General features: G+C 41.4%; 1 long non-coding RNA gene across 1 annotated transcript; it reads right to left on the reverse strand.

Moving 5' to 3' along the window:
- Positions 1-3250: 3250 nt before the first annotated feature.
- Positions 3251-79392, reverse strand: LOC308669599. The gene is made up of 2 exons (XR_014026801.1): positions 79059-79392; positions 3251-3784 (listed from the first exon to the last, which is right to left on the reverse strand). It is a non-coding gene; the product is annotated as an uncharacterized lncRNA (long non-coding RNA).
- Between the last annotated feature and the right edge of the window lie 64787 nt (positions 79393-144179).

Consider the following 144179-nt stretch of genomic DNA (forward strand, 5'->3'; position numbering starts at 1 on the left):
ATAGGATATCCATGCATTATTCAAGAGGCCTGGGATAGACATATAAAGCTGAGTGTCATCTGCATACTGATGACATCTCACCCCAAACTGATGGATCATGTCACCCAGCAGTCTCATGCAATGTTAAATAGAAGGGGAGAGAGAACAGAGCCCTGAAGCACCCCACAAAGTAGGGCCTGTGGGCTAGACCTCTCTCCTTCTATCAACACTGACTGGGACTGGCCTGAGAGGAAGGAGAACCAGCAAAATACAGTGCTGCCCATATCAGTTCCCAAAGCCAGCCCAGAAAGACACCATGGTCAATGTTACCAAATTTTACTTAGCAATATGTGTGGCTTTAAATCATTGTAAGCAATATTTGTATAGGGGAAAATTATGTCCACTAAGCCAGTATGATGAAAGGAATTGCAACTTTTAAAAACTGGTCAGTATAGGAATTAGTATTAATTTTCATTTTGAGCTAGACATTCTGGATTTGAAATGCATATATTTATTACAGTGGTAATAGTTAGGTAGATGACTATGGCCTAACTGGTTGGGTTGGCAATATATATAAACTATGATTGTATTGTTGTAATAGAAACTGTATTGTATCACTTTAAATGTGTGATGATTGGCCAATGCTGTTTTTCCAACGGCCATAAGAGGGAGCTAGAGACATAGCTTCTTTCTCTCTGTTATTCTCTCTGTTACGTTTGTTGTTACTTGCTGATTATTGTGGTTTGTGGGTTTGCTACTGTTTGCTAAACCTGAAGAACTGTGTTTTGACTTACGGACTGGTAAGAAGACTCTGTATTGGATAATCCTTGGACTATTGTTATTTGCTATCATCTCTTTACTCGTGTATGACCTGGACTGATTTTTTCTCGGACTGTGCTATTGTATTATTCCACAAGTAAAACTTTTTTACACACCTCAGTGTATCTGTGTGGTTGCTGCGTAAGCTTGACTACTCTCAGTATCCTCTTTTTCTGTGCAAGCTTTTGTTAACTCAAGAGGTACTCTGCATATCCTTATCATTGGTTATGAGCCCAGTGACATACTGAGAGCTAGTGTACGCAGTACCATATTAAGATAGCTGAGTTTGTGTTATCTGTTCAACTGAAAATGGCACAAGAACAGTCAACCAGTATCTCCATGATAACCCGGTTGGATGGTACAAACTACGTTTCCTGGTCCACGAAATGTTGCTTGCTCCTGCGCAAGGAAGGACTATGGGCTGTAGTTAATGAAGTGCCGGATGTGTCTGCTTGGGATCCAGCAGATGATGAAGACGCAAAGAAGATAGCTAAATTTAACCAAGATAATGAAAGAGCTCTTTGCATAATTGGACTAACACTGAATGACCAGCAAGTTGTCCATATTCGTGGTGAGGAGTCTGCTGCTAGGTTTTGGGACACTTTGAGATGAATTTATGTTCGTGATGGTGTGGGTGCACATATAGACCTTACATGTAAACTGTTTAGGGCTCGTCTTCTGAAAGGTGGAGATATGTTAGCTCACTTGGCATTTATGAAGAAAATGCTGCAAGAGCTACATGAAAAGGAGCTGATTTTCTCAGAGCTGCATCAGGTGTACATTATTCTTTCCTCCTTGGATGAAAGTTATGATGCTTATGTTTCTTCTCTGGAAGTCCTGACCAGAGATGAACTAACATTGACAGACATAACTGGGAGATTGCTGGAAGAGTCCAGAAGAAGGCAAGACAGAGACCAACTGAGAGAAACACAACCACAAGAGGAAAAACAGTCTACTACTGCTTATACTGTTAAAAAATGTTATTCCTGTGGGGCTAAAGGGCATATTGCTAAATTCTGTAAGAAGGGTAAGAAACAGAATTCAGATAGCAATAGGAGAGTAAGAAAAGATGTTGGTTTAGCTGTTTCTGGTTCACCAACATCTGTAAACCATGATTTGTGGGTGGTTGATAGTGGGGCCTCTCAATGTATAACCAGGACCAAGGAACGGTTTGTCAATATGACTGATAGCAAACAGTATGTGTCCTTGGCCAATGGATGGAAAATGAAAGCCTCTGGAGAAGGTAATGCATACTGTTCGTGTATTAATGAGCATTTACCAATGTTATATGTGCCTAAACTAAGGTTTAACCTGTTATCCGTTAAGGCATTGTTAAAGGCTGGGTTCGTAGTAACATTTAGGGGAAATAAATGCAGTATTGAAAAAGATGGTACTAATGTTACTGTTAACCTGGAGAACTATCTATTTGTTCTCACCGACAAGCCAGCAATTATGGCTAATGCAAGTTCTGTCTATGATAACAAAAAGCCACATGATGAGTGTATTCATCTGCTTCATAGACATTTAGGGTATGTGAATTTCAAAATGCTACAGAAGGCTGTTGAATTGGCTAAAGGGATAAAACTGAAACCGTGTCAAAAGTATTTGAACTGTAATGTGTGTAGCCAAGAGAAAAGCAAGGTAACCCCTGCAAACAGAACTAATGGTTTTAAGACCACTGTACCTTTAGAGGTAGTGTTTGCAGATATCATTGGCCCTATGAAACCTAGTCTTGGTGGAGCCTGCTATATCTTGAGTATAATGGATCATTATTCACGTTATGGTTTTTGTTACTTAATGAAAACCAAAGCAGACACATTTCAGCATTTTTCAAACTGGCTGAAGTTTGCAGAAAGGAAAATGAAACGTAAGGTTCTTTGCCTTGTGATGGATAATGGTACTGAGTTTACCAATACGCATTTTGTAGCTATGTTACAGACAGCTGGCATTGAACACAAGCGTTCAGCCCCTTACAGACCACAACACAATGCGTTTGTTGAGCAAAGAGGGCAAACGCTGCAGGCTATGGCTAGAACAATGTTGTCTGATTCTGGATTACCCGAAAAACTGTGGGGAGAGGCAACGATGTGTGCTAACCATGTCTTAAATGTTGTGGTTAATTCTACAACCGGTGAACTACCATATACACGCTGGCATGGTAGGAAACCTGATCTAGGTTACTTACACACATTTGGAGCCCCAGCATGGGTTCATATTCCAGCACAACTGAGGTGAAAGGGACAACATAGAGCAAGACAATTGTTTTTTGTTGGCTATGAGTCCAACCATAGGTCTTTTAGGTTTTGGGAACAAGGTACCACTAACGTGTACTGTAGTGCTAGTGCTAAGTTTCTAGAACACGTTGGTTGGAGCAAACTAGAGCAGGAAAGTGTTGGTGTTGATCCTCTCATGTTTAGTGACACCTCTGATATTGAAGACAGGAGTGGTGATGAACCTTCTGTAACTTTTTTTTTAAAAAAATAATCTTTATGAATTATTTACAGTAAAATTGACAACAGAATAATACATAGGGAAAGGGACAAGGGCTTTAAAGACACAAACCATATAATCACATAGTACAAATCGTGAAAAACAAATAAAACAGACCGAGAGTTATATCTACTCTTCTATTAACCAAAAATATATCATCCCAGCTAAACTTTTCAATACATAGAATATCATTATCATTAGAAAAAGAAAAAAACAAAACAAAACTACCATTGGTCATATCTTATCAACCTTGTAGGCCTAATAAATTACACAAATAAATTGAGTGGGCGATCTCATCATTCGTCTCGTAAATTGAGCCTTCTTTTAAGCCATACAAAACATTTGTTCCAACTTATATTATATAGTGATTCACGTTTATCTTTTAAAATGTACGTTAACCTGTCCATCTCGGCACAACGGAGAATCTTGTTTATTATCAAATGATCAGGGGGTATATCTGGGTCCTTCCACAATTGGGCAAAGGCCATCCTTGCTGCTGTTGAGACATGAACAAATATATACCAATCTCTTTTGTCAATATTGACTGGTCTTATACCCAATAAGTAGAGGTCTGGCTGCATAGGGAAGCTCACGCCGGTTATTTCCAACAGCCACTGTTGAATTTTTCTCCAATATCATCTGGTATATAAGCAGGTCCACCATTGGTGGAAGAAGGTACCCTTGGCCAAGCAAAATTTCCAGCATCTGTCAGAAGATCCTGGAAACATTTTAGTGATTCTAACAGGGGGGAGATACCAACGGTAGATCATTTTATAGAAATTTTCCTTAAAGGAGGAGGATATGGTCAGTTTCATGGTCTTATGCCATAAGTTCTGCCACATATCAAGCTGTATTATCCTCCCGATATTTCTCCCCCAGGCAATCATCGTGTCTTTTACAATCTCTTCCTCCATGAAACTGGACAGCAGAAGCTTGTATACGTTAGAGATAAATTTCCTTTGACTACCCAAGAAGAGTTTATCGATTGATTGTAATTGAAGAGCGATACCATACTCTTGTTTGTCTCTGGTGGTTCTAGTTTGTATTTGGGCATAGGACCACCAATCTATGTTGCATCCTCTAATTTGAAGATCAGCTCTGGATCTAAGTCTCCCACCTTCATCCAACAAGTCACCATAGGTCCAATTTCTCTTTATGCTGTGTACAGTCGGGAGGGTCACTGCTTCTAGCGGAGATACCCATTTGGGGATCTGTGTATACACTTGGTTTTTAACCACCTCCCAAACCCTTTGCAAATTTCCTCTAATGTAATGAGTGGTAAAATACTTAGACTGCTTATCCTTCTGTGGCCATAAAAAGGAATGCCAACCTCGCTGAAATCATACCCTTCAAGTGTCAAAATACGTTTCCTTGAAAGGGTCACCCAATCTTTTATCCAAACCAAGGAAGAGGCTTGGTAATAAAGCTCCCACATAGGGAGCCCAAGCCACCTTTTGTTTCATGCTCCTGCAACATCTTCCTTTTTATACGAGTTTTTTCCCCTCGCCAAATAAATTTACCCAAAATTTGTTCTAATTTCCTAAAAAAAAAATTCCCCAATCTTGCAGGGGCCATTTGGAATAAAAAGATCTATTTCGGTAGGATATGAGCTTTTATCACAGCAATTCTACCCAAGAGCGAGATCTGTATATGGCGCCATCTATCCAAGTCATTCGCTGTATCTACTAACAGTTTTGAATAATTAAGCTCTTTGATGGTGGAGCACTTGTTTGTCAACCAAACACCCAAATATTTAAAATTTTTAACACAATTAATCCCCATAATATTTTGGATCTGTTCCTTTTGAATATACGACAAATTTTTTGTTATCATTTTAGTTTTATCCTTATTAATTTTTAATCCCGCTACCTCTCCATAGTTATCCAATTTTACAAGTAGTTTTGGCCCTGTAGTCAGAGGATCTTCTAATATAAAAACCAAATCATCAGCAAATGCTTCAAGTTTATATTCCTCCCCTTTAACTTTTAAACCCTTAATTTCCGAATCCTGTCTAATCGTCTGAAGAAATGGTTCCAGATTAAGATAAAAAGCAGTGGTGAAAGAGGGCATCTTTGTCTAGTACGCTTACAAATCTGTATCTCCTCTGATATTAATCCGTTGAGCAGCAACCTTGCTGACTGCTTAGCATAGATAGCTTGAACTGCCTTTGTAAATTGAGAACCAAAGCCCATCACTTCCAATTGTTGTATTATAAAGTTCCAGTTGACTCTATCAAAGGCCTTTTTAGCATCCAGAAAAATCATTACCATAGATTTGTCTGCATGGGTCTCATAGTATTCTAAGGCATTCAATACTACTCTTAAGTTATCCCTCGGATGCCTATGGGGTAAAAAACCATTCTGGTCTTGGTGGATAAAACGGGACAAAAACACCTGAAGCCTCTCAGCTAAAATTGTCGCAAAAATCTTATAGTCCACATTCAGGAGCGAGATTGGTCTATAGTTCTGAATCAAAGTTCTATCGGTATCAGGTTTCAGGATTAGGGAAATATAGGCCTCTGTCCAGGACCAGGGTATCTTGGATTCTATTAGGACCTCATTGAATACGTCCTTCATTTGTAAATTAATTGAGTCGAAAATCTCTTTATAAAATTCACTAGGGATTCCATCTGGTCCTGGGGTCTTACCACCTGCCTGTTTCCTAACAGCTACTGCAATTTCCCTGCTGGTAATTTCTGCATTTAGAATTTCTTTACAAGAATCAGGGATTGCCTCAATCTGCAAATTCTGGAGATAGCTCCTGACCCTATCTCCCTGGTAAGTTTCCTAGCTATAGAGAGAAGAGTAAAACTCTTGCGCCACCTTTGCTTTTTGTTCTGTCATACCGACCAAATTGCCTGTGGAATCTCTAAGCATTTCAATCTTCCTAGATTCTTTTTTTTTTATCCCATTTATATCCCGCCCTTCTCCGAAGACTCAGGGCGGCTTACAATCTAAGAAGCACAAATCAATGTGCTTAGCAATAACCTTCATTCTTTGTATATGCCTGCTTATTAGGGCTTTCGCCCCCCCCCAAGCGGCATTTTTACAAAGTCAGCTTATTGCCCCCAACAATCTGGGTCCTCATTTTACCTACCTCAGAAGGATGGAAGGCTGAGTCAACCTTGAGCCTGGTGGGACTCGAACCTGCACTAAGTGCAGGCAGCTGGTGTTACTTAAGGAGGCATTAGCCCACTGCTCCACCAAGGCGCCACGAAGATTCTGTTTCTTTCCTTAATCTGTAAGATAACCACCGGCCAGGTTTATTGGCGTACTCGAATTGTGTTTGACTACACTTCCGAATTTTATTCATCAAATCTTTTTGATCTAAAATAGATAAGTCATATCTAATCAGATCTATTTTCTCTTTAGTCAAATTATTAGACGGATCTAAACGTAGCTCCTCCTCAACTGTCTCCAGTTCGGCCAGTAACTTTATCCGTTCTGCCTTCTCTTTTTTCCAGTTAGCAGCTGTATATTTTATTACCAATCCCCTGACAACAGCCTTGGCTGTGTCCCAAATATTTTGAAGAGATGTATCTTCTTTCTTATTTTATTTTTATTTATTTATTTTTTTATTTTAATTCCATTTATATCCCGCCCTTCTCCGAAGACTCAGGGCTTCTTTTTTAATCATGTTTATAAATCCCTCGTCTTTCATTATCTCAGCCCTCATAGACCATCTCGTTCTTTTGGTGGACCCCTTCCATTCTAGTATCAAAGGATGGTGGTCTGCCCATATGTTTGTACCTATTCAGCAAATTTTATCTCTTCTTTCAAATCCGAAGTTGACCAGAACATATCAATCCTAGACCAAAACCTGTGCCTGGGAGAGAAATATGTATAATGCTTTTGCATGGGATGGAGATCTCGCCACACATCTCTTAGCCCCATTTCTATTCTTAAGTTTTCCCATGTTTTAGGGAGTACCTTTCTGTGTCCTTTTTTGTATTTTGGAGATCCTGCTCCTGTCAATTACTGTTTCTACGATCGCATTAAAGTCCCCTACAATACATATATGCTCATAGTCTAATTCATTTATTTTCTTGTAAAGGTCTCTAAAAAAGCCTAATTGATTGACATTGGGGGCATATATATTAACCAACAGTACTATCTTTTGACCAATAAAAATCTCTAACATCAATATTCTACCTTCTATATCAGCACATATTTGACGTTTCACCAGACCTTTCTGATCGTAAACAACCACTCCCCCTTTTTTTTATTGAAAAGTTTTAAAGTACATTTTATCTTTAACAATCCCCCCTCCCCCCACCCCTACCTATCCCTCCCTGCCCCTCCCCCCCATTTCCCCCTCCCCCCCGACTTCCCAGAGCTAAGTACAAGGTATAAAAACAAAAAACAATCATAAACATCCATATGCTACCAACAATAAATTCTTAAATCTATCACTCTCTAGCTCATATAAAATAACTACAAGCAATATTAATATTACATATAAAAAGAAAGAAAAAAGAAAAAAGAAAGGAAGACTTATTTAAATGCTAAATGAAACTTTTTAGTCCCATATTTGTTCTGGATATAATCAATCCATTTTTTCCACTCCATAATATAACGTTCTTGCGAATGATCTTTCAAATAAGCCGAGATCTTTGCCATTTCCGCCAGGTCAGAAAGCTTTAGAGTCCATTCTTCTATAGTCGGCAGTTCCTCCTTCTTCCAATATTGACCTATTAAAAGTCTTGCTGCTGTAATTAAATTCAACATCAACTTAGTGTCCACAACAGTAGCATCTGTAATTATACCCAACAAAAAAAATTGCGGACAAAACTTTATCCTTTGCTTGAAGATCTTCTGCATATTCCACCAAATTTTTATCCAAAAAGCCTTAACCTTTTTGCAGGTCCACCATATGTGAAAATACGTTGCATCTTAGCCACCACACCTCCAGCATTTTGGCTGATAGTTCGGATACATACTTGCAAGCTTTTTAGGATCTAAATGCCATCTATAAAACATTTTATAAAAGTTCTCTCTTAGGTTTTGAGCTTGTGTAAATTTTACGTTCCTCACCCAGATCTTTTCCCACGTGTCCATTGTAATAACTTCTTGGATATTCTGGGCCCATTTTATCATACAATCTTTAACAAGTTCTGTTTCTGAGTCAATTTCTATCAATGCAAGATATATCCGTTTGATATGTGCTGGACCCTGATTTCTAATTTGCTTTATCAAATTTTCGTCAGTCATTGCAAAACCAATTTTCTGATCTTCTTTCCACCTGGCCCGTAACTGAGTATATTGAAACCAAGTTTGAACAATCTTCTCATCTCGCAAGAGGTTGTACGGCTTTAAACACCAGACACTTCTTTCCAAGCTTAAAATCTCCTTATACGTAGTCACATCATGTTTGAAACCAACATTTATGTTTTCTATTGCGTGTTTTGGAATTGCCCACAACGGCATCTTGTAATCTAACTTATGTCTATACTTCTTCCAAACTCTCAACAATGCCTGTCTTAAAATAGGCACTTTAAACACATTATCAACCTTCTTATCATACAACAAATATGCATGCCAGCCAAATAACAAGTCATGGCCCTCAAGATTTAATAATCTCTCTTGTGTCAAATTAATACAATCACTTATTCCTGATAACGCAGCAGCTTCATAATATAATTTAAGATTAGGCATTTTGAGACCACCTCTTTCACGAGTATCCTGCATAATCTTAAGTTTAACTCGTGGCCTTTTCCGTGCCCAAACAAATTTATTGATACCCCGTTGCCATTCTTCCAAATTAGAATCTTTTTAAAGAACCGGTATCATTTGAAATAAAAATAGAAATTTAGGCAGGACATTCATTTTCACTGCTGCAATTCTTCCCAGCAAAGACAATTGCAATTTTTCCCAGCTCTCCATTTCTTTTTGAATTTTTCCCCATAATTTTTCATAGTTCTTTTTATATAACTTTGTATTAGAGGGTGACAAAAACACCCCCAAATATTTGACCCTTTTAGCAATCTCAAATCCAGTTAATCCTTCTAAAAGGGCCTTTTGCGATACTGTCATATTTTTGGCCAGAATTTTAGTTTTTTGTGCATTAACTTTAAATCCAGAAACCTTCCCATATTGCATTATTATCTCCATCAGGTCCACAACAGAGTTTTCCGGCTGGGTCACCGTAACAACCAGATCATCTGCGAACGCTCTCAGTCTATAATCCTGATCTCTAATTTGTATACCCTTAATTCTTTCCGAATTCCGTATTTTTACCAATAATATCTCCAATGTTAACACAAATAATAAAGGTGATAACGGACACCCTTGCCTTGTGCCCTTCTCAATATTGCATGCTTCAGTCAAACTATTGTTAACTATTATTCGGGCAGTTTGTTTTTGATATAATTTTTTTTTATTTTTTATTTTAATCCCATTTATATCCCGCCCTTCTCCAAAGACTCAGGGCGGCTTACAATTTAAGCACAAACCAATGTGCTTAGCAATAGCCTTCATTCTATGTATATGCCTGCTTATTAGGGCTTTCACACACACCCCAAGCGGCATTTTTACAAAGTCAGCTTAATTGCCCCCAACAATCTGGGTCCTCATTTTACCTACCTCGGAAGGATGGAAGGCTGAGTCAACCTTGAGCCTGGTGGGACTCGAACCTGCACTAACTGCAGGCAGCTGGTGTTACTTAAGGAGGCATTAGCCCACTGCTCCACCTAATTGGTTGCAAAAATTTATCCCCAAAATTCATTTTATCTAAAACTTTCATCAAAAATTGCCAATTCAATTGATCAAAAGCTTTTTCAGCATCTAGAAAAATTAGCGCCGCAGGGATCTGGTTGTTCCTTTCCAAAAACTCTATCACATCAACTATATGCCTCACATTATTTTTCATTTGCCTACCACTAATAAACCCAGTTTGATCCCCATGAATCACCTGTTGCAGAACCCTCATCAATCTGTTAGCTAACACCTTAGCAAATATCTTGTAATCTGTATTTAAAAGTGATATCGGTCTATAGTTTTTTACTTGAGTAGCATCTTGATCTTCCTTCGGAATCAAAGAGATAAAAGCAGTTCTCCAAGATGGAGGCACCTTTCCCCCTCTCTGAATTGTCTGGAACAGTTCCTTTAACGGCTTTATCAACTCCAATTGTAAATTTTTGTAGTAAGCCGCAGTCAAACCATCCGTGCCTGGCGCTTTATCCATCTTCAATTCCTTAATTGCTATAAGAATTTCTTCTCCTGTTATCAATTGATTAATCTCCTCCTTTTGTGCTTGCGTAAGAACCGGGATGCTAGCATTCTCCAAATATACATCAATGTCTTTTTCATTAATCTTCTCCTTAGCATATAATTTAGAATAAAAATCCACAAAGGCTTCCTTAATAAGATCCTGTTGAAGCACAACCTTTCCCCTATATTCAATTTTATCTATATTAGAAGCCCTTTGCTTTTTCCTTAGTCTATAAGCTAGCCATCTACCTGGCTTATTAGCATTGCAAAAAGTATTATGCCTAGCAAACCGTAAATTGGTTGCCACTTGATCCGCCATCAACTTATCAAATTGTCCTCTTAATAGATTAATAACCTCCTTAGTCTTCACATCCAATGGATTCTTGATTAGGGCCTTTTCTTTTTCCCTAATTTCATTCTCCAATTCTTTCCTTCTAACTTCCAAAGTACGTCTGCATTTATTATTCATATATATCAACACCCCTCTCATGTAGGCCTTGCTAGCATCCCAAACCATGTCCATAGAGGTATCCTTATTCATATTAATTTCAAAGAAATCCTTCATCTGCTGTTTACATTCTTCCACATTTCTCTGGTTTCTAAACAAATTCTCATTTACGCGCCACGAGCGCCTATCCCTATTGTCCTTATCGATCTCTAACCAAACTGGGCTATGGTCAGAAATAGTTCTTGCACAGATCTTTACCTTCTTAATCCTAGGAAAAAAGTCATTAGTCAACAAAATAAAATCAATCCTGGAAAAAGATTGATGTCTGTCAGAGACATCCAGCTTTGCCATCTTATCATCCATCATATCTGACATTACCTGGGATTGCTTTGCAAAGGCATCTTGTAAATCCTTAAGCGTCAATGCCAGAGGAGGTGCAGGAGGAAGCAAAGCTTGCAACGAAGTCTGTTGCACCGGGGAAGTTCCCGCACTCCGAAGAACTTTAGAGGAATATTTAGCCGCCATCTTTCCCCACTTTCACTTGTTGCGTACTTTCACTTTAAAGCTGTAAAATCCATTGAGCTAGGGAGTAAAAGTAAAAGTCCACTTCACCTTGGCCTCCTGTACCGCTCTGCCTGCTCCTTATTACTCGAGAGTCTTTCCTTCTGGCAGGGGTGGTTGCTAACGCCTGGCTCTGCTCCAAAAATCACGGAGCAGAGACGCTGCGCAGCTCGGAGTTAACCCAGGCTTCGGGGGGGCTCAATCCTTCAGCCGCCCAAACTTTCAGCTCAGGCGGCCCCGGAGAGCTCAACCCCTACCTGTGGCCTCACCCCCCCTCTTCTCCCGAGGAGGGGGCTTCAAATCCACCTAAACAGCTGATCGGCGCTGTTTTAGGTGGATAAACACAGCTGCGGAGCGGACAGCCCGGAGATGGCTGTCTTCGGCGCCGCGTCGCCACCGGAAGTCCCCCACTCCCCTTTTTTTTTTGATCGGCCAACGATACATACAACTTCCCCAGTTTAGGATAGGTTAGGTTCTTAAGATGATCTTTCCTTATATGAATCTCTTGTAGACATATAATGTCATAGTTATCTTTCTGGAGGTTAGCCCAAACACTTTTCCTCTGAATAGGAGTATACAGACCATTAATGTTGGTGGAAAACAGACGGAGCCCCTCGTCCATACCTCTACTGATGGGGACGTTCTGAGGTTTGGATTCTGACTGGGCAGAGACTGACGGGGGGGAGTCAAGCGGTCTTGGGAATGTTATCTGGAATGAATTCAATCCTGTGACCCTGGAAGAGGTGGACAGGATCATGAGGAGACTGAGTTCCACCACATGTTTATTGGACCTGTGCCCCTCCTGGCTTGTGTATGCAGCTCGGGAGGGGACACAATGCTGGTTCCAGGCAGTAATAACTGCTTCTTTGAGGGAGGGTACCTTCCCTGCTGCCTTGAAGGAGGCAGTGGTGAGGCCCCTCCTCAAGATGCCTGCCCTGGACCTGGCTATTTTGAACAACTATCGTCCGGTCTCCAACCTTCGCTTTCTTGCGAAGGTTGTTGAGAGCATGGTGGCGCATCAGCTCCCTCTGTTCCTGGAGGAAGCTGATTATATGAACCCATACCAATTGGGCTTTAGGCCCGGGTACAGCACGGAGATGGCATTGGTCGCGCTGGTTAATGATCTCTGGCGGGCTCAGGACAGGGGTTGTTCCTCTGTCCTAGTCCTATTAGACCTCTCAGCGGCTTTTGATACCATCGACCATGGTATCCTACTGCAGCGTCTCAGGGGGTTGGGAGTGGGTGGCACTGTTCTACAGTGGTTCTCCTCCTATCTCCTGGGCTGCTCGCAGTCGGTGTTGACGGGAGGGCAGAGGTCCACCCCGAGGCCTCTCGTTTGTGGAGTCCCTCAGGGGTCGGTCCTCTCTCCCCTCTTGTTCAACATCTATATGAAGCCGCTGGGTGAGCTCATTCGTGGTTTTGGGGTGGGGTATCATCAGTACGCTGATGATACCCAGCTTTTTCTTTCCACCCCGAACCAACCCAGTGATGCCCTCGACGTGATGTCCCGTTGCCTGGAGGCGGTCCGGGTTTGGATGGGGAGAAACAGGCTTCGTCTCAATCCCACCAAGACTGAGTGGTTGTGCATACCAGCATCTCGGATCAACCAGTCTATTCCATCGCTAACTATGGGGGGTGAGGTGTTACCCCCCGTAGATAGGGCCCGCAACTTGGGCATCCTCCTGGACTCATGGCTCAGTTTTGAAGATCATATAGGAGCCGTGGCCAGGGGGGCTTTTGCCCAGGTTTGCCTGGTGTGCCAGTTGCGGCCCTATCTGGACCGAGATGCCCTACGCACAGTCACTCATGCGCTTGTGACCTCCCGGATAGACTACTGCAATGCTCTCTACATGGGGCTGCCCTTGAGGACCACTCGGAGGCTTCAGCTGGTGCAGAATGCAGCCACGTGAGTTGTGATGGGGGTCTCCTGATACTCCCATGTAATGCCTCTTCTCCGCGAGCTGCATTGGCTTCCAGTTGCCCTCCAGGTGAGATTCAAGGTGCTGGTGATGACCTATAAAGCCCTAAATGGCATGGGTCCAGATTATCTTAGGGAGCACCTGCTGCCAGCATCAACTTCCCATCGTCCTGTGTGCTCCCACAGGGAGGGCCTCCTCAGGGTCCCGCCAGTCAGGGAGTTCCGACGGGCGATCCCCAGGGGGAGAGCGTTCTCGGTGGGCGGTCCTGCCCTATGGAATCAACTGCCTGTGGAACTCCAGATCGCCCCCGACCTTCGCTCGTTTCTCCGGGACCTAAAAACCTGGCTATTTGAGTTAGCCGGCCTGGACTGAGGGATTTTAAGGTTTTAAATTTTAAATTTTAAACTCTTTTGGGGCTATTAATTTAATTTAATTTTAATTTGTACATTGCACTGTTTTAATTTGCCCTGTAAACTGCCCTGAGTCCCTCGGGAAAAGGGCGGTATATAAATAAATACTTATTTGTGTTCTTAAATTGCCGGGATCTGGTCTCAATTTGGGAATTCGTTCCTCTATCTTCTCCAGAATGGGCTATTTCCTTATCTTGTCCAGTATACTCTTTGGTTGTTATTTCCTGGGTTACTTCCTCTTGGCTTTTACTTTCATTAACACCCTCACTCTCTTGGTCACTAGAATTGATATAGGTCTCTGAAAAGTCTTGTGCTTCTTGTATAGTTTCCAGTCGTAACCTCTGCTCTTGCCAAGTAAAGGTCAGGCCTTCGGGTAGGAGCCAACGAAAGCGTATCCCATGTTTCCTCAACCATGTTGTGAGAAAATCATATTTTCTCCAAATATGTCGTACCCATTTCGGAAGTTGAGGCAGAACTGTCAATCGATTGCCTTTATAGATAAAAGCTTGATCTCTCGTTTTCTGAAATATTTCGTCCCTCAGTGTCGTCCTGGTAAATCGAACATGAATCTCTCTTGGGAGCTTATTGCGTCAAGCGTAGCTAGTATATACTCGAAAGATGTCATCAATGTCTCTTGAGACGTCTCCATGATCCTTTCCAGTAATTCCTGCCACAATCTCTCCCATCAATACATCCAAACGCTCGTCTTTCTCCTCGGGGACGTTCTAAAACCATAAAAAATAACCAGAACGGACTTCCGGTGGCGACGCGACGCTGAAGACAGCCATCTCCGGGCTGTCTGCTCCGCGGCTTTGTTGAACTGCCGAAAACAGCGCCGATCAGCTGTTTAGGTGGTTCGGAAGCCCCCTCCTTGGGAGAAGAGGAGGGGGTGAGGCCCCAGGTAGGGGTTGAGCTCTCCGGGGCCGCCTGAGCTTTTAGTTCGGGCGGCTGAAGGATCAAGCCCCCCCGAAGCCTGGGTTTGCTCCGGGCTGCGCAGCACTTCTGCTCCGTGTTTTTGGGAGCAGAACCAAGCGTTAGCAACCACCCCTGCCAGAAGGAAAGACTTTCGAGTGTGAAGAGGCAGGCAGAGCGGTACAGGAGGTCAAGGTGAAGTGGATTTTTGTTCTCTAGTTCAATGGACTTTATGGTTTTTTAAAAGTGAAAGTGCGTAGCAAGTGAAAGTGGGGGAAGATGGCGAGTAAAACTTCTAAAGCTCTCCGGAGTGCGGGGGCTTCCCCGGTGCAACAGTCCTCGCTGCAAGCTTTACTTCCTCCTGCACCTGCTCCAGCACTGACGGTTAAGGATTTACAGTATGCTTTGGAAAAGCACTCACAACAAATAGCAGATATTATAGATGAAAAGATGGAAAAGCTGGAGGAGAAGATGGAAAAGCTGGAGGAGAAGATGGAAGAGAAGTTTACAGCAATGAGGGCAGACATCTTGCCTGCACTTGAAGGTGTGGCTGTATGTGTTCAGTGCTTGGATGAAAAAGTGGAGGATCTTAGTCAACAGAATTCCAGACTAGAAGCAAAAGTTTTAGAGAATGAAAATACAATGGATAAAATGGATGGAGACTTGACTCTGGTTCGTGTGAATTCATGGATTGCAAGGCAGAGGAAGCTACCTAGAGATGTGGTGGTTTATTTTACAAAGAGAGCAATCAGGAATGAAGTTATCCAAGTTGCTTATGATACTAAGCTTGTGGTTGCTGAGCAAGAAGTTTTGGTTTAAAAAGAGATTCCTCCAAGAATTCTAAGGAGAAGGAAAGATTTTGCTTTTTTGGCACAGGAACTTAAGAAATGTGATATCAAGTTTAGATGGGAGATACCAGTGGGCATGGTGGTGATGCATGAAGGCACGAGACACCGTTTGGTCACAGTGATCCAGGCACGTGATTTTTATAGCAAAGTTTTAAAAGCAACCCCTCTACCACTTTTGGAATCTGCAAAGAAAAATGGCGAGGGAAAGCCTCAAGATGCTGAAGGAACACAGACAGATGAGAAAGGTACTGGAGGGGATCAAATTACAGCTTCATCGGCAGATGCTAGAGAGCAGAGGATGACGCGTGCCGCCTTAAGACGAGTGAGACAAGAGCAAGAGCAAGATCAGCAGAAAGTTATGGAACCTCCAAAGCGTACCTATAGCGAAGCTGTGGGAGGGGCGCGGCCTAAGGAAGTTAAGGGGATCCTGGCAGGCGTGCTCCAGAATCTTCGGGACGCCAAGGATGGCGACTAAGTTCCTAACTTGGAACGTTAATGGATTAAACTCACCACAGAAGAGAAAGAAAGTTTTTCAATACTTAAAACAATTTAAGACTGATGTTATTTGCTTGCAAGAAACACATATTAGGGTTATGGACCAAAAATACCTGCTGAACTTAAGGTTGGGTATGCAATTTACTGCTTCTGCAATGAATAAGAAAAATGGAGTGGTTATTTATGTTAAGAATACTCTGACAGCGGAACTAATAGAAGCAGATAAACAAGGAAGATATGTTATGATAGATCTGCTGTTAGAAGGCAAAAAAACGCTTTTGGTTGGATTGTATGCTCCTAATCAACAACAAGCTGACTTTTATAGAACACTACATATTAAGGCGGAGCCAAGATGGTGGAGAGGCAGCAAAGGCTGTAAAGAGCTCCTCCAAAAGTAAAGGTTTTATTTTATTTTACTTTATTTTTATTTTAACTTTTTAACCTCTTTTAATATTGTATTTTAACCTACCTCTTTTAAACTTTTTAAACCCATTTTTAACCCATTTCAACCTTTTAAACCATAGTTTTAAACTTATTTTTAAACCTGTTTTAACAAACCTGAATGGGGAAAAGAAGGAAGAGACAGCACTCTGCAGCAGAAAGTATATCCAAGCCTTTGAAGCAGCAGAAAATGGAGGATTATATTGCAAACAGACAGTCTGCTCCAGTAAGTAACTCATTCGCAGGCACCTTATCAGATACCAATCTCTGCTGCGGACTGGGAGAATTATTACCAGTGCTTGTTTGCCCCCACCAAACCGGTAAAGAAATTATTTTTAAACAGTGATTTGGTAAATCCTAGAACTCTCCCCCCTTGGCCACCAGTCTCAGAAAAGGAGATACAGTCCATCATTAAAAGCTTAAAGAGCAATAAAGCCCCAGGCGAGGATTTTTTACCAGCAGAATTATTTAAGAAATTTCCCAACTGGTGGGGCCCTGTATTAGCAGGTCTTTTTACACACATAAATAACACCTGCCATATACCAGACAGGTGGAAGATGGCAATAGTTGTCCCTATATATAAAAAAGGGAATAAAAAGGATCCTAGTAATTATAGGCCCATCAGCCTGATTGACATTGTAGCAAAAATATATGCTAGGTACCTTTTGAACAGAATTGAAATCTGGGTAGAGGAAAACAACATCCTCACAGAAGAACAAGCAGGTTTTAGACAGAACAGATCTACTATTGATAACTGCTTTGTTTTGAACCATCTAATTGCCAACTATGCCTATAAGAGGAGACCCGTTTGCTGCTTTTATAGATCTTACAGCAGCATTTGATATGGTAAATAGAGACGTACTATGGAGTAAATTGACATCTCTTAAAATAGAACCCAGACTTCTGGCTTTGATTAAAGCCCTTTACACAAGTACCTGTTTGAGGGTGCGGTATGGGGTTAATGGGGCCCTGACTAACAGGATTCACACAAATAAAGGGATAAGGCAAGGGTGTATCCTGGCCCCATTATTATTTAATTTATACATCAATGATTTGCCAGGGTTAATGAAGGATACCATGGTACACATGCCGATGATCCTAAATACTTACTGTAAGAGCTTGCTTTATGCTGATGATATGATTTTATTATCATACTCACAAGTAGGATTACGTAGGCTATTAAGAAGATTCAGCTCTTATTGCCAGGATAACTCCCTAATTATTAGCAAATCCAAATCGAAAATAATGGTGTTTGGAAGAAACCATCAGAGACATAAGTGGCAATTAGACGGTGAACCAATTGAACAGGTTAATACCTTTGTATATTTGGGAGTAACTTTTTCCAAGACTGGATCTTGGGCCTGCCATCATCAACGAAGTACATTTAGAGCAAAAGCCCGTTTGAATTTATTGCTCAAACTAAAGAACCATAGTTATCCAGGGTCCCTAGCTCCACTACTCAAAGTTTATAAGGCTAAGGTTACGACAATGCTCTTGTATGGAGCAGAAATTTGGGGTCTTTATTCAACCACAGCTTTAGAACGAACACAGTCCCAGCATCTGAGATGCATTTTGGGTGTAGATCCAAGAACATCTGCTGCAGCAGTTAGAGCTGAATTGGGAATTCATACAATTCAGGCATTATCTAAAATTAGAGCTTATAACTACTGGTGCAAAGTTAATGAAATGGAGACTGATAGACTCCCCAAATTATGCCTACTAGAGCAAATAAAACTGCAATCACAAATCTCCTGGATCACCAAACTAACAAATTTTGTAAGAAGCTGTGGCCCTCCTGTTTCTTGCGTAACAGGAGAACAATCTAAAAAAAGAGTTGCCCAAAGAATTAAGGATATAGAATCACAAACTGATATAGCTATCCTTAGTAAGGTGGGTAACTTGAAATGGCTGAGTAAATACAAATGTACTTTTCAAGTGGACAGTTATTTGAAGTTACAACTCCCAAAACATCTTAGGGAGATATTTACGAGAGCGAGATTCGAACAGCTTGACACAATGGTCAGATATGGGAGATTTCATGCTATACCGTACAATGAACGTCTCTGCATTTGCGGAGCGGCAGAGGTAGAGGACCTGGCTCACATCCTATTTGACTGTTGTTTGTATAAGAGGGTGAGAGACAGGTATCTTGGTCTATATACCAAACGAATGACCCATTGGGATCCCCATATCAAAATAACTTACCTTATGTCCGGCCAGAACTTGAAAATAACATCCAACGTAGCACAGTATTTGAACAAAATGATCCAGTTAAGATCTGCATATGTGGGACTGATTGGGGTAGATTGTAAGGGCGACTCCGAAATATAATGTTTCCATATTTTATCTATATCTTAAATTTGCATTTTATTACTATTTTAACTTAAATTGTATTTTAATTCCATTTTAAATTGTATTTTATCAAATTCCATTTCGGATTGCTTTTGTCTAGTTTTGGTGATGGTTTGTTGCTGGAACTTTGTACTTTGATATGGCCCAAGGGCTAATCAATAAAGTTGTTGTACATATTAAGATTACCCAGATGGATTATAAATCTTTTATTTTTATGGGAGATTGGAATGGTGTCTTGGACGTACAACTGGACAAGTGGGGTTCTTTTAAACATGCCCCGAGCCATGCTAGATTGCCTAAATCTTTTTTTGAAATGAAGGATGATCTGGAATTGCGAGATATCTGGAGAGACACACATCTACATGAAAAGGATTATACTTTTTTTTCTGATAGAAACCAATCTTTTTCCAGGATTGATTTTATATTACTGGCTAATGATTTTTTTTCTAGGATTAAGAAGATAAAGATTTGTCCAAGAACTATATCTGACCATAGTCCAGTCTGGTTAGAGATTAATAAGAACAATGGAGATAGGCGCTCTTGGTGCTTAAATGAGAACTTGTTTAGAAATCAGAGTAATGTGGAAGAATGTAAAAAACTGATGGACTTTTTTGAAATTAATATGAACAAGGATACTTCTATGGACATGGTTTGGGACGCTAGTAAAGCTTATATGAGAGGGGTGTTAATATATATGAATAATAAATATAGACGTAACTTGAAAGCTAGGAGGAAAGAATTGGAGAATGAAATTAGGGAAAAAGAAAAGGCCCTAATTTTGAATCCATCGGATGTGAAGATCAAAGAGGTTATTAATTTGTTAAGAGGACAATTTGATAAGCTGATGGCTGATCAGGTGGCAACTAACTTACGGTTTGCTAGACATAACACTTTTTGCAATGCCAATAAACCAGGTAGATGGTTGGCTTACAGGTTAAGGAAAAAGCAAAGGGCTTCTAACATAGATAAAATAGAACATAAAGGTAAGGTTGTGTATCAACAGGATCTTATTAAGGAAGCCTTTGTGGACTTTTATTCTAAATTATATGCTAAAGATAAGATTAATGAAGCAGATATTGACGTATATCTGAAGAATGCCAACATCCCGGTTCTTACACAAGAACAAAAGGAAGAAGATTAATCAATTGATAACAGAAGAAGAAATTTTTTTAGCAATTAAGCAGTTGAAGGTGGATAAAGCGCCAGGTATGGATGGACTGACTGCGGTCTATTACAAAAATCTACAATCGGAGGTGATAAAGCCATTAAGGGAATTGTTTCAGACAATTCAAAGGGGAGGAAAGGTGCCTCCGTCTTGGAGAACTGCTTTTATTTCCCTGATTCCGAAGGAAGATCAGGATGTTACTCAAGTAAGAAATTACAGACCAATATCACTTTTGAATCTGGACTACAAGATATTTGCTAAGGTTTTAGCTAATAGATTGATGAGGGTTTTGCAACAGATGATTCATGGGGACCAAACTGGGTTTATTAGTGGTAGGCAAATGAAAAATAATGTGAGGCATATAGTTGACTTGGTAGAGTTTTTGGAAAGGAACAACCAGATCCCTGCGGCGTTGATCTTTTTAGATGCTGAAAAAGCCTTTGATCAACTGGATTGGCAATTTTTGATGAAAGTTTTAGATAAAATGAATTTTGGGGATAAATTTTTACAACCAATCAGGGCATTATATCAAAAACAAACTGCCCGAATAATAGTAAATAATAGTTTGACTGAAGTATGCAATATTGAAAAGGGCACAAGACAAGGGTGTCTGTTATCACCTTTATTATTTGTATTAACATTGGAGATATTATTGATTAAAATACGGAATTCGGAAAAAATTAAGGGTATTCAAATTAGAGATCAGGATTATAGATTGAGGGCGTTTGCAGACGATCTGGTTGTTACGGTGACCCAGCCAGAAAATTCTGTTGTGGACCTGATGGAGATAATAATGCAATATGGGAAGGTTTCTGGATTTAAGGTCAATGTACAAAAAACTAAAATATTAGCCAAAAATATGACAGCATCGCAAAAGGCCCTTTTAGAAGGGTTAACTGGATTTGAGATTGTTAAAAGGGTTAAATATTTGGGGGTGTATTTGTCACCCTCAAATGCAAAGTTATATAAAAATAATTATGAAAAGTTATGGGGAAAAATTCAAAAAGAATTGGAGAGTTGGGAAAAATTGCAATTGTCTTTACTGGGAAGAATTGCGGCAGTGAAAATGAATGTCTTGCCTAAATTTTTATTTTTATTTCAAATGATACCGATTCTTAAAAAAGATTCAAATTTGGAGGAATGGCAACGGGGTATCAATAAATTTGTATGGGCAGGGAAAAGGCCACGAGTTAAACTTAAGATTATGCAGGATACGTGTGAAAGAGGTGGTCTTAAAATGCCCAACTTTAAATTATATTATGAAGCTGCTGCGTTGTCAGGGATAAGTGACTGGATTAATTTGACACAAGGGAGATTATTAAATCTTGAGGGCCACGACTTGTTATTTGGCTGGCATGCATATTTACTGTATGATAAGAAGGTAGATAATGTGTTTAAAGTGCATATTCTAAGACAGGCATTGCTGAGAGTTTGGAAGAAGTATAGACATAAGTTAGACTACAAGATACCGTTGTGGGCAATACCGAAACATGCAATAGAAAATATAAATGTTGGCTTCAAACATGATGTGACTACGTACAAGGAGATCTTAAGTTTGGAGAGGAACATATGGTGTTTGAAGCCGTATAATCTTTTACGAGATGAGAAGATTGTTCAAACTTGGTTTCAATATGGTCAATTACGGGCCAGGTGGAAAGAAGACCAGAAAATTGGTTTCTCAATGACTGATGGAAATTTGGTAAAGCAAATTAGAAATCAGGGTCCAGCACATATCAAACGGATATATCTTGCATTGATAGAAATTGACTCAGAAACAGAACTTGTTAAAGATTGTATGATAAAGTGGGCTCAGAATATTTGAGAAGTTATCACAATGGACACTTGGGAAAAAATCTGGGTGAGGAATGTAAAATTTACACAAGCTCAAAACTTAAGAGAAAACTTTTACAAAATGTTTTATAGGTGGCATTTAGATCCTAAAAAGCTTGCAAGTATGTATCCGAACTATCAACCTAAATGTTGGATATGTGGTGGCGATGATGCAACGTACTTTCATATATGGTGGACCTGTAAAAAGGTTAAGGCTTTTTGGATTAAAATTTGGTGGAATATGCAGAAGATTTTTAAGCAAAGGATAAAGTTTTGTCCGCAACTGTTCTTATTGGGTATAATTACAGATACTACTGTTGTGGACACCAAGTTGATGTTGAATTTAATTACAGCAGCAAGACTTTTAGTAGGTTAATATTGGAAGAAGGAGGAACTCCCGACTATAGAAGAATGGACTCTTAAAGTTTCTGACCTGGTGGAAATGGCAAAGATTTCGGCTTATTTGAAAGATCATTCGCAACAACGTTATATTATGGAGTGGAAAAAGTGGATTGATTATATCCAGAACAAATATGGGACTAAAAAGTTTCACTTAGCATTTGAATAAGTTTTTTTTCTTTTCTTTATGTGATACTAGTACTGCTTGTAGTCATTTCATATGAGCTAGAGTGCGATAGACTTAATAGTTTATTGTTGTTAGCATATGGTTGTTTATGATTGTTTCTGCTTTTATACCTTGTATTTAGCTCTGGGAAGTCGGGGAGGGGGGAGGGGGGAAGGGGGGGAGGGTTAGGGAGGGCTAGGAAGGGGTGGGCGGAGGGCGGGGGGGAGGGATTGTTAAAGATAAAATGTAATGTAAAACTTTTCAATAAAAAAAAAATAACCAGAACGGTCCATTTCAAGGAAGATAATCTCTCCCTCGATTTTTTTATTGACCAAAGCATATCGAAGTTCAAGTTGGTCCATTTTGCAGGTCACCTTCTCAGTCTTCGTCTCAGTAGCTTGGATCCGTTCCTCGTGATTAGATAAGGTATTTTGGACTTCCTCGAATTTTGCATGAAACTGCTGTGTTTCATTAGTTAGCGTTTCAACCTTTTTATTTAGCTCTACCAGAAACTTTGATGTTGACTCTTGATTCTTAATCAGCGTCTCTTGTATAGTTTGGAGCATATCCTGATAATCATTGTGGTGCCGTGGAAGTAGTAGCTGGAGATGGAACTAAGGAAGTCGTGAGTGCCTTCTTCTTCAAAGTAGTGGTCGTAGTAGCCATTTTGGATATTCCTAAAAAATCCTTCCAGGCAATCATACAACACCAAGTGATTTTAAACAGCCTTACCACCTTCTAGCAAAAATCACTCTCTCTATAAAGTATCTAATTTAGAAATTATTACTACTCATTAACTCCTATTGAATCCAAATAAATAATTGTTTGACTAATTAATTAATTGATTGATTCACAATTAAGTATCCACTTATCAATTAACTCGTAACCTTAATCGCTAAACAGTAATAAATAACCAAGCAAGTAATCATTTCATTTGCCTTAAGCAAATTAATCCAAAAAATCAAGTATTTAGCAATTCAGGTAGCAATTACAATTAATTCTAAATAATAATATAAACAATAATTAAAGGAGATGTAAAGACCCAAAATGGAGAAGAGTATAATGAAAAGTAATAAACACAGTGAAAAAGAAAGATAGAAATAATAAAAAGGAAAAGGAGAAGTTGTAACTATAATATACTAGACAAAGTTCTCATCTCTGGTCACTAGATGGCAGCAGACAACAGCTCCTCCAATTCTTCCTACACACAAAGCGAACTCAAAATTGACAGCTCATGCAATGGCATCCTACAGACCAGGAAACATTAAAGTCAAATCAAAAAGAAAGGAGGCACATAAAGTCCATGGAGAATCACTTTCCCAAACAGCAGAAGTTCCAGATCATCAAAGTCATCAATCTTAAGGTAGGATTGAAATCCAATCGCAAAAAAACCCTCTTAGTCCAAAGTTAGTATTATTCTTATACTGCCACACAGTCTCCCTGCCACTTCACTCTGTGTGGGCTTCGGGGTTGGGAGATATTTATAAACTCCACTACCTTGTCGATTTGGCTTGAGTCAGGACATCGAATCTCAGCACAATTTTACGTTAAAGCTGGGATGGATAAAGCTTCCGCAAGCAGTATAGCAGCAGCCTCAGGAGGCCATAGCAGGCATCCACTCACCACACCGGCACCGGGGAGGTTCTTCAGCATCTTCGTGCAGATTGCACTTTCAGCATGGAGCTGGAAAGCTCCCCTCCTTTCCGCCGAGCTTTCCCACTCGGCTTCAAAGAGGCTTCAAAGAAGCCACCAGGCGCAGCGACTATGTTGAGGTAGCTACTGCTCCATTCTCTCTTCCTCTTTCCCTGAGGCAGCCATCGCTGGAAGTCCAACCTTCTGTAACTGTTAAAGAGGAGGACTCGATAGGGGAGGTAGAGGAGGTAGGAGAGTCCAACACCAAGTCCTGTACTGCCTAGACGCTCGACTCGTGATAGGCATCCACCTGATAGATATGAGGCTAGTATTGTGTGTCAGGTGAATATAGAGCCTTCTAACTTTGATGAGATTAAACTGTATCCTGCAAAGGAACAGAGTGCATGGAAGGCAGCAATGGATAAGGAGTTAAAATTCTTGCAGGATCTAGATGTATATGAAAACGTTAGACTTCCACCGGGAGAGCGTGCAATTGGTTGCAAGTGGGTCTATAAAATGAAGAAGGGAGTAGATGGGACTGTTACCCATAAGGCACGTTTAGTTGCTCAAGGATTTGCTCAGTCAGACAAGGACTATGATGAAGTGTTTGCACCTAGTCTGAGAGCTACTACGTTGAGAGCAGCATTAGTTTGGGCAGCTAAGAATCAGTACAAAATAAACCATATAGATGTAGAAACAGCATATCTGCATGCACCCTTACAACACACTGTCTATCTTACAAAACCACTAGGTGTAAAAACTGATGGCACAACTGATTGTTGGAAACTAAAGAAGAGTCTTTATGGCTTGAAACAATCAGGATATGAATGGAACAAGTGTATTGTAAATGAGTTAGCTGCAATGGGCTTTGTTGCCAGCATCGCAGATCCATGTTTGTTTAAGAAGGAAAATAATGGTGTGATTTCTTTGTTGTTGCTATTTACTGACGACATAGCTATTGTTATTAAGACTGAACAGGAAGCAACTAACATTGTTTCACAATTGCAAAAGAAGTTCAGAATTAGAAACCTAGGAGAAATTAATCACTTTTTAGGTCTGGGTATTGTGAAGACCGATAAAGGTTACAAGATTTCACAGGCTGAAAAGATAAGCCAACTGCTGAAGCGATACAACATGGAGCTCTGTAAGCCTGCAAAGACTCCAATGGCACAGGACTTTAAACATGCTAATGTAGCAAGTCCTGCATTTGACAAATTGGTGTATCAATCTTTGATTGGTAGTCTCTCATATCTAGGTAATTGGTCTAGGCCAGATATTTCGTATAGTGTGAACCAACTAGCTAGATATAATGCTGAACCTACTGTTAGGCACTGGCAGGCAGCGAAGCGGGTGTTAAGATATCTAAAACAAACCATTCATTACTCATTATATTTGGAACCTAATCATGATTTGGTTTTAACTGCTTATGCGGATGCAAGTTTTGCTACTCGGAAATCAACATCAGGTTTGGTGATAATGATAGGTAATTCACTAATAGGATGGAAATCCATTAGGCAGAAACATATCAGTCTGTCCACAATGGAAGCTGAATTTTCCTGTTTGTCTGTTTTGTGTACTGAACTACTATGTTATAAACAAGTAGTAATGGACATGGGACTAACTGTAGAAAGTCCAATCCTCATTTATGAAGACAATCAATCCACAATCAAGATGGCAATGAACGCAGCCATCAGAACACGATCTAAGCATATTGACCTATGATACTTAAACGTCAGACAGTGTGTAAAAGATAAACTAATACGGTTGGAATACTGTGCAACCAACGATAACATTGCAGATCACTTTACCAAAGCTCAGGGTGCAGTTAAGCACAAAGCTTGTTGTGAGAGTTATGGCCTAAGGTTGTAAAGAGTAATATATTGTCCTACCCAAAGGTGAGAATGTTAGGTAGATGACTATGGCCTAACTGGTTGGGTTGGCAATATATATAAACTACGATTGTATTGTTGTAATAGAAACTGTATTGCATCACTTTAAATGTGAGATGATTGGCCAACGCTGTTTTTCCAACGGCCATAAGAGGGAGCTATAGACATAGCTTCTTTCTCTCTGTTATTCTCTCTGTTACCTTTGCTGTTACTTGCTGATTATTGTGGTTTGTGGGTTTGCTACTGTTTGCTAAACCTGAAGAACTGTGTTTTGACTTACGGACTGGTAAGAAGACTCTGTATTGGATAATCCTTGGACTATTGTTATTTGCTATCATCTCTTTACTCGTGTATGACCTGGACTGATTTTTTCTCGGACTGTGCTATTGTATTATTCCACAAGTAAAACTTTTTTACACACCTCAGTGTATCTGTGTGGTTGCTGCGTAAGCTTGACTACTCTCAGTATCCTCTTTTTCTGTGCAAGCTCTTGTTAACTCAAGAGGTACTCTGCATTATCCTTATCAAATCAGTGCATTTTTCTAAAAAAAAACGGTGCTGGAACTCAGAGGTGCTGTCACTGGGAGCGATGCCGATGTCTTGCTACAGCATCACTGCACATCCTTTGCACCCCCGCCCCTGTGGCTCACAGCCACATGCCACCGGGATTTCCCTCCCCACAGCCACCATGGGGATTTCCCTCCCTGCCAGGGTTTTTTTTCTCATAGAACGCTCAGAACGGAGTTCCGGCACCTCAGCAAGAATCCCTCAGAAGAAATGGAGTAGCCTTCATAGTCACTAAAAGAGTAGGAAAAGCAATACTGGGATACAATCCTCAAAATGACAGAATGATCTCAGTTCGAATCCAAGGCAAACCATTCAATATCACAGTAGTCCAAGTCTATGCCCCAACCACCAGTGCTGAAGAGGATGAAATTGACCGGTTCTATGAAGCCCTACAGCACCTTATAGAACTAACACCAAAAAATGATGTCCTTATCATCATGGGGGATTGGAATGCTAAAGTAGGAAGCCAAAAGATAACCGGAATAACAGGCAAGTTTGCCCTTGAAGTACAAAATGAAGCAGGGCACAGGCTGATAGAATTTTGTCAAGAGAATACGATGGTCATAGCAAACACTCTTTTCCAAAAGCCCAAGAGACGGCTCTACACATGGACATCACCAGACGGTCAACACAGAAATCAGATTGACTATATGCTCTGCAGCCGAAGATGGAGAAGCTCTATACAGTCAGTAAAAACAAGACCAGGAGCTGACTGTGGCTCAGACCATGAGCTTCTCATTGCAAAATTTAGACGTAAACTGAAGAAAGTAGGGAAAAGCACTGGGCCACTCAGGTATGAACTGAATCATATCCCTGATGAATATACAGTAGAGGTGACAAATAGACTTAAGGAATTAGATCTGATAGACAGAGTGCCTGAAGAACTATGGACGGAGGTTCGCAACATTGTACAAGAGGTAGCAACTAAACCATCCCAAAGAAAAAGAAATGCAAGAAAGCAAAATGGATGTCTGAGGAAGCTTTGCAAATAGCTGAGGAAAGAAGGGAAGTGAAAGGCAAAGGAGAAAAAGAAAGATACTGTCAGAACCCACTCCAATCCACATCTTAGGAAAGAAAAACTCTTGGAGACAAGATTGTCCAAGCAGGAACTTTTACTAAGACATAGATGACAGAGGATATAATACACAGGTTCTGAATACTGTCTCACAGATCGATATTTTTAAAGGGTCCCCAAGTCAAAACCCCACCCCTCAGTCCATTTGGTCAGTCTCGGATCAGTCAAGTCTCAGGTGTCAAACTCCTCGTGGGAAAATGAGAACCACCAGTACATTTTCAACATAATTACTTCCTCCCCTTCACATTCCATCCAGAGATACAAACAAGAATCCCCCCCACCTTTCTTGTTTGCTCGTAATCAGATAGGGAGAGGATTTCCTTTCATTGCAAGAGCCAGAATTCTCTCCACCCCTTTTCTTAGTTGTTCGTAGTTTAAAGGGAGAGGGTTTCTTCCATTGGTCTTTTTGTGATGGCCAACAGGCAGTCTGAATAAACAAACATTACATCTAAGGGAAAGAGATGGTGCAATAAACACTGTCTTCTCTTTCCTCCTTGGGAATGGCAGAATCCAGTAAGGGTGTGTGTGTGAGATTTGGGTTTGCACAGAGAGGGAGTTAGAAATGAAATATAAATGGATTGTGACATCCTGCCCTCCATTTAAAAAAAAAGAGAGGTCCACCTGTAGAGGAAACAAAATATAATTGTTAGCCTGGTTTGTCAGGATATTCTTAAGCAACTTAGGTGCTCTAATGTGATGTTTATTGACCCACTCATTTTCTGAGGAGGGGAGGTGTTTCCAAGCTACTAAGTATTGAATTGCTCCATGGTGTTTCCTAGAATCCAGGATTTCTTTTACCTTGAAGTGTTGTTCTCCTACAACCATGATAGGAGAGGGGGGTTGTTCGTAGGGGTGACTTTTAGTAAACTGCAGTGAAAAAGTGGGTGTATCTGCCTAAGGTTTTTCGGTAATTCTAATTCTACTGTTATTGGGTTTATGACTCTTTTAATTGGAAAAGGTCCAATATATTTTGGTCTGAGTTTTTTACAGGGTTGTAGGTATTTAAGGTATTTTGTGGATAAATATACCATCTCTCCCACCCTGGATGGTGTGAGATCAACTCTCTTTTTGTCTGCTTGTGCTATGTATGCTTGTCTAGCTTCATCTAAAGCTTTCCTAACAATTGGCCAGATGTTTTATAATTGTGCAATCCATTCCTTCAGTGATGGGATTACCGGTTCATTTGGGGTCAGTTCTGGCATGGGGTTGAAACTTTGACCTGTAGCTATTTGAAAAGGAGTGTAACCTGTGCTGGAGTGGACTGCATTATTATATGCCACTTCTGTGAAAGGGAGTAGGTCTGTCCAATTTGTTTGCTGGAAATTAATAAAGCATCTTAAATATTGCTCAAGTACTGAGTTCGATTTTTCACACTGACCATTTCCTTGAGGATGATGACTAGATGACAGTCCTTGGGTGGTTCCTAAAAGGGATAAAAATTCTTTCCAAAATGCCAGTGTAAATTGCACCCCACTATCAGATATGATGCACTGTGGTGCCCCATGCAATCTGTAAATATGCTGCATGAAGAGTTTCTCTAAGGCTTTTGTGGTGGGGATCTTTTGGCAAGGGATGAAGTGCACCTGTTTGGAGAACAAGTCCGTGACCATCCAGATTACAGTGTTCCCATTGCTTTCTGGTAATTCTACTATAAAATCCATGGCTATCTCTTTCCATGGGGCTGAGAGGTTTGCCACTGGTTATAACAGTCCGGGAGACTTCCCTTGCAGCCTCTTAGCCATTGTGCAAGTTGGGCAGCTGGCCATGTAGCTTTCTATGTCCTTTTTCATGGATGGACACCAAAATTGCCTTTTAGTTAAGTGTAGAGTTTTACAAACCCAAAATGTTCTGCTGATTTTGTATCATGGCACTACTGCATGAAATTTATCCTCTGGGTGGCAGGTATGTATAACATCTCATTCACCCAGGGTAGTCCATCTTTGATTGTGCACACATTTATTTTTCTGGAACCATTCATCAGTTTCCAAAGACTTTCGGAATTCTATTCCAGTTTGGCTATCCACCCGCGGCTTTATTTTAGCTTGGGTCCTGGTCGTTACTGGTGCTGCCAGTTGTTATTCGGGCATAAGTGGTGACAGATACACCCAATTGAATGCAGAATTCCAGAGAATAGCTAGAAGAGATAAGAATGCCTTCTTAAATGAACAGTGCAAAGAAACAGAAGAAAACAATAGAATAGGGAAGTGGAAACTAACACTAAAAAAGGAGATCTCAAAGAACAACAAAAGCAACCTACAGAAAACCTTAAAGTCCAAACTTTAATGACAACTACAAAACTTACAAGCCAAAAAGCAACAGCACCTGAAGAAAGCAACAGCAAGAGTGAAGACACTAAAGGCCTTCAAATACACTATATTGAGAATTCAATTAATCAAATGACAATCATAATACCAGCTACTACTTTCTACCTAACCCAGATAGAATTGGAAGAACAAAAAGATTTGACTGATTTAATGACAACTATATTATATCAACCATCAAAACTGAATTATCAAAGCAAAAATACAATGGTTACAAAGGGGACATCTTCCTTGCAAAACTGACATTTGGATATGTTCCCTGGATTCAAATAAGGGGTATAGGAAGAAAGGAAGATACATTTGAGAATTTAAAGATGCCAAGAGGGAAGCATGATTGGCACAAAAGGAAGGCAAGAGTTAGATTTAAAAAACTGAACTTGTTTCTCTTTTGGGATTCCTAAAGATAGACTATAAAAATATCTTTCTATGGATTAAGGGGAATCTCTAAAAAATATAACTGATTTTACATTTAGCTTTTAGATCTGTAAAGGAAAACAAAAGTAAGCTTTTAGAATATAACTCCGAACTATATTATAGAACTTGGAATGACATATCAAAAGATAGCATTTTAATAATTGATGTACAGTCAAGATGACTTATAGAATATTCAGTGGTTACTTTTGAACTATAGTATAGAATCTAGAATTTTATATATAAAAGATAGTATTTTAATAATTGTTGAACGGTTAAGACAAAAAATATATTTCTAATAACTGGTGATTTGTTAAGATGAAAACTAGACTTTAATGGTAAAACATAAGAATGTTTTGTAATGAACAATGTAAGTTTTATAGACAAAAGAATTATTCTTTATTGAAATAGGGGATTGTGGGTTACCCCAAAATTAAGCTTTTTCCTATATACTATAGGCTATTCTAGAATATCCTATTGCAATTAGATAGTTTAGAAACAGGATATTGATATGTATTAGTGAAAATATATTTTGAATTTTATTAATTGACTAGGTTATGACTAGAAGTGTACTAACTTGCTTATTTTGACTATGTAATAACTAAGGGAATTAGAGAGGGCATCTCTGTTGATGTAACCTGAACTATTTACAACTGGTCATTTTTTATTTTAACTACCCAACCACCATATTGTTTCACAAACACATGTATATGTAAATATTAAAAAATGAATAAAACTTGTATATGAAAAAATAAAATTGGAGAGATGAAGGGAACATTTCATGCAAAAATGGGCATGATAAAGGACCAAAATGGCAGGGACCTAACAGAGGCAAAAGAGATTAAGAAGAGGTGGCAAAATTACACAGAAAATCTATACAAGAATGAGCTTAACGTCCCTGATAACCACAATGAGATGGTCACTGACCTCGAGCCAGACATCCTAGAATGTGAAGTGAAGTGGACCTTAGGAAAGCTGAGCAACAACAAAGCTAGTGGAGGTGACAGTATTCCAGCTGAGCTATTCAAAATCTTAAAAGACGATGCAGTAAAAGTTCTACACTCAATTTGCCAGCAAATTTGGAAAACTCAACAGTGGCCATAGGATTGGAAAAGATCAGTTTACATTCCAATTCCAAAGAAAGGCAGTGCCAAAGAATGTTCAAACTATCACATCATTGCACTCATTTCACATGCTAGTAAAGTTATGCTTAAAATCCTACAAGCTAGACTCCAGCAGTATGTGGATCGAGAACTACCAGAAGTACAGGCAGGATTTCGAAGAGGCAGAAGAACTAGAGATCAAATTGCCAACATACGCTGGATCATGGAGAAAGCTAGGGACTTCCAGAAAAACATCTACTTTTGCTTCATTGACTATGCTAAAGCATTTGATTGTGTGGATCACAACAAACTGTGGCAAGTTCTTAAAAAGATGGGAGTACCAGACCATCTTATTTGTCTCTTGAGAAACCTATATGTGGGCCAAGAAGCAACAGTGAGAACTGGACACGGAACCACTGATTGGTTCAAAATTGGGAAAGGAGTCCGGCAAGGCTGTATACTGTCGCCCTGCCTATTTAACTTATATGCAGAGCACATCATGAGAAACGCAGGGCTAGATGAATCAAAAGTTGGAATTAAGATTGCTAGGAGAAATATCAACAACCTAAGATATGCAGGTGATACCAGTCTAATGGCAGAAAGTGAAGAGGAACTAAAGAGCCTCTTGTTGTGGGTGAAGAAGGAGAGTGCAAAAGTTGGCTTGAAACTTAACATTAAGAAAACCAAGATCATGGCATCCGGCCCTCTCAATTCCTGGCAAATAGATGGGGAAGAAATGGAGGTAGTGACAGATTTTATTTTCCTGGGCTCCAAGATCACCGCAGATGGGGACTGCAGCCAAGAAATTAAAAGACACTTGCTCCTGGGAAAGAAAGCCATGGCAAATCTAGACAGCACACTAAAAAGCAGAGACATCACCCTGCCAACAAAAGTGCATATAGTCAAGGCTATGTTCTTCCCAGTTGCAATGTGTGGCTATGAAAGTTAGACCATAAGAAAGGCTGAGTGCCAACGAATTGAGGCCTTTGAACTATGGTGCTGGAGAAGACTCCTGCGAGTCCCTTGGACTGCAAGACAATCAAGCTGGTCAGTCCTAGAGGAGATCAACCCTGACTGCTCTTTAGAAGGCCAGATCTTGAAGTTGAAAATCAAATACTTTGGCCACCTAATGAGAAGGAAGGACTCACTGGAGAAGAGCCTAATGCTGGGAAATATTGAGGGCAATAGAAGAAGGGGACGACAGAGAATGAGGTGGCTGGATGGAGTCACTGAAGTAGTAGGTATGAGCTTAAATGGACTCCAGAAGATGGTAGAGGACAGGAAGGCCTGGAGGAATGTTGTCCATGGGGTCAAGATGAGTCAGACATGACTTTGCAACTAACAACAACAAGCACCCTCTTATTGCTTTGCTACTCTCACTTTGATGTATCTTCAACGACTTGCTAATGTGTTTCACAGCTCTTCCTAAACTGAATACACATCAGCAACAAACCAGTTGGCTACATGGGAAAAGCTAATGCACTTTCAATCAGTTGCCAAGCTCCCATCAGGCTTTCAGCTGCTCTAAGTTTATTATGGGAGAGAAAGCAGGAAGTGCCTTTCACACCTTAGAATTGCTGCTAATTGTTTTCATTTCTACTGTGGAAAGAACCTCCCAAATGCTCAGGCTATTCAATGGGGAGGTGGAGTCAAACAAAGCAAACTGAATGTAACAACATTGTTGTCTTAATTAATTCATTCCTCATTAAACAGAAATTTGCAGAGCTTCTTAAGAAACTACATATACCAAGAATGAGTATTTGATAAAAAGTAATTAATTACTTTTTAAATTATCTAAATTTTACTATTAAAATTAACATGCAGCCAAGGGGGGGTATGCATGCACACCCTTAAGGGATATGTGATGCTTCAGAGGGAACAAAGCAAGCATGTCCTGTTTTAACTTCAGCACATGCATATCAGCAAGACAGAGCACCTTGATATGTCAAAGTGATGCATCTCATCTCAATAATGGCATTTTGTACACATACTTCTAATATGTATACTCAGATGCATCTCACTTTAAGAGCAATCTCTTATTCCATTCTGGAAAACATTTTGTGTGAAGTATTTGCTCAATCTTTCATAAAGTCAATGATTAAATTACTCTTTTTAAAAGTCATTAAATAGTATAAACTCGAAGTGTTGAACTAATAGAATTTTTTACATTTGAAAAGCAAATTTATAGGTACTGTAACAAAATAGCTGACCTGGAAGGTGTGGTCAAAACTATGTGCTAGAAGGAAAACAAAGAACTAGATAATTACTATACCTTGCTATTTCCTAAGAATGCATCTGGAAACTATATAGGGCTGAGAGACATTATTGAAAACTGAATACTTTCTCCTGCATCTTACTTTCTTTTAATTAAAGGTTCTACATATAATTAGGGACGCGGTGGCTCAGTGGGTTAGGACGCTGAGCTTGTCGATCAGATGGTCAGCAGTTTGGCAGGTCGAATCCCGAGTGCCACGTAACAGAGTGAGCGCCTGTTACTTGGCCCAGCTCCTGCCAACCTAGCAGTTTGAAAGCACATAAAAATGCAAGTAGAAAAATAGGGACCACTACGGTGGGAAGGTAACAGTGTTCCATGCACCTTTGGCGTCTAGTCATGCCGGCCACATGACCACGAAGATGTCCTCGGAGAAGCGCTGGCTCTTTGGCTTTGAAACGGAGATGAGCACTGGCCCCTAGAGTTGGAAACGACTAGCACACATGTGCGGGGGAACCTTTACCTTACATATAATTAATCTACACACAAGGGGGAATTTAGCACCCAGGAACATGCCAGTATGGACATTATTGACTCAAACTTCAGACTGGGGACCATGTGAAGCTTTGAAAGCAAAATGTTAGCTAAGAAAGTATCTGAGATATAGAACTTTAGTTCTGTTTCCCAATGTTAGCTTTCAAAATTTATCTGGCTGCCGTTACTAATAAAAGATTATTTCTCCCAGAAATCTTTCCTAGTCTTCTTCCTTCTTCACTGAGGAAGGCCATCCAAATATCTTTATGCCATGGAATGTACATTTGAGTTAAGAGCTAAACTGTAAAGTGAAGCAGAGACTTTGATGTTCTTTCCTTCTATTCAAGACAAAGCATGTTATAGACCAATAAGGGAGAAACTGCACATTCATCTGAATAACATACAGTATTAGGAATTCTTTAAATTTCTTTATGCATTTGGTGACTAAATGTGACACACTCTTATAATACAACAATGGATATGAAACAATTTGGACCCATTTACAGAAGATCAACAAGAGTTTTCAGCTCCCCATTTTCAATTTCATGTTGTTTGAGTCCTAGTGATTGCCTGGACAAGTCCCTGCAGTTTTCTTAGCAAGGTTTTTTGGAAATGGTCTGCCACTACCTCTTTTGTGAGCTGAGACAGAATGACTGGCTCAAGGTCACTCAACTGGCTTTCTACCTAAAGAGGGACTAGAACACCCTGTCAAATTATTTTTTTAAAAAATTCCACCCAGTAGAATGATTGGAGAAAAACCAGAAGTCAAGTTTGTGATTTTTTCTAACATAAATAATGAATTGCCCAGCTGAATATGCATTCAGAAATATCTTATTCCTTACTTCTTAAGATATTAAACCAATATCTTGATATATACCATGATATTGTATATGATTCAAATAATGGATCTTAAGTTTCTACTTAAAATCAAAAACAACATAAGTCTTGTAAAGCTGCCACAGTGTTCTACTTTCTTTCTTCAACTCTCAGGAAGCAAATTTAGTTTTATTTTCAAAGCAGGGATTTGAATTATGTAGAATCAGAAAGGTTCCAGCTCTATCATTTTCTACCAATCAGCAAAAAGTAGAGACAAAATCCAAGCCAACTATGTAATCCTTAGTTAAATAAGTCTAAGATTTGATAAAAAGGTAATCATGAATCAGTTATCACAGATTTCAATGGAACCCAATAATTTACTTCAAATGGGAATCCAAGGATGCAGTTTCTTATGGTAAAAAAGGATCCAAGCAGGTGACTGCACCAACTACTATAGCAATAACTGTACTTCCACCAATTCCTATCTGGTCTCCTTCTCACTACAGCAAATGCCCAATTTCTTCTTGAGACTCAGAGAAGTGGAAATTAATGAAGTTGGTAGTTATTCCATGAATTGTTGGCATATAAAACATCAAACACTGGCTCAAATTTTGTTATGAGTAGCTTTTCATAATTTCTTCTCTAGTGTATGTCCTGTTTTGCCAAAAGTCAGATACACTCTTAGGCCTCAGCTTTTGCTACAAGACCTTTAATCTTCTGTTTTCTAGGCTGCAGTAATGGTATTGCTACTTAGATGTCCATATAAAAATGTGTTAATATTTTCAAACCAACCTTTATATTACAAAACCAAATAATCTAGATTTTAATATTTGTACAATGAGAGCTATAATCTTAAAATGTTTTCGCAGAATTTGTTTCCAATGCAACTTATTTTGAAATAATTGTTCAGGTTCAAACATATTAAATTTTTAACAAAGAGGACTACACACAAATATTCATCTACTAGCCATAACCAGTTCAACATTTGAAAAGTGTTTTTCCTCTTACTTATGATCATATGCTCCCTATATTCAACAAGCATGTTCTGACTGCTTTTGCATTTATTCATGTTATATGAGGTAGAGTGGAATGATATATTTCCCCCCCCCAATTCAATGCAATAGTTAACCACTTTCAAAAGTCATGACATTTCGTCCCTCCCTCAGAAAGAGTGGGGGGGGAGGAAGGGAGGGATTGCTGGTACTGTAGTTTAAATTTTACAAAATTGCTTCTAGGAACAAGCCACGTTACTTTCCATTTTTTATACTAACTATAATTAAATTAATGCATCACTCTTATTTTGAGCTATTTCCAATTTTTTAAGAAGCAGCATATTATTCAATTTCCTCAAAGGTAAGTCATTCCAAAGGCATCCATCCCCTAATTTGAAATTTTATATATTTCTTAAGTCCTGCAATTATACTCTTATACACCCTTTTGAGTCAGTTTAAACAAGATTAAAATTATTAGCTTAGGGAACATCCCCCAAGGCTATCCTGGAATGTGTTAAGAAGAATATAAAAAGAGTTGTGTCATATGCAGTGTCAGCCATCTAAAAGACAGGATACTCTGTATTAATTGTCATGCATAGTTCTGAATTCATCCTAAACATTATTAAAGGAAAATAAATAAAGGTTATTCTTTTATAAATGGTACCAAATGTAACACCAATGAATTGTATCAAATGTAACACTAAGATGTGGGGGCCATCTATTTCCTGCTTAGACAGAGAATTCACACATGGTAATCAACAAAGTTCTTTTGAAATGTTAAAAAGGATACTCACCTCAAGAAGGTGAGTAAAACAAGATAGTGTAGTGACGAATGTAAGGAAGTTGTTATAATAAGTCTTTTGGAAGTAAAGGTTCAAAGAAGATCTTTTAGAAATGTAAATGACTTCAAAGACTAACTTAAGTTTCTTGGGGGGGGCATGTATTGAGAAAAGAAAGTATAAATGCTTGCTTTGAAACTTGCTCGGCGTGTTCTTCGAACCCAATCCAACTTGGGAAGGGTCTAAGAGGCCACGTTTGCAAACGCTTTCTTTCTTTATTATTTTCTTTATTATTTTCAATTTCTTTTCAATAAATCTTTGTTTTTGTTAACCAGACTTGTCTTTGAGTTGTGAGTATCAAATTTTGGGTTTTTAAATCTCACATTATCTTGAGAGGATGATTGAGAGAGATATAAACAAAACAATCTAAAGCAACAAATGTAGAACTAAGTGTAGTTAAGAGAATTTCTGCATTATGCCAGGTCAGACTATTTATCCAACAAACCTAGTATTGTCTAACTGGCAGCAGACTTTCCCATAATTCTTTGTCTTCTGTAAGCAATGGTGAAGATCAAATGTAAGTGATCCTGCATTTAAAATATCTGCTTTTAAGTTTTAGTCTTTCTGAAGAAACAAAGAAGTCTTCAATTCTAATAGAGAAAAAAAAACACCTTGCAAACTTGATTAACTGGAATGAAGGTGCATTTACCAGAATGAAGATGCATTTACCATTTCAGAGAAGATGTGAAATTTTGAATCTTCACTGTTAGTCCAATTGTGACCTAATCTCTCCTCTCTTCAAAATTGAAAGTTATCGTTCCATTAACTGGCAAAGATCCTAGAGCAACTCACATACACATACACTACAGAGGTTAGAAATTGTTATCTGTACAATTGGTCGCATAGCCTTCTAATATTAAGGAGAAGTAGATAACCCATCTTTCACAATAATACTCTATTAGTTAAACCAACATCTATTTTAAAATTCAGATGCAGTGTTCTATAGTAATGCAGCAATATGTGTTTTAAAAGAAAAAGGCAATATTCTGTCTTCTCAAGGACCATTCATTCTACTCTAATGTTTCAAGAGTAAAAAAAAAAAGCTTCCAGATTTGTCCATGCTTCATACAGAATGAAAAATAGGGAAGTACATCTAGAGCTGTGTTTCTCAACCTCAGTAACTTTAAGATGTGGGAAATTCTGGAAGTTGAAGGTCACATATTATAAAGTTGTCAAATTTGAAAAATACTGATCTGAAAGTTGTATTTGTTGCCTTCTAAAATATGAGTTTGTTTCAACAATTTGCACAGAAATTGAAAAAAACCAACTTACATTTGTAATCTGGTTTTGTTTATGTAGTAAGTATTAATATTTTCCCTTTTGAATTGAACTGTTTTAAAACTCTATCAAATTGGAATTATCTCCCAGAGGAGATTCCTAGATTGTGACTGAAATGCTAACATTTTGGGGGGGAAATAATTCTTTCTTTGTAGCAACCTTTTTGCTGCTTCCGAAAGATATATTTTCATACTACTTGACACAATTATATTTTAATCTTGTTTTCAATACTCTGCTCTCTTAAGATAATTCATAAAACCTGAGCCCAATCTGCAACTCATGTACCCTGTTACATACATTTGAGCAGAGGTGAGAGGAAGGCTTGTATTGAAAAAGCAGTCTGAACTTTAAATGTTACAAACATCCTAAGCAATAAAAGTTAGGTATTTTTATCACATCCCTTGTTACTTCTCTGGAGTGATTTTTCTCAGTTCAAAAGGTCAGTTTCACACCAGGATACCAGTATTTATCAGCTGGCTCAACTGTAAAGAGAAATCTTGTTTCCAACCAACTGGTATGACAATAGTGCAATCAAATGAGCACTTCAAAAGATGTAGACTATAGAGATACTTTGAACTGACCACAGTCACCAATGCTCATTTCAACTGGGCATTCTACATGCAGAAGTCTGAATATTTATACTGTATGTGAAAGAATGTATAAAGTCAATGTCACACAGATATGTCAAAATGAATCTGGGGTCCACGGATCCACCCAACCATTATAGGGGCAGAGTATGAAATGCCTAACTGCAGCCATCATTTAGCCATAGGAAATAATGTAGTGCACAGAAAAGTTGCAGGTGAACTGCTTTTTATAACAATTTTGCTTTGGTTTTATACATCAAAACAAAGTATCCATAACCACCTATCCAGCTATTCCCTCATGACTAAATCATGACCCTATTGTAATTGCTGCAGTAAGCATCCATTGATCTTTCCAAAATAGGATACTTAACTGAGATGCAAAGTGACTATAAAAATAAGTGCCAGAGTTTGGCCATTTCTTTGTGTATTTACTTTCTTTATTTGAACAGAAGGTTTCTGTTTTGAGCTCCCAAGTAAACACAGCCTGGAAGATTCCCATTTTGCTCCTTTTCCCTCAGCCGTCCTACTTTTCCAACTTTAGTTTGACCACATATCTACCTTACCTCAACATCCAATAATAAATGATATTATTAAGTTTTCTTAAATCAATTTTAAAGCATTGTTTTATAACTCAAATTCCTCCAAATTAGTTAGGAAGTAAAAAAAGTTAGGACCTTAACAGGAAATTGGTGAATCTCCTTGTAGAGATACATTAAACTAATAATAATAAAGTCTTAGATTCCTACTAATGAATCAGTTTAGTATTTTTGAGCCAAAATTGTGACTGCATGAATACTCACCATATCTCCAGATTTGCCATATCTCTAGTAATAGTACTAGCTCTTTCAAAGATATTTCAATATCATCCATTTACTTTATTATCTTCCCATTATATTTTGCTCAAGTAGTGCTAAACATTCTGACAGTATGCTTTATCTCTAAAGTTCATATAGTTCTTAAAATTGAACCATATGAAACTATCAGCCCAAATTCTGGACTTTGGTAGCAAAGATAAATGTCTCAAGTACATATAATTTTTAAGTATACGTAGCATTCTATGAATTTGTAACATCTGTAATTACAACCCAACAAGCTTGCAAAAGAAAAGAAAAAGTTCCAACTATGGCCAAGGAGACTGAGGTTCAAATCCATATTGATCTTTGGAGGTTACTATAAAAGTCAGAAATCTATCAATATCTCTCAGTGGAGTTTACCCAACAGTAATCTTGTGAGGGACAACAAGAGTAGGGAAGAGAGAATTCAAGGTGTCAGCTTGAATTCTTTGAGGAAATCTGAGGGCCCCTTTGTTTTGTTATGTTGTTAATAATATATATACTGACAACTCTACAATGAACCTAGATGCAGCCATCTTTCTCTGTCTTATCTAGGTTACCACCTGCAAAGGAGGGAGGGGGGTTTCACAGACTCTCTGCTAGTCTAAACAATATTCTGTCCCATGGGAAACAAGGTCATCTCTTACTCCCTGGACTAGGAAAAGGGTGGTATATTAGAAAACCCATCAAACATTTCTATTAGGCAATGTAATAACATGGATATTTTTGAGGGTGGGACTTTATACTTTACAACTGGGTAATTTTTAGTGGGAAATTCAGACTTGGTTTCACTTTTGACAGTGCTGATACTTTGTAACCAATAAACATGTTATTTGAGGAATTCACAAGCCTCAGAGTTCTGCTTTATTCCTCTCTGTGTATCAGAACCATGACATTAAACCAAGTCTCCTAAAACTTCCATTTTTGGGAGGTGCTGGGCCCTGACTGTCTACCCATCACTTTTGGGGGAACAGTAAAGACTCTGTGAAGATTTGAGGATGGAGAAGAAAAATGGAGCCACTGCTAGCTACAATGGAGCTTCAGCCATTGGAGCGCAAGCTGCAGCTCCAGTTACAGAGGAGGCATCACTGGCAGAGGTTCGGCCAAAGTCCAGATTGATCCAATCTGGGGAAGCTGGTATCACAGGAGGGAACTACTGTCCTGGCGGACCTCTACCAAGCCAAACCTGCCCCTCAACACAGGAGCACTCCTGTTGCTGCTGAAGAAGAACTCCTGCTGCTCCTGTTTCAGGGTCCTTCATCTGCAGCACATAAGTAGGGAAAAGTCTCTACTGGATGGGACAACTCTGGGGACTGGAAGTTCCAGTCTGCAGTCCACAGCCCCTCAGTTGAACAGTTAAAGGAAACGTTTGACCAACTGGAGGTAAAGGAGATGACTTCTGCTGCCCAATGTGTATGTGGTTTGGGGGGGAACCCAAGGATTATCTGTCTCTTTCCCCCCTTGCTGGAGTCCCAGCCCAATTACTGGAGTCCGGGCCATATCTCTTGTTCCCTGACTGCCTGTGATGTTAAGCCCTAGGTCGACCCAACTGAGCCCTTGGCCACCAAGCCGAACTGCAAGATCCGGAGCCCAGCCAAGGGAAATCCAGAGAGCGATTTGACCATGTCCTCAGGATCAATGGCCAACCCAACAGCTGGTGTATCTGGCCCAACAGCCACTGGCCCCACAGCCCACCTTCAATGGGCACCCTGACAAGCTACCTTTTTTCCTAAACCAAGTATGGGCTTATCTAGATTGCAATGCCTATGCCTACCTGGATGATGCCATGAGGGTAAATGCTGTGGCAGCCAATTTAGAGGGAGAAGCTGCCAAGTGGGTGACCAATCTCCACAATGAAGGAGCCCCTGAACTACAGGATGCTAAGGTTATTCATGGAACAACTGAGGGCCCATTTTGAAAACAAATCTCAGATTTAGCTGGCTGAGAAGGAAATTCACCATTTGAAGCAGAGAGGCCGCTCTGCTAAAGAATATGTTTGAGAATTCCGAAGAGTGGCTGGTCAGCTGGGGCAGTGGCCAGAGCGTTCTCTGATCAGCTATTTCAAGAAAAGGCTGGACCGCAACTTACTCTAAACCTACATCTATTGGCACATTCCCAACCAGCTACAAGAGTGATACAGCCTGGCGGTGACTCTAGACATCGAATTGGACCATCCTAGGAAGTCAAGCCCAGCCAAACCTAGACCACGACGTGTTCAAGAGAAGCGCTTTTTTGGCCAACATTCCCAAACCACCGCAATCATCAGCATTACCCAAGCACCTACCAGAGCTCCCACCAAGTGCTACCGATGTGGTCAAATGGGTCACCGTGCTTTGGAATGCCCAGCTCCTGCCCCCCCAAGCCCAAAGCGCATCAGCTGCTGCCGCAAAACTGTGAAAAGCCCCATGCGGGAGAGATAAGTCCAACTGGGTCTGTCAAGATCCAGTTGTGGATGTCTCCTCTCCTATCAAGCTCAAGGCAGAAGCACCAACTGAGCAACAGCAGGTACCAGCACCCTATGACAGTGATGAAGATGGCACAGATGATCCGATGGTAAGTCAACCCACCCCACCTTTTGCCATTCCTGCCAAAATAATTGTACCCAAAACCAGGGCCCAAATGACCTTGAACATTCTCATAGACTCAGGTTGCACTCGGTGCATAATTAACCTGCCCATGGTAATTAAACTGGGGATTTGAGCAAAGCTACTGCCCCTAGCCATGAGATTTGAATAGGCTAACAGATCCCTTATCAGTGGTGTGCCTGCCACACATCTGACAGAACCTGTGCACTTGGAAATGGGTCAGCATTGGGAAGTCATCAAGTTTGTGGTGGTCCCCAAAATGACTGAGACTGTGATTTTGGGTCTGGTTTGGCTCTATAAATGGCATCCCAACATTTGGTGGGAGAATGGGGTAAGCACTGTGTAGTTTATTTATTTATTATTTAAATTTATATACCGCCCTATTCCCGTAGGACTCAGGGCGGTTTACAGGGAGAATTAAAATACATAACATACAAAATTAAAATCAGTTAAAACTATGATTAAGTTACAGTCCCTGAAGTTAAACTAAAACCCAATAAATTAATTAATTAAAACCCCTCAGTCTGGGCCAAACAGCTCGAAGAACCAGGTTTTCAAGTCCCGGAGAAATGAGTGAAGGTCATTTGACAACAGGCACCCTTCCACTTGCTGCAACCAGTGATATAAAGGGGCCCACCATTAACAAGGTTCAGGAGGAGCAACTTGAAACACTTAAGACTGTTGTAGAGAACTTGCTAGGAATCTAACCTGTCCCGAGTGAATATTGTGATTTAGTAGAAGTATTTATTGAGAAGGAATGTGACATCCTCCCTCCCAGCAGGCCACTGACTGCCATTGTGATCTCAACTGGTGCAAAGCTTCCAAAACAAAAAATGTATTCAATGACTCCCAGAGAGATGGAAGAGTTGAGAGAGTGTATTGATGAGAAACTAGCCCGAGGGTTTATACAGCCAGCGAAATCGCGCATGGTGGCCCGTGTTGTTCAAAGAAAAGAAAGATGGGATGCTGAGATTATGCATGGACTTTAAGGGGTTAACGAATATGTACCCCCTCCCTTTGATGAAATACCTGTGGGCCCACCTGGCTACAGGGAATTTTTTTACAAAATTGGACTTAAGGGAGGCGTACTACTGAGTCCGAATTAAAAAGGGTGATGAGTGGAAAACTGCCTTCAATTGCCCCCTGGGAAACTTTCAATTCAAGTTGATGCCTTTTGGTCTACAAGGGGCCCCTGCAGCATTTATGCAGTTAATCAACCAGCTGCTCCATGACCATATGTACAAACGGCTTTTAGTTTATCTTGACGATATCCTCATTTACACTGACACTATGGAAAAGCACATTAAATTGGTCTGTAAAGTGCTCAAGAAATTATTGAGAGCTAAACTATATGTTAAGCTATCAACATGTGAGTTTCACCGGACATGCCTGGACTATCTAGGGTTGTTGTTGTTCTTGTTGTTAGCTGCGAAGTCGTGTCCGACCCATCACGACCCTATGGACAACGTTTCTCCAGGCTTCCTGTACCCTACCATCTGCTGGAGTCCATTTAAGCTCATGCCTACTGCTTCAGTGACTCCATCCAGCCACCTCATTCTCTGTCGTCCCCTTTTTCTCTTGCCCTCAATCTTTCCCAGCATTAGGCTCTTTTCCAGTGAGTCCTTCCTTCTCATTAGGTGGCCAAAGTATTTGAGTTTTAGCTTCAGGATCTGGCCTTCTAAAGAGCAGTCAGGGTTGATCTCCTCTAGGACTGACCAGCTTGATTGTCTTGCAGTCCAAGGGACTCGCAGGAGTCTTCTCCAGCACCATAGTTCAAAGGTCTCAATTCTTTGGCACTCATCCTTTCTTATGGTCCAGCTTTCACTGCCATACATTGCAACTGGGAAGACCATAGCCTTGACTATATGCACTTTTGTTGACAGGGTGATGTCTCTGCTTTTTAGTGTGCTGTCTAGATTTGCCATGGCTTTCCTCCCCAGGAGCAAGCATCTTTTAATTTCTTGGCTACAGTCCCCATCTGCAGTGATCTTGGAGCCCAGGAAAATAAAATCTGTCACTACCTCCATTTCTTCCCCATCTATTTGCCAGGAATTGAGAGGGCCAGATGCCATGATCTTAGTTTTCTTAATGTTAAGTTTCAAGCCAACTTTTGCACTCTCCTTCACCTGCAACATGAGGTTCTTTAGTTCTTCTTCACTTTCTGCCATTAGACTGGTATCATCTGCATATCTTAGGTTGTTGATATTTCTTCCGGCAATCTTAATTCCAACTTTTGATTCATCTAGCCCTGCCTTTCTCATGACGTGCTCTGCATATAAGTTAAATAGGCAGGGTGACAGTATACAGCCTTGCCGGACTCCTTTCCCAATTTTGAACCAATCAGTGGTTCCGTGTCCAGTTCCCACTGTTGCTTCTTGGCCCACATATAGGTTTTTCAAGAGACAAATAAGATGGTCTGGTACGCCCATCTCTTTAAGAACTTGCCACAGTTTGTTATGATCCACACAATCAATGAAGCAAAAGTAGATGTTTTTCTGGAACTCTCTAGCTTTCTCCATGATCCAGCGTATGTTGGCAATTTGATCTCTAGTTCCTCTGCCTCTTCGAAATCCTGCCTGCACTTCTGGTAGTTCTCGATCCACATACTGCTGGAGTCTAGCTTGTAGTATTTTAAGCATAACTTTACTAGCATGTGAAATGAGTGCACTGTTCATTTAATAAGGCATTCTTATCTCTTCTAGCTATTCTCTGGAATTCTGCATTCAATTGGGCATATCTTTCCTTTTCTCCCTTGCCTTTTGCTTCCCTCCTTTCCTCGGCTATTTGCAAAGCTTCCTCAGACAGCCATTTTGCTTTCTTGCATTTCTTTTTCTTTGGGATGGTTTTTTTTTATTGAAAAGTTTTTCAATACATTTTATCTTTAACAATCCCTCCCCCCCACCCCCACCCAACCCTTCCTAGCCCTCCCTAACCCTCCCCCCTCCCCTTCCCCCTCCCCCATCCCCGACTTCCCAGAGCTAAATACAAGGTATAAAAGTAAAAACAATCATAAACAACCATATGCTAACAACAATAAGCTATTAAGTCTATCGCACTCTAGCTCATATAAAATGACTACAAGCAATACTAATATCACATCAAAACTTATACAAATGCTAAATGAAACCTTTTGGTCCCATATTTGTTCTGGATGTAATCAATCCACTTTTTCCACTCCATAATATAACGTTGTTGCGAATGGTCTTTCAAATGAGCCGATATCTTTGCCATTTCCGCCAGGTCAGAAACTTTTAAAGTCCATTCTTCTATAGTCGGCAGTTCCTCCTTCTTCCAATATTGACCTACTAAAAGTCTTGCTGCCGTAATTAAGTTCAACATCAACTTAGTGTCCACAACAGTAGTATCCGTAATTATGCCCAATAAAAACAATTGCGGACAAAACTTTGGGATGGTTTTAGTTGCTACCTCTTGTACAATGTTGCGAACCTCTGTCCATAGTTCTTCAGGCACTCTGTTTATCAGATCTAACTCCTTAAATCTATTTCTCACCTCTACTGTATATTCAACAGGGATATGATTTAATTCATACCTGAGCCATCTCTTCGGTTGTTGGAAAAGAGTGTTTGCTATGACCATTGTATTCTCTTGACAAAATTCTATCATCCTGTGCCCTGCTTCATTTTGTAGTCCAAGGCCAAACTTGCCTGTTATTCCGGTTATCTTTTGGCTTCCTACTTTAGCATTCCAATCCCCCATGATGATAACGACATCATTTTTTGGTGTTAGTTCTATAAGGTGCTGTAGGGCTTCATAGAACCGGTCAATTTCATCCTCTTCAGCACTGGTGGTTGGGGCATAGACTTGGACTACTGTGATATTGAATGGTTTGCCTTGGATTCGAACTGAGATCATTCTGTCATTTTGAGGATTGTATCCCAGTATTGCTTTTCCTAGTCTTTTATTGACAATGAAGGCTACTCCATTTCTTCTGAGGGATTCTTGCTCAGAGTAGTATACCTGATGGTCATCTGAATTAAATTCACCCATTCCTGTCCATTTTAGTTCGCTGATACCTGAGATGTCGATGTTCAGTCTTGTCATCTCTTGTTTGACCACGTCCAGCTTTCCTTGATTCATGGATCTTACATTCCAGGATCCTATGGAGAAAAAATCTTTGCAGCATCAGACTTTCCTTTCACCACCAGACACATCCACAGCTGAGCATCGTTTCGGCTTTGGCCCAGTCGCTTCATTCTTTCTGGCATTACTAGTACTAGCCGTCTGCTCTTCCCCAGTAGCATATTGGACGCCTTCCGACCTGAGGGGCTCATCTTCATATCATTTTGCCTTTTGGTACTGTCCATAGGGTTTTCATGGCAAAGATACTGGAGTGGGTTGCCATTTCCTTCTCCAGTGGATCACGTTTTGTCAGAACTCTCTGCTATGACCTGTCCATCTTGGGTGGCCCTGCACGGCATAGCTCATAGCTTCATTGAATTACGCAAGCCCCTTCACCACGACAAGGCAGTAATCCATGAAGGGGACTATCTAGGGTACCAGATTACAAATGAGGGGATATTGATGAATCCCACAAAAGGTAAAACCGTATTGAAGTGGCCAACCTCCACGCACCCGCAAACAGCTCCAAAGCTTTTTGGAGTTTGCAAACTTTTACTGACAATTCATTCCCTCTTTTGCTAAAATAGCAATGCCAATCACTGATTTACTGAAAACTGTCAAAGGTGGGGGAACCCTAACCCTGTCAGCCTTTACAGTGGACTTGAGAATGCCAAGCGGTGCTCGAAAACCTAAAAAAATACTATTTTCAGCTGAATCTATTCTCAAGCACCCTGATCCTGAAAAGCAGTTCATCATTCAGGCCGATGCAAGCGATGCGCCCATGGATGCCATCCTGTTACAAAAAAATCACAGAGGACACTTGCAACTCTGTCCTACACCTTCAGGAAGTTGACAGAAATGGAGAGGAGATGGGCTGTTTGGGAGAAAGAGGCTTTTGCTGTGAGATAGATATTACTGACATGGCACCATTTCTTAGAACGTAGGAAAATACCTTTTGAGATGTGGACCGATCACAAAAATTTAGAAGCGTTGAAAACCCTGAAACAAGTCTGGTGGGCTCAGTATTTCAACCATTTTAATTTCACCTTAAAGTATTTCCCAGGTGGGAAGAGTTTTGTCTACAATGCCCCAGTTCAAAAGTCACCGAGAGGAAGTTATCAATTCCATCTTTCCTCTACCACAGTTTCTCAAATAACCACCAGAGCTCAGGCACAAAGACAGTCTACCAGCACTGATGGATGTTTAATGGAAACGCTAAAAGAGCAACTAGAAACTGACACCTGGTTCAAAGATAATAAATCTCTGTTAACACTTTGGAATGGGCTAGCCTGGAAGGGCTCTAAGCTGTACCTTCCAAGTGCCCTTAGGATCCAAGCCCTTCAGCACAACCATGATGCAAAGAAGGCTGGTCACTTTGGGTTTCTGAAAACATTATATTTGGTGCGAAGACAGTTTTGGTAGCCAGGGATGAAAAAAGACATTGAGAGCTATGTGAAAAGCTGTGCTACTTGTGCAACCGTGAAAAGATGCCCTTCTCTCAGGTCTAACTTAGTGAAGACACTCTCCTTCCCCAGGTGGGTTAGTAAGTTTTTCAGGGGGGAGAGGGTATTTATTTTCCACACTCACAGTGTTAACGCCCTTATAGTCTACACAGAGACAAAGAAACCCATCTTTTTTTTCTTTGAACAACACAGGGGCTCCCACAGTAGACTTGGCCTGTTTGATGAATCCCCTCGCTAGGTTTGTATCCACATATTGCTACATCTCCTCCATTTCAAGGGGGGACATAGTGTACATTCTTGGTTGTAGAAGTTTGGCCTCCAGCAACAGTTCAATGGAACAATCATTGGGCCAGTGAGGAGGCAAAGTATCACATTCTTTCTCAATAAATGCCTCCACTAGGTTCTGGTGCTTGCTGGGGATGAGCAGCTCGCCTTGTGGCTGTGAGGAAGCCATGTGCGCTTGCTCATTGGGTGGGCTAAAATTCCCTGTAACATCTGTTGAATCAATGGGGGGATCGGGCCCTATAGGTAGTCTCACCGTTCTCATTCCTTTCTCCCACCAGATAAATGGCTTCCATTTGTCCAACCAGGATAATCCTAAGATCACAGTCCCAGTCATTTTGGGGGCCACCAGGAAGCGAATAAATTCCCAGTGCTCACCTATTTCTAGGCATAGGGGCTCCATTAATTGCATGACTAAAGTCCCTCCCATCAAGGAGCCATTGCTTGCTCGAAACCCACAGGTTTGGAGAGCAGTTTTGCTCATAAGCCGAGTTTCATGTCAAATGGCAAGCTAATGATGCATCGGGAACATCCAGAATCAACTAGCACCTTTAAATCTACCTGCGTACCCCACTTAGGCATTATGAACTTGGCAGGTAGTAAAAAAGGTGGGACATGTCGGCTCACCATCGGGTCATTCTCTCCTGTCAAAAGAGGGTAGACTGGGGGTGGATCCAGCCTGAATTAGGCAGTTCCTCCTTCTTCCAATATTGCGCTACTAAGAGTCTGGCTGCCGTAATTAAATTCAACATCAATTTAGTATCTATAACAGTAAAATCTGTAATAATACCCAACAAGAACAACTGTGGAGAAAACCTTATCTTTTTCTTAAATATCTTCTGCATGTTCCACCAAATTTTAATCCAAAAAGCTTTGACTTTTTTACAAGTCCACCATATATGATAATACATTGCATCCTCACAAACACACCTCCAACGTTTAGGTTGACAGTTCGGATACATACTTGCTAATTTTTTAGGGTCTAAATGCCACCTATAAAACATTTTATAAAAATTCTCTCTTAAATTTTGAGCCTGTGTAAATTTTACGTTTCTGACCCAAATCTTTTCCCAAGTATCCATTGTTATAACCTCCTGAAAATTCTGGGCCCACTTTATCATACAATCTTTGACAAGTTCCCTTTCTGAGTCAATTTCTATCAATACAATATATATCTTTCTTATATGTGCTTGACCTTGATATCTAATTTGTTTTACCAAATTTCCATCAGTTATTGAAATACCAACTTTCTGATCTTCTTTCCATCTTGCTTGTAACTGCCCATACTGAAACCAAGTTTGTACAATCTTTTCTTTTTTAAAAATATTATATGGCTTCAATTGCCATACATTCCTTTCTATCCTTAAAATTTCTTTGTATGTAATCTCATCATGTTTAAATCCAACATTTATATTTTCTATTGCATGTTTAGGTATTGCCCAAATTGGTATTTTGTAATTTAACTTATGTCTATATTTTTTCCATACTCGCAACAGGGCATACCTTAATATATGTATCTTAAAAACATTATCCACCTTATCATACAATAAATATGCATGCCAACCAAATAACAAATCATAACCCTCGAGATTTAATAATCTCCCTTGTGTTAAATTAAACCAATCACTAATTGATGATAAAGCAGCAGCCTCATAATATAATTTAAGATTAGGCATTTTAAGACCACCTCTTTCACGTATATCTTGCATTATCTTAAATTTAACTCGTGGCTTTTTCCCTGCGCAAACAAATTTATTAATACCTTTCTGCCATTCCTCCAAATTTGAATCCTTTTTAAGTATAGGTATCATTTGAAACAAAAATGAAAATTTTGGCAAAACATTCACTTTTACTGCTGCAATTCTTCCCAATAAGGATAATTGTAATTTCTTCCAACCATCTAGCTCTTTTTGTATTTTTAACCATACCAATTCATAATTATTTTTGTATAATTTTACATTTGAAGCCGAAAGATATACCCCCAAATATTTAATCTTTTTAACTATTTCAAATCCCGTTAACTCTTCTAAGACAACCTTTAGTTCTACCATCATATTTTTAGACAATATTTTAGTTTTTTGCGCGTTTATCTTAAATCCAGAAACTTTTCCATATGACATTATCTCCATCAATTCTACAACTGAGTAAGTCGGTTGACTTACTGTAATAACCAGGTCATCCACAAACGCTCTCAATCTATAATCTTGATCTCTTATTTTAATTCCCTTAATTTTATTTGAGTCCCGTATTTTAATCAATAATATTTCCAATGTTAGAAAAAACAGCAAAGGTGACAACGGACACCCCTGTCTTGTACCCTTTTCAATATTACATGTTTCTTTCAAACTACCATTAACTACTATTTGAGCTGTTTGCTTCTGATATATTGCTCTAATAGATTGTAAAAATTTTTCCCCAAACTCCATTTTCTCCAATGCCTTAAATAAAAATTGCCAATCCAATTGATCAAAGGCTTTTCCAGCATCCAAAAAGATCAGCGCTGCAGGAACCTGGTTATTTCTATCCAAAAATTCCAATAAGTCTACAATATGTCTCACATTATTCTTCATTTGTCTACCACTTATAAATCCAGTTTGGTCACTATGAATCATTTGCTGCATTACCTTCATTAATCTATTTGCTAAGATTTTTGCAAATATCTTGTAATCAGTGTTTAAAAGCAATATTGGCCTATAGTTTTTGGCTTGGGTAATATCTTGATCTTCCTTCGGAATCAGTGATATAAAAGCTGTTTTCCACGATGGAGGCACTTCTCCTCCCAGTTGAATTGTCCTAAACAATTCTCTTAAAGGTTCTACCATTTCTGACTGTAAATCTTTATAATAGACGGCAGTCAAACCATCTGTTCCTGGTGCTTTCTCCACCTTTAATTGCTTACTTGCTAAAATAATTTCTTCATCATTTAGCAATTGATTCATCCCTTCCCTTTGCTCTTGTGTAAGAACAGGGATATTAACTTCTCGTAAATATCTATCTATATCTACATCTTGAATCTTGTCTCTAACATACAACTTAGAATAAAAATCAACAAAAGCCTTTTTAATAAGATTCTGCTGAAACACCACTTTACCCTTGTAATCTATTCTATCTATATTACGTGACCTTTGTTTCTTCCTTAACAAATAAGCTAACCACCTACCCGGCTTATTAGCATTGCAAAAAGTATTATGTTTAGCATACCGTAAATTGGTTGCCACTTGATCTGCCATCAACATATCAAACTGGCCTCTTAATAAAGTAATTACCTCTTTAATCTTCCCATCAGATGGATTCAAAATTAAAGCCTTCTCTTTCCTCTTAATTTCCTCCTCTAATTCTTTTCGCCTATGTTCCAGTTTGCGTCTGTACTTATTATTCAAATATATTAACACTCCTCTCATATAAGCTTTACTTGCATCCCAAACCATTTCAATAGAAGTACCCTTGTTCATATTCATATTAAAAAATTCATCTGTTTTTTACACTCTTCCACATTTTCTTGATATCTAAACAAATTTTCATTAAGTCTCCAAGACCGCCTGTCTCCATTGTCTTTTTCTATTTCCAACCATACTGGACTATGATCTGATATAGTTCTTGGACATATCTTAATCTTCTTAATCCTAGAAAAAAGATCATTAGTAATTAATACAAAATCAATCCTGGAAAAAGATTGATGCCTATCGGGAAAAAAGGTAAAGTCTTTTTCTTGCAAATTTCTTTCTCTCCAAACATCTCTCAATTCCAAATCGTCTTTCATCTCAAAAAAAGATTTAGGCAATCTAGCATGACTTGGTATACTTCTAAAAAGGCCTTTTTTGTCCATTTGTACATCCAAAACACCATTCCAGTCTCCCATAAAAATACAAGATTTATAATCCCATTGAGTTATCTTGCTATGTAATAGTTTATAAAATTCTCCTTGCTGTTGATTAATCCAACCAAAAGTATTTTCTTGCCTTCTATTAATAATTCAATTATAACATACCTTCCTTGTTTATCTGTTTCAATTAAACTAGCTGTTAAGTTATTCTTAACATAAATAACTACTCCATTTTTCTTGTCAGGAGCAGATGCAATAAACTGTGTACCCAGCCTAAAGTTTATCAAATATTTTTGATCAGCTGCTCGAATATGCGTTTCCTGTAGACAAATAACATCATTTCTAAATTGTTTTAAATACTGAAATACTTTCTTTCTCTTATGCGGGGAATTTAATCCATTAACATTCCAAGTTAGAAACTTTGTTGCCATCTTTTGCGACCTGAAGCTTTTGGAGCGCCTCTTCCAAAACCACCTGCACTCTCTTCGGTTTTGCTCCTCCCACTGCTTCACTGTAAGTAGGTTTTTGAGATATAATTGCAGCTTTCTGTTGTTCTTGTTCTTGTCTCATTCGTCTAATTGCAGCCCATGTCATTCTTTGTTCTCTAACCTCTTCTGTTGGCAACTGGGTCTGATCCACTCCTGTAATTTGCTGGGATTCTTTATCCTTCTGCAGAGTAGCTCCTTCAGCTCCTTGTATACTCTCCATTCATGGCTGACGCTCTCCTTCACCATTCCTTCCTTTAAATTCTGAAGATGGTGGAGAGCCTGCCTTCAAAATATTAGAGTAAAAATCTCGTGCCTGCAAAGCTGTATTAAGATCATATCTCATGCCTGCGTACATCACCGCCATGCCTGCTGGAATCTCCCATCTAAACTGGATCTGCCATTTCTTTAATTCATCTGCCAAGAAAGTAAATTCTTTTCTTTTCCTTAAAATTCTTGGAGGAATCTCTTTCAGAATTAAAACTTCTTGCTCAGCAACTGTAAATCTGTTGTTATAAAAGGCTTGGATAACCACATTTCTAATTGCTCTCTTTGTAAAATAAACCACCACATCTCTAGGTAACTTTCTTTGTCTTGCAATCCAAGAGTTAACATGAAATATTTTATCTATATCACCCATAATATCTTCTGCTGGACGCTCCAAAACTGGTTCAAGGGCTTGTGCCAGTAATTCTTTCAAATCTTCCTTAGGATCTTCTTTCAAACCTCTGATCCTCACAGCAAATTCCATGTCCTTGTATTGCAACATTCCTACATCATCATCAATCTTTTCCATCACATTTTCAGCATCCAGCATTTTAGCATCTAATCTCATATTGTTTTGACTGAGCTCTTCCACATGCTCATCCAGACGCTCAGTACAAACTGCAAGCCCTTGAAATGCAGCCAGAATGTCTGCTCTTATTTCGGTATTCTTCTCCTCAATATGTTCAGCTATTTGTTGGGATTGTGTTTTCAAAGCATCTTGTAAAGCATCTTGCAAATCTTTTATTGTTAATGCTGGTGCAGGTGCGGGTGCTACAGGAGGAGGCATCAAAGCCTGTAATGAAGAATGCTGAACTGGCGAAGCACCAGCACTTCTAGGAACTTTGGTTGATTTAGAAGCCATCTTAACACCAGTTAATTTCTATTATGCACTTTCACTTTCCACACCACTTGCAACTTTTTCTCTCAAATTATTCAGAGTTAAAGTTCAAATACTTGCTATTACAGCATTCTCCTGCACAGCTCTGCCTGCATCCAAGTAATCCACAATTTATTATCGATGACAGGGATGGTTGCAGTGTCCTGCTCTGCTCCAAAGCCTTGGAGCAGAGGTGTCCCAGAGTCCGGAGCAAACTCAGGCTTTGGGGGGGCTCATACCCTTCAACTCTACCCCTACCTAAGCGCTCACCCCCCTCTTCTCCTGAGGAGCGGGTTTCCGAGCCGCCAAACACCTGATCATCGCTGTTTTTAGCGGCTCTACAGACAGCAGCGGGGCTGACGGCCGAAACGGCCACCATCAACGGAGCCTTGCCACCCAGAAGTCACCAGCTAGCTTGTTTTATCTTATGGATTTGTTCTTCTGCTTTGAGGGCAATGGATGGTTCCTCAAAGCTCTCTCTCAGCCCTAGGAGGTAGAGGTGGGGGGTCCTCCAATTCAGGGGCTTGCTCATTATATAAATTGTTTAACCATTTGCATGCTTCTCCCTCTAGGCTGGACACAATCACATCGACCATAGCACCTGGGTCCAGGTAGAGATAGGCCCAGCGATTCAAATGAGAGTGTACTTGGTTTAGGAAAAAAGTCAGTTTCTCTGGGTCTCCATTGAAGGTTGCTCTGAAGGCTGGGGCCATCATTGATTGCTGGGGCCCCCACTGCTGCTGGCCCCTCTGGTCCTGCTGTATGTTCAAGAGTTGCACATTCGGGCCCTGCTGCTGCCATCCTTGCTGTTGTTGTCCTCCCACCAGCTTCTGATCTCCAGGCTTCTGCACCAACCCCAGCTGTTGCAAGGCCTCTATTAGGTGTGGCAAGCTCAGAGGTTGTTGGCCTTTCACTTGTAAGGGTTCTCCAATGTCCCATTGCTGCAGAGGCCCCAGGCTGGGGTTCTCTGTCTCTGTGGGTCTGGAGGGCCTGGCAGGTGACTCCTGGGGATGGCAGGCTGTCTGGTCGGCAGACAGGATTTTCCATTCACCCAGCTTCTCAGTGGTAGATGGTCTCATAGCTCTCCACCATTCTGCTTTTGAAGACTCTGGCAGTGCCCCAGCTAGTCCCTCAAGAAAGCAAAACTCTTGAATCCATTGAGTTGAATCAAAAGAACATTTTCTGAGAGAAAGTGGTTGCAGAAAAGTCAGGCGGAATCTGAAAGTCCTGCAAAAGCACAAAGAAATTCCTTCATTTGCCTCAATCCCAACAATGCTTAGAATACTGAGGTGCAGGTCACTCTCAGGGCATGACGGCCTTGGAACTAGGTTGGAACTGGCTGGGAGTGTCAACCATCCATCTAGTGAATTCAAAATTAAGGAATCTTCATAGATTTAAGGTGCCAGAAAAGATAAACTTTACTGAATACACATCCCAATACCAAAGAAACAAAACTAGCTCTTGTTTTCCGTGCTAAAATCTGGTTAGTTAACAGATGCTTTCCATAACCTCTACCTACCAAGTGTTCACATTACCCAATCACACATCCTTGATTTGATTATGAGAAAGGTCCACTTCTCCATCAGACACCTGCTTTTGTGACCTTGGCTCTCATAGTCTATGGTCAGCTTCTTAGAATTCCATTTCCTTCCCAAGCTTTCTACCCCCTCCCCCATTTCTATGGCAAGTTAAATAGTGATAGGGGTTAACAGGCATCTTAGCAATTCAACCTTGACATGCCGGCCCCCTTAAAAAAAAGGTCAAACATTAGGGATTTAATTAGTACAATTATCCAATCAAATATCATCCCCTTGGATGTTGAGGGTATTTATCATGAAACTTTCATATTAATTGGTCAGACGTAACATTATGGGCTTTTACCCACTCAGCATCAATTAATTTAATTTAATTAATTTTAATTTTATTAAATTTATATACCGCCCTTTCCCGAAGGACTCAGGGCGGTTTACAGGGTATTTAAAATCAAACAGTACGAAATACAAAAGTTAAAAAACAATTAAAAAAGATTAAATTATCCCTTAACTAAAAACCTCAGTTAAAAATTCTCAGCCTGGGCCGGAGAGCTCAAAGAGCCAGGTCTTCAGGTCCCGGCAGAATGAACGAAGGTCAGGGGCGGTCCTAAGCTCCACGGGCAGCTGGTTCCAGAGGGCAGGCGCACCCACAGAGAAGGCCCTCCCCCTGGGTGTTATCCGCCGGCAATCTTTTACCGGCGGCACCCTGAGAAGACCATCCCTGTGCGAGCGCACTGGACGAAGGGAGTTTGATGCTGGCAGGAGGTGTTCCCTCAAATATCCCGGACCCAGGCCACTTAGGGCTTTATAGGTCATCACCAGCACCTTGAATCTCACCTGAAGGGCAACCAGAAGCCAATGCAGCTCGCGGAATAGAGGTGCTACATGGGAGTATCGGGAGGCCCCCATCACAACTCGCGCGGCCGCATTCTGCACCAGTTGAAGCCTCCGGGTGGTCCTCAAGGGCAGCCCCATGTAGAGAGCGTTGCAGTAGTCTAAACGGGAGGTCACGAGCGCATGAGTGACTGTGCGTAGGGCATCTCGGTCCAGGTAGGGTCGCAACTGGTGCACCAGGCGAACCTGGGCAAAAGCCCCCCTGGTCACGGCACCTATATGGTCTTCAAAATTGAGCTGTGAATCCAGGAGGACGCCCAAGTTGCGAGCCCTATCAACGGGGGGTAACACCTCACCCCCCCCATCGTTAAAGGTGGAATGAACTGGTTAGTCCGAGATGCTGATATGCACAGCCACTCAGTCTTGGCAGGATTGAGACGAAGCCTGTTTCTCCCCATCCAGACCTGGACCACCTCCAGGCAATGAGACATCACGGCGAGGGCATCGCTGGGTTGGTTCGGGGTGGAAAGAAAGAAACCACGAATGACCTCACCCAGTGGCTTCATATAGATGTTGAACAGGAAGGGAGAGAGAACCGACCCCTGAGGAACTCCACAAATGAGAGGCCTCGGGGCGGATCTCTGCCCTCCTGTCAACACTGACTGCGAATGACCCAGGAGATAGGAGGAGAACCACCGTAAAACGGTGCCTCCCACTCCCAGCCCCCTGAGGCGTCGCAGTAGGATACCATGGTCGATGGTATCGAAAGCCGCTGAGAGATCTAAAAGGACTAGGACAGAGGAACAACCCCTGTCCCGAGCCCGCCAGAGATCATTCACCAGCGCGACCAATGCCGTCTCCGTGCTGTGCCGGGGCCTGAAACCCAATTGGTATGGGTCCAGATAATCAGTTTCCTCCAGGAACAGAGGGAGCTGATGCGCCACCACGCTCTCGACAACCTTCGCCAGAAAGCGAAGTTTGGAGACTGGACGGTAGTTATTTAAAACAGCCGGGTCCAGGACAGGCTTTTTGAGGAGGGGTCTCACCACCGCCTCCTTCAAGGCGGCGGGGAAGACACCCTCCTTCAAAGAAGCAGTTATTACTGCCTGGAACCAGCCTCGTGTCCCCTCCCGGGCCGCATAAACCAGCCAGGAGGGGCACGGATCCAACAAACAAGTGGTGGAGCTCAGCCTCCCCATGATCCTGTCCACATCATCAGGGGAAACAGGATCGAAGTCAGTCCAGATAACATGCTCAAGACCGTCCGATTCCTCCATGTCAGACTCTGCCCAGTCAGAGTCCAAACCGGCCTGGATCTGAGTGATTTTGTTCGTCAGATGATGACTAAACTCCTCGGCCCGTCCCTGCAAGGGATCCTCCCTCACCTCCTGGTTAAGAAGAGGGCAAGTCACCCTAAACAGGGCGGCCGGGCGATTATCTGCGGACGCGATGAGGGCAGCGAAGTAATTAGCCCTCGCCGTCCTCATCGCAGCAAGATAAGACCTTATAAAGGTTCTTAACTGCAATTGGTCAGATTCAGAACGGCTGGACCTCCAACCGCTCTCTAGACCCCGTCTCCGACGCTTCATCTCCCGGAGCTCCGCAGAAAACCATGGAGCCCAAAGGGATCTGCGCCGGGTCAGAGGTCGCAAGGGTACAACACAGTTGAGTGCCTCAGTGGCCGCCCTTTCCCAGGCATCCACCAAGGCATCAGCTGGGCTGTGAGTGAGGGCGATAGGTATAGACCCAAGTGCCATCTGGAACCGTTCAGGGTCCATTAGGCGCCTGGGGCGGAACCACCTAGTTGGTTCCGCCGCCCAGCAGCGGGGGGTGGCATAACGGAAGACCAGCCGCAGGAGATGATGATCGGACCATGACAGGGGGGTAACAACAGGTAAACCCCCTCCCAAATCATCCAACCACTGCCCAGACAGGAACACCAGGTCGAGAGTGTGACCCCCCACATGGATCTGGCCTTGAATTACCTGGGTCAGGTCCATGGCCGTCATGGAGGCCATGAACTCCCGGGCTAGCTCCGATGACCCTCCCAGGGAAGGCAGGTTGAAGTCTCCCAGCACTATAAGCCTGGGGAACTCCACCGCCAACCCTGAGAGGGTGTCGAGCAGCTCGGGCAGAGCTGTTGCCACACAGCTGGGCGCCAGGTATGTAAGCAACAAGCTCATCTGAACCTGAGAACCACATCTCAGGAGGAGGGACTCACTCCCGCCAATCTGGACAATGGTGGTCTCCCGCGGACATAAAGTTTCCCTGATAACCACCGCCACCCCACCGCCCCTACCCTGAGCCCGTGGCTGGTGTAGCACACGGAAACCTGGGGGGCATAACTCAATCAGAGGGACCCCTCCCTCCGAGCCCAACCAGGTTTCCGTAATGCATGCCAGATCCGCGCGTTCCTCCTCAATCAAATCTCGAACGAGGGGAGCCTTATTAACAACGGATCTGGCATTAAGGTAAACCAGCCTGAGCTCAGGGGCCTGATCACCCTCACCCCCGGGCAAAAGGGTGCTAACCAGAGGGTCGGAGCGCGTCACCGCTCGCAAGCAGCGGGGGCGCGATCCCAGATGTCGATATGGCCCTCCGTGCATACACCTACTGCCATTCCCTATCGTCGTGGGGATTTGAAGCCCCACCCCAACACATCCAGAACCAGCTGCCTCTAACCCAAGCCCCGACCCGCCGGGACCCCAAACCGGCCCTGACTGAGTGCCAGTTAGTAATCCCCTCCCCTCCCTCACCCTCCCTAACCTTTTACAATAACCGGCTAAAAAGTAGATCAGAGGCCTCTTGATACGTCTCCGCTCGAGGCCCCTATTTAAGCCCAGCCACCTCTCGGGGTCCCAACAGTTGGGCCCGTCATTAAGGGAAATGCAGGAAAGGGTGGCAGGTCGAATCCAGGAGGAAGAAACCCCCCTGAGGGCATACAGGTCAGCTCCAGAATAATGTAAGAAGACCATACAATAGTAACAAGTGTCCGCATAGGGCTGATGTTAATAATGGTTAATAATGGGTGGATCGATGGTATTAATAACATAAAATCCGGTAGATGTAACACAGTCCATTAGTTCAGATCAGCTCTCACCTGAGGTGGAACTCAAGAAAAGAAACCCCAGCCGTCCTCTCACTACAGCTGAGGAATCCAGTCTATCATGGATAGAGTAAAGGATCCCGGGGTAAACCTACCCCAACTGGTCTCTCACACCAGTGGGGCGGTTGATGATCAATCCAAGACCGTCCTCCCACTACGGTCCAGTCCCAGGTCCAGTCTGGAATATTAATGGGAGGCACTAACCGCCAACCGGGCATTGAAGTGTAGTCCTGGGCCAGCATAAGGAGCAAATCCAACAGATCTAGCAAATCCATGGCGGTAGGATGAAACCACGGCCAGTTTCCAGGCTGGAAAACCACCGCCGCCATTCGAGGAGAGGGAGGGCTCCGCGTCGCCAAAACAGCGACAGCCAGCTGATCTAAATCCCAACTCCAAACCAAGTCTCTGGATCGCTCAATCTTCGCCGCTGCTCCTCCGACAGGCAAGGGATGTCCACGGCAAGATAACGAAAGAGCCTGCAAAAGCAAGCCCTGGCCGATTTCCAAACAAGGAAGCCATCGCTGCAACTCGGGAGGAGAGGGAGGGCTCCGCGCCGCCGAAGGCAGCGCCCGCCAAACTGACACGAACCTCAGCTCCAAACCAAGTCCTCAGGTCACCCGTGTCACTGCACGTTTTTTTTGTTCGTCAGAAAAGTTCATTTTTAACTGTACATTTCCCCTGCTCTCTGCACCTGTTGTGATAACTTATCTGGTAACCATAGTGAATCCCATATGACTAGTTATGTTATGGTTTCAGTCTGTTTAGTGCGCATGTCTAGAAGAGGTTCTCACAATGTTATTTCTTTATTGTTTTATTCACTTTGCTGTTACTGACTGTTACGTTAGGATGTAGTTAGCTAGCTCTCTTTATAATATATATTTAGTTTTTATATTTTTGTAAGTAAAAGGTATTTAGTAAGATTATGCGTCGTGTTTTTATTACCTTCCTGCATGCACATCATGCATTCTCTGAAGCACGGTCCTTCGCCCTCTACAAAGGTGAGTTTTACCTTGACATTTTGGTATCGAGGATGGTTTGATTTATGTTTTTAGAGATGCATGTTTCTGCGGCTGTTATCAGTTAGTTAGTGCTAGCGAGGCAGTGGTGATTAACTGCTGAAACATATCAGGAAGGAAGCCACGGCTGAAAAGGAGTCTGTCTGTGGGGCAGCTCCCTTCAACTGTAAGAACTCCGATTGCTTCAGCCACACACCTTGGAGAAGACGCACCTGCTCCTGTCGACGATGCAAGGTCAGTCACTCCTTTTTCTACTTTTCCAAGCTCCCTGGCAGCTGTTTTTGAAAATGTTCACACTCCAGGGGCTCAAGATGAATTTCAAAGGCTTGGAGCGAAACCTATAGTTCAGCCGAAGAAAATTCCTTCTGCTCCTTCAAGCCCCAAGCAAACTATGCGAGATAGGGCTATGCAAGGCTACTGTGAACAAATTGGGGGTTTTGAAAAGCGTTTGCAGCAGGCAAAGGAATATGTGTCAATGGTTCAGCAATATGAGAGGAATTATGAGCATGAACCGGCCATATTGCCACACCCACAAGGAGAAGCCATATTGCCTCCTTCTTCCCCAAAGCCAAAGTCACGCCCATCATTGAGTGTCATGCAAGACAAATGGGAACCGGAGGCTCCTATGTCACATGATTATGGGCTGTCCCAAAGGCCATACAGAGGCACAGTGATGCCTGAAGCAAATGTTATAGCACCATCTACTGGTGAAGCTGCATTAAGACATGACTTGGAGCTCTCACTTTTGCAATTGTCCATGCAGGAGTCTTTGCTCAGAGATACAAGATTCCTGCCGTTATCTGAGGCTCCAGCCCCTGATGGTGCTAGGATTCCTGTTACTATTGCTTCTCCTGTTAATATTGTTTCTATGCAAGCCCCTCTACCTGGCAGAACACAGCCATATTTAACCCACATGCAATTGCCACCGGGTTCTTATATGCGAAGGCCAGTGTCATCTGCAGGTTATGCTAATGCACCAGCCCCAGCGCCAGCGCCTCCTGCTGGCCAGGGTAGAATAGCAGCTCAAAGACAGTCACAGCCAGCACCAATACTACCGGCAGCTTCAATGCAACTGCCGCATGTCCAGGCACAGACGCCACTGGTGCCCGCTGCAGGTTATGGTCGGATTGCACAACCTGCACAGCCAGTACCTCAATTGTATATTCCTCAACAAACACCTTCCATTGTACCACTGGCTCGTGATTCAAAATTAAAGAAGTCAGGACAGAATTACAGGGCATGGGTCAGTGAGGTTGGACTTTTGCTATGCAGAGAAGGTACTCACATGATGGTGTTTAATCCTCCTGCCCAGCCATGGACTCCTGACATATGGGACTTGGATACTAGAGCATGCACAACATTATTGATGTCAATGGACACTGAATTGCAGCTCACGTTTTCACAAGATGTAACTGCCCAACAAATTTGGACTCAGTTAGAGACATGTTATCAGCCTACATCAATTGAGTCTACATGTTTACTTTTGTCTGAGTTCCATGGTTCCAGATTAAAACCTGGTGAACATATTGGAGCACATTTGACTAAAATGAAAGGTATTAGAAAAGAACTGGGTGAAAAAGGCTATCCTATTGATGATTTTCAAATGATCAGCATTATCATCAATTCTTTGAATCATGAGTGGAAAGATGCTATTTCCAAGATCAATCAAGTGCCTATTGCTCAATGCACAGTGGATCATGTATGCAGGATTTTAGCCGAAGAAGAGGCACTTATGCAAGCTGCGCCACATTTAAGGGAACCACCTGCATCAAGAGTTTCAGCGAGGCGTGCCTTCCGTGGAAGGACCTACATTCCAAGGATGCCAAGATGCTACATCTGCAATCGTGTGGGACATGCCACCCGGGATTGTCCCCAACGAGTTCCAGCGCCCGTCACATACCAGCCCAGAGGAACAGATTCCAGAGGAGGCAGAGGTAGAGGCGGACGACAAGGTCGTGGTCGTGGTTCCAGGCATGATCCACAAGCTCCACTTGTCACATTGGTTGTGACCAACGATCCACAGCCTCAACCAGAGTATGACAGACGACTTCTTTGGACTTTGGACAGCGGAGCAGCATTACATGTTACCTACAGAAAAGAGCTTTACACTGAGATGCACGAGCCTGAACCTGAACTTCGTGAACTTTACTCTTTTTCCAATCATCCTGTTCAGGTCATGGGAAAAGGAACTGTTTATATTGAAGAGCTCGGTGCTCTCATTCCAAATGTTTACTATGTTCCGTCTGCCAGTAGTAATTTGCTTAGTCAGAGTCATTTGTCTAGGTTTTCTCATTTTCAGGTCCACCATCTTGAAAAAGCAAGTTATATAGTCAAAGACGGAGATATTGTTGCTGAAACCATGTTGATTGGTGGTGTTTATTATTTAAAACCAAAGTCTAAGCAGCAAGAGCAGGCAAGTATACACGTTCAAAAAAGCACAGGCCCAGAGAGAGACGTCCCAGAGAGAGATCCTGTTGCTACTCCAAAGGTTCCTAAAGATAATAAAAAGACAAATAAGACACAGGTTGCTCACAGCAAGCCTGGGGTTCCTAATAAAAATGCTAATGTTGAGAATTCACTAACAGGTAAACCTTTGCATTCCAGGTGTATCCATAAGTGGCACAGAAGATTGGGTCATGCCAGTTTCCGTGTTCTGAAGAAGATGCCAGAGTTCGCAAGAGGTTTGGATCTAAAGGGGTGTAAGGTGTTCTTGGACTGTGCTGTCTGCAAGAAAGCCAAATCCAAAGCAGCAGCAATTCCAAAACGCGCTACACGCCTGTCAACACGCATTTTTGATTTGGTACACACTGACATAGTTGGTCCTTTTGCACCCACACTTGGTGGTAAAAGATATTTCTTGACAATCGTTGATAATTATTCTAGATATGGATATGTATATCCTATGAAAGAAAAATCTGAGACCTTTCAGATCTTTAAAGACTTTGCTAGTCTTGTCTATACCCAATTCGATGTCAACATTGCCAGAATCCAGAGTGATCGTGGTGCTGAATTCATGTCTCAGCGTTTCCAGGACTGGATGCGTGAGAATGGGATAGTACATCAGACATCTGCTCCTTATACTCCAGCTGAAAATGGAGTGGCAGAACGCAGAAATGGAGTTCTGGAAACCATGATGCGTTGCCTCCTTGAAGATGCTAACCTCAGTCTTCCATACTGGGGTGAAGCTATAAAATATGCTAACCATATCATCAACCGCACTTGGAGTAGTGTGATAAATCAGACCCCTTATTTTATGTTGTATGGACACAAGCCTGATCTCTCACATCTCCATATTTTTTGGTTCCTATGCTATGGTCAATATTCCTTTAGCCCAAAGAAAGAAAGGGGGTCCTGCAGCAAAAAGGATGAGATTTATGGGCATTGATGATAATTCAAAATGGAGCAAATACATTGACTCTCATCATGTTATTGTGGTTTCACAATCTGCTACTTTTGAGGAAGATGCTGACTGGTCCAGGATTCATTCTAACGATCCTGGAGTTTATTTTCCTAGAGATGATGTTGCTGATGCCACACAACCTGATGTTCAAGATTCACAGGATAATGTTCCTTCCACGAGTTCTTCTCAACCTACTGTTCCATCTTCGCAAGCCGCCGATGTTGCTGCTGGCGACGATGATGAGGACGACACGGAAGAAGAATGGACGGTTGGCCCGAGACGTTCCAAGAGGACCACAAAGGGAATCCCTCCAAAACGGTATTCGTGGCAAGTAACAAAAACTCCTGTACCTTTGATTTGTAATGTTACACTTCCACCTGAGAAGTTCACACAGATCAAACATCTTCCTGAATCAGAACAAGATAAATGGTTTGAGGCGATGCAGGCTGAAATGGACAGTCTAAAGAAACTCCAAGTGTTTACGCCAGCAAACAAGAAAGTTATTGGTACTCGATGGGTCTACAGGATCAAAAAGAAGCCGAATGGTGAGTCGTTGTACAAGGCCAGACTGGTAGCCCAGGGTTTCGCTCAACGTTATCCTGAGGACTATACAAATACATACTCACCCACAGTGCGGACTGAAAGTGTGAAAATCGCATTAGCCACTGCAACTATCCTTGGCCTGGAAGTTTTCCAGTTTGACGTTGAAACGGCTTATCTACACGCTGATCTTGACGAGGACATCTACGTCAAAGGTCCTCCAGGGTTCAGACAGCAAGAAGGGGATACCTGGTTTCTACACAAAAGTCTTTATGGTCTGAAACAGTCTGGTTTAATGTGGTACTTATGTCTTTCTGACAAACTAAATTCAATGGGCTTTATTAAGTCCGAAACAGATGAATGCGTGTTTACTAAAAGATCCGGTAATAGGTATGAGATAATTCTTGTTTATGTCGATGATATTAAATATTAAATAATAAATAAATATTGTTTATATTGGTCCAAATAAGCAGATGAGTGAGGTTTTTGCTAAAGCTTTACAAAAGTTTTTCACATTGAAGTCTTTAGGATGTATTAACACTTATTTAGGTGTTCAAATTGCCAAAACTCAGAAGGGGTTTAGTCTCACACAAGAAGAGAAGATTGAACAACTGTTACATCACTGTAACATGGAGGACGCTAAGCCTGTGAGTATACCCATGCAAACTGACTTTCACATTTTGGCACATAAACCAAGTCCTGAGTTCGAAGATCAAACACTATATCGCTCAGTCATTGGGTCGCTGCTGTATATTAGTAGTTGGACTAGACCCGACATTGCACTTAGTGTTAATCTTTTATCACGACACGTAGGCAAGGCACAACAGTTTCATTGGACATGTGTTAAAAAGTTATTGAGGTATCTAAAACACACCAAAGACATGAAGTTGTTGTTGGAACCCACACATACTGACTATGCAGAGTTATGTTGTTATGCAGATTCAGATTGGGCAAGTGATAAGAAGTCACGGAAAAGTACATCAGGTTACATGATGTTCTTAAATGGTTGTCCTGTTTACTGGAATGTGCGTAAACAGAATTTTGTTTCTTGTTCCTCTACAGAAGCTGAGTATGCTTGTGTGTCTGATGCATGCAATTCTTTAACCTGGTTTGATGCTTTAATCACAGATATCTGGACACATCCGATTCGACCGATCACTGTGATGGAAGATAATGAATCTGTGGTTTATATTTCTGAAACATGTTTTACAGGTTCAAGGTCCAGACACATTGACATCCAATATCAAAACATAAGGCAACTGGTTAAACAAGGTTTTGTGACATTACAGTATGTGCCTACACGTGATCAAATTGCTGATATGCTGAACAAACCACTTCCTACAGCCCAGCATGAGTATCTGCGTGAGAAGATGTGCCTTACTTGAGTCTTCACTTTGCTGACGAAAGAAGGGGAATGTCACTGCACGTTTTTTTTGTTTGTCAGAAAAGTTCATTTCTAACTGTACATTTCCCCTGCTCTCTGCACCTGTTGTGATAACTTATCTGGTAACCATAGTGAATCCCATATGACTAGTTATGTTATGGTTTCAGTCTGTTTAGTGCACATGTCTAGAAGAGGTTCTCACAATGTTATTTCTTTATTGTTTTATTCACTTTGCTGTTACTGACTGTTACGTTAGGATGTAGTTAGCTAGCTCTCTTTATAATATATATTTAGTTTTTATATTTTTGTAAGTAAAAGGTATTTAGTAAGATTATGCGTCGTGTTTTTATTACCTTCCTGCATGCACATCATGCATTCTCTGAAGCACGGTCCTTCGCCCTCTACAAAGGTGATTTTTACCTTGACAACCCGATCGTTGCCGCCGCTCCTCCAACAAGCAGGGAGTGCTCACGGCGAAAAAGCAACAAAGAAAGCCGCAGGAACCGGAGAAAGCCCTCAGCAAACTCGACGAGTGCCGGATGACAGGCCCGACCACAGCAAACAAGCAAGCAAACTCCAAGCCGGTAGGCAGACGCCGCTATTCAAGGGGGGAGGGAGAGTCCAGCGCCACCAGAAGCAGCGCCCATCCAACTCCCCCAAAGCTGTCCACCGCCTCATGCCTCGGTCGGGTTTCCCTACCGACCCATATAAAGCCCGCTGCGGAGCGCAGGAGACTCAGACCGCAGCCACCGCCAATTAAGACAGAAGTCCCCAACCTTTGGGCTGTGGCTCACAACTCGGCCACGGTGTCTTGGCCACTGTGCTGCATGAGTAGCTGGGCAGTGCATGTGTGCATGTGTGCATGTGTGCGTGCTCACCCTCCCTCATACCACCGTTGCTGTGAGTGTTGCATGGACAGTGCCAGCACTGCTACTATTGCTTGGGTGATGGCATTGCCATGAACCTTGTGTGGGCAGTGGCAGCACCATAAGCGGCAGGTAGGCTGTGGCGTGATTCTCACACTGGTGGCAGCATCACTGCAGGCTGCAGTGCAAGCCTCGCACGAGGCAGGAGCATGATCCTCACACCAGTGGTAGCATAGCTGTGAATCTGGCGGTGGTGGCACCACAAGCCTCACACAGGCATCGGCATCATTGAGAACCTCATGTGCGTGCTCACAGCCCCGTTGCATGGTGTGCATACTCATGGGCTTGTGCATGTGCATGTATGGCCACATTCACATTTGCACATGTGCACCTAAGGTACTTACCCCTCCCTTTCCTACTGGGTTGCCAAAGATTGGAGACCCCTGAGCTAAGGGGTAATCTTTCCACAGGACTAGCTACTGGAGCTTTCCCCTAAAACTCCTTGAATCTAGTATTTTCTTAATCTCATAATGCTTCTCACCCTCTACCAATACAGGGGGAGGAGATTCCTCTCTCCCTTGCCTTAAGCTAGATCTTTTGAATGGTTTCAACAAGCTGCAATGGAAATTATAAGCAATTTACAGACACATTAATTATTCTAAGGCAGATAATGTAAGCAAGAAGAACGCTGATTCAGATGTATGTAAGCCCCTTTGGGGTTTTTTATTTTGTTTTGTTTTTAATTTTCCTGTGGTCTTCTGACACAGAGAGCATATATATTCAAGAATTTTCAACAAACAAGATGTATGAAAGCAGTCCTGAGTATGATTCATATTAAAAAATGCCTTCTTGGATCAAACAAAGTTTCATTAGTCTAGTTAACAATATGAATAAGCAGGGATTCATCCATAGTGTCCTGATCTACTTCAGCCTTATGGCCATTCTGATGTAAGTAACATTATAAAGGTCTTAGTCATACCGACATTTGCAACCATTGGTTGCAAATTCGGAAAGCAAATAGATAAGTATCCAAAGCAGACAAAATCCCATTTCCCAAAACTCCATCTCAGAGATGAAGCAATAAAACCTTGGAGCCCTACTTATCTTGAATTACTGCAGACAGCATATCCATGTTTTAAGACAGGCCTTTTCAACCTTTTCACCCATTGTACCACTTTTAGGATATGTCAATATCTGAGTACCACCAGTCGCCTAGCAAGGGTCAAAAACTTGATGACCAAAAAAAGAAAGAAAAAAGAAAAAAAGTGATAAAGTATAGGTAGTCCTCAACATACAACAGTTCGCTTAGTGACTGTTCAAAGTTACAACGGCACTGAAAAGTGACTTATGACCATTTTTCACACTTATGACCGTTTCAGCATTCCCAAGGTCATGTGATTTACATTCAGATGCTTGGCAACTGATTCATATTTATAATGGCTGCAGTGTCTCAAGGTCATATGATCCCATTTTGCAACCTTTTCACAAGCAAAGTCAATGGGGAAACCAGATTCACTTAACAACCTTTTATATCAGGAGTGTCAAACTCAATTTCACTGAGGGCTGCATTAGCATTGTGGTTACCGTGGGGGGGGGTGGTTCCTTCTTTCCTTTTTCCCCTCCCTCCCTCCCTCCCTCCCTCTTCTCATTCCCATCTCCTTCCTTCCTTCCTTCCTTGATCCTGGCGGTTCTGCTGAGCCCTGACAGCTGATCGGCACTTCTGCAGGGCTCAGCAGAAGTGCCAGGATCAGCGCTGGGTTCAAGCTGATTGGTGCTGCTGCAGGACTCAGCAGAAGCACCAGGATCAGCAGTGGGCTCCAGCTGATCCTGGTGCTTCTTCTGAGCCCTGACAGCCCTGCAGAAGCGCCGATCAGCTGGAGCCCAGCATTTATCCTGGCACTTCTGCTGAGCCTCCCAGAAGCGCTGATCAGCTGGACCCTGGCACTGATCCTGGTGCTTCTGCTGAGCCCTGACAGTCCTGCAGCTCCAGCCGTCTCTCTCTCAGGCTTGTGTGGTGCTGCCAACGCTTCAGCTCATTCCCCTCCCCTGGTACCACTTCTCTAGGATGGTCATGTGCCACCTGCCAGGTGCCAATTTACCACTGGTGGTACGCATACCACCAGTTGAAAATCCATGTTTTAAGATATATGTAATCTTTGGAAAAAATAGGGGACTATGCCCTATCTATGCTTTCTATTGTGGGACGATATCCCAACTCCCCAATTCTCAGACAGCCAAAAGCTGAATTACTGAAAAGTGCATCTTCTGTTTCACTCAGTACTTCTCTTCCTTGCCTCTTGGATTTGCACAGTCTGCTATGGATCCTTGGACCAACCTATTTTTATCTAGGTAAAGAAAACTGCAAGGAATTGTTCAGTCACCAGGAGTCAACACTGAGTTGAAGGCAAAACAAAAAACAAAATGGCTAACAATGCATCAAAAAGAATATTTTGTACTGACCATGGTTTAGAATTCAATCTGTTGAAAGCATCCAAAACAAAGGCAAATTAAGATTGAGTACAGTTTTCCTTTTGCATCTGTTCAGCATTTTAATCTCTCTGTATAAAAGCCTGAGCATCAGGACAATAAAGTTATAGAATTTTTAAAATTCAATTAACACACAAAATCACAAATTGAAAGTGCATTTCAACTCACACACTATGGCCTGTCAAGACAGATATTCCAAAACTTTCTGGACTGGCAGCCTCTTAAAGTAGATGATACTATAATGGTATGTCAGAATGACCTTGGGATAGGAAAAAGAGCCACAACCAAATGTTTCATAAACAAAATTTGAATCCAAAGAAAGAAGAGTGGATAGAGCATGGTGGATAATAATCAATTTTTTTAAAAAAATAAAAGATTTTTTTATTTAAATTGGATTTTTTTTATTTTTATCAAATTTATTTTAATAAAATGCTTTTGGAGTAAAAATCTAAATATAGTTTTCTATTTAAGATACATTAATAATTTAGTTTATTCAGCATGAAATGGAGCTTAGTTATGTAGCATGAGGTTGTATATTTTGAAATATTCACATTTTTGGTAAACTCATTCAATGAATCCGAGTTTTGCAAACTGAGATAACATGCACTGCATTGATGCAGTCACACAATTTCACAGTAACTATGAGATAAATCATAAAACAAAGTTCAGGAATATTCTTTTATCCCATTGTTTTGCAAATCTATGTACACTACAAACTGTATGATTGTTTGAAGAAAAATGCATCTGTACCAGGCTCTAAGTGTTTTAATTAAATAAAAGAATTTGAGTAGTTCTCCAACTATTGTGTTTCCCTGAAAGTAAGACCTGGTCTTATATTATTTTTGCCTCCAAAAGAGGCATTAGGTCTTATTTTGGGGGGATGTCTTATATTTTTTGTGACACCTGCCTCGCCTTGCAGTGGTGGCACCAACAGCCCTATCCAGCAGGCGACTGTGTGGCTGTTGGCCCACTGCTTCTTCAGCCACTCATGGTGGGAGGCCATGTGGCACATCACATTGCTGCCACAAGGTAAGGCGGGGGGGGGAGCTGCCCCACACATCCCACACCTGCTTACTTCACAGCGCCACCAGCTAGGCCATTCCTTGCTTGGTGACCTTCCCTTTCACTCCCCTCCTGAGCTGGACTGCCATGCTACAGAGGATGGGCATGATAGGCCCGGTCCCCCTTTGCCATTTTGGAGTCAGGGGGAGTGATGACAAAAGGCTCCACTACCGCTGCGCACCACTGGAGGGGCTTTCTTCATGCTTCGCCCAACAGATCATCTGCCCAGAGATAGCCGCCAACTTCTCCTCCAACTCTCCCATGGCTTGCGCCATGACCGGGCAGCACAAGCCTCCCCTGCCACCTTCTTCCACCAGCCCTCTGGCTCTGCCACTGGAGAGAACAGAGAATGGGGAGGGAAGCAGCTCTGTGCAGCAATGCAGAGCACAGAAGAGCGCTTGCTTGCCACCCTGCATCACCCCACATCTCCCTTTTCTGTTCTGGAAACAGCAGCCCCATTTCCTGCCGCTTTTTCTCCTGGCGTTGCTGTACAATTTGGTGCACCACCACCCAGCTCTTCTCTCTTTCCGAAAGCATTTCTTCACTAACCAGCTTTCCAGCTCTGGCATGTTTCTGTCCTGGGAATAAAAAATGTTCAGTCAGACCTTCCAACTTCTCACGAGATCTTTCCCCCCCCCCCTGAGTTGGTGAAGTAGGAGGTGGCGGCTGCCGCCAGGCAGATAACCTATGGGGTGAAGCACAAAGAAAGCCCCTCCAGTGGCAAACAGTGGCAGCGAAGCCTTTCGCTGTCATTCCCCCTAGCTCTGAAATAGCAGAGGGGGACTGGGCCTATTCTGCCTATCCTCTGTGGTATGGTAGTCCAGCTGTGGAGGGGAGTGAAAGGGAAGGTTGCCGAGCAAGGAATGGCCTGGCTGGGAGTGGGGGCTGAAGTAAGCGGGTGGGGGGCATGTGGGGTAGCTCCATCCCCTCCACCTGCTTGCCTCATTGTGGTGGCAGCGGCGCAACATGCACTCTCCTGCCCCATTGTGGCAGCAAGGTGGGACAGAGTGGACAGGGTCGTAAGTAGGGCTTATTTTGTGGGTAGTGCTTATATTAGACCCACCCACCCACCAAAAAACAGGGCAAGTCTTATTTTCAGGGTAGATTTAATTTGCAGGGAAACACGGTATGTGTGATTAACCTATTAACCTAAGATGGCTTCTAATATCTCTGTTTTACTAAACTGACAGGTTATTATTGTAAATAGGAAACCTTCATTTTTTTTGCAAATAATAATATTAAAGATTCTAACTACCAGCAAGAATGAGTCCTTGCATTTAAAGAGCACGTGTCGTTTCAGATCCATCATGGCAGTGCCTGTTAGTGGGCATCCACTCACCTGCTGCCCTCCACATCCCTCACCTTGTTACATCACTGCCACATCACCAGCTATCCCATTAAAGTGAATGGGACTGTTGGTGAGTCAACAGCGGGTCAGAGGAGGAGCCACTGTGAGACAGAGAAAACAGTTGCTCTTTAAAAATTATTTACTTGTGATTTAAATCAAATCCACCTGGGGATAAAGTGTCTCAGAAGGAACCCTACCTAGTTTTCAGGAGAGTGAAAGTGAGAAGTGAGAGGGGTACTTTCAGACTTGCTGGATACTATTAGTGTAATCTTAAAGTAATATAGAGTTAGTATTCATTATTACCCCTTCATGGATTACTGCCTTGTCGTGGCGAAGGGGCTTGCGTAATTCAATGAAGCTATGAGCTATGCTGTGCAGGGCCACCCAAGACGGAAAGGTCATAGCAGAGAGTTCTGACAAAACGTGATCCACTGGAGAAGGAAATGGCAAACCACTCCAGTATCTTTGCCATGAAAACCCTATGGACAGTACCAAAAGGCAAAACGATATGATGCTGGAAGATGAGCCCCTCAGGTTGGAAGGCATCCAATATGCTACTGGGGAAGAGCAGAGGGCTAGTACCAGTAGCGCCAGAAAGAATGAAGCGACTGGGCCAAAGCCGAAAGGACGCTCAGCTGTGGATGTGTCTGGTGGTGAAAGGAAAGTCCAATGCTGTAAAGATTTTTTCTCCATAGGAACCTGGAATGTAAGATCCATGAATCAAGGAAAGCTGGACGTGGTCAAACAAGAGATGACAAGACTAAACATCGACATCTTAGGTATCAGCGAACTAAAATGGACAGGAATGGGTGAATTTAATTCAGATGACCATCAGGTATACTACTGCAGGCAAGAATCCCTCAGAAGAATGGAGTAGCCTTCATAGTCAATAAAAGAGTAGGAAAAGCGATACTGGGATACAATCCTCAAAATGACAGAATGATCTCAGTTCGAAACCAAGGCAAACCATTCAATATCACAGTAGTCCAAGTCTATGCCCCAACCACCAGTGCTGAAGTGGATGAAATTGACCAGTTCTATGAAGCTCTACAGCACCTTATAGAACTAACACCAAAAAATGATGTCCTTATCATCATGGGGGATTGGAATGCTAAAGTAGGAAGCCAAAAGATAACCGGAATAACAGGCAAGTTTGGCCTTGGAGTACAAAATGAAGCAGGGCACAGGCTGATAGAATTTTGTCAAGAGAATACGATGATCATAGCAAACACTCTTTTCCAACAACCCAAGAGACGGCTCTACACATGGACATCACCAGACGGTCAACACAGAAATCAGATTGACTATATGCTCTGCAGCCAAAGATGGAGAAGCTCTATACAGTCAGTAAAAACAAGACCAGGAGCTGACTGTGGCTCAGACCATGAGCTTCTTGTTGCAAAGTTTAGGCTTAAATTAAAGAAAGTAGGGAAAAGCACTAGGCCACTCAGGTATGAATTAAATCATATCCCTGTTGAATATACAGTAGAGGTGAGAAATAGATTTAAGGAATTAGATCTGATAGATAGAGTGCCTGAAGAACAATGGACAGAGGTTCGCAACATTGTACAACAGGTAGCAACCAAAATCATCCCAAAGAAAAAGAAATGCAAGAAAGCAAAATGGCTGTCTGAGGAAGCTTTGCAAATAGCTGAGGAAAGGAGGGAAGCGAAAGGCAAGGGAGAAAAAGAAAGATATGCCCAATTAAATGCAGAATTCCAAAGAATAGCTAGAAGAGATAAGAATGCCTTCTTAAATGAACAATGCAAAGAAATAGAAGAAAACAATAGAATAGGGAGGACCAGAGATCTTTTCAAGAAAATTGGAGAGATGAAAGGAACGTTTCATGCAAAAATGGGCATGATAAAGGACCAAAATGGCAGGGACCTAACAGAGGCAGAAGAGATTAAGAAGACGTGGCAAAATTACACAGAAAATCTATACAAGAATGAGCTTAACGTCCCTGATAATCACAATGAGGTGGTCACTGACCTCGAACCAGACATCCTACAATGTGAAGTGAAGTGGGCCTTAGAAAAGCTGAGAAACAACAAAGCTAGTGGAGGTGACAGTCTTCCCGCTGAGTTATTCAAAATCTTAAAACATAATGCTGTAAAAGTGCTACACTCAATTTGCCAGCAAATTTGGAAAACTCAACAGTGGACACAGGATTGGAAAAGATCAGTTTACATTCCAATTCCAACGAAAGGCAGTGCCAAAGAATGTTCAAACTATCGCACCATTGCACTCATTTCACATGCTAGTAAAGTTATGCTTAAAATTCTACAAGCTAGACTCCAGCAGTATGTGGATCGAGAACTACCAGAAGTACAGGCAGGATTTCGAAGAGGCAGAGGAACTAGAGATCAAATTGCTAACATACGCTGGATCATGGAGAAAGCTAGAGAGTTCCAGAAAAACATCTACTTCTGCTTCATTGACTATGCTTAAGCCTTTGATTGTGTGGATCATAACAAACTGTGGCAAGTCCTTAAAGAGATGGGCGTACCAGACCATCTTATTTGTCTCTTAAGAAACCTATATAAACCAAGAAGCAACAGTGAGAACTGGACACGGAACCACTGATTGGTTCAAAATTGGGAAAGGAGTCCGGCAAGGCTGTATACTGTCGCCTTGCCTATTTAACTTATATGCAGAGCACATCATGAGAAAGGCAGGGCTAGATGAATCAAAAGTTGGAATTAATATGATACCACTCTAATGGCAGAAAGTGAAGAGGAACTAAAGAGCCTCTTGTTGCGAGTGAAGAAGGAGAGTGCAAAACTTGGGTTGAAACTAAACATTAAGAAAACCAAGATCATGGCATCTGGCCCTCTCAATTCCTGGCAAATAGATGGGGAAGAAATGGAGGTAGTGACAGATTTTATTTTCCTGGGCTCCAAGATCACTGCAGATGGGGATTGTAGCCAAGAAATTAAAAGACGCTTGTTCCTTGGGAGGAAAGCCATGGCAAATCTAGACAGCACACTAAAAAGCAGAGACATCACCCTGTCAACAAAAGTGCGTATAGTCAAGGCTATGGTCTTCCCAGTTGCAATGTATGGCAGTGAAAGTTGGACCATAAGAAAGGCTGAGCGCCAAAGAATTGAAGCCTTTGAACTATGGTGCTGGAGAAGACTCCTGCGAGTCCCTTGGACTGCAAGGCGATCAAACCGGTCAGTCCTAGAGGAGATCAACCCTGACTGCTCTTTAGAAGGCCAGAACCTGAAGCTAAAACTCAAATACTTTGGCCACCTAATGAGAAGGAAGGACTCACTGGAAAAGAGCCTAATGCTGGGAAAGATTGAGGGCAATAGAAGAAGGGGACGAGAGAGAATGAGGTGGCTGGATGGAGTCACTGAAGCAGTAGGCGTGAGCTTAAATGGACTCCAGAAGATGGTAGAGGACAGGAAGGCCTGGAGGAACGTTGTCCATAGGGTCGCGATGGGTCGGACACGACTTCGCAACTAACAACAACAACAATTCATTATTATGCTTCTTGTCTTGTCTTGCCTGGGCTAACTTGAAGGGTAACAGATATAGAAAGGGATTTAATATTCAGCTAGGTTCCTGAACTAGCCATATAGTATTTCCTCACATTTTTTGCTAAAGCTATTTTACTTAGAAAATTTCAGACCTATTCCACATAATAGGGATTAAATCTGTGTCCTGTCCAATCTTAAGAGGACATTATTGATCTTCCACTCCTTCTATACTGGGTGCAATGATGGTTATCATCGTCCAACTATTTGTCATATTAAGTGTTCTGATGATACAGGCAGTTATTATTTATAACCATTACAAATTACTAACAATAATCTTATTAAAATTGCCATTTTTGTGAGATCAAAAAAAAATCAGTGCTAAATGAATAGCTGGTTCCAAAAAGAAGGGGGAAAGAACAACAAAAATCTATTTTTTTAATTTAACTGCATACAATCATAGTTACATTTTTAGAACGCTCTTAGAATTGTATTATTATAATTATTTGGAGTATGGCTGCTTTGACATTCAAATATTATTATTGGCAGATGAACTAAAGCAGGGGTGTCAAACTGCCGGCCCACAGGCTGGACATGTCACACAGAAGCCATGCCCACCCCATCACTGGCAATGGCAAAACAGTCCTGATACGTTGCGCGACGTCATGTGATGTAGTGAGTTTGACATGTCTGATCTAAAGTCAAAGACCACAATTGTGAAGCAAAGGATCAACAGCTCACATTAAAAAAGTACATTGAAAACAACTGTAGCAAGAACTGTTCTTGCAGATGTACTGTTTTTGAAGTTCATGGACAAATAGCAATATAACATTTCAGCTTATAGAACAATAGGATAACATGAATTAGACATATTCACAATGAGACACATTTTTATATACATCACTAATAAAAATAAAGGTGAGATACGAACTTCAATTCAAGACATAAATTAAAGGTATTATTAGAAATACATCATTTCCAACAAAGTAGAGATTTCTGCTAATAATCAAGAACATTTAAAAATGACCTAACTAGCTCTTCCCACCATTTTAGTTGGTACTAACTTATACCAACTGGGGAAGGGAGGGGAAGAGAGACAGACACCACTCCAAAAGAAATATATGATAGCAAGCATAGTAATAATTTGCTTTTGCTGAGTTCTTGAAGGTAGAACATTTTATTGATCCATGCATCTCTCTCACTATCTTCATGAGAGAATATATTGTATATTGTGGAAATTCTTCAGAGAAGCTAGCATGGAAAACTTTTAATGAATATACAAGTTCTATAACAAGAGTTTATAATACATGGCTTTTGAATATAGACCTTGCCTATTTAAAAGCTTCAGCACAGATTTATTGTTTCATCAATTGCAAAATATACTTTTTATCAATTACTGAACAAGACTTTCACTATGGATAGTTGCATCCACTATATATTTTAACAGTTCTTGAGGAACCGTCTGCTACCAAGTGATGACATAGTACTCATATTAAACAGAAGTAACATCTGATGGCGTCCCAATGTTTTTAGAATAATTCTGAGCAAGACAAAGAACTTCTAATATACTGAAGCAACATAAACTAATGTATATTATAAGACAACAGGGGGAGACAGACCAAACACATAATGAAGTAAAAAGCTTTTATTTCACATAGTTATTTACTCCTAAACAATTTTAGCAAAAAGGTCAAATATCTCATTGTTTGACAACTATTGTTTTTTTGATTATCCACAGTAAAGAACTAATGTTAAGACCATTAAATGAGTGCAGCAACTTAAACTTTGCTAAAAAAAGAAAGAAAACCCACTCTACTTTAATCAGAACACTAATGTGATTTTTCACATTATGAAAATATAAGTATATTTTTCGATGGTAGTGAATCTTATTCCAGTGTGAAGATCACAATTCAAAATTCCACCCTAGAATAACCACAAGATATTTTGCCACAAGATGTTAGTGAAACTGTAGCTCTTCTGTAACTCTTAGTCACATCTGACTCCAATCTTAATAGCTCAGCTATTAACCCTGTAAAATTTTCCCTTCACAGCCCCCAAGCTGAAGTTAAAATTTATCCAGGTAGCTAACACTGAGTGAACATAATATACCTTAATACAAAGAAAAACAGATGAAGTACAAATGTGATTGCAATGGGATCTTATGCAAAGCTCATTTTGATGTAATATTTATGTATTCAATGAAACTGATTTCTAGTACTGATGCACAGTATGCAGTTTTAGGATTACAGAGGCAAGGAGCCTTTTAACATAGTGGGTCTTCCTTCCAAGGGCACATTTAAATGACCAAGCTGTAATTGCTTTAAGCTTTCAATTCAGTGTTTAATGATAAATAGAGAAATCTCTGTTCTGAGACCAGTTTAAATTAGGCATCTGCAAAAGCTTGTTCAGCAAGCAATTCAAACCACATAGATACTAGCAATGCTCTTCTATGTAAATTGTTTTCAAATCTTTCAGCAGAATACTATTATTCTGAATACCTAGTTAGACGTAAAGTTACAACATGGAATGGAGGTGGAGGAAGACAGTCTCCAGTTGTAGTCTTCTCAACTACAACTCAAGATGTAAACCAAATATAATATCTATTTGCCTTACACATTTTTAATTTTAATGCATGAAATATGTATGTGGTAGTCTTTAAATTCCACTTTTTAATGACAACTTGTACAATCTTTGTTTCAGCTTCTAGTTGATGGCATTTAAAAAATATCAAATGGAGGAGAGGAATTTTATTTTCAACATCTGGAGGATCAAAGCCAGATAGGATTCAAACTGAAACTTCTACTAGAAACTGATGACAGCCTGAATAGAAAAATCATTCCCTCATCCCCCAGGCATCCAAGAGATATGGCTATTCTAATGGTTTAGATCCCTGTGGCAAGGTTTATAGCTGTTCAAGAAAATAATTATCATAATTGGGATGGGGGGGAGAGAAGGCTCAGTCTTAGAAGATGCTAAAAACAGAGTTAGGGAACCACCCAAAGTACTGCCCTCTCTAATAGGGCAGACTGTTGCACAAAATAATGCTGGAAAGTATTTGAAACATTGATGCTTGAGTGAAGGTAATATGGAAAGCATACTGGGGGGGGGAGAAAGGCAATCGTCACCCAAGTGGCAGACAATAGCTGAGCTCACACATCTGGACATGCCAAAACTCACACCAATCTATAGTCAAGGACTGCTAGAAAGACAGATGGAGCTTTCCTTGCTAGGAGTAAAAAAATAATAAAGCCAGATATTCTCCAGAGACCGCCACTAGGTTTGTGGTTTTTAAATATTTCATCCTTTGATTATAGTATAGCAGCTTGCTACGGACCTAAAAGATAAATATAGCTTCTAGTGTGAAGAATTTTTAATTATAAAAGGGCCTGACCACAATGTAATAAATAGCTTTGTAAATTCCTAATGCTATATTCCATTCTAGATGCTTGCATTTCTTCTGACAGAGTGTATGTCCATGTGTTGGTAAGGAACAGCAGCTGGTTGTGTAGTCAGCATAGTAATACTGCAATCAGAAGTCCATTTTTTGGATTTGGCTTAAGTTGGTTACAACTAACTGGAACTTGCAGTCTGCATAATGGGCTCAATAGTTTTGGCTAGTTTTTCAGAACTCTCTCCAGAGTTCTCCAAGGTCAGAGCGAATATTGGGCGTATTGAAGGAAAATAAAGGTGTTGCTTATATTTGTTTCTCATTTTGGCTACAAACCAGACCCATGTGTACCAAGAAATACATCCTTTAAACTTCTCTCACATTGGGTACAGGAGCATAGCATAGCCCAGCCCAGCTTCTGCAGCCATAAGGGCAGAAACCCAAAGCCCCACTCAGCAAATTAAACAGAGGTCCCTCCCACATAACAGAGGCTCTTAAAGACAGAGACACCCCCCACACACAAAAGATCCCCATAAGAACTATAAGCATAGCAAATAAACTTATTTAATTGCCTTGCAGATTCTGAACTTTGGCTCTTAGACAGAGGAAGGCTCATTCTTGATGTTCCGCAACAATTAAACTTCATTAATTAATTAAACTACCCATTACCCTTCCGTCCCGTATTTCATACTTCTCCATTCAGACCAGATGATAGTCATTAAAAAATATAATGCTAAGAACGATGGAGCAGCACGAGATGGAGTAGCCTCATTCGATATAGCGGGATTTACTTCTCTGAGCAATTCTCTATGTGTTTAATACTCAAGGTTATGGTTGCATCCCGCTACCAGAGCTTACAACCAGGTAAATGCGTTTAGGACGGCAGCCTCCACATTTCAGGGTCAAGACGCTATTTTGCAAATCAGCGCTGCAACCGCTACTTTCCGAAGCAGAAAACGGCAGCAGGCTTGGCTTTGTAATTCCCCTGCGCTCGGTTAATCTCTTCGGTCTGCGGGAAGTGACAGGAGATATTGTGGAGAGGGCTCTGAGCCATCCTAGCGGCAGGCTCCCTTTCCCCTCAGAAAAGGGGGTTGAACTAGATGACCTACAAGGTCCCTTCCAACTCTTTATTCTAAGTGAGAAGGCTCACACCGCTAAAGAACAACTTCCCCTCCCTGCTTTCTCCTCCCCGCTACGCAAAAGAAAGCTTAGCGACTCACTGCCTAAGGTAAGAGCTCCGGCGACGCAGCAGCCCAGGTATTCCTACGAGGGGCGAAGAAGCAACATTGGAGAGGAATCCGCTGTGCTCAGAACTCCGGCTCGACTCTCAAGACTTCCTGGGAAAATCAGTGCAAGCCGGAGATCAGCATAGTAAACGCGAAAGGGAGCAGATTTCACCTAAGGCACCCTGGAGAAGCAGGACAACGGTCTGCCGAGACCTCGGCCCCTGCAAGAACCAGTCTGAAGATCTGCGAGTCTCCCTGCTAATGGGACTCCAGCGTCGGGTGCCCACTACAAAGACAAAAGATTTTCTCGCATCTCATTGGCTGCAGCAGGCCACACAAGCCAATTGCCGGAGGGTGCCGTTTCTCCGGGAGTTCAGAAAACTCGGAGAAGTGGATCCCTCCGATCGAGGGAGGCTGGTTTCCCCGGCACTTTGGAAGTGAATGGAAAGGTTTTCGGAAAAATCTTAGTGGCTGGAGGAACGAATGCAAAAGGAGGCGGCATCTGGCAATAATGTGTTTGGTCGATGACCAATTCGGATGTCGTCTAAGGGTGTCATTCTGTGAAAGGGATGATTAGTTGGACAGAGGTAGTTTCTTGTTATTTTAAGTTCGTGGAGGTATAGCAAAGTTTATTAACTCCTTACTTTTTATTAATTTAAATCCAGAGAAAGGGCTCACGTCTTCGGTATCTTTCTCAAACTTGTATAGATTTTTTGTTCTTAAATTGCTTTAATGCAGACATTTTCAAATGTCCAGCTAGTCATTACATATTAGCAATACTGATAGGAAGCTATTCCAACTAAGTAAAAAGTGGTGTTGAAACCTCTGAATAAATATACTCATGTACACTGTGGGCACAATTATTAGGCAAGTTGTATTTTGGAGGATTAATTTTCTTATTGAACAACTACAGTGCTCTCAGTCAATCAAAAATGTTAACTAACCTCAAACCTGAATATTTAGGCAAGTGAAAGTGAAGTTTTGGTTTTCTTAGGAGAATATGTGTGTACAATTATTGGGCAACTATTAGTGTGCAGAATTATTGTGCAACTAAATGAAAAATGAAAATTTGCCCATCTCACTTGTTTATTTGCATCAGTTAAAGTGAGAATAATAAACAACTCAAAATGTACTAATAAACATTTCTGACATTAAAAAAAAATCAGTGACCAATATAGCCACCTTTCTTTTCAATAACAGTCATAAGCCTTCCATTCATGGAGTCAGTTTCTTGATCTGTTGATGATGGTTTTGTGCAGCAGCAACCACAGCCTCCCAGACACTGTTCAGAGAGGTGTATTGTTTTCCTTTACCATAAATCTCCCATTTAAGAAGGGCCCACAAGTTCTCAGAGTTTAGGTCAGGTGAGGAAGGGGCCAATGTCATTATTCTTTCATCTTTAAGGCAGTGGAGTATTTCGATGCATGCAATAAAGCGTTGTCCTGCATAAAAATCATGGTCTTCTTGAAGCAGACTTTTTCCTGTACCACTGCTTGAAGAAAGTGTCTTCTAAAAACTGGCAGTAGGTTTGGGAGTTGATTTTGAGTCCATCTTCAATCTGAAAAGGTCCAACTAGCTCATCTTTAATAATACCAGCCCATACCAGTACCCACCTCCACCTTACTGGTGTCCAGGTCTAAAGGGAGTTCTGTGCCTGTTACTGTTCAAGTGATGGGTCCATCCATTTGGTCCATCAAGAGTCACTTTCATCTCATCAATCCATAAAACCTTTGAAAAATCTGTGTTCAGATATTTCTTGGCCCTGATGGGCAGGTTTGGAGGTTTTGCTTGATATCAAAATACAGGAAACCAGAATTTGCCTTCAAAAAATACGTGTTTATTCAGCTGAATAGAGACCAGCTTTTCCAAAACAAATCCGAAAAGCATCACATAGCAAAGACGTCTTATTTTTATACTATTTGGTTATATAAGCACTTCACCCAGCAAAGCTGGCACTCAGTAGATTAAGACTTCGCCACTTAGGGCTGGCACACTATAGATAAGAGACTAGAAAGCAGAAGTAGCTAGCAGGTTCCTTTTTTAGGTGTTTCCCCAGGACACTATCTGTGCACTCTGGGTGTTTCCCCAAGACACCATCTGTTCATGAGTGAGTTAGAACATTGGGTGTTTCCTTTGCTGTCCTTTCATTACCCAGCATTCAGAGGCCTGCAAGTGACCAAAGAAAGAGGGGCCATTTGGACAAATTCACTGTCCCCCAAGTCCTGGTCATGAAACTCCCCCCTTTCATGCTGTGAGCAATGTGGAGGAGCATGATCTCCAATCTGAAGGACAGAGGATAAACTTCTGTATTATGTTGTCCACATTGTTTAGAACAAACAGAGATGATTAGGGGCAAGCAGTGAAGGACACAGCAGGTAAGAAGAACAAGAAATACTACAAAGAGGAGACCAAGGAATAATCCCTTAATACTGGTAAGAAATGAAAACATACCATGGAAGACCTCCCATATAGCATTAGTAGGTCTTCAAATCTTTAGGGTAATTCCTAATGCCTTCTTCCATGAGAGATAGTATGTTAACTTGATAATCAATTATAAAGGTACAGCAGTGTGAGTGGACCAAAGCACACACCCCACCTTTTGCAGCTAGTACCATATCCAATGCTTGACGATTCTGTACCACCACTTCCCTTATTTCCCCTTGTTCCTTATTCAGTTGCATAAATGCTTGTATGGTGTGGTTAAACATTTCCTCTGTCCAGTCACCCAATTCTACAATAGAGTTATAATTCAAACCAACTCCTATAGCTGGAATCAATGCTCATGTAATGGCATTTCCCAGTCCATAAGGTACTGGATGGTGTTCAATATGTTTTTCATGCTCAAGGTGGTCTTCGTCCCGCCAATTGCGAATACGAAAGTTCCAATCATGATGTGGGATAACACGAACAGAAGGAAAGATAATTCCTATAGTACATGTACCAGACCAGTAAGCTGGCAGAGATTTATAGGCAAACCGACCACAAAGAAACCACCAATTTGGATGTTTAGCAAGATAAATGCCTGGTTTGCCTTCCAACCCCTCAGGCATATAGGGTCTGATACCAGACATATAAGCCATGAGTCCCATTGCTGCGAGCAAACTACAGAGAGCAAAGGGGTCATTCTTATGATTGAGGCCAAAGGTCTGATGACATCTATACCAATCATCCCACATATTAGTATTGACCTTCCATGTGACTATGCAAGGTGCATAGACCCCCAATTTATATCTGGAAGAGGAATTAAAATGACTAAGGCAGGCTGCTGCAGGGTGCTGGATACGTACCCCCAATTTAGCAATCCGCAGCTTTCCTGCCCCAAACACAGGAAGTGTCCAACCCCTAGTGACATCGATTTCTGTCAGACAAAATCGCTCGGATCCGGACCGGTTTGGACGCCGACTGGGCAGAGTCTGACGAAGAGGATATGGGCGGCCTTGTCGATTTAATCTGGGAAGAGTTCGATCCTGTGACTCCTGAAGAAGTGGACAAGGTCATGGGGAAGCTGAGCTCCACCACGTGTTTGTTGGACCCGTGCCCCTCCTGGCTGACTTATGCAGCCCGGGATGGGACACGAGGCTGGCTCCAGGCAGTGATTACTGCCTCTTTGAGTCAGGGTAGTTTTCCCGCCGCCTTGAAGGAGGCGGTGGTGAGACCCCTCCTCAAGAAGCCTGCCTTGGACCCAGCAATTTTAAACAACTATCGTCCGGTCTCCAACCTTCGCTTTTTGGCGAAGGTTGTTGAGAGCGTGGTGGCGCAGCAGCTTCCTTTGTTCTTGGATGAAGCTGACTACCTAGACCCGTACCAATCGGGTTTCAGGCCCGGGTAAAGCACGGAGACGGCATTGGTCGCGCTGGTGAATGATCTCTGGCGGGCTCGGGACAGAGGTTGCTCCTCTGTCCTAGTCCTTTTAGACCTCTCAGCGGCTTTTGATACCATCGACCATGGTATCCTGCTGCGACGTCTCAGGGGGTTAGGAGTGGGAGGCACAGTTCTCCAGTGGTTCTCCTCTTACCTTCTGGGACGTTCACAGTCGGTGTTGGCAGGGGAGCAGAGATTGACCTTGAGACCTCTCATTTGCGGAGTTCCTCAGGGATCGGTTCTCTCGCCTCTCCTGTTCAACATCTATATGAAGCCGCTGGGTGAGATCATTCGTGGTTTTGGAGTTGGGTATCAGCAATATGCTGATGATACCCAGCTTTTTATTTCGACCCCAAACCACCCCAGTGATGCCCTCGACGTGATGTCCCGTTGCCTGGAGGCGGTCCGGGTCTGGATGGGGAGGAACAGGCTTCGACTCAACCCTGACAAGACTGAGTGGCTGTTCGTGCCGGCATCCCGGGAAATTCCAATTATTCCATCATTGGCCATGGGGGGTGAGCTATTACCCCCCGTAGATAGGGCCCGCAACTTGGGGGTCCTTCTAGATTCACAGCTCTCTTTGGAAGAGCATATTGGAGCTGTGACTAGGGGGGCCTTTGCCCAGGTTCGCCTGGTGCGCCAGTTGCGGCCCTATCTAGACCGGGATGCCTTACGCACAGTCACTCATGCAATCGTGACCTCTCGTCTAGACTACTGTAATGCTCTCTACATGGGGCTGCCCTTGAGGTCCACCCGGAGACTCCAACTGGTGCAGAATGCAGCCGCGCGAGTTGTCTTGGGAGTTTCCCGATACTCCCATGTTACACCTTTGCTCCGCGAGCTGCATTGGCTACCGGTTGTTCTCCGGGTGAGGTTCAAGGTGTTAGTTATGACTTACAAAGCCCTTCATGGCATGGGTCTGGATTACCTACGGCAACACCTGCGGCCGGCGTCAACTTCCCTCCGTACAGTGCGCTCCCACAGAGAGGGCCTCCTCAGGGTGCCGCCGATCAAAGAATGCCAATTGGTGACCCCCAGGGGGAGACCGTTCTCTGTGGGCGCGCCAGACCTTTGGAACCACTTACCGGTTGAGCTCCGGATAGCCCCCGACCTTCGCTCCTTCCGGCGCGATCTCAAAACATTCTTTTTCAAACAAGCTGGCCTGGTCTGACGGAATGGGGTTGGGTTTTTATAACTAGTTTTAATTTAAATATGTATTAATTTTATGGGCATAATGTTTAATGGCTTTTTAATTTTTGTATTCTATTTTTATTGTGTATTGCCCTGTTCACCGCCCTGAGTCCTTCGGGAGAAGGGCGGTATACAAATTAAATTATTAAATTAAATTAAATTGTTCATGCTGAACATAAAAGCCCCTAAGGGTGTAGCCTCCATGACCAACCCATGTGTACCTGTGGGAGGTATATGTGTGCAGATCCAACAATTTGTTCCGTTCAAAAGCTTAACCCATGCTTGCATATTCTGTATATGAGTGTTAGAGCCCCAAATCCCCAAAGAGGGACTGGGAAATTGGCCTATTTTACTGGGCCTATTGGCCTATTTTACTGGGAAGGACAGGAAATGATGTTTGTGATTCTCCAGGTAATTCAGACACAGGCCTAAGATCCCCAGGGAGGTGGCTGTTCCGCCAAGATGCAATCACCCGGAAATGGCAGAACCCCCCTCCTGATGTCTTGTTTCATTTGGAGGCAACATATCAGATGTCTTACTTACTTTGTTGTAAAAAGTACCCTTTTTAGGTCCAGCCACATTATTATGGAAAACATCTGGCTGAAGTCCTGAAACTGACCTGCCAGAATGGGAAACACGTGACAGGGCCTTTGGGTTGTCTTTGCCAATCTCTGGACTCTCCTGATTATGAGACCTCCTTCTCCGAAACATAATGAGAGGCTTCAAGTGTGGTAAAATAGTACAGGAGTCCATGTCTGTCTTATCTGTGCCTCCTACTGTATCACACACTTCAACCATGGCCAGAAACTGACCACGCCTGCCAAACTCCCCCCAGTAGGGGTGAAGCAGGCTCCATAAAAAGAAAGAAAGAGATAAAGCATGGAGCAGGGTAAGAAAAATGAGATAGAAGAACAAAAAGGAAGACGAATGACTCAAACAAAACACCAGATGTCAACCAAGGAAGATGGGAGCAAACCCTGGGATGTGAGGAAGCAGGAAGCTGGTGAGAAGAAACCGCCCGTGTAGAAGCCCAGTGGGCACAGGTATCACAATGACCAAAACGTCCCGGCATGCAGATCAGTGTGGGCCCTCAGACAGAAGCTTCAGCCCAAGGTCTTCCTCAGCACCAGGGGCCACAGTCCCAGCAACTTGATCCTCAGGGTCAGAAGGTGGCGAAGAAGAGCAAAGACGAGTGTGATGAATCCAAGCATGAATGTCAGCTACTTTCACCACCATGTGAGTAGTGAGAAGAACAACAAAAGGTCCTTCAGTCAAAGGGCCAGAGTCAGTCCAGGACTTGACAAGCACCCAATCACCAGGAAGGAAAGGATGGAGTGGATGATCCAATCCAGGATGATGGAAGATTTGAACAGCTTGAGAAATGGAAGAGACATTATTAGCAAGAGAGTGCATATATTCCCTGAGGGCCTGATCTCCAAAAACAGGGAGGGAAGTGGACAAAGAAGAATGATAAAGAAAGGGCCTACCATACATGATCTCAAAAGGAGATAGGCCAAGAGGTTGTCAGGGGGCAGTCCTCACACACAAAAGAGCAAGGGGTAGTGCTTGAACCCAAGTAAGATGAGTCTCCTGAGCTAGCTTAGCAAGATGACATTTAAGAATGCCATTAGCTTTCTCCATGCGCCCCGATGATTGGGTTCTGTAAGCAGAATGAAGCTGCCAATCAATACCCAGGGCCCGTGACACCTGCTGGGTAACATCAGAGATAAAGTGGGGCCCATTGTCAGAACCGATGCCCTGGTAAGGAAAGGAAAAATGTGGAATAATTTCCTTAAGGATGGCTTTGACCACCTCACGTGCTTTGTTAGTACGACAAGGAAAAGCCTCAACCCACCCAGAGAAAGCATCCACAAAAACGAGCAAATATCGAAAGCCCTGTTTCCTTGGCAACTCAGTAAAGTCAACCTCCCAAAAACTGGCAGGAGCATGACCAGCCCTAAGCCTCCCCAAAGGAAACTTAATAGTCTTTACTGGATTATTATGTTGACAAATGATGCATTGTTTGATAGTTGCGAGGGCCTTATCATATATCCCAGGACAAACATAATCCTTGATAGGAAATTCAGCCATGACCCTGCAACCCCAGTGAGAGCATGCAATTCTCATAAGAGGGCCCATAATTCATGATCTGGGAGAAGGCATTTCCCATCTTTTACCAGCCATTATCCCTGATAGACAGCATCCATTTTATAAGCTCTGTGCCTATCCTATGAAGTATATGTTGGAGTCGGCACAGGCAAAAGTGAAGGTACAAGTGCACCTACATACCAAGGGGACAGGGGACCTGTTGCGGCAGACTTGGCAGCACTATCAGCTATAGCATTCCCCTTTCCATGTATAGTATCATCCTTACCATGGGCCCTCACATGCATGACAGCCACCTTCCATGGGAGCAAAACAGCATCCAGTAGCCTCAAAATCTCTTGTCCATATTTTACAGGGTTACCTTGAGCAGTGAGTAAACCACGTTCTTTCCACAAGGCCCCATGTACATGTAGAACACTAAAAGGAAATTTACTATCTGTAAAAATATTAACAACTGCACCTTCTGACAATTCCAAGGCCCTCGTCAAGGCAATGAGTTCAGCTTTTTGAGCCAAGGTACCTGCAGGGAGAGCTGCAGCTTCCACTACCTGATCCAATGTGACCACAGCATAGCCAGTCAGCCTTTCTCCCTGATCAATAAAACTGCTGCCATCTGTATACAGGTCCCTGTCTGCGTCCTCCAATGGCTGGTCAGTTAAATCTGGTTGGCCAGAAAACACTTCCGTAATAGTTTGTACACAATCATGATCACTGTCTTGTTCCAGTTGGGGAAGAAAGGTTGCTGGATTAAGCCTGCTACTGCGCTTAACATGAACCTGTGGGTTGTCAAGGAGTGCAATCTGATACTGCTCTAGTCGGGAGGCCGTAAGCCAATGCCCCCCCCCTTGGATGCTAACAAATCTTGGATGGAATGGGGTGATTCCACTGTGATAGGATCCCCAAAGGTTAATTGTTCAGCAGCCCCCAAAAGAAGAACAGCAGCTTCAGCAGCCCGAAGACATGCTGGCCATCCTTGAGCAACAGGATCCAGTTGCTTGGAAAAATAGGCTACAGGGTGATACCAAGTACCAAGGGTTTGAGTAAGGACCCCAGCAGCCACTCCTTTACTTTCTGCCACATACAAGGTAAATGGTTTAGTAACATCAGGAATGCCAAGGGCTGGAGCATTGACTAAAGCAGTCTTAATGTTGTTAAATGCCACTTGACCATCCTTGGTCCATTCAAAAGGTTCTTTATCTGTGCCTGTAGTGGCTTGATACAGAGGCTTAGCCATTAAAGCAAAATTTGGAATCTAAATGCGACAGAAACCTGCCATTCCCAAGAAACCTCTAAGCTGATGCTTAGTGCCAGGTGGTTTAAGGAGGCACACAGCTTTGATTCTCTCTGGGGAGAATCAGTTCATCAGGAACCAATCCACTGGCGTGGCTGAAGAGATGATAACCAGCTGGCTTTCCAGGTGCCTGTGAAACCAGATGGATCCAAAGTATTTCCCCCTCCTTAATTCCCATGCAAATACATCAAAGTGAAAGCAGCAACAAAGGTTAGAATACAGGAACATCTCCAATCCACACTTATATGTGCTCCCTCTCCCCTTTCTTATGGCAGCATTCTGGAGGAACCTGACAACAGCACTGGAAGATAATGGGTTCCTGGTAGCTTCATGTTTGATTCTTCTCAAAACTTTGGCAGTTAATGTGTCTTTTTTCCCCTCAACACATTTCTTGTGGCCCTGTTGACCATTTGTAACAAAATGTCTGATGGTTCTGTGATCACACCCCAATATCCTAGCAATTTTAAGAGTGCTGCATCCCTCTGAAAGACTTTTTACAATGTTTGACTTTTCAGAGTCAGTTAAACCTCTTTTTAGGCCCATTTTGCCTGAGGAAAAGAAGCTGCCTAATAATTATGCACACCTTGATATAGGGTGCTAATTTCCTTAGGCCACACCCTCCCTCATTACACAAATACCCATCACCTGATAAGCTTATAGTCACTAAGCATTCAAGGTTATACAGCTTGGAGGTGGAAAATATGCATGAAAATGATGTGGTCAAAATACTCACTTGCATAATAATTGTGCACAGTGTATTTTCTGTTTGAGCAATAGAGCATAGACAAGGAAGCACATTTATTAATCTAGAAAGGTGACCTTGGGTGGGCATGGAAGATGTGCTCATCTGTTTATGTTTGCAGCACAATAATGAATATTGCTTTATGTAAAAGTCAGGCCAGTAGTCTATACTCTGCTTTATCTACCTGTGCTAAGCTTCAGCGGACCCCAAAACAGTGTGTAGATCATATTTCATGTTGGTAATCATTTCATGCTGGTAATCATATTTCATGCTAGGTAATAGCTTCAGGTGATGAGCAGGGGATATATAGAAATATGATAAGATTGCTTCTCTTCAGGATCTTGGTCAATATTTTTTTCTGAACTTATTTGGTGATATGGAAATTTTCTTGACTTCCTGAATTAACTCATATCTATAAATAATATATTTTTCTAGAAATTCAGATCTAAGTTCAATTTCATATTAATATTCAGTGTAAAGCATGTCATTCAATTCATGAGTAAACTATTGCACAGGTGAACAAATTCTTAAATTTAACTTTTTGAAGGGTAGGGGGTCTGGCAAATTACAAAAAGGAAAAAAGTTTTCCATAAACCCAACTGCATATGGTTTATCACAAGAAATTGTAATTATTTAAACTACAGCAATTTAATATAGTGAACCAACAAGGAAATGAATATTTACTTATCTTTTTCTATATTAATAATAGTAATAATTTATTAAACTTGTATGCTGCCTGACTTTCAGTGACTCTGGGTGGCTCACAATAATGAAATAAATCACAAGAAGACATAAAAAGAAAAAAATATGACAAGCACAATGAAGGGAGAGGTCTTTCTCTCTCTTGCCAAAGGCTTGGTTGAAGAGGAGGTTGCAGGATCCAATCTGGGTCACTCAATAGAGAGAACTTCTCTGAGGATGGCTTCCAGCATGAGTCTGAAAGCTTAGAAGACTAAACCTCCAGTCCCAGTGACCGACCCAGATTGGATCCTGCAATTATCCTGGGACACATATATTTGCCTTCATTCGTGGAAGAGGTGGTCTTCACAACTCTTCTATTTTTTTAATTTTTTATTGAATAAACATTTAAAAACAGGTTGAACACAGTGTGACTTTTCTGGCTGTTATTTTGCCATACACACTATACCACATACCATATATCTACCTAATCATTGATCTTTTATACCATTTACATATTACACTTTATATTATTTACATATTTATATATTTACATACATATTTACATCTATTTAGGGACGCGGTGGCTCAGTGGGTTAGGACGCTGAGCTTGTCGATCAGAAGGTCGGCAGTTTGGCGGTTCAAATCCCGAGTGCCGCGTAACAGAGTGAGCACCTGTTACTCGTCCCAGCTTCTGCCAACCTAGCAGTTCGAAAGCACGTAAAAATGCAAGTAGAAAAATAGGGACCACTACGGTGGGAAGATAACAGCGTTCCGTGCGCCTTTGGCGTCTAGTCATGCCAGCCACATGACCACGGAGACGTCCTCGGACAAACGCTGGCTCTTCGGCTTTGAAACGGAGATGAGCACCGGCCCCTAGAGTCGGAAACGACTAGCACGCATGTGCGGGGGAACCTTTACCTTTACCTTTACATCTATTTACAACATAACTTCCATTTCCATTCTTATTTCATATTCTTTCTGATCTCTATCTTACGCTCACTTTGGGGTTGAAAATCTACACTTTCTCTCTTCTAGAAGAGCTTTCTTTGTTCTGACTTTTTCTTGAGTCTAACCAATAATACATCTTATCCCAAACTTCGTAATACTCTGTTTCATCCTTGTCTTTAATTTTTAAGGTTAGTCTATCCATCTCTGCACATATCAACATTTTTTTAATTAATTCAATCTCCATTGGGGAATTTCCATTTTTCCAGTTCTGGGCATACACCAACCTTGCTGCTGTTATGATATGCAACACTAGATATGTCTCTCCTTTGTTAAGCTTCCCATCTATCATTCCCAGTAAAAACAATTCTGGTCTGAGATCTATCTTCAGTCCCAACATTTCCTCCAACCAAGTCTTTATTAGCTGCCAAAATTCTTCTGCTTTGGAACAAGTCCACCATATATGATAATAAGTCCCTAACACTTTCTTGCACTTCCAACATTGTGGTGATATATCTTTTCTCATCTTTGCCAGTCTTGTTGGGGAGAAGTGCTACCTGTAAAACATTTTGTACAGATTCTCTTTATATGAGGTAGCCAAGGTTAACTTTCTATTTCTTTCCCATAATGTTTGCCATTTGTCTAAATCAATATTATATCCAAAATTTTGGACCCATGTTATCATCACTTCTTTTACCTGCTCCTCTTCCATTTTATATTTCAATAAATATTTATATGTTCTTTTGATTGCTTTCTTCTCTGTTCCTTAATAGTATTTTATCTAGTATTGTCAGATCCCTCCATATACCCCATTCCTTTTTGTCTTTCTTATAATGTGACTGGATTTGCAGGTACACCCACCATGCCAATTGTACCCCGTTTTCTTTTAATTCTTGTCTAGATTTAAGTTCCCCTTGTTCATTTAAAATATCTCTGTACATAACTCCTTTTCCCAAGTTCATGAAATTTGGATGCACTAGCGCTTCCAGTGTTGAGAGCCAAACCGGTGTTTCTATATAGTTCTGTTGTTTAACTTTAATCCACACATTAAGTAATTCTGCTCTGATATGGTGTCTCTGGAAGTATTGATGAACATTATATCTCTCAACCCACAAAAATGTGTGCCATCCAGATTGTAAATCATGACCCTCTAGAATTAATAGCTTTCTGTCTTTTAAATTTATCCAATCCCGCACCCAGGTGCAGCTTGATAGTACAGCTCCCAGTCAGGTAGTCCGAATACCCCCCTCTCTTTGTCTTCTTGTAGTAGTTTTAATTTAATTCTAGATTTCTTCCACTGCCAAATAAATTTCAATATTATTTTATTTAAATTTACAAACTATTTTTTGTCTAATTTTATGGGGACATTCTGAAATAAAAAGAGTAATTTAGGTAAAATTTACTGCTGCAATTCTCCCCAAGAAGGAGAGTTGGAAATTTTTCCATCTTTCTAAATCTTTCTTTATCTGATTGTTTAAATTAATATAGTTATCTTCTTTAATTGTAATACACCTTGCTGTTAGCTGTACTCCCAAATATTTAACTTTCTTCACTATTTTGATATTTACTTTCTCCACCAGGTCATTTTTCTGTGTACTAGTCATATTTTTAACTATCATTTTCATTTTGTCTTTGTTGATTTTTAGTCCAGCTACCTCTCCATATTCTTCTAATATTTTCACAAGTCTTGGACCCAAATGTAGCGGTTCCTCTAAAATAAATATGAGGTCATCCTAGAATGCTTGCAATTTGTAGGTTTCTTTCTTAATATTTAAGCCTCTAATTTGAATTTCCTTTCGAATCATTCTATTCAGTACTTCAAGAGTTAGTATAAACATTAGCAGCGAGAGCGGACACCCTTGTCTTGTACCTTTCCTAATTTGGAAGCTTTGTGTCACTTCTCCATTGATTATAACTCTCGCCTCTTGTTTATCATATATAGCTCTGAATATGTTTATAAAATTTCCACCAAAGTCCATATAGCCTAACTGCCTCAACATGAAATTCCAGTTTACATTGTCAAAGGCTTTTTGTGCATTCAAGAACATCAGAGCCTTCCTGCAATTATTGCCATAAATATTTTGTAATCTGAATTTAAAAGCGATATTGGCCTATAATTATTGATTTTTGTTAAGTCTGAATTTTCTTTTGGGATCATCACAATGTTTACTTGTATCCAGGATGCTGGCGTTTTTGCTTCTTTTAGGACTGCATTGAATGTCTCCATTAATATTTTGCCAAATGAATCTTGAAATTCTTTACATATTTCTACTGGCAGTCCATCTGGGACCGGTGCTTTATTGTTCTTCTGTTTTTTCAATGCCTCAGTTAATTCAGTCATTGTTATCTCTGCATTTAACATACACTTTGTTTCCTCCGGAATTTTTGGTAGATCAGCTTTTTTAAAACATTGAAGTATTTTTTCATCCATAGCCCACTTATTTTCATCATATAGTTTCATATAGTAATTTTGAATTATCTTTTTCTTCTCTTCACTTTGATGTTGTATATTTCCCTCTTGGTCCTGTAATTTATTAATCCAGCTTCTTTCTCTCTGCTTCTTTAGCTTATACGATAGCCATCTCCCTGGCTTGTTCGCATTCTCAAAGAAATTCTGGCCACTCCTTTTAATTTGTTGTGCTAGTTCTTCTTTCTCAAGAATGGTCAGCTTATGTTTAATCACTTCCATTTGTTGTTTCAGGCTTTCATTTTGGGGGTTGTGTTGTAGTTCTATTTCTAATCTTTGGAATTCCTCTTGTAGGTTTTTTCCCTTTTGTTTCTTCTGTTTTCTCTTGCCATGTAAGCTATAGCCACTCCTCTCACATACACCTTCATTGTATCCCATAAGTTTTGTACGTTCATATCCTCTTTTTATTTTCCTGGAAGAACAACTTTAGTTGTTCCTCCAGCTTTATTTTAAATTCTTTGTGTTTTATAATCGTTCTTTTTAGTGTCCATCTGCCTATTTTTTTCCCCCTCTCCACCTGATTCTCCCTGGGTTGTGGTCTACCCAAAGGTTCGTTTCTATTTCCACTTCCCCCATTTCCTGTGATAGTTCTGTCGATACCCAAACCATATCTATCCTAGACCACATCTTATATCTACTTGAATAGTATGTGTATTGGCTTCCCCCTTGATTCCTTTCTCTCCAAATATCTCGCATCCCTTATTCATCCACTATCTTAAAAAAAAACTTTTGGCAATATTCTTCTAGGTCCCTTTCTTTCTTCCTTGCTTTTATAGTCTAGCTTCCTGTCTATTATTGTATTAAAATCGCCCATCATACAGACGTTCTCACAATCTATCACCCATAGTGTATTATATAGTTTCCTATAGAACTGTTCTTGCCCCCCATTTGGGGCATAGATTCCTACTAATATTATCCGTTTATGGTTAATTTTCATCTCCACTACCAAAATCCTACCTTCTGTATCTTTATAAATTTGCTTGGCTAAGATTGACTCTTGGATATATATCACTACGTCTCTTTTTTTGTGCTGTGATAAAGATGCAAACATCCCCAGTTTAGGGCATTCCAACACCTGTCTATGCTGTTCCTTAATGTGAGTCTCTTGGATAACTATAACATCTAAATTTCTTCTGATCAGTTTATTAAAAGTTTTATTTTCCTTTTTTGAGGAGAGTTTAACCCATTAATATCCTTCACTTCTTCGACATCTCTCTCTAGTTCTTCTTCACTGCTGAAGTTTTGCTTATAAAATTCCTCCGCCTTATCTGGAGTATCTATTCTAATCTTCTTGTCCTGCCACGAAATCAGTATTCCCTCTGGAATCAACCATCTAAAATTATTTATTTATTTTTATTTATTTTAATTCCATTTATATCCCGCCCTTCTCCGTAGACTCAGGGCGGCTTACAAGCTTAGCAGTAGCCTTCATTCTGTGTATATGCCTGCTTATTAGGGCTTTCACATTAACATTATATCTAGTCAATTTCATTGTCAAGAAGTAGTAGGGTCTTCGTAGATCCCTAACTCTTTTCAGCACCTGCTTTAAGACAATCAGCTGTCTCCCCCTATGTTCTAATGGCTCATCTCTTGCGCTGTGGAGAATCTCATCCCTAATCGACTTTTTAATGAACCTAACATGAATCTCTTTAGGCAGGTTATGTCGTCTTGTGTAGTTTCTGTGGATCCGATAGACCTCATCCATTTCACTCAGCATTTCTTCTTTCCCTATTCCCAGAGATTTTGCTAGTAAATCCGCCATCATTTCCAATAAATCCTCTCCCCTTTCCTCTCTTATGTTCTGAAACCGTAGGTATCGGTCAGCTTTTTCAGATTCTAGGGTGATGACTGTTACTTCTAGTTCTTTATTCGCTCTGGTTAGCTTCTCATTTATTTCTTCTACTCTGTTTTCTTCCTTTTCCATCCTTTCCTCCATCATTTGTAATTTCTGTTCATTCTTTGCCATCTGCTGTTGCAATGATTCCAGTCTTCCATCCATTACTTGCATCCGTTCTTTGAGATCGCTTGTGTCGTTCCTCATCTCTCCAATCTCTTTCCTCAGCTCGTCATGATTTCTAGCCATGGACTCCTGCATCGTTTGTAACATGGCCTGTAGGTCTTTAAATGAATTAGACTTTTCTCTTTGCAGAAGCTCATCAATTGATTTTTGGCTCGATGGACTTGAGGTAGCTGAGGCAATCTGTGCCCCTTTCTTCGCTGTCCCTACCTTGGATAGGTTCTGAATACTTGTCATTTTGAATAATTCTTTAAACCAACACACCCCTCCCTTTATTCCTTTACTATATTACTCCACACTTCAATCAATAGAATAACCTACTTAGCTTAATTATACCTAAACTAACAGTAGTAATAATACAAATAGATAGGTAAGATAACAGCAGTAAGATAGGTAATTAACAGCAGTAGATAGAATATCTATAATTTTAAATATTAATTTCTGAGCACAAATTCACTATTTCTTAATTATAATAGCAATGATATATATAAGTACACAGCCTAAACTATTTGAACCATGGCCACAATTAGATCTTATCTATTACTCCAAACAGTCCTTTGTATCCAAAGTCCAAAGTCTATTGATAATCCCACAAAGAGGAAAAAAAAAGACTTCCAAGAAGATGTGTCCAATGTCAATAAGTTCCAAGGAAAGGAGAAAAAGGAAAAGGAAAAAAATTCCTATTTTAGCCACTAGATGTCCCTCTTGCCCTTTTTTTAACTTCAGCTCCACATAGAGAATGCACTGTCACTTTCAAAATATCCTTTCAAAATGTCAGCCGGTCCTTCCAAATCACCTTCTTTTTCTCTCTTCTACTGCCAATTTGATCTCATATAGTCCTCAAAGCTTTCCGGTCTAGGTTCCCTTCTCATTATCACTGTTCTTTCCCTGCTAGCGCGTCTCTATCTCAGTCCAAATTCAATTTTGGGACTTTTTTATTTTTTTCCAAACAAGCCTTTCTCACCGCTTTCGCGGTGGGGGGGGGATGAAAAAAAAACCTCCTTCCTTTTTTTCCTGGGATCCTCCTGACCTGTGCTACCAGGGGAAAACTTCCAAAGGACTCTTCCTTTCCAGTTTCCTCCCGTTCCTCCATCAGAACCAATTCTCGGCCAGTTCCAGTCACCTGTTGTTCAGCTACTTCACCTGCGTTGTCCCTCTGTCAAATCTCTATGTTGGCCATTGAAGGCCGTCTTCTTCCCCGCTCAGTTTGCCAGGCTCTTCCCTGCCATCGCACTCTGGTCGCCACCTGGATTGCACTGCAGATCGTCCTTCCCTCTCGGCTCCCCTCCGAGGAACCGCGGCTCCGAAAAGCCAGCCCAAGCGGCTGGTAAAGCGGTTGTGTATTTCGGCGAGCCATTTAACACAACTGGTCGGCTTGACAGCTGGCCCCGCCCCCTTCACAACTCTTCTAAACAACAGCAGAGTGAGGGCCATCTGGATCTCTGGGGATCTGCTGCTACAGAGAAGATGCACTTTTAGAGTCCTGAAAGATGGCATTATTTAATTGAAGGAACATGGACTGTGCTAACCCTGCAAGATCAAATTGGCCAAGCAGATATTATGAGAAGCAGGCAATCCCTCAAGTAATGAGGCCCTATGCTATGTAGCACTTTATAGGTAACAACCACCTCCCTGAATGATACCCAGTATTAAATTATGTTTTATTTTTTAATAAAGATCTGAGTTATGAAAATAGATTCTAGAACATATATTTTCATATAAATCATAATGTAATCTAAGATGTATGAGCAATGGGTAAGTTCATGTGCATGAAGCTCCAGTCACATGAGTGGTGAGCAAGCGCACACAAAGCTCCACTTAAGCAAGCAGTGGGCCCTCGTGCTTGTACAGAAAGCTCCACTCGTGCAAGCAGAGGATGCTTGAGTGGAGGGCGTTTATGCTTGCGTGTGAAACTCCACTCGCACGAGCGGAAGATGCTTGCACATGAAGCTCCACATAAATGGAGCTCGCGCAGGTGGAGCATTGTGCGCAAGCACAAGTGCCCTCCACTCGTGTGAAGGGAGCTTTGTGCAGGAGTGCAAATGCCTGCCATTCACATGAGTGGAGCTTCATGCACAAGCGCAAGCATCCTCCTCTCATGCTCTAAGCTCTATTTGTGTGAGTGAAGGGTGCGTGCAGAAGGAAAAACAGAAGGAAAAATGTATGAGAAGTTGAAGCCAGGCATTTGTCTTTGGGTACAATCTAAATTTGCACAAATCCTGATTAAACAAATCACCCTGTAAATAAATCCCAGGTCACCAAACAAACCAGTGTTGTTCATCATTGATTAGTATCTATTCTTTTTGGTCTCTTTTCAACAGTTTCTGCACTGGCTGGCCTATCATTTTCCACTCTGTATTCCTTTATTTATTTTTTTAGCAAAAAAATGAAGAACAACAAAAGCCCACATTGACCCAAATCAGAATCAGAGACACTGTTGTTTTTTTCAAACGTGATTTACCTTGTGCATAGATGGCTGCATGTGTCTGTTCTCATCATCATCTTGAAGGACTAACAGCTATCCAACTATAAAGTAACCATTAGCTTTGATTTGAATGACATACTACTAATCCTCTAACCCAGACATGTCAAACACAAGGCCCGGGGGCCGGATCTGGCCCGCGAAGTGGTTTCATGTGGCCCGCGAAGCCATCCTGGAAACAGTGAGGGAATGGCCCCCACTGCCTTGGCCCTGGCCCAGAGACCCTCCTTCTGCCAATGACCCTCAGATCTGCCCCACTCCTGCCCAGACCCCATAGGCACCCTTGATGTGAACGATGTAGAGCTGGCCATGCCCACCCAGTAGGCCATACGCACTCTAGCCACACCCACCCAGTAGGCCACGCCCACCCTGGCCATACCCACCCAGCCCCCTGAGGGCAACTGCAATGCTGATGCGGCCCTCAGTGAAATTGAGTTTGACACCCCTGCTCTAACCAATGATATGGATTCAGATGATACAACACAATGCAAACAACACCATGGATTAGTGTGTCACATGAATAAAGTCAGTGTCTTAAGGTGAAATGTGGGAGAAGACTCTAGACCATCTAGTTGGATTATAAAAAATCTTCCTTCCTCCCTTTCTTCCTTCCTCCCTCATAAATATTATAGAGTGCATAGGGGCTAAAAGCAGGTGTGTGCACCAAATTTTATTTCCGAGTGTGAGCCTTGGCTCAAAGTAGCTTCGTTATGGCTTGGTGCCAGAATATTATCCTGTTGCAGAACCATATGAATGCTCATGGTCTAGTCAGGGAAGAATTTATATACATGCACTTTTCTATTTTTACTGTCAAATAATTTATGCATATGCAAAAGCTGAGGTCAATTTTAAGAAGTGTATTGTCCAACAGCATAATGTTTAAAAATTCCTGGTCCATTCTTCTATTTGTTTTACAGCTAATTTATCAAAGAGCTAATTTATCAAAGAGGCTTTGTATGAGGACTGTCTCAAATTTAATCTTTAAATATGAATGAATTCACCATTCCTGCCAACAAAAACTTCATCTCCTTAAAGAAATAATTTTTGGATCACATTGTTCTAAATATTGAGGGCAAGATACTTGAATGAATATTAATGGCCTCATTTCAAGGAATTCTCAGATAAAACCAATTATCTAGAGCAATTTCAATTTAGTGTTAGACCTGGTTGGTGATGAAAGCACTTTTTGCTGCTGTAGTAGCTGAACCTGATGGAAAAATAGATGGAGAAGCAAATTCACTGTTGATTCTGTTAGAATCTCAATAGTTTTAATACATTGAACATTATATTTTCTGGCCTTGTACTGAGCAAAGTTTTTAGACAGTATATTACAATGTCTTCAGTCCCTTTTTGGAAGAAAGTTTTAGAAACTGGTTCTGAAAAATTCTTGCTTGACTTCTTTGACCTCTGCATTCCAGAAACTTTAATTCTATTCAGACTTTTTCATTATTTGCATACAATTGATGGGCAAGATTATCTGAAAATGGAAAGTGAGTTGATCATTAACATTATGGTTTCATTTCATATTGTATTCATCTTTTACCTTTTATTAAAACTTGGCTATGTATTCTGTGAGTTTGTGGAGGTTCTTTTGTCTTTGTTTGGAGTCTGTAATAGAGTGACTAAGGATAGAAGACTGAGGAATATTAAGATCTCATTGATAAGCTGTCAACCTGTTCTGATCCTGGTTACATTCCCCTTAAAAGATTACATCTATAATCAGTCATTCCATAAGGGCTGAAGCATTTTTTTTCATTTTCACTGATGGTGTGCCATACATCTTTCTCATATGGTCAAGCCCTAAACTAGTCCTACTTCCTATAGTTTTGGTTAAATACTGCAACCTAGTTACATGATATTGCTCTTCCCTTCCAACTACTTGAAAATATCAGCCAAAAAATAGTACCTGCTACACATAAAATGCTGAGAACACATGACTCCTTCATCAAATTGTTTGCCCCCCTGCCAGTTAATTTCTGAGTGTAGCTCAAGGTGCTAATTATATAATTATTCTTTTTTTAAAAAATATAAATCTTTATTTACATTTCGTGTTAAAAACACACCATACACCAACAAAGACAAAAAACATTTACAATATACAAAAAACGAAGAAATCAAAAAATTGAAAACCATTTCAAAAATTTCACATTATATCTACTTCTAAACTAACAATTATATTCCACTCATTAAGTCTCTTATAACCATCCAACTCCAAAGCTTATTCATTAACAAAGACTACATCACTTCATTTTTGACCAACCTCCAAGCCACCCTCATTTCTTTAATCTTTTATCCATCCAAATATACCATTTATTCCATGATAGAAATGCTGGTGTCTCTTCTTTACCCTTCAATTTCTTGGTCAATGTGTCTGCTTCTGCACAATCAAGTATTCTCCTAATTATAACTTCATCCGGCGGGGTATGATTTGCCTTCCAAAATTGAGCATTTGAGCTGCCGTTAAGATATGTAAAACCAAATACCATATATCCTTCTTAATATTTCCAGGCCTGGAGCCAAGCAGATACATCTCTGGTTTAAGATCAACTAAACACCCTGTGATTTCCTCTATCCATTTTTGGATCCTCATCCAATATCTAACCACTTCCGGACATGTCCACTATAAGTGATAGTATGTGCCAATCCCTTTACCACACTTCCAACAATCAGCCGACAATCCGGGGAACATTTTGGAAAGTCTGGCCAGAGGGAGATGCCATCTATAAAGCATTTTGTATATGTTCTCCTTATATGACGTGGAAACCACCAGCCTCATATTAGTCCACCAAATCTCTTCCCATTTCTCAAGTGGAAGTGCATAACCAAAATTCTTCCCCCAGGCAATCATCGCATCTTTTACCACCTCCTCCCCTACTACCCTAGTTAGCAGCAATTTATAGCACTTAGATATCATCCCTTTCTCCGGGCCCAGCAGAATCTTATCTAATTCCTGCAGATTCAGATAAATACCCCTTCCTTCCTTGACTGGATCTGCAGGTAGGCCCACCACTCCAGTTGAAACCCTTGCTGAGCCAGATCTTGTCGTGTTTTGAGTTCTCCCCGCTATCTAAAAGTTCTTTGTAAGTTGGTCTTCTTCCCTTCTTGAGTAGGGTCGGATGGGTCAAGGCTTCCAAGGTTGATAACCAACACGGAATTTGCGCATAGTACTTAGCCCTTATCTTATCCCAATTCCGAATCAGTATATCCCTTATGTAGTGGTGAGTAAACTGTTTGCTTGGAGGAGTACCTTCCCGCCAAAGAGCTGCATGCCATCCCTGCAGCAAATCAAATCCTTCCAGACTCAACAATTGATTATTCCTTAAACTTATCCATTCCTTGCCCCAAACTAAGAGGGCAGCCTGATAGTAAAGTTCCCAGTTCGGTAGGCCAAGGCCCCCTCTTTCCTTAATTTCTTGCATCATTTTTTCCCCAATCCTGGGCCGTTTCCCCTGCCATACAAATCTATAAACTACCCCCTCTAACTCTTTTAAAAATTTCAGCGAAGGTTTAACTGGTGCTGTCTGGAAAAGAAAATTCCATTTCGGCAAAACATAAGATTTCACCGTGGCTACCCTTCCTAATAATGACAACTGTATCCTACCCCATTTTCCAAGGTCCATTTTTGTTTGTATCAGTAATTTAGAATAATTATCCTCCCTAATACTTGAACATCTTCCCGTCAACCAGATTTCTAAATATTTCACCTTCTTCACGATTTTAAACCCTGTAGTGTCCTCTAGCATCTGTTTACTTCTATTTGAAAGATTTTTCGTCAATATATTTGTCTTATCTTTATTTACTTGTAGACAAGCCACGTTTCCAAATTCCTCAATCCTTTTTAGTAATTCCGTGCTGGATTCCAGAACGAAGACCATATCATCTGCAAATGCCTGCAATTTATAAATTTGGTCTCTTATCTGAAGCCCAGTAATCTCCTCATCTTTCCTTATTATTCTCAATAGGGGTTCTAAGGTTAGGATAAATAAAAGTGGGGAGAGTGGACAACCCTGCCTAGTGCCCTTACAGATATCAAATTTGTCAGTTAAATTCCCATTTATCAACAGTCTCGCTTCCTGCTTAGTATAGATTGCTTTAATCATATTACAGAATTTAGCCCCAAACTCCATATGTTCCAACTGATACATTAGGAAATCCCAATTAACCCTATCGAATGCTTTTAGAGCATCGATAAATATTAAAGCTAATTGTTTATTTGGTCGGCTTTCATAATACTCCAGAACATTTAATATAATTCTGAGATTATCTTTTATTTGTCTAGTGGGAAGGAACCCATTCTGGTCTGTATGTATGAATTGGTTTAAGTAAATTTTTAATCTATCCGCAATTATTGTCGCAAATATTTTATAATCTGAATTAAGAAGGGATATTGGCCTATAATTTTTAATATGCTTCAAAGGGAAGTCATCCTCAGGAATCAAACTAATATTTGCCTCCAACCAAGTTTGCGGGACTATAGCCTCATCCAAAATTTCATTAAATAGATCTTTCATATGTTTTCCCAACGATTCCACTAATACCTTATACAATTCTGCAGGAATTCCATCAGTGCCTGGGTTTTTTTAACATTTCTGTTGTCTGACCGCTTTTTCAATTTCTGCTATTGTTATCTCCTGATCTAAGGCCTCTTTCTCATTAGGAAATAACTTAGGAAGGTCTGACTCCGTCAGGTATTGTTTAATCCTCTCCTCAGGAACCTTTTCTTCCTGATATAATTCTGTAAAAAACTCAATCACTATCTTTTCTATCTCTTCTTTATCCCCTATCAGTGTCCCCCTCTTATCCTCTAACTGATCAATTCTTCTACTTTCCTTCTCTTTCCTTATTCTATAGCTAAGCCATCTCCCTGGTTTATTGGCATATTCAAAATAGCTCTGCCTTGCCACCCTAATTTGACGTGCTATTTTCTCTTGGTCCACAAGGTTGAGTTTATGCCTCCAAAAATCCACCTGCTCCTTCCCATACACTTTCTGTGGGTTTACCTGGAGAGCCTCCTCTGCCTTAGTAAGTTGCTCAGCAATTTCCCTCCTACTTTCCTCCTCCTTCCTACGTTTAACTGCCATCCGTTTTATTATCGAGCCTCTCAAACAAGCTTTAGTCATATCCCAAGCTATTTGTAGGGGCATCCCTTCCATCCTATTTTCTAAAAAACCCAGACTCATCTCTTGTTTAATTTTTTGTACAAAAACCGTATCCTTCAGGGTCTCCAGGCTCATCATCCATCTACTCCTCACTCTACTCCCCCTTATCTATGTAATAGCCACCAGGTTGTGGTCCGCCCATTCGTTCGTCAAAATCATGGCATCTTTTGCATAAGGTATCAGCCCATCCGACAACCATACCATATCCAACCTAGACCATGAGTTATGCCTGGGGGAGTAGTAGGTGTAACGTTGAGAGGCTGGGTTAATCACACGCCATATATCCCTAAGGCCAAATTCTTCACACATATCCCTAAATACTTTGGGTAAGACCCTCCTATCTTTCCCTTTTTTCTTCTTAAAATCAACCCTCCCTGTTTTGTAATCCTTAGCCCTATCTACCACCGCATTAAAGTCCCCCAAGAGACACATTGTTCTGTACCAGCCTGCTACCGGCCCTGCAGAAAAGGCAGGGACAACCCCTTTACAAACGGCAAGAGGCTGGAATTACACCTGCCAAATTTATTCACATAAAACAGAGCAAGACAAGACACCAACCATAAAACACGAGCTAAGAAGCAGGAACAATCCAAGCGGTTGCCTTCAGCAAACCAGCCCTCCCACACATTCCCCTTAAATACAGTTCAGGGTGTGGCCTCTCTGTGCCTCCTTCCGAGGTGCCCCATTGCCTTCCTCTGTTTACTCCTGACTGACTGCCTCCTGCATCGGGTGTCCTTGAACAGGGCCAGCTGTGGGTCATCTTCATCCATGCTGTCAGGCTCACACAGCTGGGTCTGCATCGTGACCAGATGAGAGGGGCCTTGCTGGGGGCTCTCATCAAGCTGTCCAATCCCCTCAGCAAGCTCTTCAACACCCCCCTCCTCCTCCTCTGAGTCGTCCGACCCAACTGCCGAACCCACAGGCTGACCCTGAATCACAACACACATCTGCTCATACTCCAGATCTAATATTTTCCGATATATTTTCTGGAAAAAGTCTCCCTGATTATTATTAGGTGCATATATGCCTACCAGTAACACTTTGCTTCCCACCATTTCTATCTCCAGCATCAGGCTTCTCCCCTCCGGGTCCACCCATAATTATTTAGGACACAAGTACTCCTTAACATACATTGCTACACCTTTCTTTTTCTCCTCAGCAGACGCTACAAATAATTTCCCTAGTTTAGGGTAACTCAACAAATTAATTTGGCTTTTCTTAATATGAGTTTCCTGAAGGCATAATACATCAGCTCCACATTTCCTTAATCTGGTTAAGATATTTTTTCTCTTAACAGGAGCATTGAGACCATTAACATTGAGTGTCAAAAAATTCACCCCTTGACACATCCTTACTTACGTGGGGCCTTAGATTTGGTAGTCTTTCTAGTTACCCTCTTATATTCTTCTCCCTTTCCCTCTCCACCCCCCTTCCCTCTCCCCCCTCCGCTCCCCCCAGATTCCTCTCCTCCCTCTGACTTCTACTCTCCACTTCTCCATCACTCTCCTGATCACTAGTCCCACAAAATTTTTTATAGAAGTCTTGTGCGTCGCGTAGACTCTCAATCTTTATCTTTCGGTCTTCCCACATCACCAGGAGCCCCTCTGGAAGCAGCCATTTATATGCCACACCTTTTTTCCTCAATTGCGAAGTAACAAATTGATAGCGTTGATGTTGCTCTCGGACCCTTCTTGGCAGTTGCTTAAGAATTGTAACTGGACGGCCTTTATACTGAATTGGTTGATCTCTAGCTCTATGAAGCACTTCATCTCTAAGCGCCTTTTTGGTAAACCTAACATGCACTTCCCTAGGGAGGCTGTATTGCCTGGCATAATTGGTATAAACTCGAAAAGCCTCATCAATATCGCACCGAACCTCTTTTTTCTCTTTCCCCACCAGGTCTGCAATCATTTCTCCTACCACTTCTTCCAGCTGTTCTTCTCTGTCTTCTGTCACATTTTGGAAGCACAAAAAAAGGCCGCTTTCTCCATCTCCAGGTACACCATATCATCTTCCAGCTTCTTGGATGCTTGCGTGCACCTGTGCTCCCATTTCTCCATCCGCTTCTCCATATTTTCAGAGTCCTTTTCTACTGTTTTAATTTGCTCTTCATGCATATCCAGAGTCACCTGGACTACACCCAATTTTCCTTTAATTTCCTTCATCTCCTTTCTCATGTCCCCCAACTCAGCCTTCAGGCTGTCAAAATTCCTCTCCATTATGTCCTGCATATTTTGTAGCATCGTATAAATCCCTTGAATTGTAGCAGATTTTTCTGTCACTGGTAAGCTCTCCATCGACTTCCTAACCCCTGGTGGCGTTGTAACCGGAGAGGCCGCTGCTGTCAAGGTAGGGGCCTTCCTTAAGGTTTTAGTTGATGTCGTTGTTAAAGACATTTCAGTTTGTCCCAGGAGGTTTCTCCACACTACTGTACACCACAGGCTAACTCCTTCCCAGATACTTTATCACAAACCCCGTACTTCCTTCTAATAATTTCACTTCTGCTCTTTAGGTAGAAAAAAGAAAGAAAGAAGGAGTCACATCAATATCCGTCAGTTTCTATAAGTCCGCAAATCAATACACTAACTTTTTCAGGGAAGAGAAAGCTTCCACCAATCATGTCATATTTGTAGACAAGTCCATTTAAGCCTCTAATCAGCATTCACGGCAGCAAAAGACAAAAGGAGTAACAAAAAAAAAAGAAAAGAAAAGAAAGAAAGAAAAATATTTGTTGCCCAAACCACCCCCGATAACTGGCTGCCGCTCCTTTCACATCTGCTTAGCACCCTGCCGACGCGCTCACTCAGAAAGTCTTTACATTCTCTTCCACTCTTTCTCACTTCCCTGCTTCTTCTCAAACGGCCGAGTCATTGGCTTCAGGGCTGCCAAACCGCGGCCCTCTTTCAAGCCTCCGGATCCTCGGGGTGCTTTCCTTTTTCCAGTGAGGTGATTGCATCACACCTCGCCTCCAAAGATGCCCCCTCCGCTTCTCCCAGCCTCTCCAGGGCTGGAAACGGCAGAATATTGCCGCAGGAGGCCTGAAAAACAACAAGAGGCTCAGCCGTCTATCGCCTCTCCTCCCAAGGCAGCGCCATCTCGGACTCCAGCTTAAAAAAAACACTATATAATTATTCTTGAATGGATTAGGACAGGGGTGTTAGGCCAGTTGCATCATACCTCAGCTCCGGCAATGCAAAAATTGTTGCAATATGTTGCGACATGTCACGTGATGTAGCGAGTTTGACACCCATGGATTAGAATCTGAATGCTGAAAGAAACATAGCCTGAAGTTGCTCACCTTCCAGGTTCAGCTGTAGACCTTGTAATGTATGACTTTGTCTTCACAGCTTCAGTGAAAAACAACCTATTTGAATCAACCTACAGGTGGAATTTACTACCTTAAATGGTGCATTGGAATTATTTCTCTGCCTTCTGTCACTAAGTAAAAGTATTCCTCTTCTAAACTATTAAATAATGGAAAGAATTTTAGGTATGTTTGCTGCCTTGAACTGAACACACACACACACACACACACACACACACATATAGTATATATATATATATATATATATATATATATATATATATATATATATATATATATATATATATATATATATATATATATATATATATATATATATATATTGCTCAAAAAAATAAAGGGAACACTTAAACAACACAATGTACTGTATTTAATAGTAGGATGTCTTATATTGTGTTCCCTTTATTTTTTTGAGCAGTATATATACTGTATATATGTGTACAGTATGTGTATGCATGTAGTATCTACATAGTGGAATAATGTAATAATAATAGACAAACCATTAGGATGAAACCTACAAATATCTGGGCATTTTATAGTAACTGGACACAAGTTGAACAGTTTGGACTGAAAAACAAGTAAAGTCATAACTATTCACTACGCATTACATCCCCATAGCAATATAGATAGATTGTTCCTATCCCACAGAAATGGAGGCTACTGCAAAAGAAACAGCTTTATTCTTTGATCAAAGGCAAAGCTGGGTGCTCCCAATCTCTTGTCTCTGACACAGTGAGACATAGGAGAAAAGGCACACACACACTAATATTTTTCCCTTTTATAGCTAATGTACTTTCTCATGCTAACAGGCTAAAAGATTTCTTTTACGTCTGAATATATGTCTTCTTTACCTACCAGGTTAGGCCAGTTACAGCTTGTTACAGAGCTATGCTTCAAATACACAATTGCTGGCAAGCAGCCCAAAACTTTGTCCTTGAGCAGATATATTTGCAAGTTACTGGGGAAGAACAATACATTGCAAGCTACAGCAAAGTTACAGCTGAGCTTTTTCTTTCTCCTTGGTCAGCACAATTTTTGTTAAGTTATCTCTGAGCAAAATACAGAGCGCAAACAAGAAAGAATGAACAAAGGCTATATAAAAAGGCTATATATAAACAATGGCTATATAAAAGATTATATTTTGATCCCTTCAAGAAGATAGTAGAATAGAAACAACGAATTTGAGAAGATCACAAAGTTCAAGATCTGAAAATTAAAGCTAAAAGATTTTGGCATAATCTAGTCATGGTGATCCCAGTGAATATTGAACCACTGAGTCCATACCAAAAATCTTTGAACAACTCTTAAAAAATCTGCACATTGACAAAATTTTTATCTGTCAATTACAAAAGGCCACACTCTTTGAATCTGCACAAACTGTATACTACGCCAATAGCTTATGACATTGTATGTTCTTGGGCGTGAAGGCCAATACTAGCTAAAAAATGGCAGCTGTGATTTCACATTGTTCTCTATAATAATAATCATAACACTACACAAACATTTAAAATAGTAAAGTTGGAAACTGTCTTATATCATTTATCAATCTGTTCTATGATATTGATACCATCAGAAGAATTTCCAGTAAGTGGAGGAGTGTTTACAAACTGAACCTGGATCTTTTACTGGAAGAAGTTTTATCTTTTTCTAACTACTGCTAGAAATAATTTTTATTTCCTGTAAGTAATTTAGTTTTGCTGTTCCCTTTAATTTGTTAATATGTAGTTATGCTTCTTTCATCTATACAGATAAATAGGGTACATATTTTGGAAAATAAAGATAAGAGCCCCATGCTACCAGATTAGCTAGTGTCAAAATATATATGTAGAAATATTGTAGTTAAATGAGCAGAGGAAAGGCATCAACTCTCTTTGAATAAATCTGTGTGAATTGTACTAAACCAGTCTCACCTGGAACTTCATTGCTCACATACAGTATCTCACACACTGTCTATGCCTCCAGACACCATAAAAAGAGGAAGAAAAGATTTTTCCACCAAAATCATGTTTACATTCCACTTTTGGTTCAATTACACTTATACAACCAAAATCTTGCACTAAATTATAGTTGCAGGGCCAGCTAGAATAGAATAGAGCTTGGAAGGACCTTGGAAGTCTTTTAATCCAGCCCCTGGCTTGAGCAGGAGAACCTATCCCATTTCAGACAAGTGACTGACTAATCTCTTCTTAAAAATCTCCAGTGATGGAGCACCCACAATTTCTGAAGACAAGCTGTTCCACTGGTTAATTGCCCTCACTGTTAGGAAGTTTCTCCTTAATTCCAGGTTGCTTCTCTCTTTGGTCAGTTTCCAATAATTGTTTCTTGTCTTGACGTATGGTGCTTTGGAAAATAAGTTGACCCCTCTTCTTTGTGGCAGCCCTTCACATACTGGAATGCTTCTATCATGTAGTCCTTCTTTTATCTACACTGGCCATACTCAATTCCTGCAACCATTCTTCATGTTTTTGTCTCCAGTTCCTTAATCATCTTAGTTCTTCTTTGTACTTCTTTGCACTTTTTCCAGTCTCAACATCTTTTTTTAATGTGGTGACCAAAACTGGATGCAATATTCCAGGTGTGGTCTTACTAAGGATTTATAAAGCAGTACTAAGACTTCATATGATTTTGATTCTATGTCTCTGTTTATACAACCAAGGATTGTATTAGCTTTTTTGGCTGTTGCTGCACACTGCTGGCTCATGTTTAAGTGGTCATCCGCTACTAGGACTCCAAGGTTCTTCTCACAGTTATTGTTTTGAGCTGCCTAAGTGTAAAACCTTGCTTTTCTCCATATTAAATTTCATGTTGTTGGATAAGGCCCATTGTTCAAGTCTGTCAAGATCTTTTTGGATCCTGAGCTTGTCTTCTTGGGTGTTGGTTATTCCTGCCAGCTTAGCGCCATCTGCAAATTAGATGAGTTCTCCTTCTATTTCCTCATCTAAGTCATTTATGAAGATATTGAAGAGTACTGGGCCTTAGATGGAACCTTGTGGTACCCTACAGCTTTCTTTCTTCCATGTAGATGTAGTACCATTAAAGACTACTCATTGAGTATGGATTGTCAACCAGTTACAAATCATCAGGTGATGATGCTGTCTATCCCACAGTTCTAGTTTACCATGAAGTAGGTTGTGGTCTACTTTGTTGAATGCCTTGCTGAAATCTAAGTATACCATGTCCATAACATTTCACTGGTCTACTAATTTAGTCACTCTGTCAAAGAATGAAATAAGATTGGTTAGGCATGATCTGTTTTTAACAAACCAGTTTTGGCTACTAATTATAACTTTATTTGTTTCACCAATCTGTTTTTTTCTCCAGTAACTTTCCAAGTATTGATGTTAGGCTGATTGGTCTATAGTTTCCTGGGTCTGGTTTTTCCCCCCTTCAGATTGGAACCACATCAGCTCTTTTCCAATTCTATGGCAATACTTCTGTGCTGCAAGATTTTTTAAAGATATGGTACAATGGTTCTGAGATAACATCTGCCAGCTCCTTCGGAACTCTGGGATGTAATCCATCAGGTCCCAGTGATTTACAGTATATTCATCAAGATCAGACAGGTGTTCTCTTACCATTTTCTTGCTTATTTTAATTTGTATTTCTAGTCTATCTTTTACAGTTATGTTTTTGGCAGGTTGGGCTATAGTTTCTTTTTGCATGAAGACTGATGCAAAGAATGAGTTTAGCAGCTCTGCTTTCTCTGTACTGCGACTGCCTGTTACTTCCTTGCCATCTTCTTTCTTTAGTGGACTGTTTCCTTGACTTTTTTCTTGTTATTAATATGTTGAAAGAAACTTTTTTTAAAATTATCTTTGACTTTTGTTGCAAGTCTTTTTTCATTCTGTCCCTTTGCTTTCCTGATTTCATCTTTGCAGATTCGGGCTATCTGCTGATATTCTGCCTTAGTTATGTTGCCCTCTTTCCATTTTTTGTACTTATCCTTTTTGTTTTTCAGTTTATCAGAGAGATCTTTATGCAACCATGCTGGATTCTTCTTGGATTTCTTGTTTTTCTTTTTCAGTGGTATTGTGTTGGACTGGGTTTTTATGATCATATTGTCCAGTGTTTTCCATGCTGCTTGATTTGTTTTCCCCTGTAAGACTTTTATCCATGAATTTTTTCTTAGACTGTCTCTGAGTTTGTTAAAATCAGCTCTTTTAAAGTTTAAGACACTGGCTGGATTATAGTCTATTGCTTGTGATTGCATTATATTAAATTCTAACATGATGTGTGTAGCGGAGAGAGTAGCTAAGGCAGGATCGGCTGGGAGGCTCTGCTGGAGCTCTGCTGATTCAGAATGGAAATTGGGCACTCTGGCAGCATCTGCTGTGGCTGGCAGCAGGACACAACCCTTGGAGAGGGAGTCAGCTGGAGCTGTGTTCTGCCTGTGCTCTGCTGAGGCCCTGGGATTGGTAGATAGGGCCCGAGCTGATCTGCGCTGCCAAGGAAGACCAGCTGGGTGGCAAATGGTTAGACTGGGGTGGCCACCAAGGCTGAAGCTCTATTAGATCCCAGAAGACAGCTGGCTGGAAGAAAAAGGGAAGAGGCGGGGAGAAGAGGGGAAGTGATTGAAAAGGAAGAGGAGGAGGTTTTTTGGGGGGGTTGACACAAGAAAAGGAAGAAGGTCAATGCCTTCAGCAAAAACATTGGGACCTCAAAAGGAGACACATACTTTGATTACTATAGGGGCAGCAGAGGCACGGTCTGTCCAGGCTATGGGGAGCCAGACTGTTGTGTATGTAGATTAGCAGGGGAGTGGCTTTTACACCGGCGGGAAATCCACGACCCTGGGTTGGGTGTTGATTCTTTGGCGGGAGATCCCGGTCCGGGGGTTGGCTAGCGTCCAGCGGCTGCTGGACGTATATATACAGCCACCCGGACCGGGCACAGCAGTTCGCTCCACATGTAACCAATAAACAACACTGTTACAAGTTGCCTCGCTGTGTGTCGTCGATCCGAACACAACAGTGGCGACGAAGGTGGGATGCGGCGGCGGAACAGCAGAGGACTAGGCGGAAGAAAGCAACGTGCGAAGTGGGAGATTTGAATCGCCGTCAGCCGAAACAGCAGCCGACAACCGCAGCACAAAAACGAACATGGCACAAGTCGGCTCTCTGAAGGAATTCGACCCTAACTACCCGGAAGACTGGGAGGAGTACGTCGGCCAGGTCGAGGGGTTCATGCTAGTGAATGGCATAACGGACGACCGAAAGAAGGCGGCAGCACTCCTTACAATCAGCGGCACACCGGTTTACCGGGTCACCGTAGGGCTGTGTCAACCGGCGCCGGTGGCTAGCGTGTCGTACACAGATCTTCTGGCCAAACTAAAGGTACGCTTCACCCCCAAGAGGTCGAAACTTTACTGGAGGCGAATATTCGAGAAAAAAAATCAGAAGCCGGGTGAATCGATAACCCAATTCGTAGCTGCCGTGAGGGAAGCCGCCCTACACTGCAAATATGACAATTTGGAAATACGGATCCGAGATAGAGTGGTCCTTGGGCTGCGAGATGAACAATTGCAAAATAGAATTATCGCGAAGCCCACAGGAAACTTACAGGAGGTCCTGGACGAACTACTCACGTATGAGTCCACAGGGAAACGCGACCCGCCCCACAATAGCAATGGCGCGGCAGCCGAAATTAACCTGGAAAGCCATGTGGACGGTGGGGAGGAGGACTACCCGTGGGAATCGGACATAGACGAAATCACCCGGAGAGTCGGGAAGATGCCGGCGAGAATCACAGACCGTTCCAGAAGACAACAACAACAACCATCTCAACAAAGACCCATGAGGGAGAGCTCAACCCGACCGAGAGACCCCGAGGCGAAGTGTGGTAGCTGCGGCGGCAGCCACCCCCGAGCAACCTGCAGATTCCGCAACGCAAAATGCCGGAACTGCGGAAAAACAGGACACATCCAAACCATCTGCAGGAGCAGACCCCGCGACAATCAACTGCACATCGACGCGTGGGCCACAGGTAAGGTAACCCCCCACCATAGTGGCAAAGAGACCCCCAGACCGCAGGCACGATCCTCCAACCGAGGGAAGGGGGTGGGGGTCAACCATGTACTGAGCCCCAAATTAAAAATCGAAGTCCTACTGCAGGGTATTCCCTGCAGAATGGAAGTGGACTCAGGGGCATCAGTATCCATTATCTCGGGTAGCACCCTGGCACACATCAAAGCTAGGAGTGGACAAAGAGTTCCCCTCAAACAAACATGGATCCAATTAGCCGATTTCCAAAGATCGCCCATAAAAATTAAGGGGAAGGTCACCATCAACGTTAGCTATAAGGGATTCAGGGGCCCTCTAGACCTCCTGGTCACCGAGGGCCAGAGAACCAGCCTAGTAGGCCTCAACTGGTTCAAGGCCCTAGGTATTTGGGTGGGGGGAATTAACATCATACATCGCCGAACCCTCAAATCCATCTGCGATAATTTCGCAGACGTATTTGATGGATCATTGGGACAATACAAGGGCCCCCCCCATTAACTTTAACCTGGATCCAGCAATAAAACCCATCAGGCTTAAGGCCCGAAGCGTACCCTTTGCACTTAAACAAAAAATCGAGGCCGAGTTAGAAAAGTTAGTAGGCCAGGTTGTGCTGGAACCGGTAGAAGGGGGCCCCTGGGAGACACCGATCGTCACTCCCCTTAAACCTAACGGGGACGTGAGAATTTGTGCCAATTACAAAGCTACGCTAAACTTAGCAATGAAAAAGCATGCTTACCCGATCCCGACGGTGAAGCAGGTCCTCGCGACGATCCAGGACGGCGCCATCTTTGCCAAGCTCGACTTGGCGCAGGCGTATTTGCAACTCACTGTTTCCAGGGAAGCTGCTGAGGCTCAAACGATTGTTACCCACAAGGGGGCATTCCGAGTCCACAGATTGCAATTCGGAATTGCTGCAGCTCCAGGCATCTTCCAAGAAGTGATGGAGAGGACATTAAAGGGCATACCAGGAGTATGCCCTTACTTTGATGATGTCCTAATTGCTGGAAAAACTGAAGAGATCCTAGCTGACAGACTGGAAAAGGTACTGGGGAAATTTAGAGATGCAGGACTTAAATTAAAAAAGGAAAAGTGTTTCATTGGGGTAAAATCCACAGAATGTTTAGGGTACAGGATTGATGCTCAAGGCATACATCCGACTGAGGGAAAAATCAAAGCAATCAAACTAGCCCCAGAACCAAAAAATAAAACAGAACTTCAAGCATTTTTAGGTCTCATAAATTTCTACCACACATTCTTGCCACACAAAGCAGCCATAGCTGAACCCCTACACAGGCTACTGGACAAAAAGACCCCATGGCAGTGGCAAGAAAAACACAAACAGAGTTTCCAAACACTGAAGGACATACTGTCCAGCAAATCCACCGTTACACATTTCATTGAAGGCAAACCAATTTACCTAGCTTGTGACGCATCACCTTATGGGGTGGGGGCAGTGATAAGGCACATGGATGACAATGGGGAGCAAAGGCCAATTGCATACTATTCCAGAACCCTGTCCAAGGCAGAGAGGAATTATGCACAAATTGACAGGGAGGCACTGGCCATAGTGGCTGGGGTAAAGAAGTTCCACGATTACCTTTATGGCAGGAACTTCACAATATTCACGGATCATAAACCACTATTAGGCCTGTTCACTACTGACAAACAGACACCCCAAGTCATGTCTCCGAGGATGCTCAGATGGTCAATTTTTTTAGCTGCATACACATTCACCATCAAACATAGACCAGGGAAGGAAATGGGTCACGCAGACGCATTGAGCAGATTACCCCTACAAGACACAGGGACAGACCCAGCGCCAGCGGGTCAAATTTTAACACTTCAGGAACTCCCTGAATGCCCCTTGACGGCTCGGGACATCGCCAAGGTTACTAGCAAGGACCCAATACTCAGCAGAATAGCAGCATGGGTCCAAGGGGGATGGCCCAACGAAAACCCAGACCCCAAATTTACACCGTACTACAGAAGGAAGGATGAAATGTCATCGCACCATGGGTGTCTACTGTGGGGAAACAGGGTAGTGGTGCCAGAGAAACAGAGGGGCACAGTCATCACAGAATTACATGAGGGGCACCCAGGGATTGTCCGTATGAAAGCATTAGCCAGAAGCCATTTATGGTGGCCAGGGTTAGACAAGGCAATCGAGGACATGGTAGCAGGGTGTTACCAGTGCCAGAAGTCTAGACCCGAACAGACACACAAACCAGTACACAGGTGGGAGGTGGCTCACAACCCCTGGTCCCGCATACACATAGACTTTGCAGGGCCCTTCCAAGGCCAGACCTTCTTAGTAGTGGTAGATAGTTATTCCCGGTGGTTAGAGGTAGTGCCTGTAAAAAGTATGACATCTGCAAAGACAATTCAGGTCTTTGCCACCCATGGGTTACCGGACGTACTGGTCTCTGACAATGGCCCTCAATTCACATCTAATGAATTTCAGGATTTCCTCAAGGCCAACTGGATTAGACACGCAACGTCAGTCCCCTTCCATCCCTCTTCCAACGAATTGGCCGAGAGGAACGTCAGGACTACCAAGGAAGCATTGAAGAGAATCATTCAGGGAGATTGGCACCAGAGACTAGCTCAGTTCTTGTTGGCTCAACACACAACGCTGTGCACTGCAACGGGGAAAAGCCCAGCGGAAATGAGGTGGGGCAGAAGGTTGACAACTAAATTAGACAGACTCCACCCTGATAGGCCAGCCGCTGAAACGGAACAGGACAGCTCAACCAGATCACTGAACATAGGGGATTTAGTGTGGGCCAGGAACTATGGGCAAGGGGAAAAATGGACACAAGGGGTAGTCATTGACAAAGTGGGGCCACTATCCTACATCATAGAGGGGGAAGGGGAACGGCAGATCCGGAGGCACATTGATCAGCTAAGGAAAAGGGCCCCTGAGATCACCCTGGTGGCGGCTGGCGCGGCTCATCAAACACATGACAACGACAGTAGACTTGACCGGCTGGTCAACTCACGAACAGGCGGGTCCCCAGAGACACAACCACGCGGAACTGAACCACCTCAGGGGTCCACCGAACCACAAACAACGGGCCCTATAGTAACACAACAACCAGCAGATCCACAGCCAGAAGCAGTTCCTCAACAGGCCGTAAGGCCTGACCTGGAATTGGGCAACAGGCCGGACAGTTCACCCGGAAGATACCCTGCCAGGGTTCATAGGCCACCAGCATACCTAAAGGACTATATAAGATAATAATTTTCAACTGGGGGGGAAGGGGTGGTGTATGTAGATTAGCAGGGGAGTGGCTTTTACACCGGCGGGAAATCCACGACCCTGGGTTGGGTGTTGATTCTTTGGCGGGAGATCCTGGTCCGGGGGTTGGCTAGCGTCCAGCGGCTGCTGGACGTATATATACAGCCACCTGGACCGCTTCACATGTAACCAATAAACAACACTGTTACAAGTTGCCTCGCTGTGTGTCGTCGATCCGAACACAACACTGACACCCATCCAAACCCTGACTGGCAACTATTGTGCGGGGGCTGGGTACAAGAAACTACATATCTTTTCAAGGATACATCCAGTGCCAGAAGGGGAGGAAGAATATGAAACCTGGATGGAGCAGGCAGTAAAGACAATTGAAGAGTGGGACATACCAGATGCTCAAAAGAAGCAGAGTGTCAGAGAAAGTCTAAAGGGCCCTGCTGCAGAACCATCAGAAGCCAAATGGTGAGCCAAGGGCATTTCACCATAGGTGATTACCTCTCTTTATTGCATGATGAATTCAGATCTGCCAAAGCAGTTTCTAGCCTACTGTTTCGCTTTGAGCATATGTACCAGAACAGAGGTGAAAGGCTGTCTGATGATTGATGATGACTGAACAAGTTACTATACCAGATTGTAGAAAGGTGGGGGGCTTGATCCAGCTGAAGTAGAATGAGCCCAGATAGAGCAACTTTCACGGGGTGCTTTAGTCTCAGATCCAGTCTGGAATCAAATAAAGACTGAAGCCAAAGGGAACACCTGGGGGTATTATGAGCTCATAAGGAGAGTTAGGGCAACAGAAGTGGTAGAGGAGGCTACAGCTGATTCACTACCAGAATGGCCCTCAGGCACAGGAGTGAGGAAAGGTGGAGATGGTGATGCCGGGCTCACAACTATGCAAGCTCAAATATCAAACTTAACCAAGATAATGGCCTTGTGGATGGAAATGGGTGGTTCATCCTTAAATGGAGGTTGGTTCAGACCAGTCAGTGAGGGAATGGGCTCTTTCACTTCAGCTGACAATTTGGCAAGGCCAGTGATCTGCTATAACTGTGGGGGTGCAGGACATTACAGGTGTACTTGTACAAAGCCTCACAAACCAGGAAATTCAGCTCAGTTGGGAAACTAAAGAGGGCCCCAGTGAGGGAGCCAACTGGGTGCCCAGCAATATTAGTTAGCTCCTATCAAAAGGGTGACTGAGGGCAGCTTTAGGTGTCACCTTTCATGAGCAGAACTCCCCCAAAGCCCCCCTCAGTAATAGGACTGATGGAAGCATTGCCCTTAGTGAGGGACCCCCATAACACAGGGCCTACTGAAGTCAGAGTGACAAGGCTCCAGCAACAGCCTTCAGGGACTCAAGCATGGGCTGTCAATCCAGATGCTCTGTCTCTCATTGCCAAAATTCGTAAACAGTTGGTGGGCCCCTCTTCAATGATGCCAGTACAAGTGGAAGGCATCTACACGAGGGCTCTCTTGGACTCAGGTCCACAAGTGACATTACTGTACCAGGATTTCTATGATAGGCACCTGACGTACATACCCATATAAAAGTTGGATGATTTGAAGATTTGGGGCATTGGAACAGAGATGTTCCCATACAGTGGGTATCTACCTATCCAGCTAACATTTGGGCCCTCAGTTGCTGGATACACAGAAAACTTTGACATCCTGGCCATTGTCTGTACCCACCCCCCAGGAGCTAGCCAGGGCTCACTGATTGTGGGGATAAATACCAATTTAGTTAGACATCTGCTTACCCCAATTGTCCCAATAGGAAATGACTCGGTGATAGGGGATGTTCATCCCGCACTGCAGACAGCATACCAACCTGATGCAAGAGCAGCAGGCCCATGCAGAGGGTGTGGGGCGACTGTGGAGATTGGACCAAGCAAAGACAGTACTACAACTAGGAGAGGTGGCATGCCTAAGGGCCTCTCTCAGACTGGACTGGAAGCTGCCTGTGCCCTACCTCATCCTTGAATCTGACCAAAATCCGTCCGCTAACCTGCCACAGGGCCTTTGTGGAGACCACCTCTGGATTACCTTCACTCTGGCATTCTACCTTCTGGGGTCAGATTCAAGGATGAGGTAGGGCCCAGGCAGCTTCCAGTCCAGTCTGCTAAATGCTCTCTAAGGTCATCTAAGTCACTTAAGAGACCTCTCTCGGAAACACTTATCTTCTTGTCGATGGATTATATGTTGAGCACTCTTAGCGCATCCCACATCAAATTCATCACTTGAGAACAGATGTTGCCACCTCCAAAGCTGGTTTCTAGCCCTCTCTTGCCACTCTTGGGAAAGCTGTGTGTTCTTAGGTTAGAACTGATCTGGAGTTTGTGAGGTTGAAAGACTGAATGTTGTTGGGACAAGTGAGCACAGCCATCCCAATTGTACTTCCTCATACTAGGAAAAAGATTGAGGGTGAGGTTTTGGCAGATCAGTTTTTCCAAGAGAGGTCTCTTAAGTGACTTAGATGACCTTAGAGAGCATTTAGCAGAAGAGGACTGGGATAATCTGAGAATCTCAAAGTCCCTATGCCTCTCCCATAGTGGTAGTCCGGAAGAAGAATGGATCCCTGAGAATGTGTATAGATTACCGTACCCTCAATTGGAGGACCATTCCAGATCACCCACAAGGAGAGCCACAGCCTGAGAGGTTCAATTGCATCCTTCTTGACATGTTAGGGACCCTGACTGTAGAGAAGAAGCAACATTGGACACAACACATTTCTACCATTGTGCATGCATGTAATAGCACAAAAAATGATGCTACTGGTATTCTCCATATCAACTGATGTTTGGCAGGGAAGCTTGACTGCCAGTAGATATAGCATTTGGCATCTCAATGGATGAAACCTCATTCAATTCATACCACAATTATGTGGACAGGTTGAGGAGGAATCTGAAGATGGCATATGAGAAGTCTCCAACCATTTCAGAAGTTCAAGAACAGAGGAACAGGAGGAATTATGACCTGAAGGTAAGAGTTCAAGATTTGTAACTTGGCGATCGGGTATTACTGAGAAATCTGGGCATTCCTGGGAAGCATAAACTGGCAGACTAATGGAGTTCTCAGTCATACATTGCCAGTGAGAAGCTACATGGATTGCTGGTGTACCGGATTCAATCAGAAGGGAGTTCAGAGCCTCTGAAAGCATGGCACCAAAATCATCTATTGCCTCTAAATGAGGCAATACGAGCCTCTCAGCCATCTGCTCCAAAAGCAACTGAATCCTGCCTGACAAGGAGGAGACCAGTGACTCGGGCACAACCTGATTCATCTGCAGAAGAAGAGGAAGACACTGAAGAGGAAGAGGGCTGTATGAACTGGTTGTGGTCATAAGAAAATATTGCAACAGCTCCCCCTGCATCAGGTACTGAGATGGGGCCCAAGCAGCTCAGGCCAGATGCCCCTGAGTTTGTACCTATAGCTTGGGAATGGGGAGAATTTCTAAGAGAACTCGAGTGGAAGGCTGACGAGCAGCCTGAGAAGCCACCAGAACTGGAGAGAGTATCACCAGCTCCAGAGGCTCCTGGGCTGGAGGAGCCTATGGAGACAGTCCCAATCCTTCCACATGCTTCACAACAGTCAGAACCAGAGAAAAAGAAGAAGAAGAGGGAGGGAGAGCGAGGAAGGAGGTTGGCTTGTTTTCCTCTGCTTCTGGGGGCGGGGGGGGGGGGGAAAGCCGAACAGAGATGAAAGAGGGAAATAAGTTTCTGAGGGGCAAGCCAGATGGAGAGGGAAGAGGAAAGAGAGAGGTTTCTGTGAGGCAAGCCTAATGGAGGTTTATTAGTGGTAGACAAATGAAAAATAATGTGAGGCATATAGTTGATGTGGTGGAGTTTTTGGAAAGGAACAACCAGATCCCTGCGGTGCTAATTTTTTTAGATGCTGAGAAAGCTTTTGATCAATTGGATTGGCAATTTCTGATGAAAGTTTTAGATAAAATGAATTTTGGGGATAAATTTTTACAACCAATTAGGGCATTATATCAAAAACAAACTGCCCGAATAATAGTTAACAATAGCCTGACTGAAGTATGCAATATTGAGAAGGGCACAAGACAAGGGTGTCCGTTATCACCTTTATTATTTGTTTTAACATTGGAGATATTATTGATAAAAATATGGAACTCGGAAAAAATTAAGGGTATTCAAATTAGAGATCAGGATTATAGATTGAGGGCGTTTGCAGACGATCTGGTTGTTACGGTGACCCAGCCAGAAAACTCTGTTGTGGACCTGATGGAGATAATAATGCAATATGGGAAGGTTTCTGGATTTAAGGTTAATGTACAAAAAACAAAAATTTTGGCCAAAAATATGACAGCACCGCAAAAGGCCCTTTTAGAAGGATTAACTGGATTTGAGATTGTTAAAAGGGTTAAATATTTGGGGGTGTATTTGTCACCCTCCAATGCAAAGTTATATAAAAATAATTATGAAAAGTTATGGGGAAAAATTCAAAAAGAATTGGAGAGCTGGGAAAAACTGCAATTGTCTTTGCTGGGAAGAATTGCAGCAGTGAAAATGAATGTCCTGCCTAAATTTTTATTTTTATTCCAAATGATACCGGTCCTTAAAAAAGACTCTAATTTGGAAGAATGGCAACGGGGTATCAATAAATTTGTGTGGGCAGGGAAAAGGCCACGAGTTAAACTTAAGATTATGCAGGATACTCGTGAAAGAGGTGGTCTTAAAATGCCTAATCTTAAATTATATTATGAAGCTGCTGCGTTGTCAGGAATAAGTGACTGGATTAATTTGACACAAGGGAGATTATTAAATCTTGAGGGCCACGACTTGTTATTTGGCTGGCATGCATATTTGTTGTATGATAAGAAGGTAGATAATGTGTTTAAAGTGCATATTTTAAGACAGGCATTGTTGAGAGTTGGGAAGAAGTATAGACATAAGTTAGACTACAAGATGCCGTTGTGGGCAATCCCGAAACATGCAATAGAAAACATAAATGTTGGCTTCAAACATGATGTGACTACGTATAAGGAGATCTTAAGCTTGGAAAGGAACGTCTGGTGTTTGAAGCCGTACAATCTCTTGCGAGATGAGAAGATCGTCCAAACTTGGTTCCAATATACTCAATTACGTGCCAGGTGGAAAGAAGATTAGAAAATTGGTTTCTCAATGACTGATGAAAATTTGATAAAGCAAATTAGAAACCAGGGTCCAGCACATATCAAACGGATTTATCTTGCATTGATAGATATTGACTCAGAAACAGAACTTGTTAAAGGCTGTATGATAAAATGGGCCCAGAATATTCAAGAAGTTATTACAATGGACACGTGGGAAAAGATCTGGGTGAGGAACGTAAAATTTACGCAAGCCCAAAACCTAAGAGAGAACTTTTATAAAATGTTTTATAGATGGCATTTAGATCCTAAAAAGCTTGCAAGTATGTATCCGAATTATCAACCTAAATGTTGGAGGTGTGGTGGCGACGATGCAATGTATTTTCATATATGGTGGACCTGCAAAAAGGTGAAGGCTTTTTGGATAAAAATTTGGTGGAATATGCAGAAGATCTTTAAGCAAAGGATAAAGTTTTGTCCGCAATTGTTTTTGTTGGGCATAATTACAGATGCTACTGTTGTGGACATTAAGTTGATGTTGAAGTTAATTACAGCAGCAAGACTCTTAATAGGTCAATATTGGAAAAAGGAGGAACTGCCGACTATAGAAGAATGGACTCTAAAGGTTTCTGACCTGGCGGAAATGGCAAAGATTTTGGCTTACTTGAAAGATCATTCGCAAGAACGTTATATTATGGAGTGGAAAAAGTGGATTGATTATATCCAGAACAAATATGGGACTAAAAAGTTTCATTTAGCATTTGAATAAGTTTTCTTTTCTTTTTTCTTTTTTTTTCTTTTTATATGTAATATTAGTATTGCTTGTAGTCATTTCATATGAGCTAGAGGGCGATAGAATTAATAGTTTATTGTTGTTAGCATATGGATGTTTATGATTGTTCTTTGTTTTTATAACTTGTACTTAGCTCTGGGAAGTCGGGGGGGAGGGGGGAATGGGGGGAGGGATAGGGAGGGTTAGGTAGGGGTGGGGGGAGGGGGGGATTGTTAAAGATAAAATGTACTGTAAAACTTTTCAATAAAAAAAAATAACAAAGAGAAAATAAAACAATAAAAATAAATAATTGCCATTTACAGTGAATTTGATCATGTGACATCGCTGAAATAAGTAAGGCAGAATGTAATGATTTTTGTCTTCCAGCAGTATGTCTTGTTTTATATGCTACAATATTTGCTTGTTTGTTACCTTTGCTTGTCCAAGGAATGCACAGGAGTCTTCTCCACCCCACAACTGGAACAAGTTGATTTTTCTCTTATCTAACTTTTTCATGGTACCACTTTTCCAACCTTAGAGAGCTATGGGAAACATGAAAGTGCAGACTAATCTGCATTTAGTTTCCTGGCTTTTCCATACATGATTCATGCTCATGATTGTTGTGTGGTCCAGTGTGATTCAACACTTTATTTTGAGCTGCATTTAAAGGGACACAATCTTTTAAGAAAACAATGTTTTTTAAAAGAATACTAGGTAGCAGACCAAACACAGCCATTTCAGTCTTGGCTATAGGTGAAGCCAATAAGTTTGAAATGAAATATGTAATATTATCCATGGATCTAATGGCAGTGAGATTTCAAATATGCAGTTATTGATCCTGAAATCACCTTCATTAACAGACCTAGAGGTTAGTCAGAATCATGGAGGTAAATATTTCATACCAATCTGGCATAAACTAAGGGCTTTTCTGCAGCATCTGCTAACATAAAAAGACAATGATTTATTCAAAAAGCTCTTGAACAGATAATGTTATTCTCAGCTTACTTCCATCCTTGTGTGGAAACAGCCTGTAAACATGCTTACTTACACCACTTCAAAAGTTGTGTTGCAATGGCGTTATCTCAGCCTTGTTCCTCTGCTACATTTTAATTCAATGTCAGTTAAAAAAAGCTTCACTGCAGTCTAGAATTCCACAAATATATAACAAATGAATAATTTAAGTAATGACTGTGGTCATACTGAATAGAACTAATGCCCTGATCCCTAATCTTCAGTCATTCGTCACTTCTCTTCATGGCCATTTTTCAGAAATCTGTGTCTGAGGACCTGATCAGGTCCTCATTGTTGTGCAGGATCTGAGGTGTGTCTTGGTAACAAATGCAAGAGACCACAAGTTGCCTTTAAGCTTTATGTGTTTATTCAGCTGAACAAAGACAGGATCCAATAAACAAGAGGGAGCCCCAAGTGACAAGAAATCCTTGTATGTATACTTTTTGATTACATAAGCAATTCATCCAGCAACCAGCATCCAGGAGCTTCCATCGACTCTCCTCTCCCTCAAAGGCAAAGAAACTATAGCAGAGAGGAGACAGATCTTTGTGCAAGGTAAGTGAGTCCAACATGGCAGAAAAGTATGGGGAAGCAGTTCTGGGTTGTAGGGGATAGGGGGAATGTTGCAGAGCCTCTGCAGTGGGTGAAAACATTATCCTTTCTCTACAATTTCAAAACGTTTTCCTTGAAAAGAAACTCCCAAAAGTAAGAAAAGCCCCCAGATGAGAGGGAAGAGAGGCTTCCGCCCTGTTAAGAAAAGCAGCAATTTAACTTCTATTGGGAGGAGGAAAAAACAGAGAAGACTATAATATTAATTTGGAAATAACATAGAGACATAGCTTTGACAAATTTGGGTTGGAGAGAATGCTTGAGGGTTTTTTCCCCTTTCTTTTTGGAAAAATATTGGAGTGAAGTTTGTGAAATAAGTTTGGGTTTAAAGGTTGAAAAACAGACATCTAACATCTAGTGGTCAGAGGTAGAATAAAGGGATAGCAATGAATCTTGTTATGTCTGCTGTGAACTTGGCATGAAGCCCAGACATAGATAACAAATTAGACTTTTTGATGCTCCTGGAAGCTTTCATTTTTGCAGACTGTAGCTGGAAAAAGGAAAAAAAAACATCTTTGGATTGTTTTTCTGCATGGTGGAAGCTATAAACTATTGTGAAGTGGGCCTCCCTGGATTACAAACATTTATTGACTCTCAGCTTTAAGAACTACTCAGAGACAGAGAGAAAATTGATTTTTGGCTAGCTTCTAGGCCCTATGGATTACTAACTGGGGCAGCTGGACACTTTGGATTATAAAGTGGTTTGACAACTTTTGGTTTTTTGAACAGAAGGGCTGCTGTAGACCTTGTATTTTTCCTCTTGGACTTGGTGCTGAAATATACAGGTGGATTACAAACTTGTTTTTTCTCTTTACTCTCTTTCCCTTTTTTGGTGGTGGACCTCTAATTTGGTCTATTGGATTACAAAGATCAGTGCTTTTTTTGTAAGAAAAAAGGTGCCGGAATTCAGCACCCCCCACGCCAGGCCATTCCTTGATTGGCAACCTTTCACTCCTCTCCTGACTCGGACTGCCATGCTAAGGTGGATGGGATGGGTGAGGTAGGCCCGGTTGCCCTCTGCCAATTCAGATCTAGGGGGGAGTGATGGTGAATGGCTCCGCTGCCACTGTGTGCCACTGGAGGGGCTTTCTTTAAGCTTTAAGCCCCGAAGATCACCTGTCTGGGTGCAGCTGCCTCCTCCTTGTCCTGTGCCAACTCTCCTGTGATTTGCGCCATGACCAGGCAGCACAAGCCTCCCCTGCCACTTCCCTCCACCAGACCTTTGTTGCCTTTTTCATGGAGAACAGAGAACAGAGCAGCTCTGCGTAAGGATGCAGAGCAGAGAACAGCATTTGCTCGCTGCCCTGCATTGCCCCACATCTCTTTTCTCCCTTCTGGAAATGGCAGCCCTATTTCCTGCTGCTTCTCCTCCCAGTGCAGCTCCTCCCTCTTCCTGAAAGCATTTCTTTGCTAACTTGCTTTCCAGCTCTGGTGTGTTTCTCTTCTGCTGCAGGGAAAAGGAGTTTGTGGGACTAAAAAAAGTTCAGTCAGACCTTCCAACTCCTTGTGAGATCTTTTTTTTCCCCCGCAAGAAGTTGGAAGGTCTGACTGAACTTTTTTTAGTTCCACAAATTCCGTTGAAAAAAAGTGCTGGAACGCCATTCTGTGTGTTCTACAACAAAAAAAGCCCTGACAAAGACTACAGATAAAGACTACAAGAACTATTTGGGATGATTTAAAATTTAAATTGGAATTTAAATATTCTATTGTGATATTGATTATAAGATTGCTTGTTTTGTATAAGGCTGATAGGGGATATAATAGACTTGATAGAAGAGTTTGAGGGTGGGAACAAAAAATGAGTGTTCCAAGCTTGACAAAAATTGGCAAGAAACCATCCTCAGCACCGTCTTCCAGTGCCCCCAGCCCTATTTACCAGAGATCAATTGAATCAATGCTTGAGCAAGAAAAAAGCAACAATTTTCAGAAGGAAATGCAGTCCTCACTACAATTAATACAAGAGGTGATAACCTCACACAAAGAAGACACAAGAAAAATCATGATGAGACAAAAGACAATTTGGATAAAATAAATGAACAAATTCATAATTTAAACTCAGAAAATTTTCAGCAAAAGATCAGAAAGAATGAACAAAGAATACAAAAACAGAAGATAAATCAGAGGAAACTGACCAAAAGATGGAAGAAAACCAAAGGCTGATGCAAGCTAATAAAGACTTGGAGGATTCAGTGGCAGTTCTGGAAATGAAAATATCTGTGTACATGATATGTGGAAAGAAAAAAAACCCAAAAAAATCTCAGTATACATTTTATTCAAATAGGCATAAATCATGGTTCAGAATTGATATGATATGGTTATCCTCTGAACTAGGAATGAATATACATGAAACTGAGATAGAAACCAGATCATATTCTGATAAAGATGACATGGAAAGGAATAAATAAAAAAATCAGATGGTCATTGAATCAAGCTTTATTAAAAGAGAAAGAATTTATAAAAAAAGCAAGAAAGGAAATGGAATTTTTCTTTAAAGAAAATAAGAAAGAAGAGACATTGCTTCAAAATGTGTGGGACACGGCCAAAGCATACTTTAGAGGCTTAGCTATAACTTATATGGCAAAAAAGAATAAGGAAAAACAACAACAAAGTTAAAGGAAGAATTTCAAAATCTGGAATTAGAATTACAAGCAGACCCACAAAATAAATTTTTTAAAAAGCAAATGGAGATAATAAAACATAAACTAAACTTGATAGAAGCTGAGGAAATGCCTCAACAAATTAAACGGGCAAAACAAAACTTTTTTTGAAAATGCTAATAAACTGGGTAGATGGTTAGCCTATAAACTGAAAAAAGAAAAGGAGAAGAAATTAATAAATAAACTACAAGATGGGAAAAGATGTTTACAATTTCAAAAAGAAACAATAACAAAATAGTTAAAGAATTTTATGAAAAAATATATTACATAGAAGAAATTGCTAAGGAAAAAATAATTTAATATATGAAAAAAGCCAAATTACCAAAATTTTAAAAATTTAAAATTTAAAAAATATGTTAAATGAAAAAATAACAATGATGGAATTGACAGATGCTATAAAAAGAAAAAAAATGATAAGACTCCAGGACTAGATGGACTAATGGTAGAGTTCTGTAAATGTCTACAAGACACATTAAGCTTACCAATGAAAGAAGTTTGTAATGAGGTATTATCAGAGGCCAAAATACCAAACACCCGGACAGAAGCTATTACAGACCAATGGTGGGATTCAGCCGGTTTGCATCAGTTCGGCAGAACTGAGAGCTAATTTTTTTTGTTGCCCAGGGCCACAACGGACTTCTGGAAGTGGCATCCACACAGGGAACTGGTTGTTCACATATTTGAATCCCACCACTGCTACAGATCAATATCACTATTAAATGTGGATTATAAATTTTTTTCCCAATAATAGCAGAGAGATTGAAAAGATTTTTGACTGAATTTATCCATCTAGATAAAAATGGATTTTTACCAAACAGACAAATAAAAACTAGTTTAAGAATTATTTTGGATACACTGGAATATTATGAAATGCATCCAGGGAAACAAATGGCACTAATTTTCCTAGATGCACAGAAAGCCTTTGATAACGTAAATTGGCAATTTATGATACAACAATTAAACTGTATGGACTTTGGAGAAAAATTTATAACTATAATTGAAACAATATATTTTAGACAAACAGCCAAAGTAATTGTAAATGGAGATTTTACAGAGAATGTTAATACAAAAAAAGGTACAAGACTAGGGTGTCCACTATCTCCATTGCTATTTATGTTAACTTTGGAATTGTTGAATAGAAATGTCAGACAAGACCCAGAAATTAAGGGAATGGAGATAAAAGATGAAAAATACAAACTACAAGCATTTGCAGATGCTTTGGTATTCATACTAGAAGAACCCTTGGAGACAAGCTCTAAATTATTGAAAAGGATAGAAGAATTTGGAGAAGTAGCAGGACTGAAAATAAGCAGAGATAAGACTAAAGTTATAGTTAAGAATCTTACAGATAAACAAAAAAAATCAGCTGTCAGGAAAAATAGATCTGTAGAAAGTTTAAAAAGTTAAATATTTGGGAATATACTAACAGCAAGATGAGCAACAATAAAAGAAGACAATCATATAAAACTAATAAAACAAATAAAATTAGACTTGGAAAAATGGAAAAACCTACAACTGTCAATGTTAGGAAGAATAGCTATGGTGAAGATGAATGTTCTACCAAAACTACTGTTTCTATTCCAAACAATACATATAAAAATTGATATTTTTTTGATGTTAACACATTGATTTTGAAATTCATCTGGCAAGGGAAAAAAGCTAGAATTAGACTGAAATTGTTACAAGAATCTAAAGAAAATGGAGCCTTTGGACTCCTGGACTGGATGTTATATTGCCAAATATGTGCATTAACATGGTTAAAGGAATGGATTACTCTTAGACAAAAAAGATTACTATACTTAGAGGGACATGACCTACAGTTGGGATGATACGCTTCTTCTATTTTTTTTATTGAAAAGTTTTACAGTACATTTTTAAATACAAAACCCCTCCCCTCCCCCTCCCCTCTCCCCAAACCTCCCCAACTCTCCCCTCCCCCCTCCCCGACTTCCCAGAGCTAAATACAGGGTATAAAAATACAAACAAACATAATCTAAAATATGCAAACAACAATAAAATATTAAATTCTATCGCACTTTAACTCTTAATAAAATAACTACAAGCTACATCATATAAATCCACTACTTATTCAAATGCTAAGTGAAACTTTTTAGTCCCATATTTATTCTGGATATAATTAATCCATCTTCTCCACTGCACAGTATACCTCTGTTGCGATTGGTCTTTCAAATACGCTGAAATCTTTGCCATTTCCGCCAAATTGGAAACTTTTAAAGTCCATTCTTCTATAGTCAGCAGTTCTTCCTTCTTCCAATATTGCGCTACTAAAAGTCTCGCTGCCGTAATTAAATTCAACATCAGCTTAGTGTCCACAACGGTAATATCTGTGATAATGCCCAGTAAAAACAATTGCGGACAAAACTTTATCCTTTTCTTGAATATTTTTTGCATATTCCACCAAATTTTAATCCAAAATGCTTTAACCCTTTTACAAGTCCACCATATATGAAAATACGTTGCATCCTCACAGCCACACCTCCAACATTTGGGCTGACAGTTCGGATACATGCTTGCTAATTTTTTAGGATCTAAACGCCACCTATAAAACATTTTATAAAAGTTCTCTCTTAAGTTTTGGGCCTGTGTAAATTTTACATTTCTCACCCAGATCTTTTCCCAAGTATCCCAAGTATCCAAGATAACTTCTTGAAAATTCTGAGCCCATTTTATCATACAGTCTTTGACAAGTTCCGTCTCTGAATCAATTTCTATCAATGCAAGATATATCCTTTTTATATGAGCTTGACCTTGATCTCTAATTTGCTTTACCAAATTTTCATCAGTCATCAAAAAACCAGTTTTCTGGTCCTCTTTCCACCTAGCCTGTAATTGCCCATACTGAAACCAAGTTTGTACTATCTTTTCTTCTTTTAAAATGTTATATGACTTTAATTGCCATACATTCATTTCCAAACTTAAAATTTCCTTATATGTAGTCACATCATGTTTGAATCCCACATTTATATTTTCTATTGCGTGTTTAGGTATTGCCCAAATGGGTATCTTATAATTTAACTTGTGTCTGTACTTTTTCCAAACTCGCAACAGAGCAAACCTTAAAATATGTATCTTAAACACATTATCCACCTTCTTATCATACAATAAATATGCATGCCATCCAAATAACAAATCATGACCCTCAAGATTTAATAATCTCGCTTGTGTTAAATTAAACCAGTCACTTATCGCTGACAAAGCAGCAGCTTCATAATATAATTTAAAATTAGGCATTTTAAGACCACCTCTTTCACGCGTATCTTGCATTATCTTAAATTTAACTCGTGGCTTTTTCTCTGTCCAAATTTATTAATTCCTTTTTGCCATTCCTCCAAATTTAAATCCTTTTTAAGTATAGGTATCATTTGAAATAAAAATAAAAATTTTGGCAAAACATTCATTTTCACTGCTGCAATTCTTTCCAATAAGGATAATTGTAATTTTTTCCAACTATCTAATTCTTTTTGTACTTTTCCCCATAACTTTTCATAATTGTTTTTATATAACTTCACATTTGAGGGTGGCAAATATATCCCCAAATATTTAACCCTTTTAACTATTTCAAATCCCGTTAGCTCTTCTAAAACAGCCTTTTGTGATACTGTCATGTTTTTAGACAACATTTTAGTTTTTTGTATGTTGACCTTAAATCCAGAAACTTTCCCATATTGCGTTATTATCTCCATCAATTCTACAACTGAATAATCAGGCTGAGTCACTGTAACAACCAGATCGTCTGCGAATGCCCTCAATCTATAATCCTGGTCTCTAATTCAAATTCCCTTAATTTTATCCGAATCACGTATTTTAATCAGTAATATTTCCAATGTTAAGACAAATAATAGAGGTGACAACGGGCACCCCTGCCTTGTGACTTTTTCAATATTACATACTTCAGTCAGACTATTATTAACTATTATGCCGGCTGTTTGCTTTTGGTATATTGCCCTGATTGGTTGTAAAAATTTATCCCCAAATTCCATTTTCTCTAATACTTTCATCAGAAATTGCCAATCCAATTGATCAAAGGCTTTTTCAGCATCCAAGAAGATCAACGCTGCAGGGATCTGATTGTTTCTTTCCAAAAATTCCAACAAATCTACTATGTGTCTCACATTGTTTTTCATTTGTCTACCACTTATAAACCCAGTTTGATCACCATGAATTACTTGTTGTATTACCCTCATCAATCTGTTAGCTAAAACTTTGGCAAATATCTTGTAGTCCATATTCAAAAGTGATATTGGCCTATAATTTTTTGCTTGGGTGACATCCTGATCTTCCTTCGGAATCAAGGAAATAAGACGGAGGTACCCCTCCTCCCATTTGAATTGTCTGGAACAATTCCCTTAAAGGCTTCACGATACGCTTCTCTATGGTACAGGAAGAACAAAATTCATAGATAGTTTCAAAATCATCATGTAAGAAATGCTTTATTTTTACTATGGGAAAAGATAAAAGTGAAAATCTATGTGAAAATTCCAGGGTGGCTCTCAACAATGGAAGCATTCGCTCACCCAGATTTAGTTAACCCCGAGAAAATTGTAACTTACAAAGATATCTTGAATATTCAAGGGAATTTAAAAACTAAGCAAGAGTTGGAAAAACATGGCATTGATTTATCATGGTGGCCTCAGTTACAAATACAAATGAGATATGAGAAAGATAACAAAATATATGGTTTTTATAAAGAGCAGACAAATATTTCATCAGGTATTATTAACATCGGATGAAAAACTGATTAAGAAATTGTACATTTTTTGTTAAGCTTAAAGATGGAAGATGAGCAAGTAAAAGAAGCAATGATAACATGGGCTAAAAATTTTGGGCATAGAGTTAGAAAATTGGCAAAATCTTTGGGAGAGAAACTATAAAATAACAATGGCAACTGGACATAAAGAAAATCTGTATGAATTGTTTTATAGAGGGCACTTACCACCTGCTAGACTAGGAAAAATGTTTAAAAATATGTCTAGCAATTGTTGGAAATGCAGGTAAAAACCAGGCACGAATTATCATCTTTGATGGGCGTGCCCTAAAGCAAAAAAAATTCTGGACAAAAATTCATACTGGATTAGAAAAAATGTTAAGAAAACATGTAGATTTTAAGCTGGAACTATTTCTATTAGGTATAATTTCAGGAAAATATGAGAAAGAAAATGTATATTTAATGGTACATGTATTAACAGCAGCAAGAATTGTTTTTGCACAGAATTTGAAAAATGAAGAAACGCCATCTGAAGGTGACATAATTAAGAAAATATTGGAATGTGCAGAAATGGATAAACTAACATTAAAGATTAAAGAAAAAGAAGATACAGAATATTTTCAAATATGGGACGTATTTTACCAATGGATGAAAAAATGGGGTAGAGATTTGGATCTTAATATATGTTATTAAGCTAAGACCCAAACAACATCCCCCAATATATATCTATATATCTATATCTATATCTATATCTATATCTATATCTATATCTATATCTATATCTATATCTATATCTATATCTATATCTATATCTATATCTATATCTATATCTATATCTATATCTATATCTATATCTATATCTATCTATATCATCTATATCTATATCTATCTATATAGATATAGAATCCCATCCGTCATCATCAGGCTGGTGGCTTCAGCTTCCTTCTTCTGGGAGAAGCATGTGGCTGTTTGTTCCTCTTTTTTAAACTGCCAGAGGGGGTGTGTTCTGTGGGTGGAGGTGTGCTCTGATTGGGTGGGGGATTAAGTGTGTTCTGATTGGGTGGGAGTGTGTTTTGAATGGTGGGTGTGTTCTGATTGGGTGGGGGTGTGTTTTGAGTGGATGGGCTGGTCTCAGCTGCCAGCCTTAGACCTGAGCTGGTGAGTTGTGCTGCTTTTGTTCGGCTTCATGTTTGTGGTGGTGCCATGTTTTTATAGTGGGTGTCAGTTTGCTTATTGTGTGGTTTGGAGGGGTTTAAAGTGGCTGATGTTGCAGCTGTAGTTAGGTTTCTGTTTTGTGGTTGTGCCTCGTTATCATTGTGGGTTCGGATTTGCTTTTTGAATGGTTGTGTGGTGGTGATGTCATGTGATGTTATCATGAGTTTGGGTCTGGTATCATTCTTGGTGGTTGGGACTCGTCTGTCAATCAAGGTGGGTTTCCAAAAGGCTGGTAGGCGAGAGGTATCATCTCGTTTGTTCATGCTGTGGGGGTGTTTTTCTATCTCGATGGCTTCTCTGATTATTCTGTTGTTAAAATGTTCAATTTTGGCGATAGTTTTGGTTTTTTTAAAATCAATTTCATGTCCCGTGGCTTCAAAGTGTTGGACCAGGGATGAAGTTTGTTCTCCCTTTCTGAGTGAGTTTTTGTGCTCTTCAATGCGTGCACTTATTCTTCTGTTGGTCTGTCCGATGTATGTGGTGGGGCAGGTGGTGCATGGGATTTTGTATACTCCTTGGTTTTCTAACCCAATTATGTCCTTGGGGTTTCTTAGGATGGTGGATATTTTTCTGTCTGTGTAGAATGCTGTTTTGATGTTGTGTTTTTGGAGGACCTTGCTGATTCTGTCTGTGGTCCCTTTTAAGTATGGGAGGAGGGCTTTGCCATTTTATCTGACATCGAAGCTCACAAGTAGGTCACAGGGCTGTAACTTATGATCTCTATGAATTGGAATGAGTTTTGTACGTGTGAGGTGATGGAATTTGCGTAAGGCTGTAGTTGTTTGGCAAGAAATTTGGCTAGATTTTGTAGAGGTGAGCCTATGGAGCTGACTATGGGTCTGAGTGGGGTTCCTTCTTTGTGTATCTTGGGGAGACCATAGAGCTTGGGACATCTGGATGATTTTTCTCTGGGAATGATTGTTTGCTGGATCTCTTCAGTGATGGGGGTGGCTTTTATTTTGGATTTTGTGGTTTTTTCCAGGTAGGTGGTGGGATCTGTCTTGAGGAGTTTGTACGTGGAGTCTCGGAGTAGGTTGGATAATTTGGTATGGTAGTCAGATGAGTTCATTACCACCGTGGTGTTGCCTTTGTCTGCTGGCAGAATGATTATGCTGGTGTCATTTTTTAGGTTAAGTAGCGCTGTCTGTTCCTCTTTGGGTAAGTTGCTTTTGGGTGGTTTGCTGGTGCAGAGGATGTTGGTAACTTCGAGTCTGATTTTGTTGGCGTCATCAAGGTTAATTTTGGTCAGGCTGGATTCGACTCCGCATATAATGGTTTCCGTGGGGATGTGTTTGGGAGCGACTGCAAAATTAAATCCTTTAGACAGGACATTGGTTTCGGCTTTGGTGAGAATCCTATCTGAGATGTTGTGCACAGTTTGTTTCATGTGTTGCTGTGAGAGGGGAGGGGTTTGTTTCTGGCGTTCTTTTAGTCTTCGGAGTTTATTGGTGTGTGTGTCTGTTTTGTAGGCAGTCTCTGTTTCAGCTCTCCAGACAGCGATTTGTTTGAATTTGTCCCAAAGTGTGGGGTGGATCTTGTTGCTGAGTTTGAGGTGAAGTGTGAGGAGGTCTATGTTGATTCGGTCCAAGAGGAATCTTTTTCTGTGGAGTTCATTTCGGTTTAGGGCCAGATCGGTTCTTATCAGGATACATTTGATGGCTGCAGAGTTGAAGTGGAATTTCAATTGGAAGGATGTGGGGATTAAATTTTGATCTCGGCAGTTGCGTAGGAATGTGAGGTCACACAGAATGGAAGCTCTTCATACTTCGAGTTTTTCGTAGGTTAAATGGTGGATTTCCTCCCCGTAGAGGTAAGATTTTTGTTTTCTGAGGTTTTCGCGGGTGTTTGTATGTAGATATTTGGTCATTCGGGTTTTTCCCCACGTAGAATTGGAGGTATCAGGGCAACATTTTGATGAAATCTCATCCTTCATTCTCAGGCTGGTGACTTCAGCTTCGTTCTTCTGGGAGAAGTGTGTGATAGTGGCTGTTTTTTCTTCTTTTTTAAACTGCCAGAGTGGGTGTGTTCTGTGGGTGGAGGCTTGGCTGTGTTCTGATGGGGTGGAGGTGTGCTCTGATTGGGTGGGGGCTTAGCTGTGTTCTGATTGGGTGGGAGTGTTTTTTGAATGGGGGCTGTGTTCTGATTGGGTGGGGATGTGTTTTGAGTGGATGGGCTGTTCACAGCTGCCAGCCTTAGACCTGAACTGGTGAGTTGTGCTGCTTTTGTTCAGCTCTGTGTTTGTGGTGGTGCCATGTTTTTATAGTGGGTGTCAGTTTGCTTATTGTGTGGTTTGGAGGGGTTTAAAGTGGCTAATGTTGCAGCTGTAGTTAGGTTTCTGTTTTGTGGTTGTGTGTTGTTATCGTTGTGGGTTCGGATTTGCTTTTTGAATGGTTGTGTGGTGGTGATGTCATGTGATGTTATTGATTGATTGATTGATTGAATTTCTATACCGCCCTTCTCCTGAAGGACTCAGGGCGGTGTACAGGGCCATAAAAGCATTACATACAAAAGTTAAAAATAAGATTAAATTAATTAAGCCCTAACAATAAATAATTGAAAATACCCCAAACCCTTAAACCAGGCCGGCCTGTTCAAATAAATAGGTTTTTGAGATCACGGCGGAAAGAGCAAAGGTCGGGAGCCATCCGGAGCTCAACCGGTAATTGATTCCAAAGGGCTGGCACGCCCACAGAGAATGCTCTCCCCATGGAGGCTGAAAGCCGACACTCTCTGACCAACAGCACCTTGAGGAGGCCCTCTCTGTGGGAGCGCACAGGACGAAGGGAAGATTATGCCGGCAGCAGGTGCTCCCGTAAGTAATCTGGACCCATGCCATTTAGGGCTTTATAGGTAATCACCAGCACCTTGAATCTCACCCTGAGGGCAACTGGAAGCCAATGCAGCTCGCGGAGAAGAGGTGTTACATAGAAGTATCGGGAGACCCCCATCACAACTCGCGCGGCCGCATTCTGCACCAGCTGAAGCCTCTGAGTGGTCCTCAAAGGCAGCCCCAGGTACAGAGCATTGCAGTAGTCTATACGAGAGGTCACGAGTGCATGAGTGACTGTACGCAGGGCATCCCGGTCCAGATAGGGTCGCAACTGGCGCACCAGGCAAACCTGGGCCAAAGCTCTTACATGGTCTTCCAAACTGAGCTGTGCATTCAGGAGGACACCCAAGTTGCGAGCCCTATCTACGGGGGTAACACCTCACCCCCCATGGTTAAAGATGGAATGGACTGAATTTCCTGAGATGTCAGAATGTACAACCACTCAGTCTTGGCAGGATTGAGCGGAAGCCTGTTCCTCCCCATCCAGAACCGAACTGCCTCTAGGCAATGGGACATCACATTGAGGGCATCACTGGGGTGGTTTGGGGTAGAGATGAAAAGCTGGGTATCATCGGCGTACTGATGATACCCCACTCCAAAACCACGAATGATCTCACCCAGCGGCTTCATATAGATGTTGAACAGGAGAGGCGAAAGGACCGACCCCTGAGGAACTCCACAAACGAGAGGCCTCAAGGCCGACCTCTGCCCTCCTGTCAGCACCAACTGCAAATGTCCCAGGAGGTAGGAGGAGAACCACTAGAGAACAGTGCCCCCCACTCCCAACCCCCTGAGGCGCCGCAGTAAGATACCATGGTCGATGGTATCGAAAGCCGCTGAGAGGTCTAATAGGACTAGGACAGAGGAACAACCCCTGTCCCGAGTTACCAACATCCTCTGCACCACCAAACCACCCAAAAGCAAATTACCCAAAGAGGAACAGACAGTGCTACTTAACCTAAAAAAAGACACCAGCATAATTATTCTGCCAGCAGACAAAGGCAACGCCACGGTGGTAATGAACTCATCTGACTACCATACCAAATTATCCAACCTACTCCGAGACTCCACGTACAAACTCCTCAAGTCAGATCCAACCACCTACCTGGAAAAAACCACAAAATCCAAAATAAAAGCCACCCCCATCACTGAAGAGATCCAGCAAACAATCATTCCTAGAGAAAAATCATCCAGATGTCCCAAGCTCTATGGTCTCCCCAAGATACACAAAGAAGGAACCCCACTTTGCCCCTTAGTCAGCTCCATAGGCTCACCTCTACAAAATCTAGCCAAATTTCTTGCCAAACAACTACAGCCTTACACAAATTCCATCACCTCACATGTACAAAACTCATTCCAATTCATAGAGATCATAAGTAAACTAAACGTACAGCCCTGTGACCTACTTGTGAGCTTCGATGTCATATCCCTCTTCACCCAAGTGCGAATCAAAGAAGCCTTGACAGCTATCCTAAATAAATACAACCCCCCAAAACACATCCTAGATCTGACCAACCACTGCCTATCAAACACATACTTCATCTACAATGGACAAAGATACAAACAAATGGAAGGAGCACCCATGGGATCTCCCCTTTCACCTGTCATCTCAAACCTCTACATGGAACACTTTGAAACCCTCGCTCTAGAAAAATCGAACCACAAACCCAAACTCTGGCTCAGATACGTAGATGACACCTTCGTAATCTGGCCACACGGCAAAGAAAAACTGGATGACTTCCTCACACACCTCAACAGCCTACACCCCAAAATACAATTCACCATGGAAACAGAAGCTAACAATCAACTTCCCTTCCTTGATGTCTTAGTCTACAAGAAATCCAATGGCTCCCTAGGACACACTATCTACCATAAAAAACCCACACAAACCGCTACCTGAATGCACTCTCACACCACCACCCAGCACAGATCAACTCCGTAGCCAAGACACTCATCTCCAGAACAAAACACCTAGCTGAGGAACAACACCTAAAAACCAAACTACACACTCTCACTAATGTACTAACAGCCAACGGATTCCAAAGAAACATGATTACCAACTTAATCCGAAGAGAGACACCCACAAAAATCCAAGACAGAGAACAAGAAAATGGCAAAGCCCTCCTCCCATACTTAAAAGGGACCACAGACAGAATCAGCAAGGTCCTCCAAAAACACAACATCAAAACAGCATTCTGCACAGACAGAAAAATATCCACCATCCTAAGAAACCCCAAAGACATAATTGAGTTAGAAAACCAAGGAGTATCCGAAATCCCATGCCCCACCTGCCCCACCACATACATCGGACAGACCAACAGAAGAATAAGTGCACGCACTGAAGAGCACAGGAACTCACTCAGAAAGGGAGAACAAACTTCATCCCTGTTCCAACACTTTAAAGCCACGGGACACGAAATTTATTTTAAAAAAACCAGAACTATTGCCAAAATTGAACATTTTAACAACAGAATAATCAGAGAAGCCATCGAGATAGAAAAACGCCCCCACAGCATGAACAAACGAGATGATACCTCTCGCCTACCAGCCATTTGGAAACCCGCCTTGATTGACAGACGAGTCCCAACCACCAAGAATGATACCAGACCCAAACTCATGATAACATCACATGACATCACCACCACACAACCATTCAAAAAGCAAATCCGAACCCACAACAATAACGACACACAACCACAAAACAGAAACCTTACTACAGCTGCAACATTAGCCACTTTAAATCCCTCCAAACCACATAATAAGCAAACTGACACCCACTATAAAAACGTAGCACCACCACAAACACGGAGCCGAACAAAAGCAGTTCAGGTCTAAGGCTGGCAGCTGAGACCAGCCCATCCACTCAAAACACATCCCTACCCAATCAGAACACAGCCCCCATTCAAAAAACACTCCCACCCAATCAGAACACAGCTAAGCCCCCACCCAGAGAACACACCCCCTCTCGCAGTTTAAAAAAGAAGAAAAAACAGCCACTATCACACACTTCTCTCAGAAGAACGAAGCTGAATTCACCAGCCTGAGGATGACGGATGAGACATTTCATCGAAATGTTGCCCTTTCTCATAGAACGCTCAGAATGGTGTTCCGGAACCTTTCTTTTGCAAAAAAAACCCAACAACAACAACAACCAACCCAGCTCCCTTATTGGTTTTGCTAAGCCTATTGCAGGGCTAGTAATCTTGGCTCTTTTTTTATGACTCGTGGACTTCAACTCCCAGAAATCCTGAGCCAGCCATGATGAGGGGAAAGTGAGAGGTTTCCAAGCTGAGCCATGCTGGCTCAGGAATTCTGGGAGTTGAAGTCCTTGAGTCATAAAAGAGCCTGCACTAGAGGAGGACATTAAAATTATTTACAGGATTACCTCTTTAGGAACTAAACGTTTAGAATCTAAAACAGCTAATTCAGAAAAGCCAACAGGAAAGAACCTCACATTTTTCATCGGCTTCTGTCTTTTGGAACGTGAAATTAGATAATAAAATAATCTATTTCTTGTGTTACAAAGGTAACAGGAAAGAAATGAGAAACATTTTTCTCAATGAAATATGTCTAATTTAGCTGATTCTAGAAAAAAATAGTATCTTTTGTACACTCTTGAAAACTATTTTGAATCTAAACAATTCTTAAGAATGAAATATTCTTAATTTGGACTTTACTTTTACTGTTTGGACTGTTGTGTGTTTTGAAAAATAGATTATTTAGAATCTATTTATGTTGCACTTCAGTCTTTAAATAATTAACCTAGTAAATACAGAACAATATATGATGCTTTCCCTGGTGAGCTTAACATCAATAACAACATTTATTAAAAAGGCTAAAATAATTTCTGGGGGTATTATCTGTATAGTAAAATTTTGGACAAGCAGTGATCACGTTGCATATGTGCATAAGCGTAGTCAGTAGCATATGCCTTTTTAAAAATATCAAACATGCAAAGAAACAAAAATAAGTCCAAAATATCTGTATTACATCCAGAAATGCCAACTTTGCAATCAATATTTCTCATCCATAACTATGGCACCCTAAGGATACCTGCATACATGCAAATGTTTCTCTGGGATCAGTAACGCAACAGGGATTGCTTTTTCCTTCCAGTAACATATACCTAAAACCAGTTTATTGCATTTGGCAATTGTACTAAAAAAAATCTCATTAATTTAATTTGAAATCAAGTGAAAAATTGATTTAAATTATTTTATTTAAACAAATTAATGGCAATTCTTTTATAAAACATTGCCTCAAACAAAATGAGTTTGACATGCCTGCTCTAGATAGTTGAATGTTCCAAAATAAAATCTAGACCAGGCCTGTACATGCAGCCTACCAAGCACCCTTGGACAGAGCACAGACTTTTTTAAAAAAGTAATAAAATCACCACCACTTCCCTGAAAGTCATGTTGCCTAGTGCCTCCATGGCTTACCATGACCACAAGCTCCAACACTGTAGATGCTCCTCTAGTCACCAAATCATTGATTAGCCCACCAGTATTCCTTTGCAGACCAGAAAGATTTTTAATTTATCAGTGTGGGCCTTTCCTTTCTACAAGTTAATAACAACAATAATAACAATAATAACAATAATAACAATAATAACAATAATAACAATAATAACAATAATAACAATAATAACAATAATAACAATAATAACAATAATAACAATAACAAGAAGAAGAAGAAGAAGAAGAAGAAGAAGAAGAAGAAGAAGAAGAAGAAGAAGAAGAAGAAGAAGAAGAAGAAGAAGAAGAAGAAGAAGAAGAAGTTGTTGGAAGGGAACTTGGAGGTCATCTAGTCCAACCCCCTGCTCAGGCAGGAAACCCTATATCATTTCAGACAAATGGCTGGCCAGTCACTTCTTAAAAACTTCCAGTGCATTCACCACTTCTGGAGGCAGGTTGTTCCACTGGTTAGTTGTTCTAACTGTCAAGAAATTTCTCCTTAGTTCTAGGTTGCTTCTCTCCTTGACTAGTTTCCATCCGTTGCTTCTTGTCCTGCTTTCAGGTGCTCTGGAGAATAGCTTGACTCCCTCTTCTTTGTGGCAGCCCCTGAGATATTGGAACACTGCTATCATGTCACCCCTCACCCTTCTCTTCATTAAACTACACATACCCAATTCCAGCAACTGTTCCCTATATGTTTTAGCCTCCAGTCCCCCAATCATCTTTGTTGCTCTTCTCTGTACTCTTTCTACAGTCTCGACATCTTTTTTACATCCTGGTGACCAAACCTGGATGCAGTATTCCAGGTGTGGCCTTACCAAGGCATTGTAGAGTGGTATTAGTACTTCACGTGATCTTGATTCTATCCCTCTGTTAATGCAGCCTAGCACTGTGTTGGCTTTTTTGGCAGCTGCAGCACACTGCTGGCTCATATTGAAGTGATTGTCTACTAGGACTCCGAGATCCCTCTCGCAGTTACTACTATTGAGCAAGGTACCACCTATACTATACCTGTGTATTTGATTTTTCCTGCCTAAAAGTAGAACCTTACTTTTTTCACCATTGAATTTCATTTTGTTAGATAGCGCCCAGTGTTCGAGTCTGTCCAGATCCTCCTGTATTTTAAGCCTATCTTCTGGAGTATTGGCTATTCCTGCCAGCTTGGTGTCGTCTGCAAATTTGATGAGTTCCCCATCTATCCCCTCATCCAAATCGTTGATGAAGATGTTGAAGAGCTGCACAGACCTCTTCTAGATTTTCCTCTTGCCTTTCTGAGTTAACTCCTTGGTCTATCATTGAGCAAGAATTGACTTTGTAGGGAAGCATATTATCATTTGATGTATATTTAACATATGTTCTACCTTTATTTACCAATTATATAATATTTGTATGCAATCCACATGGCGAGGTTTGGGGAAACTTACAATAGAAAATATATATTTTTAAAGTCATAAGATTAAAACATCGCCTGGCCCGCACTGCCTCCGCTGCCCGCATTACACAGCCCCACCATATAGAGTGGGCTCTGCTGCTCCCATAGTACCAGCCGTGCCGGCTCCGGCCCCAGGAAGGGGAGCCCGCCGCCAACACCCTTTGCACCTGTGACTGCAGCAGCACCGCCCCCCCACTCCACCCCCGCCTCCTGCACCTGCCAAGATGAGAGTTCTGGCACCTTTTGTTTTTTTAGAAGAAAAGCACTGTATATACAGACACACACACACATATATGTGTGTGTGTGTTTGTGTGTGTGTGTGTGTGTATTAAATATTTGTCAAGTCATTTGAATATGCCTTTCTAATTAAATCTTTCTTTCTTGTTTGGCCTAACTCAAGGCTATCCACAGGTTATAGTCACAACTTATGACAGCTCATTATTTGTGTAAATTATTCAAATTGCTAATAAAGAATTTTAGGGAGGCTAATATGATCATTTTGAACTTTGAAATGATCATATTAGCCTCCCTAATCTGATATGGATAAGGAAATGGTGAAGCCAATTCTAACATTTTCACATGCATAGTTAAACATTTCCCTTTTTCCTGGCCCTCCCATTGTCACTTTATTCCATCCACTCAATTATATTCAGTTTGTTTGGGGAACAGATTCTGGTGAACTTTCCCAGCAGGGGACCTTGGAACTCTGGTATGTCTTGCTGCTGAGTAAGTGCTCTTGGATTCCATTCCCTCCTCCATTGCTTCTTGTCTGGCTGTGAGTAGGGTTTGCGAATCGAGCCATGACATGCTGCCCCTCTGAACGGAAGACTGTCCCTGAAACAAAACAAACGCACACATATTATTAGTAGTACCTTTTCCTCAGCATATCTAGAATCACCCAGGTTTAGTTGGGTACTTTGTGTGGAATTTGCATGTGACTTTAGGCCCATGGACATGTGTTGCTATCACCTATTCTGCCTCTGCTAGAAGGAATCCCTTCCACAGGACTAAGTATTGCAACTTTCATGTGTGGATTCAGGAGTCCACAATCTCCTTAACTTCAAAATGCTTTCCCCCCTTCTACCCACATGGGAGAAGGGGGCAGTTGAGCATTTAGTCATAGAGGCAAACTGAAAAGTTTTTAATTGCTACAATGAAACACCGGGTGGATGCTTCTACGTTTCTTTGGCAGCTTCAATTCTACAGTCACAGGATTTATGATCCGGGTGATGGGAACGGTCATATATACTTATATCAATATATCAACCGGGAGACAAACTCTGCAGTGAGTGGGAGATCAAACAGATTCCTAACCAACCTAGCCAACAGCTTTGTCACCCAAAAGGTGGAGGAGGGAACTAGACGCAAAGCTATACTGGACTTAATCCTTACAAACAGAGAAAAAGTGATAGAGGGAATCAAAATTGACAGAACCTTGGGTGAAAGTGACCATGTCATATTGGAATTTAATATAAGGCAAACACTAGCAATAGAAAACAATAGATAATTATTCTAAATTACTGATACAAACAAAAATGGACCTGGGAAAATGGGGTAGGATACAGTTGTCATTATTAGGAAGGGTAGCCACGGTGAAATCTTATGTTTTGCCGAAATGGAATTTTCTTTTCCAGACAGCACCAGTTAAACCTTCGCTGAAATTTTTAAAAGAGTTAGAGGGGGTAGTTTATAGATTGGTATGGCAGGGGAAACGGCCCAGGATTGGGAAAAAAATGATGCAAGAAATTAAGGAAAGAGGTGGCCTTGGCCTACCGAACTGGGAACTTTACTATCAGGCTGCCCTCTTAGTTTGGGGCAAGGAATGGATACGTTTAAGGAATAATCGATTGTTGAGTTTGGAAGGATTTGATTTGCTGCAGGGATGGCATGCAGCTCTTTGACGGGAAGGTACTCCTCCAAGCAAACAGTTTACTCGCCACTACATAAGGGATATACTGATTTGGAATTGGGATAAGACAAAGGCTAAGTACTATGTGCAAATTCCGTGTTGGTTATCAACTTTGGAAGCCTTGACCCATCCGACCCTACTCAAGAAGGGAAGAAGACCAACTTACAAAGAACTTTTAGATAGCGGGGGAGAACTCAAAACATGACAAGATCTGGCTCAGCAAGGGTTTCAATTGGAGTGGTGGGCCTACCTGCAGATCCAGTCAAGGTATAAGAAGGATAAGGAAGGAAGGGGTATTTATCTGAATCTGCAGGAATTAGATAAGATTCTGCTGGGCCCGGAGAAAGGGATGATATCTAAGTGCTATAAATTGCTGCTAACTAGGGTAGTAGGGGAGGAGGTGGTAAAAGATGCGATGATTGCCTGGGGGAAGAATTTTGGTTATGCACTTCCACTTGAGAAATGGGAAGAGATTTGGTGGACTAATATGAGGCTGGTGGTTTCCACGTCATATAAGGAGAACATATACAAAATGCTTTATAGATGGCATCTCCCTCCGGCTAGACTTTCTAAAATGTTCCCCAGATTGTCGGCCGATTGTTGGAAGTGTGGTAAAGGGATTGGCACATACTATCACTTATGGTGGACATGTCCGGAAGTGGTTAGATATTGGATGAGGATCCAAAAATGGATAGAGGAAATCACAGGGTGTTTAGTTGATCTTAAACCAGAGATGTATCTGCTTGGCTCCAGGCCTGGAAATATTAAGAAGGAAATATGGTATTTGGTTTTACATATCTTAACAGCGGCAAGGATGGGGTATGCTCAATTTTGGAAGGCAAATCATACCCCGCCGGATGAAGTTATAATTAGGAGAATACTTGATTGTGCGGAAGCAGACACATTGACCAAGAAGTTGAAGGGTAAAGAAGAGACACCATCATTTCTATCATGGAATAAATGGTATATTTGGATGGATAAAAGATTAAAGAAATGAGGGTGGCTTGGAGGTTGGTCAAAAATGAAGTGATATAGTCTTTGGTAATGAATAAGCTTTGGAGTTGGATGGTTATAAGAGACTTAATGAGTGGAATATAATTATTAGTTTAGAAGTAGATATAATGTGAAAATTTTGAAATGGTTTTCAATTTTTTGATTTCTTCATTTTTTGTATATTGTAAATGTTTTTTTTTTGTCTTTGTCGGTGTATGGTGTGTTTTTAACACGAAATGTAAATAAAGATTTATTTTAAAAAAAATAGAAAACAATCCAACCAATATCATAAACTTCCAAAGAGCTGACTTTAACAAACTCAGAGAGAACCTAGGAAAGATCCCATGGATGAAAATGCTAAAAGGAAAAATAACCCAAGAAGCATGAGAAACCCTGAAAAATGTGATCACAAAAGTCCATACCAGCACAATACCATTCAGAAAGAAAAACAAGAAATCCAAGAAGAAACCAGCATGGCTGCACAAAGATCTCTCTAACAGACTAAAATACAAAAAATGGAAAGAGGGGTACATAACTATGGCCAATTATCAGCAGACAGCCAGAACATGCAAAGAAGAAATCAGGGAAGCAAAGGCCCAGAACAAAAAAAGACTTGCAACAGAAATCAAGGACAACAAAAAAAGTTTCTTTCAACATATTAACAACAAGAAAAAAGTCAAGGAAACTGTAGGCCCACTAAAGAGAGTAGATGGCAAAGAAATTACAAGCAACAGGGAGAAAGCAGAGCTGCTTAACTCATACTTTGCACCAGTCTTCACACAAAAAGAAACCATAGCCCAACACACCAAAAAAAAACCACTGCAAAAGACATACTAGAAAGAAAAATCAAAATAAGCAAAAAATGGTAAGAGAACACCTATCCAACCTTGACGAATATAAATCACCAGGACCTGACAGATTACATCCCCGTGTTTTGAAAGAGCCGGCAGATGTTATCTCAGAACCGTTGCACCACATCTTTCACAAATTCTGAAGCACTGGGGAAGTACCTGAGGACTGGGAAAGGGCTGATGTGGTCATCATCTTCAAAAAAGAAAAAAAAACGGACCCAGGAAACTACTGACCAATCAATTTAACATCAATACCTGGGAAGAGCAGATGATACGACTCTAAGCAGATGATACCACTCTAATGGCAGAAAGTGAAGAAGAACTAAAGAGCCTCTTGTTGCGGGTGAAGAAGGAGAGTGCAAAACTTGGGTTGAAACTTAACATTAAGAAAACCAAGATCATGGCATCCGGCCCCCTCAATTCCTGGCAAATAGATGGGGAAGAAATGGAGGTAGTGACAGATTTTATTTTCCTGGGCTCCAAGATCACTGCAGATGGGGACTGTAGCCAAGAAATTAAAAGACGCTTGCTCCTGGGGAGGAAAACCATGGCAAATCTAGACAAAAAGCAGAGACATCACCCTGTCAACAAAAGTGTGTATAGTCAAGGCTATGGTCTTCCCAGTTGCAATGTATGGCAGTGAAAGCTGGACCATAAAAAAGGCTGAGCGCCAAAGAATTGAGGCCTTTGAACTATGGTGCTGGAGAAGACTCCTGCGAGTCCCTTGGACTGCAAGGTGATCAAACCAGTCAGTCCTAGAGGAGATCAACCCTTTAGAAGGCCAGATCCTGAAGCTAAAACTCAAATACTTTGGCCACCTAATGAGAAGGAAGGACTCACTGGAGAAGAGCCTAATGCTGGGAAAGATTGAGGGCAAGAGAAGAGGTGGACAACAGAGAATGAGGTAGCTGGATGGAATCACTGAAGCAGTAGGCATGAACTTAAATGGACTCCAGAAGATGGTAGAGGACAGGAAGGCCTGGAGGAATGTTGTCACAATGGGTTGGACATGACTTCTCAGCTAACAACAACAACCTGGGAAGAT

The sequence above is a fragment of the Vipera berus genome (genome assembly GCF_964194415.1).
Source record: "Vipera berus genome assembly, chromosome: 6".
NCBI classification, from domain to species: domain Eukaryota; kingdom Metazoa; phylum Chordata; class Lepidosauria; order Squamata; family Viperidae; genus Vipera; species Vipera berus.